The sequence below is a fragment of the Corvus kubaryi genome, unplaced genomic scaffold (assembly GCF_017639235.1).
Source record: "Corvus kubaryi isolate FWS band 111438036 unplaced genomic scaffold, C.kubaryi_AGA036_p1.0 37398, whole genome shotgun sequence".
NCBI lineage: Eukaryota > Metazoa > Chordata > Aves > Passeriformes > Corvidae > Corvus > Corvus kubaryi.
The window spans coordinates 1,917,437-2,061,615 of record NW_024581137.1 but is presented as its reverse complement, the minus strand read 5'-3'; the positions used below and the strand labels follow the sequence as shown (position 1 = coordinate 2,061,615).

At 41.3% G+C, this 144,179-nt stretch overlaps 3 protein-coding genes and 2 long non-coding RNA genes across 7 annotated transcripts; all 5 read right to left on the bottom strand.

The window, feature by feature from the left end:
- Positions 1-22,849: 22,849 nt before the first annotated feature.
- On the bottom strand, positions 22,850-27,295 carry LOC121671809 (DNA repair protein RAD51 homolog 1-like). The gene is given in 8 exon segments (XM_042044032.1): positions 22,850-23,746; positions 23,984-24,388; positions 24,390-24,450; positions 24,772-24,835; positions 24,838-24,884; positions 25,750-25,844; positions 26,494-26,585; positions 27,157-27,295. Coding segments are annotated over 7 exon segments (600 nt in total). The 3' UTR covers positions 22,850-23,746; positions 23,984-24,286.
- Positions 27,296-29,481: 2,186 nt separating this feature from the next.
- Positions 29,482-30,626, bottom strand: LOC121671932. The gene is made up of 2 exons (XR_006018672.1): positions 30,374-30,626; positions 29,482-29,640 (listed from the first exon to the last, which is right to left on the bottom strand). It is a non-coding gene; the product is annotated as an uncharacterized LOC121671932 (long non-coding RNA).
- A 21,933-nt stretch (positions 30,627-52,559) lies between these two features.
- Positions 52,560-59,553, bottom strand: LOC121671918. Its single transcript, XR_006018668.1, has 2 exons — positions 58,708-59,553; positions 52,560-58,114 (listed from the first exon to the last, which is right to left on the bottom strand). It is a non-coding gene; the product is annotated as an uncharacterized LOC121671918 (long non-coding RNA).
- A 3,100-nt stretch (positions 59,554-62,653) lies between these two features.
- Positions 62,654-80,489, bottom strand: LOC121671953 (cyclin-dependent kinase 5 activator 2-like). Of its 2 annotated transcripts, none has more exons than XM_042044300.1 (3): positions 80,258-80,489; positions 76,433-76,507; positions 62,654-62,919 (listed from the first exon to the last, which is right to left on the bottom strand). In XM_042044300.1, exons 1-3 carry the CDS (start codon positions 80,450-80,452, stop codon positions 62,878-62,880), a joined length of 312 nt encoding a protein of 103 aa, XP_041900234.1. In that variant the 5' UTR covers positions 80,453-80,489; the 3' UTR covers positions 62,654-62,877. The 2 variants fall into 2 exon arrangements, with proteins under 2 accessions (XP_041900234.1, XP_041900235.1); XM_042044301.1 differs by lacking the exon at positions 62,654-62,919 and adding an exon at positions 65,647-66,079.
- A 9,282-nt stretch (positions 80,490-89,771) lies between these two features.
- On the bottom strand, positions 89,772-142,882 carry SLC9A3 (solute carrier family 9 member A3). Of its 2 annotated transcripts, XM_042044121.1 has the most exons (17): positions 142,333-142,881; positions 116,816-117,118; positions 111,935-112,095; positions 109,817-109,895; positions 108,868-109,045; positions 107,776-107,996; positions 105,664-105,866; positions 104,767-104,856; positions 102,862-102,932; positions 100,519-100,648; positions 97,293-97,408; positions 96,551-96,680; positions 95,869-96,045; positions 95,215-95,290; positions 93,730-93,843; positions 92,173-92,416; positions 89,772-89,855 (listed from the first exon to the last, which is right to left on the bottom strand). In XM_042044121.1, exons 1-17 carry the CDS (start codon positions 142,520-142,522, stop codon positions 89,852-89,854), a joined length of 2,487 nt encoding a protein of 828 aa, XP_041900055.1. In that variant the 5' UTR covers positions 142,523-142,881; the 3' UTR covers positions 89,772-89,851. The 2 variants fall into 2 exon arrangements, with proteins under 2 accessions (XP_041900055.1, XP_041900058.1); XM_042044124.1 differs by lacking the exon at positions 89,772-89,855 and having other exon boundaries at positions 92,169-92,416; positions 142,333-142,882.
- Positions 142,883-144,179: the final 1,297 nt, after the last annotated feature.

The window sequence follows — 144,179 nt, the reverse complement described above, 5'->3', positions numbered from 1 at the left end:
TCTCCCTATTTCGGCTCGGTGGTGGAGGAGAATGGTCATGTGTGTTACAGAGGGAGTTTGGCTGCTCTGGGGACATTGCTACAGTTTAGCTCACTACCCTGGGTCTGCCCATCTCCCTGTTCCAGACCATTTCCACTGTTCCAGCCCACTGTTCCTGGGTCATTGCTACAGTTCAGCTTGCCGCCTGGAGTGGTACCGAGACCAGCTGCTCCCTGTGAGTTTTGCACAGGGAGCCTCTTCTATCTTTATCCGCGCCCGAGCTCCCACCACCACCTCAGGAGGCTCCCGAGCCCACGTCTGAGTGCCCCTGAGGCCATGGGGGAATTATCGCAGCTCCTCTGCCTCACTGGGAGCCAACAGCAGCCCCTGAAGCTGTGGGGGAGTCACTGCAGCCTCTCTGCCTCGCCAGGAGCCAGCAGCGCACCCTGCCTGCCAGTTGTAACTACACCAAAAGGGAAAAAATTCACTTAACGGGTTGGAGGAATCCTGTTACTGTTTCTCTGTTTTGTTGTTGTTTGCGGTTTGCTCTGTTTCTATATATATGTGTGTGTGTATATATATATATATATATACACACACACAAATATATTTTCTAGTAAACAACTGTTACTCCTTTTGGAAGGATTAATTTTGTTATTCCTTTCAGGCAAATATCTTTGCCTGAAAGCCCCATAATTTCAAAGTTATAATAATTTGGAGGGAGGGGTAATCTTTTCCATTCCAGGAAGGTTCCTGCCTTTCTTGGAAGACACCTGTCTTTTAAACCAGGACAGGTGCCCACCAGTACCCTCAAGCAAGAGCTGGCTGAATAGACTGCACAGCAGGAGGTGGCAGATGGGCATGAGGCAGTGCCTGATCCAGGCAGCTCACTGCAATGATGCTAGAGAGCTACTCAGCTTACCAGTCTCACATAATTTTGGGCAGATGGCAGTGTTCAGGAAGAAAACACAGCCTTCAAATGTCTTGCAAGTGTTCTGGATTTGAAGATAAAAGTTAAATCACCTTATCTCAAGTGAGTTCACTGTCACCAAACAGCCCTCCTCATCTCTGCAGAGACCAGCTGGGAAGTTCCTAACCTGCCCAAGGTATCAGTCATTAATTACTCTTGGACAATATACAGGCACAGCCCTGACAAAATTGTAATTTTAGTAGAAGCTTGAATTTCATCCTGATATCAAAATTATAATGTAAAGAGCACTGATTTTGCCACACTAGGAATGCTAGGCTTCTTATAGAATGGTGACAAGTCATAGAAGAAGACACTCACTCAAACTTTGGTAGAGAAAAGTTTGCTACATGCACTAACCTCTTCACATACTGATGATAAAACCAGAATAACCAATAGAAAAATATATATCTAGGACAAGATTCCAAATAGACCTCATTAATTCATTACCTACAGGCAAGAAGAGGAATAAATATTTTAAGGTGATAGTAGATCTTTCATAAAGGCATTTGCTGTTAAAAACAGTTCTACAGAGATGAAAACTTGTCCAGAGTTCAGTAGTGCATCCTTCTGGTGTAAAAACCTTATATTAAAGAGGTCTCCTACTATGAGAAGTATATTTAAGAAATAATTTTAGTAACTAAAAAATTATTTTACACATCTGGACACTCCATAAGCTCACAGCAACTACAGAGGGTTAATCAGATATAAGAGTTAATAAAACACAAGGAGAATGGGATGAAAAATTCTCCATCATTGTAATGATTCAGTGCTTTCTTCCTGCTCCACCTGGATAGTTTTTTCATGTAGCAATGACAACCTCAACAGTTGTGGGTTGACACTGAAATACCAATTAATGACCAGTTGGAATACAAACAAGGCTGGTGTTTGCATACATGATAGTACTGTGTTTAGATTTGAGTGTTGCCATTAAGACTCCAAATCCTGCTGCAGCCCACTAGACAAAGATGTAAGTGAAGACTCAACTTGATGCCTGACCCTAATGGAGTCAATGGCGTTAATGATCTAAAGAAATTAAATCGTCAAAGAGGAGAACTGTAGCTCATAGCCCAGACTTTTGAGATTCATTTAACTGTGGCCTGAGACTTGTCTTGACCTTGTCAAGACCTTGGAAGGACCTTAGCAAATCCAAGAGACCTTGACTTGACTTCGGTAAAAAAAATTCTTGTAAATGGAGGATAAAATAAGGTCAGCAAAATAAGCAAATGGGGGAGAAAATAAGGAATTGTATAATCAGAAATAGTCACTCAAGGACTCAAAAATAACAAGGAAAGTTATAAAACCTTCAGAGAAAAGAAGAGGGTCAGAAGTGGGACACCTAGTAAGATCAAGAATTGTCCCTGTCTGAGACAACGGTGAGCTGCACCTCCCTGCCAGACTAACAACTGCCTGGCCAACATGGACTCACCTCATACCTGCACGGAGCTGGTGAGCGCATTAATGTTTAGTCCAATAGCATGTTACTCTCAGCTATCCACTCTGCATCTTATCCAGTACAAAGTCAATAACCACATGATCATATACTGTGTACAATCCTACTGTAGGGTGTCTACACACTATTAAAGATGTCCATTAAAAATTACCTGAAGAGCTGAGGTTTCCTGTTGTGGATAAGCAAAACCATACAAAATGAGGGCCTTGTTACCCTTGTACAATCATGGCTCACTCCTGTTACTTCGGCTAAGTAGAAAAGGATTCTGGGAATGACTCAGCTGAATTAGAGGTAGAAAACAAGTTACATAACCATGGAAAAAAAGTTATATGGCCATCCCGTGTTCACATCATGGTTTATGGTGGTTGGTTGAATTACGTTTGTTGTGCTTTACAAGAATGTAACTGATAAAGGGCTAATTGGTTAAAAAGGACTGAGTTTTGCAATAAAGCGATTCCTCTTTGTACCTGCTGGGAGGGTCCTTGTCTTTTTACATTGCTGCAGTTTCCAACAACAAAGTATTCCCACTTTCACTGGTCTTTCCTACCTCTGTCAGGGTCATGGTTCTTATCTATTTTTCCAGTAGGACCAGCATACAGAATAGGGAAGCAAACCAACAGCAGTAACCACTGGTTAAACTTTAGAATATGGTCACTTCTATCAGTCTATAAGATGTGACCACAAAGGTCTATCTATTCTGGACTCCTGCTCCTATAGGCAGTAGTGGAAGAAGAATACTACATTGAAATCACAATTCAGTTTGTGAGTAGAAGTTTATAACCTTTCCTATAATGCTTTCCTTAATTTCTCCTTCAATCCCTACATTCTGCTGAAGGCATTCTAAAGTCAGTCAGCAAAATTTTGTATTTTAGAGAGGGTGATCATGAAATATTTAAGGATAGAGTTTCAAATCTTCAAATTAGTTTGCTATTTGCTTTGTTGTTTCTTCCACCAGAAGGGCATAGTATTTTAAAGCTGGCAAAGAATTTTTTATACTTCAGCTGCAGGCTGTAACAGTCTACAGCACACTAAGAAAGGGTGAGTGGCAGGGTTGTGTGTGGCACTGAAGGGAAAAAAATAAAATTTTCAGGACTGCTTCAGGGACTTCTGGAACCTACTCATTCAAATGCAACTCATTTTGATGGACAATAGGTTTGCAAAAATTAATTATTAGATGTAAAAGAAGTGAAACATCCAGTTCCCATTAACTTTTCCAGGACTTGAACACTTACCTGTTCTGCCCATCATTGAGCAAATACCTAACAGCTGGAGGAGGTTTTGTTTGTTGTTTGGTGATGGGTTTTGGTTTTGATTTGGGGAAGAGGGTTGTGGGGGTTTTTTATAAGTGCCTCAGCTTCTCTACTCCCTAAAAACTCAAACTAATTTTCCATGGTGTCCAAACAAGGAACATGCATTTAAACTTTTTTATGCAAGTAGTTCTAAGCTTTAAGCTTACCCACCAAGGTTTGTAAGACAAAATGTCCACAGCAGCATTTCTTTCCTTCTCTATAAACTGCTCTCATTATAAGAAAATGAACATTGAGCTTGACAAAATCTGTTACTTAAGTTGTCTTATATAATAAATATAAATACCCAGTATTACTTTAATAATATTTTAAGTAAATACACAGTTTAATTTAAGTAAATACCCAATACTACTTTAACATATGCAACTCTAAAGAGGTTCTGGTGTCCTAAACATTCACTGTCAGTATTAATTTGCATCCTCAGAGTTTAAACACTTCGCAGTTCCACTTCCCCTCCATTCTTCAAGCTCTATCTCTAGAATCACATTAGCAGATGAAAAACATATCTCACTGCAACATGAGCTAGCCTTTTTGTCCTACAAGTGTGTAACATAACAACAGGATCCAAAAGCACTTGCACAATGCAGATATTGTTAAGGTATAAGAGCCTTGGGAAACCACAACAAGCAAATAAGATAATGTTGAATAAAAGGTTAAAAGTGATTTTTTTTTTCAAACACAGAAGAGGAAGAGACACTGGCATTTTACTTTACCTTCACACACAAAGAAAGGATTATCTGAAGTCATCAAAACTAAGTTACTTTATTTTCTTTGTTTGGCATGTGGTTTTCACCCTGCAGGTGAAATGGTAAATTAAAAAGGAAAAGAAACTATGCATTACTCACCTCTCTTTGAAACATCGATTTCATATTTTCTTCCAGTTCCATTTAAAAGCCCACACTACATCCCAACATTCTTCCAAAGATGGATCTATGTCCAGCTTTTATCACACTGAAATATGTCAAAGTATTTTCTAAAGGAGAAGAAGGAAAAAAGAGGGAGGAATTAAGGGGGAAACAAAAAAAAGACAAAAACCAAATGATGTCACTCTTCTTAAAATTTGTCTCTCGAAAAAAAAATACCATGAGCAACTATATCTGCTTCAACTAGTTTTTTCCATCTTAAATTCTGGGGTTTTTTTTAAGATTGTGCAGGAGCTGCCTACATCTACCAAATATTTGTGCTGGATTTTGCTGTGGAATAAAGATATAAAAAAGATTTGTAGCTACTTACAACAGGGCAAATGGCTGGACTGTTTTGGCAGCTATGGAGTCCAGAGCTTGTCTGGCAAACAGACTGTGCAAGGGATGTAGGGAATGACCTTGAAGTCATATTAGTAAATAAGTACCGTAAGTAAGTAGTGGCCACTGTTTTATTACAGAACAGGTATGGTGGCCACTTAATTTTAAAACCCACTGTTCTCAAAAGAGAAAAAAACAGATGTTAGGGGAATAAACTGGAGGAATACAACCAACTAGATGCAGGGAATAAGAGGCAATAATATGCAAGATTTAAAATGCTTTCATTGTTTAAACTACTTCTAGGACAAAGGTTCAGCCTTGGACATACTTCAGTCCAAACTCTTTACATTGTCAATGCTGGACTTAAGACCCAATTCTTTGTCCAGGGTTCTCCTCATCAAACTAATATCCCAGCTTTAAGTAGTGCTAATGTTTCTGTATCACTGCCAAAGCATTACCATCAACCTCCATCAACATGTATGGCCACCACTTTAGCATAGACCAATGCATAGACTTCCTCACTGTTTATTTTGCTCATGACAAAGTAGCTTTCAAGAGATCTGTCAAGACTTCACCTCCCTCTAAAGAGAACATCCCTGCACAGCCTGTTTCCCAGTGTGAATCAGCACACAGGAAAAATAACCTCTTGTGCAGTAGCAAAGCATTAGCAGCTGTCAGTGGTTTGGTATATTTTACATAATGTATGTTCATCTAACAGAGTTTTCTGGTGTCCTTTCTTCTGCCCTCAATAGTCATCTTAATCCCATAAAGCAGTAACTATTATAGAAGTATTATTCAGTCCTCAGTGCACAAAAGAGCAATCATACTTGTGTATATTGTGGACAACAAAATTCTTATCTATGATAACTACCTGGAATGAGGCAGCTTGGGATAACTTCTGAGTCCATCACTGGTTTTAGTGCCTGCAGAGTTGTAGCTACTAACCAGTGGCTTGCCATTCCTCATTTCTACCACACTGGGGAGGATCACAATGCCTCCTTTCTTCCTACAATTCCTCATTTTTCTGTTTTCCATGGCAAGAGCACTGTTGTGTGCTATCCTCTTATTAGCTTCTTTCATGCGTTCATCCTACACAATCTTGTCCTGACATTTCTTTCTACTTGGGATAGAAATGACTGGGGTACCAAAATCAGGGCTCTAGGAAGAGTTTATTTTCAGCCATTTTGTCCCATGTCTCCCCCTGACAAATTTTTTTCCTTCGATAAACAGTACCGGTCTCTGGGCTGCAAGAATTCAGCTGCTTATCAAACAACAAAAGAAAAGAGAAAAGCAAGAAAATTACCTGGGTTTTATTTCAGGTCATTTCACAGACAGAAATCCCTAACATCCAAATTTCAAGTTTTCAGTACCTTTCTGCCCCCTGGTCAAAGTACTTACTAGTAGAGAAATGTTAATATCTAGTTACATGCTTCCTCCATATCACAGGCCTTCAGCAGAAAGTACCATTATATACCTGGTTTTTACACAGTAACCTCCAGTTCTGACAATTTTTGTATATATGCTACTATTGCTCCCCACCCCTGAAAAATTGATCCTTCATTGTAGTAATTTAAGATTAAAGTCTCTTTGCAGCTAATCTTTAGCATCTGCAAGAGATAATGCACTTTTTTTTTCTAAATTCCCTTTCTTTTTACCAATCTGCATTTTTGGAGATTTGCAGTGGTGCAGAATGGAAACAGGTCCACTGTCTGAGTATCTTACACTGGGCCTCAAACTCCATCAGCAACAGCCAGTCTGGAGAAAAGCTTGAAAAATAAACTCCGAAAGCTAAGATACAAATCAGACAAGAGGAGCCACTGGGTTTTGAATCTCATCTCTAAACCAGCCTTGTTATTTTGGGTACTGTTTTCTAGCTATTGCTTAGATGAAGTTGATGTGAAGTGGTAGCAGCAGGAACCAGCAGCACCGCCACTGTGCAGTGCTTCAGGAGACAATCCTGATGCTGTGCAACATCAACAGCACATCAGACAGATCTATGGTGCAAGACATACAATTACGGACAGAACAATCCTAAAATGGCTGGCTTGCAAAACACTAGGTAAAGATCACATGCTGTTTTCCATTACATAGTAAGTAACTGTGGAAGAGCCTACACTGACAAACATCTGAGCTTTATCAGTCAAGTCTACTGGACCCTAGGCCATTGACATGAACTATGTTTTAGCTGTTGAGCATTTGGAGGAAATTACTGAAGAACAGGTTAAGTTTTCTGTTTCTTCTGAACTGTGGTGCTAGTGATATGAAAAACAGAACAAAACAAAAACCCAGCCCAAAGAAAAACATGAGAAAGTCTCCAAAATCCAGAACTTCTTTAAACATAAAGAAGTCCTTTTTTTCTTTTTCACTATCATAGTTGCTGTAGTTTGAGTCCCTGTCTCAGCTATAGTATCCTCAAATGCAGTTTGGGTTCCTGCCTCAACTATAATCCTCTGAGAGTGCTGAATTGTGGCCCAAAAGGCACTGTGGCAAAGCCCCAGTACAGAGTGAGAAGCTGCGGATTTTCATTGCAGTTGGCAAGGCACCTTTCTATCTGTTTGCCAGGGTTGATCACCTGTTCAGGTGTAAAGTCTCAGATAAAAGGAGGGCCTTTCACTTTTTGTCCAATATTTCAACAGTTTGGGATTACTTAATAGTTTAGCGTAATACAGGTAAATTAAATCTTAGAGAATAAGAACGAGAAAGTATTCTCCATTTAAATAAAATCCAGAAAGGAGAGACAAAAGAAATATGCATTTAAAAGTCTATCAAATAGTACAGGAGGTTCAGCAACATCCTTCTAATGAAAAATACCTTCTGATCAAATAGACAAATTACCTAATCATTGAAGAAAGAAGTAGTAATATAAAGACTTAAGTTAGTAAGCAAACAGTAAAACTCCATAAACATTTATATATATAATCCATAGTGTGATACATTTATTTCATTTGTATTCATCAACACACAACCATCAAGCCAGATTTTGCCTTTATAAGAAAAATAGACTACAGCAAACCATACCTAGACATACTTAACCATCATTTAACAAAATACATTGTCCTTAGATGCCCTGGTAGAGTTCAGTACTCAACCATCTCATTGCTATTGTTGCCTTGCATACAAGAACTGCTTTGAATCAATTTGTTAATTAAGGATTTGAACTTGGAAGGCTCTTTGTGTTCTGGCTTCAATCCAGCAAAGCACTTAATGCACCTGCGCTCTTTAAGCACTAAAACGGTTTCAATAAAGTAGGACAACTTATGATTTTAGAGCTCAATTGCATGCCTAAGTCTTGCTGGATTACAGCCAGAGCATTCAATACCTTGCAATAACAGACTCCAAGCAAAAATAATCATTATGAAAGTAAGTAGGATAAATGTGATACCATTTTTTGCTAAGTTTTTGTAACAGAAAAAAAAGCATAAAGTGTTTGTTTCTTAATTTACAGAATATTTTACCTGATTAGAAACTTTAATACATGACTGTTCATCTAATGCATAAAATCAGCTTTATGGGGTCCAACAGCATATGATGTAAATAAACTAAGCTAACTATATATGTTATTGCCCCATGACCCACATAAAAACATACAGCATTAACAGGAACACACACTGTCTGGGTTCTGCACAGTAACTTTGCAGTCTCCAGATTCACAGTATGTTGAAGGACTACTGAGTTTAACAACCAACATTATAAATTAAAAGATTAATTGCAAATTAATTGCAGATTTTAATGTGAAACAGAACCTTTCTCCAATACCCTTGTCTTCAGATTGTTGAAGCTGAACAACAATGATCCATTGTTACCAACGTAGAAGAGCAAGTGTAATTATGGGGCTTTTTTTGCTAAACAGAATTACAGTGTAACCATGGCAATGAGGTGTTGCTGTGGGGTCTCCTGCAACATGCATTAGACAGAGAGGCCCGTGGAAAGACATAGGGACCAATTCTTGATAGATGTTTCAGAGACCTTTATTTTACAGCTACATGGCCGGGGGACTGCTGAAGAACTGAGCAATCACGGGGCAACCACGGTCCTTCCCAGGCAGGGGAACACAAAATAACCAACGGGGAACAGGATTAGGGTACATGTGACCAGGGAGCAGGGAGATCCCATGCCTCTACCCCAGGGTCCCCTCTCCCAGGACCCCATGGCAGGGGGGAGGAACCCCAACACCTCACCCTTTTGTTTTAACTAAAAGAGATTTAAAACTTAACATTGGAAACAACTGGATAAACATAAAATAACAAGAACAGTTTCAAAAGAAAACAAGCCACCCTCCTGAGTCTCTAAATGTCCAAACAGATTTTTTCCCTGGAGCATCTTAGGGCTGGAAGAAGGGAGACAGGACTCTCTGAGCATGCTTTATGGGGAAACTGAGGCAGGAGAGCGTTTCCTTCATCTGTACCTGTTGGGACTCCAAACAATGACAGTTAATTTCTTCCCTCCCCCTTTTCATCCCCCCCTCGGCATCGGAGAGGAACTGTGGGGAAAGGGAATTGCATAGGGAAGGCATGGGGAGAAAAACAGATTTAGAATAAATTGGGGATCGGGTAAACTTAGGAAAGTGTTCATATTGTGTAGAGGGATTCCTTGTGGAACAGGGGCATATGATACCCCAGGAAAGTCTGGCCAACCCAGGGTTGCTGAGGAAGAACCCCTGAACTGGCCTCTGGCTGCAGGCAGGCCTGGAAGACACCTGGCAGCAGGCAGCCTTGAAAATCCTTGGCAAAGTTATACACTGGTCGGCTCCCCCGCTACTTAGAGGCTGTCTTGTGGGAGTAGGGCGTGAATCTTTGCAAAGTAGATATAAGTTGGTGTAAGTAAACAATAAAGCGGAGCACGATGCTCAAATCGTATCGGTGTTCATGTCGTGACTCTGGCTGGCTCCCCTGCACTCAGATCCCCCCCCCACCAAAATATTTGGTATGGGGTAAAAGAAAGTAGGCTGCGGGTACGGAGGTTGCTGGTATGGATATTGTTTATAATTTTGTGTGTAACGGCTGCCTTTGACTGGAATACCCCCAGGCCCTCTCACATGGCCCGCGTGCGGGCCTTTTCTTCCTTGTACGATGTCAAATTGTACAACTTCTCCATCTTCTACACTTTGGAGGTATTTTTCAGGGTTATTCTTCTTAATGGAAGTTCTATGGATGAATACATCTTCCCCTGTGTCATCTCATGTTATAAAACCATAGCTGTTTTTGATGTTTTACCATTTCACAATTCCTGTGACTTTCATTGCTAGTACTTCTCCTATTACATGCTTGCATCTGTGTCGTGGCTGCTGGTGCTGCGCAGCCACTGCTTTGCAGACTCCAGCATCTCAGTTGGGCCCCCACATTGCTGCTGCTCCGTGCCGTCTGAGCAGTTCTGCTTCGGCGCCTGTTTGGGCTCTGCACACCCCCACGTTGCCATTGCCGCCGGCCCCGTGCCCTGCGAGCGGTTCTGCTCCACCAACTCACTCCATACTGCTTTGTGAGCGGCCCCGTTTCGGCTCAGTGCTGCACTGCGCGGTTTCTCGTGTCACTGTGGAAACCGCCACTTCTTACTCTACAAAGCTCTCCAATCCACGTGCTCAGAGCGGGTTTCCACGCTTCCCCCTCCCCTCCCCCCCCATCTCCGCAAACAGCCAGGGAACGAGCAAGAGCAGTCCCGTGCACTGGTTCCTGGTTCCTGGCTGCTTGCAGGGGTCACCTCTCTGCTGCTAGTGACCCACGGCACCCGCGGCACCTGCGGCGTAGCTCCCCCACTACCAGTCGCATGGCAGGGAACCCCTAGACAGGGATGGGGTCCATGATAAGGTGCAGGCTCCTGAGGGGGCTGGGCGCATCCAGCGCAGGCACCTCTCCTGGCACAGGCAGGGGAGACCCTGTGGCTGCGGTCATGCGCCCCTGGGATGGCCGCTGCACGATCCCAGCCATGCGGTGACGGTCATCTTCTGCCATAGAGGCAATAGGACCATGCACATGCTTCTCAAGAGATTCACCAATCACAGGAAATGCACAGAGAAGTTCTATCATTAGTACATGTTTTGATTGAGCCATTATCTCATCCAAGACCTCGAGCCAAAAATCACAGAGACCAGTTTTAAGAGGACTAAAGTCAAAAAGTAAGTCTCGAGAAACATAAAAGAAACTTTTGAAAAGCCAGTCAAAAAAATGTTCTAGATATCCCGGAGCAAGTTTCATGTTTTGCTGTGCCAGGATTTTTTTAACTTCCAGATAAATTTCTTTCTGTGGCTTCGACAGCCACATTTCCCACAATTCCTCCATAGTCCAGAGAGAACAGCCAAACAAAAGCAAGAATAGAGATCTAGAGAGTGTCTTTACTCACGAATTTTTGGGGATCTTCAAAACCTTGATTGTTTCACAGTCGCTGTCTCCAGGGCACTGTTATGTTGCCCACATTCTCTACCATCTGTTGCTGTGGGGTCTCCTGCAACATGCATTAGACAGCGAGACCCGTGGAAAGAAATAGGGACTGATTTTTGATAGATGTTTCAGAGACCTTTATTTTACAGCTACATGGCCAGGGGACTGCTGAAGAACTGAGCAATCACGGGGCAACCACGGTCCTTCCCAGGCAGGGGAACACAAATTAACCAAGGGGGAACAGGATTAGGGTACATGTTACCAGGGAGCAGGGAGACCCCATGCCTCTACCCCAGGGTCCCCTCTCCCAGGATCCCATGGCAGGGGGGAGGAACCCCAACAATGAGGGAAGAAAAAACTCACAGTAGTAGAGAACTATAATTAGAAGCTCTTAGACCGCTCTGCAGAAGAGCAACTAGGTTGGGTTTTAGACTGCTCACACTCCCCATTTCTTTGAATCCAGGGCTGATGTTGCCTTCCCAGCAGACATGGCCTCACTCTGCCCAGGGGCTTTCACTGGTACAAAAGATAATGAGTAACCAGCTGGAGGAGCTTGGGGCAGTACTGGGAATGAAGCTCAGGTATGTCACCTGCTGAATTTTCCACTATGAACACACTCAATCCACCCTTCATGGGCAATAGGCCTTGCTTCCCACCTAGGGTGGACCATTATGATATAGAGTGTTCAGGCCCCTGGGGTTTCTCCTCAGCTGAGCTGGACACACAGTCTAAAAGCAGAGTCAGTGGAAGAAGGAATTAGGATTTCATCACATTTGTCACACCAACATAGCAAATCCCCCTACTACACTCCATGCTTATGGCCAAATGAAGAATATCCTCTGCCCAGCCTCTTTCTTCCTCACTCCTTTAAATAATGATTGAATTAGCCAGACAAGCTTTTTGAGTCCAATTATACTCTGCCTTGAACCATGTAGTTGACTTTCTGAAAGTGTTGCTGTTCTGCATGAAAGCATTCCAAATGAAGTAGCACAAGTGAAAGTGCTCTGTAGCCCTCAGGAGAGCAAAAATTCAAGCCTGGATAGCAGAGACTTGGAGAGTCTATTCTGACATCTAGCCTTTACCTATACAACGGAGATAGCAATGCTTTCCTAGTGAGGAGGGATGCCATGGGTATTTGGAATACAATCCAAGATCCCAGCAGGTAAGAGAAATTTTTTTAAAAAGGTATTTATAGAAGAAGAAAGGATCATTTTTCATTTCTCTCTTAATCTCTGCAAAACCAGATTTCAAACACAGATCCCTTACTCTGTCCTTGCATTTTTTTAAGTTCAATGTTCTCTGAAGAGCATAGGAAACCCTGATATATGGGAAAAATCAAGAACATAATAGGAAGTATCCCATCTAACTTCTCCCTCTCTCTTCCCTAAAACTAAATAAAACCAGGAGAATAACATCTACAGACCAATTAAATTCAATAGGTTGAAGCTACTCACAAGGGAACAGTCATATTTTAAGCAAACAAATCCTGTTTAACACTCTGGAGGACCATCGGCAAAAGGCTGCATTCAAGTTTTACCGTTCTCTTTTCAGCTGCTTAATTGCCACACACTGAAATACTCTTAAAAAAGGAATTCAGACAGATCAAACTGGAGTTTACTAATTAATTTACAGATGGGGGTTATGGGGGTGTACAAAGTTGTTGTCTGAAGCCAGATAAGGAATCTCCTGCCTTTGCTCGGTCTCACAGAGAATATGGCCTGAGCACTCAGCTCTGCTGGCCCCTTACTTCTCCTCAGGATCTCTTGGGGTTCATTCAGGAAGCCCGAATTATTCCTGGGATGTGTCCAAACATCTTTTAAATGCTCAGCCTCACTCACCTACACAAAATAACTTCAGCTGTTTTCTCTGCTCACACATTGGCCATATCTCTCCTCCTTAGACTCTGCCCAGTGTCTTGCCAGTCCTCACATCCCAAAGATGGGGAGACTTGGGCCCTACTGGCGCGCAGACACAGCCCCAGTTTGTGGCCACTGACTTGCTATGTGCCAGCATTGCTCCCTTCACTGGCTTCACCCCCAAGAACTGGCCAAACCACATGCTGCCCCTTCTCTGTTAAGCAGGCACAACACACTCTAGAGCACCAGGAGTCTGCCCACAAGCTTCTTGTACGTAGCTACCACAAAAAAGGTACATAACAATGGAAGAGGATAGAGGAGGTAAGACATAGACAAGGCTGCATAGAGAAACTTTAGAAGTTCTATCCTGTTCTATTTTCTGCAATGTTTATTGCTTCTCAGTGCTGAAGAATCTTCCTGTAACCTTTTTACTACTTCATTCTGTACTGGAGAAAAAGAGAGAAAAACTGCTAGCAAATAGTACTATTCAGAGCACTAGATGTTCAGCAAGTTCTGATTTCTTCATTAATGACTAGTGTATTCAGGTAGTAACAAACTAACAACATTTTTGCTTTCTGAGAAAAAAGATAGTTAAAGGATATTTAATACATCAGAAAATCTTTCCTGGTTATGTGTACCAATAGGAAGAAAAACAGTAGAACACCAGGTGTTGGGGGAAGAATTCATTATTTACTTGCTTTATTAATTCAATTATCAGTATTTTCAAAGAGAGGAGCTGACTACAGTGAATGACTGGGGGCCAGGGAAAAAACAGCAAAATGGTAGTTTAAATCATTCTTATGATATCTTCTGTTGAAGACACTTGCATGTGAGACATGAGTGACAAACTGATCAGAGATCTCTACCAGTTCCTACCTGGTCTGTGAGCTGCTTTGAAACAAAATCCATGCTCTGAAGATTAGTGCACTGGGACGAGAAAAGAATTGTAATTGACCTGGGTTTTATTTAAAAGATTAATGATCACTGTTTCACAAGACTGTCAATAAAGACAGTACAGTTGCTGAAATTGCTTGAGGGAAAGCCTCAAGAAAATGTAGTTTCAGTAGAATAAAAAATCATGTATTAAATCAGACGATATTTTTGAACAGACAACTACTTTCTGTTTAATAAAAGTCTATGTCTATCATTCCTGTGCATTTCAAACAGAAAGCTTGTGTGAAGCTATGTACTTCCCAAATAATCCTTTCCTAAACCAAAAAAAGAACCATTGTGTACTAAAAGAAGGCACAGCTTCTACATATAGAAGTTAACAGGTGGAAAAGACATGGAAAGTTTCATGCATTTTCACCTGCCACAACATCCCTTGGTATATAGGCATCTCTCCCTGACAGTGAAACCAAAGCAAAGAAGGGTTTAAAACTTCAGCCCAGTGTGTTTAAACAGAGAAGTATTACCTAACACAGTAATTAGTATTACCATACCTAAATAGTTCTCAGTAACTACTGTGAGACTAGTACTGATTCTCTTATTGGTAGTTTTAAATCCTAGGCAATTGCCCAAAAATCAAAATTAATTTCCCCACTGTTTAAAGAAGTGTACAAGAATCACATAATTAGGTCTCACCTGCTCAGAAAAGTAGTGTTTGAAGACAGTAGATTGTAGCAGTGAATAAGCCAAGCCATTAAGAATAATCCTCTTTAAGTATATGAAGTGTAAAGCTCTGTTAATATGACAGGATGATCACATACTTCAGATCTTGTAAGAATCCGTAAGCCTACATTTATTTTTTAATTTGTGTTTAAAAAATTAGATGTTTAAGGCAATACAAGAAGCAGCAATGGGTCATATATGGCAGAATGCTGTGATGCCACAATATGAAACATTCACAACTCCACACTGGCCTTCTTTATATGTGAATCACATGATTGTACAGCTTGCATTAATGACCATATTGCTAAGGAGACCTGAGGCTTCTTGGTTATAGCCATCTATAATAACGAAGACAACCAACTTATACAAGACGAAGTTGCTGGGGAGAGAGAAGTAACAACAAAAAGTGTGCCAAACATGAACTTATTGCAAAGAAACATGACAGAAAGAACATGATGCTGTCCATGATGATTCATAGAGGAAACTCTAGCAGATGCTTTGCTAATAAAAATGGTCCCCAAGGACCATTTGTATTAACCTAATCTATTTTGTAAGCCTTAAGAATAATTTTATATTCTCTATATATGTATGTAGTGGTATATATAAGAAATTAGCAAAACAAGAATGCTAAAGAACACTGAAAAAAGAAAGAAAGGCTGGCCAGGGGGTAATACAGGCAAGATCATTTTATGCTGGCATCTTCTGTCTTGAGAGAAAAACTTGGAGGTGTTGAATTTTGAAAGAGGAATGAAAATTTTGATGGTGGACTCCTGGAAGAGAAGGACTAAGTTCTTTTTCCTAGGAAGGAAAGAACACAGACCCAGTATTAAAGGTACTGTTGAGAGGCTGCTCAATAACAACTGGAGCTCTCTGGGAGCAATCCTTGTATGTACAGAATTTTGGAGGTGGAATTGAAATTTCAGAGGAAACCCTGGCTCCTGACTCTCTGAGACTTGAGGATTATGTACTTCATAGATCTCAGGAGGAAAGTGAAGATAAAAGGGTGTGTGCTGCAGTTCAGTAGACGCAGTTGAAGGTGGAGCCAGCAAGAGCTTTCTCACCAAGCACTTGAGTGAGCTATATTTTTGTCAGATACTTGCATTTTGGTTGCTGGTCTCTCCGAAAGCTAAAAAACTTCCTTAGCACATATAACTGGCCGTTTGAGTGTGTGCACTTAAGACTCTGCACATGGAACAGGAAGGTCAGAAAAACATATATGGATTTCATTTGAGTGACTGGACGTTTTCACATTTCGAGCTGCCCATTTGGGGATTATGTGTTTACACATCGCCATCTAGTGCCGATGTTGAACAACAACATAGGAAAACTTGACGATGTACTTAATAAACAAAATATACCCTGCTTAGCGGCAAACAACTAAATGTAAAGCTCTTAAGTCCAGGTCTTTCAAAAAACTGTGCCCGAATACAGAGATCTCACTAACCTTCAATTTCCAAATTTGTATCTGCAAAAAAAGGGTGGCACTTATGTTTCAATAAAGCCTCTACTATCTAAAAACCAGCATGATGCACTGAAAATTAAATCTCACCTAAAAGTAGGATCAGGAACTTTGTATCTCTTGGAGTCCAAAACATCCATCAGTTTAAAAGAGGTATCCTGGAAAGCTTGGAGAGAGAAAGTCTGGGACATTTTTCTGTGCAAGAAGTGCATTGGACTCTCTTCAAGCTCGTGTAGAGTACCACGGGGCCAGGGGGGCTGGGGGAGGGGGGGTGTGGGGGGCGCGGGGGGGAAGGGGGGGTGATGGGCAGTATGAGTGAAGTTTGCAGGATGCAAAGGGAAGGAAGCTGTGCTTTGATTGTGGAGCGAATGGATGTTTCTGAACATAAGGGGGAAAGTCCGAGCCAACTTTTTCCCCGGCACAGTTATCCATGTGAGACATAGCCAGAAACTTTTCGGTGCCAATTGTTGCCAGCACAACAGAGAATGGTATGATATGAAGAGCTGAGAAGGAAAGCGCAGAGCATCAGCATGTTTTGACAGAAGCAGTTTGTCCATCCTGACACATTTTCTGTGCAAGAAGGAGATGGCCATATCGGACTCTGAGAATACGACAAGGCACTCAGCTGAGAAGGCAAGTGCATAGCTTCAGTGCTTGCTCTGAAGATGAAAGGCTGTGAGAAAAATGCAAGGGGGCAGGTTAGCGAAAGCTTTCTGTCCTGGCACATTTAGCTTTTCCAAGTGGAAAAGCCGTGAGGTTTTGCTGTGGACTCGGCGACATTGAGAGGGCAGAAGGAAAGTGCAGTAGTGCAGAAGGAGTGCACTCAGTGCATCTGAGTGGTGCAGAAGGAAAGGGAGAATCACCTGCGTGCCTGGCAGAGTCCATAGAATTTGTTGTGTGGAAGCAGTTGCTGGATGTTTTAAGCTTTTGGGGATCTGCGAGAGTGAGAAACTCCGCTGGTACCTAAAGCTTGAGGGAAGGCACACTTTTCCAGGTTGTATGAAGGAGTCCAGTGGGCGCCAGGTAGGGCTTGAGCAAGAAAGATCATTCTCCGCTGACACTGCCACCAGTCCTACAAGAGACTGGTGCTATGCGCTTTCCGTCACAGCTCTACCTACTATGGCCTTCGGGCACTCTGGCAGCCTGAATCTAAACCAAAGGGTCTCCAGCCATGGCTCACATAGAGAAATGTGCTGAGAGAGGGAGAGAGACTGCATTCGCTGACCTTGCTGTCTTCCTGACATTTGAAAACTTCTATTGGCACCACAAAGAGGTTCCACTCACTGTCCTCTTAACAACCTTGAAACCGCACACGTAGCTTGATGGTCTGCACTTTAAAGCACCTCAGTCTTTTGTGGAGGGCTGGGAGCCCTTGGCAAAAGAGCCCTCTGCTCTCCCTTGGAGAAGAGAGGCCTGAGAGCAAAAAGACTATGCCCAGAGATAAGCAACCTTCCTCAGGTCATGGCGAGAAAGTGAACCACCCCCCAGCATGCCTTGTTTCTATATGGTAATAGCCTGTACCCAGTTGGCTAGTTGGTTTTTACCTCAGCCCCTGCCTTCCCCATATAACCTCTGCCCCCTAGCCCTGATGGGAGGGAGCCTTGTCCCTGGCTTCCCTTCACAGGGACTGCTGGACAATAAAAGCTACCCTTGTGGAATCGCCATATGAGGCTCCTGTCTCGCTGTCCCGGAGTTCACCTTGGGTGATTTCACAAAGAGCTGATTCACAAGAGCTGGAATCACTTGTAGCTGAGAAATCACTACGCTTGCTAAAATCACTTGCTTCCCAGGAGAGGCCTGCCACCACCCCTGGAAGAGTCATTCCTTGCAGGACATTCTCTCTAGGAAGGTTGTGGCACACTGGGTTGTCCACCCCCGGCTTCCAAAGGGAAGCAAACAGTCTTTAACCTCAGTCTAGCAGAGGTCCAGCTCGTGGCGCTTTGCTGGAAAGTTTGGAGACAAAAGCACTAGCACAGTGACCGTTTCTGTGCTGGCACGTTTCTCTAAGTGAGAGCCAGACGGCCACTTCAGACTGCGTGAGACTGAAAGGGTATTGGGGTCTCATACATAGCCGAGGGGAAAAGTGAAGTGCAGAACTCACCCGGGGTGAGTGCAGAATACAGGCTACGAAGGGCAAGGTGAATGCTGTCGGTGGGCTTCTGTTCTTAGCCCTGTTGCATGGGAGCAGCTGCCAGCGGTTCTAAGGTTTGGAACTGGTCTCTGGGAGAGTGAAACAAGGGGACGGTCCATACCGCTTGGAGGGAACGTGCCTTCAAACAAAATGCTGCCACGGGAAGGGGTAACAGAGGAAGTTCTTCTCTCCTGGAGCCTTTCTCTGTGACACAGGGACACTGTAACCACTGCTGGACTGAAAGTGCAGGAACGGTACAGAGACCTGACAGACGACGAACATGCAGAGCACCATGGAATGATCGCAGGTCACAGGCTGCAAGAGGAGCGTGACTGCCACCTGAACACAGTCCGAACGCAAGGTATTGGTTGTAAAGGGGAAGGCCAGCAAAAGCTTTCTGTGGTGGATCATTTTCCCAGCAGAGCTGTACACTGGAAACAGTTCGGTTTCGCTTCAGACTCCACATGCTTAGTCATGGTGTGATGGCTGAGAGGAAGTGTAGCAGCAGCTTGTTCGGTGTGGTTTATAGGCTGCAAAGGTGAATGTGCCGGCCAGTGATGGGATTTTGTTCTTAGACCATTGGCATGGGAGCAGTAGCTGGGTGTGTTTTAACGTTAGAAGCTAGGCTCTGCGAGTGTGAAGAATTGGGACAGTCCATATAGCTGAGAAGGAAGGGGCATAGCCCCGGTGCATGGTGTATTTCATTGCTGCCATGAGAAGGAAGGATCCAGCAAGTGCTTCTGTCCTGGCACGTGGTTGTCGTGTTCAGAGTTACGGGAACGTGTTGGTCTCTGCCAAAGTGAAAATTCGTGACAGGTGCTTCCTTTGCATTCCTATGATCCTTTATGTAGTCACAAACAGTTAGAACTGGCTGAAATGCAATTTAAAAAATTAAAATTTATTTTGAGAAATTTAGAAGTGAAAGGAAACTCTGCTCCCATCGGAACCTAACAGCCAGGAAAATGTTCTGCTGAGCCTGGTGAGAGACAGGAACGTTGCTTCTCCTCACACAGGCATGGGACATGCTGACAGGCAGCAAAAGGATTCTACACGTGCATGGTGCTATGCAGGTGTCTTCAGTTCTGTCTTGTGAATTACAAATCATATTCTAAAAAGTGTATTGCTGCAGTAGGGCTGCTGTTCTTTTTTAATGTTTAGAATCTCAGCAGAAATTTTTGCACTTTTAATTAAAAAGATATTATAGGGTTATGGGTTTATATACCACAAGAGTACTCCTGGATGTAGTTTTGAAATGGTTCTCAAATACTAAGTTGTGTGTTAACTCTTAATTACAACAATTCACAAATTGTTATAATGCTCTTTATCATTCAAGCTATCTCAGTCTCTTTTACTGCTTCTCTGGATTAATATGAAGCCGCATTAGTCATCTTTTGTCAGTAATCCCTCACAGGTATTTGTCTTATTTATTGTGATATCTCATGTCTATAAGGTACTAATGTTCTAAGGGGTAGCCGCATTGCTCAATGAAACAAGCAAAAGTAATAAGGAATTTAAGCCCAAAATTTGTAAACCCGCAACATGCAAAAAGCTCATACCATATCTCATTAAAATATAGCACTAATACCTAAGAATAACAATTTTTTGTGTCAGTTCAACAGAAAGAATGCTGGTAACATTTTTAATCTCATAGACACAATCTCACTTTTAATTAAAATTTATTTGTGTGGTTATTAATTTCTAGACTATCTCATTAACTGTCAAAATACTTTATAGCTGTTTGTTAGGAATCCGGGATTAAATTCCATTTAGTCTCAGTTCTGGGTGACTGTGGATACTGCAGATCTCAATTTATTCTCTGTAAAATAGAAAAATACGCTTTTTTGAGGCAGCTAAAGGTAAAATTCAGTCTATAAAAGTAATTCAACATAACGAAATGTTCACATTTTCATCTTAACTCTAGAAATAGCATTTTCTGCTGAAAACCAGCTTTTGCTCCAGTGGCAGTCATTCTTGTATTCTTACTGACTTGTTCTGCCAGAACAGGGAGGGGGGTCAGGGTACATAGGGGAAGGAAAAGGCCAGGTGGGAGTAGCAGGAGGGTGGACAGGAGGGGTAGAAGAGGAATAGAGGGTTTGGGTAGCAGAGTAGGGACAGGGGAGGAAGAAGGGTTAGGGGGGTCAGGTCGTGTGGGGAGAGAAGGCGGCTTCTGCTTTAAATTAAAAACACATTGGGGAAAATAAATCTGTGTAGGAATGTCTCATTTCCTCTCCTGGATGTGTTTTTGTGTGATCAGTTCCGATTCCAACTGCTCCCAGGGGATTTTCATCTCATGGGGTTATAAAGAGCTTCCGGGGTCTGAGCACATCAGAAAAAAATGGGAAAACTACCTGGATCAGGCATTGGAGCCTCTCTGGGACATCCCAAAGGTCTGGCAGCACCCAGCATTCCTGCCTGGAATTTGAGGGGTCCCAGCAAAGCCCCTCCATAATGTCCCTGTGAAGCTGGCACTGCCCAGCATCCCTGAAAGGGATTTGGGATACCCTGCACAGGCCCCCCAGCACATTCTACTGCTTCCCCAAGTCCCCTTTAACCAGGATCATTTTTTGAGGTGGGGGCACACAAACCCAGCAGAATCGGCTTTAAAAACTGTACTAGTTTGAAAACAAACCTGTGGGAGTCTCCAAGTCAGAACTACAATTTAATAGGAAAATTAAAAATAAAGGCAGAAAACACTGGCTTAAACTGACAGTCAGGATACAGCCTGACGCCTTGTTGGTCCGCATGGTGGCAGCAGTCTGATTAAATGATGGCTGCAGACCTCCTGAAGAGACAGATGTGGTTCTGTTGAAGCGGTGATCCTGTAGAAGGGTCTGGTCTTCTTCTGAAGGTCCGGTGGTGTTCATGTTGCTCTCGTCCTCTGGGAATCCAGTAGGAAAGACTGGCTGTGGTGCTCCAAATCTCAGATTATATCCAGGTAGGGATGCTTGGTTCCTCCCCCTGGGCAGAGCATCTCACAATGGGATGATGTGATTTATGAGCCATGCAGTAAAGTGTTAATGGCCTATTAGCAGAAGGTATCTCCTGGAGGGAGTTATCAGGGATGAGTCATGAAGGAGATAAGGAACACTGCCCCACCCGCTTTAACAGTTTATGAAGATGGTGACAGAATACATACTTTTGGTTACACCTTACATTGTAACCTAAAACAAACACCTCTTCAGAGGGAAATCTCCCCTCTCCCCTCCTCACTGAATTCTCACTGCCAAAACCCAGCCTGAGTCCCAGCTCCCCTTCCCCTGTCTCAATCTCTTCAAGGAACTGGGCTTGAATTTTCCAATCGGGCAGGGTAATAATGCTGTTCTCCTTACTGTATATTAATTACAGTAATTGCTTTAGAAATAATTAAAAGGAATTAAAAGAATGAAGAGATGATAAAGAGCTGCCAGCTTGAACCAAGGGATACAATTTGCTTCAAGGGACCAACTTTAAAATGCACCAAATAAAACCACAATGATACTGCATTATTCTTTTAGATCAAGTTAGAGATAAATATTGAAGAATACAAAAGAATCTTTTGAACCCCAAAAACTCTTTTAAGATATACACAGGGCAGGGCTGTACTGCACCCCCAAACCAAGAAGAATTGGGAGAAAAGACAAACCCAGACTGAGATTCCTGGGAGATTGGTGCAGCTTTAGCCAGAAAAAACAATCCTTGGTCTGAACACACACCTGTGAATCCCAGGAACCTGTGACATCATCAATACCCTCATGGTCCTTTTTATTAAAAGCAGATTTCCATGGAGAATTAATGAAATACAGAGAATTCACCTGAAATGTAAAGGAACAGTTCCCCCAACACGGCAGGTTGCAGCATCCAAAAGAAAATGAATAGAAAGATTATGGACTGGGATCATCACCAATCCCAAATTACTCATGTGAAATACCATTCTGCTTTATTTTATAAATCACCACTTCTCTAAAAACCTTTCAATTTTACTTCAAATTCCTCAAGTTCCAAACTGCAGCCACCAAGATTTTACTACACCACGTCCATGGAGGGATACAGGAAAACACAAAGGGTATGGTTCTCTGGGAATGTGTCTTGGTTTTGGAGACAAAATTTTAGGAGGAAGCGCTCCAGAATGAGCGCCTCCTCCAAAGGGAAAAGGGCCTCCTGTAGATACAAAAATGCTGCTAGCAAGGATTTTCTTGCTATTTTCTAAGTCCGTGAGAGACTTTTCTCTCTCACAGAAGAGGTAGCAGAGTATGTAAACAACCAAGCCACCTGCAACCTTGAAAAGTCTTGTTTATGTTATAGTAGAGAAATATTTTGACAATGGATGTTTTGGGATTTTGGCCAATCACCCCCAAGGGGTGGCTGGTCCTTTGTCCAATTAGACTATGAAGAAAAAAGTCTATAAAAGAGTTTGCAAAATAATTAAATAAATCAATCTTGCTGCACAATTCCTGCCTGCTGGATCTTCTCTCCTCCTCCTCCCTATGGCTGCGGGACACGGTGATATACTGTAGGAACCAGGCCTGCGGTAATAGCCTCCCCTTCTCCTCCACCAATGGGACAAATTGGTAACAACAAGTGAAAGTGGGAAAAAACCCAAACTGTTTATTAACACAAAACAAAACAGGGTAGAACAGAATAAAACAAAACTCAAAATTCAACAAATTCCCAGAGAGGGAACAGACACTCGGGCTCGGACCAGCCAGGGCCACCCTGTGGGCCCACTGGGGCCACCCGGCAGGCTCCCATGACCAGAGGGAAGGGAAGGGAGGCACGAGGCAAGGGGAGGGAAGGGAAAAAGAACAAAAAAAAACCAACACAACCTTTTTCCAGCTAGCCGGAACAAAAAAAACCGAAGAGCAGCACAGCGCTCCCAGCGCAATCCCTCCCGAGCCCCCACTGAGCCCCAGAGCCCGTTGGGCTGAGCCATTGAACCAAACCACATGCGGGTGCCATGGTTCCAGCCTCGCCCCCTGGATCCATCTTAAAGACAGAGTGTCCTTGGGCATTAAGCAGACAGTTAAGGAATAAAGCGGCCTCATAACATCACCCCAGGACAGAATACTCCTGAGGAAGCACACTGACCTAATCTGTGTCTACTGCCCAAAGAGAGATCTCTTCCAAACACCTCCGGCTGCACTCGGTGTGTCCTGACGGTTCCCATGTTGACACACCACATCTTCCTCTGCCTGATGCCTTGAGAAGTATCCCTAAGGTGCCACCAAGAAAGGAGCCTCTTACGGACACAGAGTCTTGGGAATCAGGGGAGAAAAAAAGGAGTTTTCGGTATTTAGGATCTCCCACTCCATCAGCACTGATAGCAAACACAGCGGCCTCAGCAAGACACGGTGAGTCAGATCCTGTCTCACCTCGGCCTTTCCGCAGGTACAGTCTGACAGGGGGAGGAAAGACAATGGGCTAGAATGGACAGTCTACTTCCAGAAAATCATCATAATCCACAAACCATTAAGTAGAGCTGTAAGAACTGCCTGAGATGTTAATTTCCCTGCAGACTGAGAGCCCAGAGCAGCACTAAGGTGAAGTGCCATGAACAGACTATGGAAATCCCAGAAGTACAAGCTACTCGGCCAGTTCTATAAAACTGGGATATGACCATCTTTTGTCTCACCTGGTGGAGGAAGCAGGAGCGATGATATTCCTTCCGATGGGTTTTTTGGGATCTGCAGCAAATGTGGCAGCTCCGTCTACCTGTGCCACCACCCAGTTTGTGGAAATGATTGCCATACAGGAGAAACAACCCAAACCCAGTTATTTTTCACAATCAGAACAGAAAAGCAGGGAAAAAGGACACAGGGACACTCCAGGTGTCCATTACTGTGGGAGCAAGCCTCTCCAAACCAATGGGAGCAGAGACTGAGAAACAAAGCCGTTGGGACCAAATCGCTGGGCTTTGTAAGAAAAACAGTGAGTTTTACCTTGGCAATAAAACCCAGTTGATGTTCACCTCATCAGCCAGGTGCAGCACCATCCACAGGAAGCTGGCCAGGTGCACCTGCCTGGCAGAGAGCTCCCCCCCTTTCCTAGGAATCCATGCAGTACAGGGCCACGGCACTAGCCATGATCAGCAGTGTCTACCTGGTAAAGAGCAGGCAGGGCTGTAAGTCTTGGTTCCAATCCCAAGTTGCCTCCACAGGTCTCCTGGGAGGTTGGAAATCATCAGCACTGTTTCTACAGTTATAAATTGAGCTTCAAAGTTGCTCCTCAGGCTGGCACTGAGGAACCATTAATTCCCTGTGTTTGTACACCCACATCAGCTGGACCCAGTCATTGGCACCCAGAATTCCAGCAGGAAGACGTGCTGCTGACACCTGACTGTCCATGGAACAAGCTACTTCCCTGGAGAAGCCAAAGGCTAATCCTATGTGGGAACAAAGTCCATGAAATCAGTGTAATTACTGTGACTCAGCCATCATGGCCAAGGCCTGATCCAGCACCTGGGTCTGGTGATCAGTGTTAAAGTCCTGGCAGAGGCTGCATTGTCTAGGACATCACTGCCAGACAGGCCATACCTGCAAAATCAGGGAAAATAAAGGAATGAAACTTGAGTGACAACTTCATCCACATGAGTTAGCCAGGAGCTTTGCCAAAAGACTGGAATAAAAACTCACATCCCTGGGAGAGATAAAAACCGATGGAAAAAATGCAACATGTGGTGATGAAGAGAAAATGGAATGACTGGAACCATTTTAAATGGATAAGAAGAAATAGCCTCATGTGATACTAGGGGAGGTTTAGATTAGATACTAGGAAGTCTCTTAGTGGAAAGGCTGTCCATCCCTGGCAAGCTGCCCAGGGCAATGAGGGAGGTCGCATCCCTGGAGGGATTTAAAGCAGTGTTGATGTGGCACTTGGGGACACGGGACAGAGGCGGCCTTGGCAGCGCTGGGGGAATGGCTGGGCACCGTGATCTCAGAGGGTTTCTCCAACCTGAACAATTCCATTATTCCAAGGACACTGTATGTGGCCAGCACAGACACACCTGTGCCTGCTGCAAACATCATTTCACTTCCTCTCCTTTGCTTGCTTGCCAAATATTCCCTGGTGACAGGGAACATGGGAGCACTCCTTGCTGCAGGAGAAGCCAGCAGGATTAGATGAAATTCCTTTCAGAAAGAGCTAACAGGATCCAGCCAGTACTGTCCCCAACTGCTTGGGAACCTCCCATTCCCTTCCAGTAGCAAAAGAGAGGGAAATCACCTCGTGCTGAGGAGCAATGACATGAGAGCTATGGGGACAGACTGGCAGAGATGGGAGAAAAAGATCAACACCAGTGGTATGCAAAGGGAGCACCTGCCAAATCAACCTCCAGGAACTGTGGAAAACATCTTCCAACTGAGTAGTGAGTCAATATATTCCTGTCCTCCAATCACAGACCTTTCAGCCACAGCCAGGAGCTGCTCTGGATGGAAGGTCCCCTCCAAGACCATGGATGTGGCTTTTCCCTCGCCACCCTCATGGTCCATGGGGAGCTAAAGGAGAAGAAAAGGAATGAAAAGGGAATAAAGTATCCATAAATACAGCAGATATTGCCACATGCCCTTACAAAAAATAATATCCCAAGTTATTATGATTAAAGTCCCATTTAGCAGGCAAAAGCAAGAGGAGAGATTCCTGGTTCCCATCTCCAACACCTTCTTTGTAGTACCTGTTACCCCAGAGTGCCAGGACAAGGGGAAATGGCTTCCCACTGACAGAGGGCAGGGATAGATGGGGTATTGGGAAGAAATTATTCCCTATGAAGGTGCTGAGGCCCTGGCAGAAGCTGCCCAGAGAAGCTGTGGCTGTCCTATCCCTGGCAGTGCTCAAGGCCAGGTTGGATGGGGCTCGGAGCAACTAGGTCTAGTGGAAGGTGCCCCTGCCCATGGAACTGTATGGTCCCTTCTAACCCAAACTATCCCAGGATTCCATGATTCCACACAAGAGAACAGGTGCTCAGCTTTGAGCTAGGAAGTTTAGGGAGTCAACAAAATTATCAAATTAAGTCCAAGCCTCTAATATTTTATGGAATAGCAACCTCTAGAGAGTAAACACTTTGAAGTCAAGGAAAGTGCCCAAATTAGCAAATATCCCAAAGCTGTGGTTTCTGAATACTGGATTGTAATTAAGTGAACCACCCACCTGACAGGCGACTGCCTGGCTGTGACACAGCTGAGTCTTCCCAGTATAGAATTCCCTGCATAACTTTGTTATGGACCCCATTTCTGTTTTTCCTGAGGAGAAAATAACAATAATGACGAATAATAAAAATTAAAAGGTCGTATGCTAAAGGTATAGATAGATAGATAGATACATACATACATAGATGTATATATACACCACATATAAAATATTACATTTATGGTTAAACACTTAATTTGGCTGAAAGTTTCAAAACTGACTGGGAAAAGTGGTTGTCATCCTGAGGGTTGTTCAAGCTGTAGATAAGATGTTCAGGTATGTTTCTGAAGATGCTGAAGAGCTGAAATTACTTGTTTTAATTTTTGGATTACCACAGCACTGGGGAGATGATGATACCTGGTTTTGTTTTCCCTAAATATGTCAGGGACTTAAATAAACCAGAAACATCCAAAAATGGACAGCTCTTGGTCTTGCATCATAACTAAAAGGGTTAAAAATATTTCTGCAGCTTTTAAAATAAAAGCAGTTATTCAAGAGAGTCCTAGAGGTCTTTCATCCAACAACAACTTGTCTTACGTTGTTCCATGCAAGGATCATGTTCATGGGAAAACCCCACCCAAATAACTGAGCTTCAGCAGGAAAGAGAAATAATAAAATGCTGACCTTCAAGCAGTTTATCGAGCTCTTTGGAGCCAGTGGTGATCTGGATGATCTCTGACCATTGCTAGTGGAATTCTGTGGCTGTGGTGAAACCTGTGGGAATTAGTTTGGCTGCCTCAGCCTGAGGGAAAACCAAACTCATCATTGCCAGGAGAGTTCATGCCATTCATTAACCCCCCCGTAATTATTATTTCCTGCCTTGTGGAGAGGCACCTGTATCATTCCATGCAGATTTTACTTTATAGACCTTCCTTGAGTTAGTACCTCTGAACATAACTGAAATTCTGCTCTGAGAAAAAGCTCCAATATCCCTTTTGTCTGTTTTATGGAAATACTCTCCCCTTGAACTCATCTCTTCTCTTCCCTGAGCTTCAGGGACTTGCTGGTCCTGGGATTTCATCAGGAGAGCACTGAGTAGGTGGGATACCCAGCCTGAATAACTGTAGAAAGGCACGTCCAACCCTGGAGCAGACAGGCTGGAATGTTGTCTGAGTACACCACAGCCCCAAGCATCAGCTGTCTGGAGATGCTCTGGATTGCACTTCACAGCCTCAGTCAATCCCCACATGGGAAAGCCAAGTGTTTTTTCCTCCTCTGAGAGAGGAAAACACACGATAGCAAGGGGTCTCCCAGCTGACCTGGTACTCATGGGCAGCTGTATCACTGAACAGGATCTTCCATTGTGTCTCTCAGTGCTTCTGGAAAATACTGCAAGCCTTGTGGGTCTGGGGTTTAAAAGCTACTTTTGGGTCAGCAAAAAGGTCTCTGGCTGGGATAATTGACTGAATTCACTGATAGATCCTGAAATCTGTTTCAAAGTGCATAAAAACCCAAAGGAAAAGATGCTGAGCACACAGGAGTTCAAGGTGCTTCGGGCACAGGTTCCCTGAACCACATGGAAATGATCCCAAGCCTGGCTTTGGGCTGCCCCCCCTGCACATTGCATTCTCAGAGCAGCCCCAGAAGGCCAGGGAGAAAGGAATGGGTGTTGGAGGCCCTCTGGGAACCTCCAGCCCTACTTCCAGTGAGAAATGACACTGTCGGTGCCTGCAGCCCTGTGCTGGTTTGGCCAAATTTAGAAATATATCCTCTGAGAGAAGGCAGGTTACAAACCACCCCTCCCTCACCAGGTTTGAGGAAAAAAGAAACTTCTTCCTTGAAGGAAAGAGAAAGAGATAAAAACTATTTATTTAACAAACACACAGGAGAAGGATAATACTGCTAAATAATAAAATCTTTCACTGTGGAGAAAAACCTGGAAAAATGTTTGAGTCTTCCCTTTGGTCTCCCTCCTCCTCAGAGCTGGGACTTGGCCCAGGGCCAGGCCCTCGGTGCTTGGTGGAAAGTCCTCCCGATGTGTTCTGATATTGAAGCAGTCCAGCAGAGAAGAAGGGGAAAAAAATTGGAGTCCCAGGAAAACAAAGTTCAACTCTCTGGAGGAAAAGGAGCTGAAAAACTGGCTGAAAGCTGGCTGGAGAGAAAGCAAGCCAGGTGCTTCCCTCCGCTCTGGCTCTCCTGCCACCGCTGAATGCAGAGAGCCATCTCTATGTCTGTGTCCTCGAAAAACATGAAAACAAACTGCAAAACTGCTTTGAAAGTTTGTTGGGTTTTTTCTCTCCCCGCTCTCAGGCTCAGTTTAGAGGCATAGAAAGGCATAAAACTAATTTCTGGGCATAGAGCAGTGATAGGGAATACAACATCAAGTCACCCCAAGACAAGCCCTCACCCCATTTCATGTCGCTCAGTGGGTGGTTCTTGATGTGGCACCTGGGGACATGAGTTGGGGGTGGCCCAGCAGTCCTGGGGCAGCAGTTGGACCTGATGGTCTCATAGAGCTTCCCCAGCCTCAGGGATTCCATGGGACGCCCAGGGACTGTCCCAGCTGCACAGGCAGGCACAGGAAGCTCTTACACACAGAATAAATTGCCATGAGCCAGAGCACTCCAGGCCATTCCTGAGAGTGTGCAGAGAGCAGGAAAAGACATGGTTATAGCACTGATCCTGCTCCACACTTTGCCTGTGGGGCATGAACACCATTTCATCCTGATCCTGAGAGCTCCAAGGAAAAGAATTATTGAGGCAGCACTGAAGATGCCGCTTTCCTGACACTCCTGTCCCAGAACCATGGCCCAGCAGGTTTCTGTGGGAATCTTTATTATTTGTGTAGTTCAGAAGCTGCACATCCCTAAAGCATTCCCTTGGGAACATGACGCTTCCCACAGGCATTTTATACTTCAGTGTGCACTTTCAGCACATTGAGACAGTTTAAATCAGAATGAGGTCACTTGGTGACAGCACAGCATTAGATCAGGAACATCAGGAGACTCACCAGACAACATTCACTCTCCACGGGCTCTCCATTCCCATCGCTCCAGCTGCAGCATCTTCATTTCTCACAGTTCTGTTTCAAGGACTCCTCTCAGGAAATGGATCTCACTGCTCGCTGCTCAATACCCTTGAGCAAATCCTCAAGGGAATTTTAACTCCCTACAAACAGCAGGAATGACCAAGGACAGCTGCTGTCATAGGAAAAGCGGAGGATTGTGATGATCAGACACCTTTCCCTGTGAAGGCTTCAGTTCCCACCTCCATCCCTGAGCAGCTCTGCCTCAGTCCCACCCACTCACTCCAAAATGGCTCCATGGGGTTTAACTCCAGTTCTTTGGATCTGCCCATCCCCACCGCTCTGGCAGGCAGCACTGACAGCACAGCAGGGGAACACACGAACAGGTACAGGCAAGGGCACACCAACGCCACCAGGTCCTGCAGCACAGCTTCTTCTGCTTCAGTGCCTCCCTTTTTTGGTACAGATTCACTGGAATTTAACCTCTGTGAGAGCCTAATAATAAGAGAAAGGCTGCAAAAAGTGCTTCGACGTTACGACTGCTCAACACCTGAAAGGGTTCAAAAGTGCTTTTTCATTGTGACTGCTCTAAACCTGAAAAACTCCAAAAATGCCTCGTCATTTTGTCTGCTTATCATTATACGGGCGGTTTGGACTGTGGGTAGCCCGCCTTGAGGCCCATAAAAAGGAAGGCAAAACTGGTGTAAGTCGGAGGGAAAAGCGAGGGGCAGAGTCCCTGACCTTTGTCTTTCCCCCCCACCACCACCATCGCCTGCTTCGAGACACTCTGAGACCTCCTGGAGCTGACACTGCCCCCCTGAGGAGAACCCCCCTGGACCAAAGTCACGAGTCGCAAGTGAGTTGTGGAACCCCTACCCTGCTCCTGCGTCCCGTGGTGAGAGCACTGCGAGTGGACCAAAGCTCGGCTGCAATGACCAGGCACCACGCCTGCAACTCGGTAGGACAGGCGGCCGCATTCATGCCAAACTGCTCCTGAGATCAGAGAAGGCAGATAAGATGCTTCAAACGACAGAAGAAAAAAAAGGGCAAAAACTGCTTCACTCCCCCCCACTCCATCTTGGCAGCACTAAAGGTAGCACAGTGTGGTGGTGACCTATCCTATGCTTTTCTTTTTAAGTGACCTTGGCTTTTTCTAACTTTTCTCTACTTTTCTCTTTCCTTCTCTTTGCCCCCTTTACTATTAAATAAAATACATCAATTTTTTGGCATCAACATTTAATCTCGCTTGGTTTTAATCTCGTTTCTGGGAATATTTTGAACCTTCTAAGTTCTTTCCAGTTTATGCAGAGAGAGTTAGCTTTCTTTGCTTTTCTGGATTTAAACTGGATCATAACAACCTCGTAAAAAGCATCTGGCAAGACTTAAAATTAACCCAGAAGTTCCAGTGCATCACTGCATCACTGGGATTCCAGCTACTGAATGAGCTGTGAGAAGCAGTGAAGAAACTGGGACCTCACAGGTGTTACGAATGGGAGGGGCTGCAAAGGTTGGCTTTTGCATGGTTAAAAGTGAGTTAGTTTTTAATGGATTATTATACTGTTGATCAATGTTAATGAAGTTGTAAATCAGTTTAAATAGTTATTAGGTGTCATGAGTTGGGGTGGGAATTTTCTAGAATATGGGTGTAAACCTCATTATCATAAAGGAATAAGTCCAGGAACACCATTGGGCAATTGACGATCCAGTAAGAAGACCCCTGGATGACATCGAGCCAACCAGTGAGCCAGTGAGAAGGCCCTAGAAACCAGCGAGCCAGCCATGATAGCTCCAGAAGGCGGGGCCATGGGAGGGAATTCTCCGAACTTTGGGGTATAAAATGTAACCTCCCCAGCTGTGGGGTGTGCCTCTGACCGAACTGATCTCTGATCAAGCGCCCAGCGCTGTTACCCTTTACTTTGTGTTTGGGGCAGACCGCCCATTTGAGGTCTCTAATTGTCATTCTTTTGTTCAATAAATTTTCAAAAAGTTTCATCTATGAGCAGCGTTTCTCACACAGGTAAATCAGGAGCCGCTGTTCAGCCAACAGCAGTGGCAATAAAGGTACTGAGTCAGGACCTCACCAAAACTACATTAAAAGAAATGCCAACACCTTGAGAATCATCTTGCTCAGCCCAGAGTCCATCCAGCACTCACAGAGAGCTGCTGGGAGGCAAAATTCTCCCTGCTCCTCCTGCCTGGGAAACCCTGCTTGCAGCTCCTGCCCGCACCTCTCACCTGCATCATTATCCTTTTCCTGTGTCTTTGTTAAATAAATAGTTTTTATCTCTTTCACTTTCCTTTGAGGAAAATTTTTTTTTTCCTGGACCTGGTGGGGGAGGGATGGTTGTAACCTGCCTTCTCTCAGAGGATATATTTCTAAATTTGGCCAAACCGGAACAGAGGGTTAAAAAAACTTTCTGTAAAGTGGCCATCTTTGATGTGGCATCATGAGACTTCCACCCTTTTTTGCCATCTTGGATTCTGGAAGAAACCACTTCTGCCTAAGCCACCATCTCTTGAATGGTACTATAAAATACACCCACTCCTCAGAAGGGCGTCTATTCCACTGCTTGAACCAAAGTCCGACTCCAAAAATAACCATGCCTTTGCACCATCCATGTCTCCAAACTGTAAATCGCCCCTTGAAATCATGCTGAATTCAGGGTTACAGTTGCAGTTATGGTTATGGTTAGATTACGGTTAGATTAGGGTTTGGGTTGGGTTAGGGTTAAGGTTAGGATTAGGATTAGGGTTAGAGTTAAGTTTAGGGTTTGGGTTAGGGTTCGGGTTATGGGTTAGGGTTAGGGTTTGTTGGCTGTTAGTTAGTTTGTTAGTTAGTTGTCACATAAACAAAAACAGGACTTTGGTTAAAGTCTACACTCGAGTTTCTGAAGAGGGTTTTCTCAGTGTACTAATTTATCTCTTTAAGTCGTGTGTTCATGCCTGTGAATCATGTGCCTGAATTAGTAGTCTTTTACTTTGAAGGTTCCTGCCCATATTCTTGAAACTACATGATGACAACTGATGCCCACAATTTTCATGTCAGATTTAATTTTTTTTTTTTTTCCCTTTATGCATGTCACAAATTCCATCCACCCTTCTTTTACAGCCTCCGAGGGGGCTCTTCGTACAAATGTGGGTTCCTGCAAGCAGCTGCATGTTCCTGCATGACTGTGCCTTGGGCAGAGACCTACTGATAATTGAGAGTTTATTCCATGTGTAATATTTATAAAGTAGGGTAAATAATTTGCATGGCTTGTGCATGCCAGCCACATGCTTAAATAAGCTACTCTATTGCTACTTATAGCAAAAGCAGAATTGATCTACGTTGCAATTACAGTGAGCGGTTAAGAAAATCACACAGGGTGTTGCTGAGTTATTTGATTTCTGTTGTCCACGTCAGGCAGGAGACTGGAATTTTAACCCTTTGTTTTTCCTTTTCAAGATGACTGCCCTTAGTGTTGGACCATTTTTGTTTGGATGTCCGAATCCCTCTCTGTCTCTTACTCTTCTTCATTTTTCCTTCCTTGAATAATTTTTGGTTAAAAAAAGCTTAGTAACCATACATTTTGCCTGATACAGGAAGGTGGAAAGTACTTTGAGATTTTGGAAGCAGGAAGACAATTTCTTGCCCTTTGTTGTTATGATAAAGTGTAGAGCAAAAAAAAACCTGTTAGGAACATTCAGTTCTATTAATTTAACAACTGCACGGGTCATCCAACACATATTAAAGGGCCAGACTTATACACAGATTTAAAATTTTGAAGCCATTTTAAATAAACAGTTGAAAATATAATCATATAATTTTATTATATTGAAAGCCTAGATGGATTTGAGGGATCAGGAAGACGAGAATATGGGTCACTGTATATTATATATTGCAGTAGAAGTATGGTTTTAATTTCACTCACAGCCTTACATCTGTTCCTTCTGGAGGTGCGTTCATTTAGTTAGAGTGGAATGTGTTGAAATTCTGAAAAGTCATGATTGAAAAGTCATTCAGTCCTTTTACGGACTAATCGGATTTATTGATGTATTCAGCAACCTGATCCTGTGGTCGGGAGTCCAGACCAATAGGACCAGGCTGTTTTCACTCAACCAAATAAATGGTCAAGCTTCTGCTGATGGCAGTAGGAAGACAACCAGATCCAAAAATTGGATTAGTTATTTTTTCTGTATAAATGTGGAAAATTGATTTTATTTTTTTGTCTATGGAAAAAGGCAGGGATTAAACAATTCCTTAAACGCTCAATAATGTTTGAGTACCCATCTGACCTACACAATATTATTTCCAAACTTTCTGGTACATGCTCATATAAGACCCCTTGCTTGCTTGCTTGCTTGGGGTTTTTTACTTATTTTACACTTTTTTAAAGTTCTTTGTCAGGTTTCAGTATGGAAATCTTAGAAAAATTATTAGACCATTTCAGCTCAGTATAAATATGTAAATAGAACTGCTAGCTAAAAAAAAAAGGGTTGGTATTACCGCAGGCCTGGGCCCTAGGGTATATCACCGTGTCCCGCAGCCATAGGGAGAGGAGGAGAGAAGATCCAGCAGGCAGGAATTGTGCAGCAAGATTGATTGATTGAATTATTTTACAAACTCTTTTATAGACTTTTTTCTTCATAGTCTAATTGGACAAAGGACCAGCCACCCCTTGGGGGTGATTGGCTAAAATCCTAAAACATCTATTGTCAAAATATTTTTCTACTATACATAAACAAGATTTTTCAAGGTTGCAGGTGGCTTGGTTGTTTACATTCCCTGCTACGTCTTCTGCGTGAGAGAAAAGCCTCTCACGGACTTAGAAAATAGCAAGAAAATCCTTGCTAGCAGCATTTTTGTATCTACAGGTTGGTCTACATTTGTGTGGGTGAAGGGAAAAAATGTGATGCTTACTCCTCTCCTTTGTTTGTATTTGATCTTGGATGTTATTATTTGTTGAAATCTTTGCTTAAATGTGATGTTTTAATTTTCTCTTAACTCCTGTTTTTACTTGTAGTAAAATGTGTTTTAGCTTGACTTTATAAAGCTCAGTCACATACTTCTGCTATAGAAGTAAGCAAGCATCTGTGGTCTGCAAATACTGATTTTGTTAGCAAGTGGAGCACTTAATGGTTCTTTGAGCTTCTCTCTTTACTTCTATTTCAATATGATAAAACCAAAATATATGCTTCAAGGTTTCCATTTGTGGAGGTACTTTTTATGTACTTGCAGTTAATATACCTGAAGACCCAGTTTGTGATATTCACGCTATCTTATATGACCTCTGTAGAAGCACCTGCTTCTGGTGGACCTTAACAAGCACCTTTTTCCCATGAGAAAGTGCATACCAAAAATCATCTGCAGCCATAAATACCTACATGAGAATGTTTCAATTAAGCATCCCAGAACACTGTGCCACTAAGGTTCTGTGGGATGTGTGAGAGGGTCCGAGATAAAAGTGCAAGAAACATCTGCTCTACCATTTATTTGCATGGCTGGTTAGTCTCCTAATCACTGGCTGCATAGTTTGATCCTAAAGCTGTACACCGAAAAACATATAAATATTGGTGTATGCTTAATAAAGCAATTCTGTCAACTTAGAACAGGGTCCATGTTTCTTCCAATCGCTACAAGTGGCACCCGCACAGGAACACAAACAATGAAGGGACACAAACAGTGAATCTCTGGTAGCGATGCCGAATTCAAACCAAGCTGTGTGGCAGGGGATCCCTGACCCTCGTTTCTACCCACTGGACAGGTGAGACTGCGAACACGGAGCTATGGGATAGTCTACATCCCACGAGCATAAGCTTTATTTAGAAATTTTACATAGAATTTTAAGAGAACAGGGATTTAACACCCTGACAGTTAAGTTAGCTGCTTTATTTGTATGGTTGAATAGCAATTCAAATGTATTCCCTGCACATGGTTCCTACAACACTGAAGTGTGGGAAAAGGTAGGAGCTGCATTAGAAGCACAGAAAAGACAAGGATGACCGACCACTGACAATATGTTAGTTACATGGAAAACTGTATATATTGCTTTAAAAACTTTTCAGCCCGCTGAGCAGATTTGTGAACGCCCTGTAACAGACATTTTTTATTTGGAGACTGCTTCACATGTCACCCATGCCTACAAAGAAGTGCCTCCTGAACTGGCAGATGATTGCTCTCAGGGCCTGGCGATCTTTTTGATCCTGGCCCTACCAATCCTGAGAAAAAGCCTGATCTTTAAACCTTCCTGAAAAAAAAAGCGAAGTATTTCTGGATTAGATAGCCTGAAGCTCCTTTTCCCCCTCTTCTCACTATTACTGCTTAGACTAAGACGTTCCACAGGCTTTCCGTTTTTGCTGGATTTCACTAGGGCAGAATATTTCACCTGGAGATCCCATATTTTGTATACTTTATCTCTTTTCTGAGGTTACAGGCTACAACCATTTTCAATCCAAATCTCTGAAAGGAAAACCCACTAGCTTGAAGTTGGAGGACTATCTTTTACAGGAACCACATTGTTTTCTGAGGCTGTTCCAGAATTAAAATTTTTTCTTCTGTGTGCTGACTGCTAACATCATTGGAGTCACAGGCCTACAAATAAACTGTGAACTTGATAACATCAACATTGAAAGCATAGGGTAAAATTTATATTTTCTGTATGTAGCCCCATTGTTCAAAGAGCTGAGGATGTTGGAGCCAGTCCAGCAAAGTATTTCGAGGATGCCCACAGTTGTTTAGGTAGACTAGTGGCCTTGAAAGGGATAAGGTAATTAAGGCAAACCAGCTAATGCAAAAATAATTACAGACCAACACACATAGTTCCTTCTATTAGTCCCTGGAATATACCTATTTTTGTAGATTCCCATAGAAGTCAGGAAAGTAGCATTTATTGCATGATTTCCAGGCCATCACTGCAGTCATAAAATGCAGGGTGCCCTCTAGCCAGGCACCCTGGATCTTCCTTTGTTGCCTGAGATTGGAATTTGTTATTGATTTAAAAGACTGCTTTTCTACTATCCTTTTACATCCTGATGATCAGGAGTATTTTGACTTTTCTGACCCATGCGTCAATATCATTGGACAGTGCTCCCTCAGGGGATAATAAATAGCCATACTATTTATCTGCTTTTTGTGGCCAATGCCCTGGCCCCTGTGGGGGCTCAGTATCCTCAGAGCATCATATATCATTATGTGGACGATATTTTAGTTTGTGGACAGGATGGTTCATATTTGCAAGATACTATTCAGCATCTTAATACTCAGCATGGGTTGCAGGTGGCCCCTGAAAAATTCAATAGATCCCTCCTTGGAAATATTTAGGATACTAACAAAATGCGAAACTACAGCAATTAACTTTGAAGCCTGATGTCAAAACATTGAATGATTTACAAGTTACTAGGAGCAATTAAGTGGGTAAGACTCATACTAGATTTAGCCACTTGTCAATTAAAGCATTTGTTTGCTCACTTGAAAGAAGACCCTGACTTTCCCACCAACATTATCTGTAGAAGCTAGTCAAGAATTAGATATAATTACCTCATGAATCTCCACTTGAACAGCAGACAGAATTTTGCCACCTTTACAAGTTTGCTTCTTTTTATTCCCTACTGCACTATACCCCACAGCCTTAATAAGATAATTTAATAGGGACATGGAATGATCTACTTAGAATGGATTGGGTTTTTTTTACCAAATACACCTAAGAAAACTGTCACTACTGTGACAGAGTTCTGTGCATGTTTAATTAAGAGGTGCAGAACTCACATCATGCAACTGATGGGATATGATCTAGAGGTTATTCATTTACCACTGTCTCTTGACAAGTTATGAGTATTTGTTACAAAATTCAGATATTTTTCATACAGCATTAGCAGATTTTGTGGGACAGATTTTCTTTCTCTTTGCCTTCAGACAAACTGTTGCAGAAATGTTGTTCACTTGCCTTTAACACTACAAACTGTGTGCCACAGCCCTATTCCTGATGCATATAATGTTTTTTATTGACAGAGCAGGTGTCTCGGTTTGAGACAAATTTAGGAGGAAACGTCCTGAAATGAACGTCTTTCCTAAAGGAAAGGCAGGTTTTGGCACTCCCTCCCCCACCGATATGAAAGGAATTTTCTTGGATGAAAGTGAAAAAAACTATTTATTTAACAAACAAAGTGCCCACAGGGCATGGGGAAAGAAGTTAATAACTGTTCAGGTATTAAACCTCCTTGATGTGGAGAAAGCTGGTGGATTTAGAGTTCCTTCTGTAGCTGGCTTGTCCCCTCCCGAGGTCCGAGGCCAGGATGCGGCGTCCCCACAGCCTCCATGCCGGTCCACAGGGTCCAGTGATCTGGTTCTCAGATCACAGCCAGGCTGAACAACTCCAGAAGAAGAAGAAGTTATCGGAGGATTCCGGTATGTCAGTATGCAATCTTGGGAAAAAACTTCTTGCCTCAGCTAACAAGCCAGATAAAAGCAGGAATGAAACTCTCTCCCACTGTGAGCAGAGCCAAGCAACACGAGGGAGTGTGTGTGAGTCCTAGAACACAAACCGCGCTGAAGAATTCGCCCAGCTTCTTTCCCTGCTTTCCTTGGACCCAGCTTACAGCTGCGGGACCCATTTCTGGGCATAAAGCAGATGATGGGGAATACAGTATTATCATAAAATCACCCCAAGGTAGCAGGACACGCAGCAAAGGCAGTCATTACATGGCAAGAAGATCATGAATGGAAATGGAAATATCAAACAGGTGGTTCCACTTAACAGGTTGAACTTCGTGCAGCAGTACTAGCTTTAACGGTTTTTACACAAGAAGTAGTCAATATGATTGGTGATTCTGAATATGTTGTTTATGTCATAATGTGAATACACAGGGCCTTCATAAAGTCAATTAGCTGAAAGATACTGTTTAATGTTAACTCATATGCCTTCCTATGGTTGTTTGCAGTTTGTTCATGTTACAATTGATTATTTAGTTAAAAATAAATTACAAAGCCAAACTGGCTGCTTTAGAAACTTTCACATAACCTTTTGTAGTTATCTGCAAGAAATGTATCATTTTAAGAAACTTTCCCACCTGATATTGATAGAGGCTTGTTTGTAGGACCCTCCTAGGCTCTGGCCAAGCCCTGTCCCCAGCTGGTCAGGAAGTATGCCATCAGACCCAGGTATTTCTGCCCTAAAAATGTAATCAAGTCACTTTTTCTTTCTGATTTTGACTTCTAAAGGCTGGACCCCCTCTCAGGATGAATTCAGAAACCTTACCCGGGAAAGGTTCTCCAGGTGCTCGCTGTAAAATGGGGGTCCCCAGCAATTGCAGACCCTGGGTTATAGTAAAGTATTTAGGCAATCGATTATGTATCTTTCTAAATCACTGTCCTTTCTCTTGTGCACTAATGATTACATGTACTACCTTGCTTATTTTTGCTTGGTGCTAAAGCTGAGCATTTAGTAAGCTTATTGTTTTATTACAGGTATTGTTTTACTTTTGTGTTGCCTTAATGTTCATAGTAAGAGAAACGCATGTTATTAAAACAAAAAGGGGGAATATGACCCCTCAAGAACAATTACATAATGCAAGATTTGCACTAAGTTTTTTGAATGCAGATCATCAATCTTGATCCCCAGTAGAGCAGTACAGCTCTTAAGGTTTGTGTGTGTGGAACCAATTTCCAAAATTTTTGTGCAAAGGCAAGGCCCAGCTGATTTGCTAACCTGGGGGAGAGGATATGCTTGTGTTCTATCCCCTGCAGGTCCATTGTGAGTACCAGCTAAAGCTGTCAAACTGTACCGTGAGCTGAAAAGATGCCAGGCAGAATCCTGCATAGGAGATGATCAAGTTGAAGCTGACCAACCCCTCAACAGGGAAGAAGATGGAGAGAAGATGGAGTGATCTCAAGGCTCTGGATGCTGACGCACTAGAATGATGCAATGTGTGGGGGCAGAACCCACTGCCGCAAATACCTGGTTGGCCTACATGGCCATTGTATCGGCTAACTCGAAAGTAAGACCTTTGCTTTATGTTTCGCTGTTTAGCTCTTGTGTTATGGGTGTCAACATGCAAATCTACTGGGCTCCTGTTTATGACCCTCTGGTGTTTCGTCCGGTAACCTGGTGGGACCTGGAAATTCCCATTTCTAATAACAACTCTAAAATACTAGGAGGGGAATAGCTCCCTCCGAGTCATTAACTAATGGGACAGATTGGCTGTCAGTTGAAGGAAATCAAACTTTTGGAGCAGATTCCTACCCTCTATGCTTAACTTCTCGTAATGACAGTACTTGCACCCCTTTCACATTGCACATGTGTTTGGTAAAAATTCATACTGGCAAGAGAACAACCTTACAAGCAATCAAAATTCCAGGGTTTAACACATCACATAACCCTGTAAACACCACCACAGTGCTAAATAATATTCCCATACGTTAGCTTAGAGCCCTCTCACCTTCAGTGCATATTAAATGGTCTCCATGTAGGATGGAAAACCCGGAGCAACATCGGACACGCTCCCTTAATATATCAGTATCAGAATGGGGCCTGCAAGCTCATTTTATCTGTAACAATGCCAGACTTGACATAAATGGCTCCTGCTCAGCAAATATTAGCTGGAGGAATGCAGGACTCTCAGGGTCTGTCACACAGATCCATGATGCCAATGGTGAATCTCCTCCTCACATAGTTCAATGGTGATTAATGCTCCCCTTCCTTCCTCCATGGATATGGGCTTTGAGTTATTCTCATCTGTCATGTACATGTTGGATGAATGCCACTTATATCAAAACTCTTGACACAATGATCTGTACCACACATCCTTATGCAATTTTATTAATAACAAATATGGCAGTTGAATCTTGTAACCAATCATATTGCATCACAGCTGTCAACCCTATGTACACCTCCTGCATCGCCCCTGAAAATACAACTGAAAGGAATTTTACATATCCCTTACTCCTATGTCAGCATGCAGAACTATGGATTCCTGTGACTCTTACATGGAATGGGAAGGACAATCAGGAGTTGTGTATCTAAAATGCTTGTTTTTCAAGGAATCCAAATGAACTAAGAGATTTGTTGCTTGGCTTATTGCTTTTATAGTATCTGCTATTATTATTTTAGCTTCATCTACTATTGCTATTGCTGCTTTAATGGAATCAGTAAAAACAGCCCATGAAGTTAGTCCTGCAAAGAGTAATTTACAGAGCAGTTACAAATGCAGGAAGTGATTGATCAACAAATACTGGCGCACTTAGATGCCCTTGAGGCTGCTCTGCTATAGGTAGGAGAAAAACAAGATGCCGTAAATACTCGATTACTCCTTCATTGTGATTGGCAGCACACCAATGCTAACATGTGTTACCCCTGTAGAATGGAGCAGTTCTGAAATTTCTTGGTATAAGGTGAAGGCTCATTTACAGGGCGCATTTTCTACAAATATGGATAAAAACATAAATGCATTAAGTGATAGCCTTAGAAAACAATCTCAAAAACTGCGAACCATGTCTGCACAGTTTCTATGATACACTTGCTAGTGACTTTACCTGGCTTAATCAAAAAACTTGGTTTAAGGGTCTAGATTTACACATATGGCTGTTTGGCACTTTGGGGATAGGTCTCTTTCTTATTCTCCTTACAGGATTTCTCCGTCTCTGGCGACTGTTTCAAGTCAGCAAAAAGGCAGATGCAAACATGATGGCTGCTCTCGTGATTGATTCCTCCTTAAAAAAATAAGGGGGAGAGGTAGAAGCACCTGCTTCTGGTGGACCTTAACAAGCACCTTTTTCCCATGAGAAAGTGCATACCAAAAATCATCTGCAGCCATAAATACCTACATGAGAATGTTTCAATTAAGCATCCCAGAACACTGTGCCACTAAGGCTCTGTGGGATGTGTGAGAGGGTCCGAGATAAAAGTGCAAGAAACATCTGCTCTACCATTTATTTGCATGGCTGGTTAGCCTCCTAATCACTGGCTGCATAGTTTGATCCTAAAGTTGTACACCAAAAAACCATACAAATACTGGTGTATGCTTAATAAAGCAATTCTGTCGACTTAGAACAGGGTCCATGTTTTTTCCAATCGCTACAACCTCAAGGGGCAGCTCCAGAAAATGGGAGTGTCCTTGGAGTTCTGTGGTACATGCGGCAGCCTGTGAAAGTCCTTCAGATACTTCAGTGTCTGAAACGGTGCTTGGAACATGGACTTTGTAACATCAATAATTTCCTGAGTTTCATGAGAAAAGAACAAGTTTGTAAACACCCAAATGTCTTTTAGGAACTCTAACATTTTTTTAAGTACTGTTGCAATTAATTTTTTTTTGTAGTGGACAACACGGATCATATTAAGTTATGACTTAGACATTCCAAATAAATACAGGTTCAAGGATGGTATGTGCCTGTTCCAACATATTGAAGAACCTGCAACATTACTACATCTAATTTTGTTCTTCTGGGGATTGAAAAAAAAAAAATTACTCACTTGGTGATTTTTGTTTGCCTTTCTGCATGGAAGAGTCTCTGGCTTCCTTTTGAACATTTGAAAATAGTGGTTCTCTCAGTGTTGTGACTCCTAGCATTACGTTCCATTTCTGGTACACAGAATCATGATTTCCTGTGCCAGTGTTTCTGGTTTCATCTTGCATTCCAGGAACTTGCAATGTTCAATATTTGCAGTATTTCATTGTTACGTGACATCTTGAGATGCGTATGTTGCAATACATAGAAGCCGTTTTATAAACTAATTATCACCTGCCTTAAAAAACAAACGTGTTAGGAAAAATGTTCTCTTGGCTTGTTCCTCTCTTCATATTGGTGATAAATTTCAAGAATGCAGATAGATTTAATCCTGAAGGTTCTTTATGTCTTCTTTTGGTTTTTGATGGGGTTTTTCCCCTCTTCTGTCCTCATAGTGCTTAAAACAATTCTCCAAAATTAGTGCTGCTACTACTGGATTATTAAAAAGACTATGCAAAGAATTGTGCTAATTATTTAACTGTGACACATTGGTGGTTTTATAGCAAGAAATTTGTGCCTTTAAAATTGTCTTGTTTACTAAATATTCTTTGAAACTCCTGGTCCTATGGTTAACCTAGCCATATCACTACAGATTGCTTAGCAACTTTTGTTTTGTGTGCTGCAATTGAACTGTATTTGCCTTTGATCTAAATTTTTTTCCTCTTCAAGAAAAATTCTGGCCTTTTTTCTGTAGGGCTTTTTTCCCTCCTTTCATTTCTGCCAACCAGCTAAATGTACCAGAAGTAGCTGTTTCAGGAACCTTAGTCCATCTCAGTAGGGTTGTCTTCTGATTTTGAGGTTTAAGAACTCCTTGCTCAGTGACTGATTCTACTTAGGCTATAGATCCATTGGGTGATAGATGTAAAGTGGGCTTTTTGTTTGCTTGTTTGGTTAGTGTTCTGAATGCTTAAAGTACTAGAACTCAACACATATCATCTTGTTACAAAGCAGTTTCTTAACTGTGTATGACAGACCAAAGGAGAGACTGTGTAATTTGACGAACTGGCAAAAGGTATGCCTCACTGTTGATATGTTGGAGGAGAGTTTTGAAAAAAAAAAAATCTCATACATTTCAGATTTGTCCTACACATCCTTCCTAACTTTGAAGCCGGGTCAGATTTGCACATTTCAATTTTCAATTTATGTTGCTTCTAGTGTTTTTGGGAATTTCTCATTCTGTAGTCCTTGGTGGCTTTATATACTTTTGATGAGTCCTTCCTAGCTGTGGTGAGTCTCCAATTCTCTTCCATACAGTAGGCCAAGACTGACCAGTTCCCCGAGTGGTTTGGAAACTTCAGTGTGTAACATGTTACATATATCAAACTAGGAACATTCTTCAGGAGTCCAGGTGTAGGTCGAAGATGGAAGCATCTGTGTTACCCAGACTCAGGGGTCAGAATGAAGTGCTGTTGGGGTTTTAGTTTAGTCCTAGGTTTTTTTTCTGATAAAGGAATTCCCCCTCCCCCTCCCCGCCCCATATATATTGCAAAGGGAACAAATCGCTGAGTTCTTGAGAAAAAACAAAGGACCTGGCTGCTCTTTTTGTTTCACCTGGGGGTGTGGGAAGTTCAATCTCGGCGTTCGGAGAGAGAAGCTGCTGGTTCTTTTTCGGCCGTTTTTTCTTTCTGAGGAGAAAGATCCCAGGATCCCCGACCCACCTTCCCTGCCCGGCTGGAGGCCGGGCTGTGGCTGCCCTGCACCGCCATTGCTTCGAGTCTTCGCTGCATTGTAGCCGTGCTCGCCCTGCCTGCCTAGACCTCCGGGGGGTTCCCCGTTTCGATACATTGCGTCTGCCACCCGGGATTTGTGCTCGTCCCTGCCGCTCCAGCCTGCCGTTCCAGCCTGCCGTTCCCAAGGGTCCAGCCGGACACCGGGGCCAGCTGCCCAGGGGTTTGTGAAGCCTTGGTTCTATCCTTCCCCAGGACCCCAGGCCACCAGTGCCACGTGCTCCCCAAGCTCGCTCCGGAGCGCCCCCTGCAGCCGCGGGGGAACCATCGCACCTGCCCTGCTCACAGGGAGCCGCCAGCGCCCCTGCCGGCTGCGAGCGGAACTGCACCCGAGGGGAAAGGGCCCGACAGCCGAGAAGGCTGGGACTGGGTTTGTGATTGTTTACTGTTACTGCCATAGTTATTGTTGTTTGTTTGACTGGTTCTATATATAATAGTAAAGAACTGGTATTCCTATTTCTCACATCTTTGCCTAAAAGCCCCCTTGATTTCAAAATTATAATAACTCAGAGGGAAGGGGGTTGCATCTGCCATTCCAAGGGAGGCTTCTGCCTTCCTTAGCAGACACCTGTCTTTCAAACCAAGACAAATCTTGGCGCCCAACCGTGGGGCCTGAGGGCACTAAGAGAGAGAGGTGAAAAAGGAACAAAAGTTCCTGGATAACTTAATTTCATGTGCTGGATATAGGAACCTTGCTAGGCAGCACTATGTGGTCTATTTTACCCTGGCTTGGGTGGCACGTGGTCGTGGCTATATTCTTCCCCTTTGCAGCTCCTTACCTAAAAGTGAGTCCTCTGACTAAGGCTACCATTGCTGTTATCCAGTTTGCACTATGGGTCGAGATGGTGTGGAATTCATGGGTTTTTAACTTCCTTTGGAATGTGGGCACGTGGATAAACGGCTATCACACACTAAGTGCATGTTTTTGGGGTTGTGTTAAAAATGGTACCTTCTGTGAGGAAATGACACCAGGGGAAGTTTTCTCCCAACACCTCAACCAGTTCTTTGGGCCCACCCCACCAATTTTCAAAGGGTTTAGATTCCCTCTGAGTACTAACCAACTGGTGCTGTTAGGCCTACTCTATTTAGCACTCAGGGATAAGTTGAGATTGGCTTGGATAACTACCCAGACACTGGCCCCAGACACTAGAGATCCTGCCCCACAGCCTGACCCTGCCCCACAGCCTGATACCGCCCAGCAGCCCACCTCAGAAATGGACTACCCGAACTGGGTGGGGGTACTGGTGAAGGGGATGCAGGAGATGCACCAGGAGATATGCCAGGAGATGGGCCAGGTGCGCCAGGGGATATGCCAGGAGATGGGCCAGGTGCGCCAGGGGATATGTCAATTGCTAAGGGAATACACCTCCTCAGCTAGTGAAAAACCCTCTCCCTGCCCCAAAGAGGGTGAGTCCGATGGTGCAGCAGTGGAACCCACGGATGTTACAACCGTCCAGGTTTCAGCTGAACCACAAGGACAATCACAGCCAGCAGCAGTCGCCCCTGTGCAAAGGAGGAAGTGTAAGACCAAATCAGTACAACCAGTTAATGATGATGGGGAACCAGGGCCCTCGCAACCAGCAGGAGAGCCAGAGCCAGAAATCATCACTGAGTCCCTGTCGTACGACAGTCTCTGTGGTATGCGAAAAGACATTGTGCGAAGGGGGTGTGAGCCTTATACAACCTGGCTGCTTCAGGTTTGGGACCTTATGGGCATAGGTGTGCAACTGGATAGTGGTGAGGCAAGGTATCTGGGATCGTTGACCCAGGACCCAGGTGTGGACCAGACATTTGTGAGGGAGCCAGGACCCCTTTTTCTCTGGGAGCAGCTCTTAATGAGTGTGAGAGAAAGGTTCATTCACAAAGACAGAATGCAGGAGTACCATCATAGAATGCAGTGGAAGACACTCAAGGAAGGGATCCAGCAGCTAAGAGAGGTGGCAGTATTAGAGGTACTCTTTGGGAGGGATGGACAGCATGATAATGACCCCGATAAGGTCAAGTACACAGGACAGATGATGTGGAACCTGGCAAAGCTAGGGCCACCGCAATACACCACCTTCATTGCAACGATTGATGCTGACAATAACCGAGAAACAGTGGGCTCTGTTGCCAACAGGCTCAGGAATTATGACAGCATGGTCAATGGCCCGCTGAAAGCTCATGTCTCTGCTGTGGTCCAGGACCTCAAAGAGGAGATGAAGGAGATGAAGGAGGAGATGAGGGAGGAGATGAGGAAGGTCAGTGCAAGTCACAGGCCCCCAAGTCAGAGCCTGTCGTCCCCCTGCTAGAGAGAGTGGGTACACCCCACGAGCTGAGCTGTGTTTTTTTCTGTGCGAGCATGGGGAAGACATGAGAAGGTGGGATGGGAAACCCACCTCTGTCCTGGCAGCGTGGGTGCGTGAACTCAAGGAGGGAGGCACTAACCGAGGGGGTTCTGCTAAGGTGAAAGTAGCCTCAGCCTCCTGTGACCGAGCTGCCAGGTATAACAAAAGGGAGGATGATATGTCAGATCCCCTTGAAGGGACCTCGAGCATGTACGCCCAGGGAAAGAATGATAACCAGGGCTAGAGGGGCCCTGCCTCTAGCCAGGAGGAGGCACGGGAGAACCGGGTTTTCTGGACAGTGTGGATCCGATGGCCTGGCACATCAGAGCCACAAAAATATGATGCACTGGTTGATACTGGGGCACAGTGTACTTTAATGCCATCGGGACATGTGGGGGCAGAACCTGTATCCATTGCTGGGGTGACTGGGGGATCACAGCAGTTGACCCTTTTGGAAGCTAAGTGAGCCTGACTGGGAAGGAGTGGCAAAAGCATCCGATTGTGACTGGCCCAGAGGCCCCGTATATTCTGGGCATAGATTTCCTCTGGAATGGCTACTACAAAGACCCGAAAGGACTCAGGTGGGCATTTGGGATTGCTGCTGTAGAGGCAGAGGGCATTAGGCAATTAACACCCTGCCTGGACTATCAGAGAATCCTTCTGCAGTTGGGCTCCTGAAAGTGGAAGAGCAACGAGTGCCAACTGCCACCTCGACAGTGCACCGCCGGCAGTATCGAACAAATCAAGATGCTGTGATCCCCATCCACAAGATGATCCGTGAGCTGGAGAGCCAAGGAGTGGTCAGTAAGACCCACTCACCCTTCAACAGCCCCATCTGGCCTGTGCGCAAGTCTGACGGGGAATGGAGATTGACTGTGGACTTTCGTGCCTTGAATGAAGTGACTCCACCACTGAGCGCTGCTGTGCCGGACATGTTGGAGCTCTAGTACGAGCTCGAGTCCAAAGCAGCGAAGTCGTACGCCACTATTGACATTGCTAATGCATTTTTCTCCATTCCTGTGGCAGCAGACTGCAGGCCTCAGTTTGCTTTCACCTGGAGGGGCGTGCAGTACACCTGGAACCGACTGCCCCAGGGGTGGAAGCACAGTCCCACCACCTGCCATGGACTGATCCAGGCTGCACTGGAAAAGGGTGAGGCTCCAGAACATCTGCAGTACATTGATGACATCATTGTGTGGGGGAACACCGCAACAGAAGTGTTTGAGAAAGGAGAGAGAATAATCCAAATTCTCCTGGAAACTGGTTTCGCCATCAAGAAAAGCATAGTTGTTGGGGTTTTAGTTTAGTTTTAGTTTTTTTTCCTGTTAAAGGAATTTTCTCCCATATGCATGCTGCTAGGGGACAAATAGCTGTACTTAAGAAAGACAAAAAGGGGGGTGGGGCGGGCCTGGCTACTCCTTTGTCTACACCTGGGTGTGGGGTCAGTTCACTCTGAGCGTCCGGAGAGAGTAGCTGCAGAGAAAGGAGCTGCGGGTTCCTCGTCTCGGCCATTTTTTTTTTTTTTTCTGCTGGAAACAACACCGGGATCCCAAAGCCATTTTCCCTGCCCTGCTGGAGGTGGGGCTGTGGCTGCCCTGCCCCGCTGTTGCTTTGAGCCTTCACTACATTGTAGCCCTGCTCGCCCTTCCTGTCTGGGCCTCCATGGGGTTTTCCCATCTGGATACATCTGGTCTGCCACCCGGGATTTGTGCTCATCCCTGCCGTTCCAGCCTGCTGTTCCAGCCTGCCGTTCCTGAGAGTCCGGGATCGGCTGCCCAGCGGTTTGTGAAGCCTTTGTCCCATCCCTCCCAGGATCCCAGGGCACCGGAGCCACGTGCTCCCCGAGCTCGCTCCGGAGCGCCCCCTGCAGCCGCGGGGGAACCTTAGCACCTGTCCTGCTCACCGGGAGCCGCCAGCACCCCTGCCGGCTGCGAGCGGAACTGCACCCGAGGGGAAAGGGCCCGACAGTCGAGAAGGCTGGGACTGGGTTTGTGATTGCTGTTACTGCCGTAGTTATTGTTGTTTTGTTTGACTGGTTCTATATATAATAGTAAAGAACTGTTATTCCTATTTCCCACATCTTTGCCTAAAGGCCCTTGATTTTTCAAAATTATAATAACTCAGAGGGAAAGGGGTTATATCTGCCACTTCAAGGGAGGCTTCTGCCTTCCTTAGCAGACACCTGTCTTTCGAAACCAAGACAATAGTCAAGGGACCTGCTCGAGAGATCCAGTTCCTGGGAGTAAAGCGGCAAGATGGATGACATCAGATTCCCACTGAGGTCATCAATAAGATCACAGCAATGTCTCCACCAACCAACAAGAAGGAAACACAAGCTTTCCTAGGTGCCATAGGTTTCTGGAGAATGCACATTCCTGAGTACAGCCCGATCGTGAGTCCTCTCTACCTGGTTACCCACAAGAAGAATGATTTCCACTGGGGCCCTGAACAGCAGCAAGCTTTCGCCCAGATCAAGCAGGAAATCGCTCATGCCGTAGCCCTTGGCCCAGTCAGGACGGGACCAGAGGTGAAGAACGTGCTCTACTCTGCAGCTGGGAACAATGGTCTATCCTGGAGCCTCTGGCAGAAGGTGCCTGGTGAGACTCGGGGCCGACCACTGGGATTCTGGAGCTGAAGCTACAGAGGATATGAAGCCAAGTACACTCCCACAGAGAAAGAAATCTTGGCAGCTTATGAAGGAGTCCAAGCTGCCTCAGAAGTAATCGGCACAGAGGCACAACTCCTCCTGGCATCCCGACTACCGGTGGGGGTGGATGTTCAGAGGAAAGGTTCCTTCCACGCATCACACCACTGATGCTATTTGGAGCAAATGGATCACCCTCATCACGCAGCGCGCCCGAATTGGAAACCCAAGTCGCCCCGGGATCTTGGATATAATTACAAACTGGCCAGAAGGTGAGACTTTTGGGTTATCTTCTGAAGAAGAAGAGGAGCAAGTGACGCACACCAAAGAAGCCCCACCATATAACGAGCTACCAGAGAGTGAAAGACAATACGCCCTCTTCACTGATGGTTCCTGCCGAATTGTAGACGCTAGCCAGAAATGGAAAGCCGCTGTATGGAGCCCCACACGACAAGTTGCACAGGCTACTGAAGGAGAAGGTGGATCGAGCCAATTTGCTGAACTCAAAGCTGTTCAATTAGCTCTGGACATAGCTGAAAGAGAGAAGTGACCAAAGCTCTACCTCTACACTGATTCATGGATGGTAGCCAATGCTCCGTGGGGTTGGCTGGAAAGGTGGAAGAAGGCAAACTGGCAGCACAGAGGAAAACCAATCTGGGCTGCTGAGGAGTGGAAAGGCATTGCCACTCAAGTAGAGAAGCTATCCGTGAAGGTCCGTCATGTAGATGCTCACGTCCCCAAGAGCTGGGCTAATGAAGAACATCATAACAACAAACAGGTAGATCAGGCTGCGAAAATAGAGGTGTCCCAGATAGACTTGGATTGGCAACATAAAAGAGAGTTGTTCCTAGCTCGATGGGTCCATGATGCCTCAGGCCATCAGGGCAGAGATGCCACCTATAGGTGGGCACGAGACCGAGGGGTGGATCATGGACAGTATCTCCCAGGTGATCCATGATTGTGAGACATGCGCTGCGATCAAGCAGGCCAAGCGGGTGAAGCCCCTGTGGTATGGTGGGCGATGGTCCAAATACAAGTATGGGGAGGCCTGGCAGATTGATTACATCACACTGCCTCAAACCCACCAAGGCAAGTGCTATGGGCTCACAATGGTAGAAGCCACCACAGGATGGCTGGAGACCTACCCTGTGCCTCACGCTACTGCCCGGAACACCATCCTGGGCCTTGAAAAGCAAGTCCTTTGGAGGCATGGTATCCCTGAGACAATTGAATCTGACAATGGGACTCATTTCAAGAACAGCCTTATAAACACCTGGGCTAGAGAACATGGCATTGAGTGGGTGTACCACATCCCTTACCATGCACCAGCAGCTGGGAAGGTTGAGCAGTGTAATGGACTGCTTAAAACCACCTTCAAGGCACTGGGTGGGGGGACTTTAAAAACTGGGAGGCGCATTTAGCAAGAGCCACCTGGTTAGTTAACACCCGAGGCTCCACCAGCCGAGTAGGCCCTGCCCAATCCGAACCCCTACAAACAACAGACGGGGATAAGGTTCCCGTGGTGCACATGAGAGCTATGCTAGGGAAAACTGTTTGGGTTAAGTCTGCCTTGAGCAAAGACAAACCCATCCGTGGGGTTGTTTTTGCTCAGGGACCAGGTTGCACCTGGTGGGTGATGCAAAGGGATGGAGAGACCCAATGCATACCTCAAGGGGACCTTGTTTTAGGGTGAACTACCCATGGCTCTGTACTTGTCTCAGTATCTGCATATATATATGTATATAATTCGGGTGATGCATGTATTTATATGGTTCAAAAGGTTAAGTTTCATGTAACATGTTAGTATGGGAAAAATTCGGAGTGGATAATGTTGGGGTTTTAGTTTAGTCCTAGGTTTTTTTTCTGATAAAGGAATTTTCCCCCCCCCATACATGTTGCTAAGGGAACAAATCGCTGAGTTCTTGAGAAAAAACAAAGGACCTGGCTGCTCTTTTTGTTTCACCCGGGGGTGTGGGAAGTTCAATCTTGGCATTCGGAGAGAGAAGCTGCTGGTTCTTTTTCGGCCGTTTTTTCTTTCTGCAGAGAAAGATCCCAGGATCCCCGACCCACCTTCCCTGCCCCGCTGGAGGCCGGGCTGTGGCTGCCCTGCCCCGCCATTGCTTCGAGTCTTCGCTGCATTGTAGCCGTGCTCGCCCTGCCTGCCTAGGCCTCCGGGGGGTTCTCCGTTTCGATACATTGCGTCTGCCACCCAGGATTTGTGCTCGTCCCTGCCGCTCCAGCCTGCCGTTCCAGCCTGCTGTTCCCGAGGGTCCAGCCAGACACCGGGGGCCAGCTGCCCAGGGGTTTGTGAAGCCTTGGTTCTATCCTTCCCCAGGACCCCAGGCCACCAGTGCCGCGTGCTCCCCAAGCTCGCTCCGGAGCGCCCCCTGCAGCCGCAGGGGAACCATCGCACCTGCCCTGCTCACAGGGAGCCGCCAGCGCCCCTGCCGGCTGCGAGCGGAACTGCACCCGAGGGGAAATAGCCTGACAGCCGAGAAGGCTGGGACTGGGTTTGTGATTGTTTGCTGTTATTGCCATAGTTATTGTTGTTTGTTTGACTGGTTCTATATATAATAGTAAAGAACTGGTATTCCTATTTCTCACATCTTTGCCTAAAAGCCCCCTTGATTTCAAAATTATAATAACTCAGAGGGAAGGGGGGTTGCATCTGCCATTCCAAGGGAGGCTTCTGCCTTCCTTAGCAGACACCTGTCTTTCAAACCAAGACAGGTGCCTCCCAATGAAATTGGCAACAGCACCTAACAGAAGAGACATCAGCCTAAGTGACGGAAAGCTGCTGTTTAGAAGCTTCCAACTGAAACAGTCAAACAAAAACTGCTCCTCTTCCCTTTTGGGTGCCTGACTGCAGGTCTGAGGCAAAAGAAGTGGGATTACTGGCCAGAAGCTACTTTCTGAGCTCTAATGGGTTAAAGCACTGTGGTTGTAATGGTGCTTCGCATCCTATGCTGATCTGCCACCTTTCAGCTGGAGCAGTCTAGAAACAAATGAGAGAGTCTAGAAACAAGTGAGAGACTCTGGGAGCTCAGAGCATGATAGAGAAGAGGAGCCGACTTTCTGCCTTATCTTTGGAACAAGTTTGGGACAGGGTGAGAAGGGCATTTTTAAACATGTGAGAAGAGAAGCAGTTATACAGTCAGGTCTCCTTTTCTCTGGGACGTACTAACCTTAGAGTTTCTCATTACATTGAAGTGCTTCATCTTAATTTGAACTATTAGACCTGCAGTTTTGAACCTGATATTGTAGCAGAAAAGACATTTTTTGCCTCCCTTAGGAATTGCAGGGTGGGTTTTTTTCATCAGGTCCGTATTATGCTGGAGGTACAATTGGTAAGATCTGCTGTCTATATATTTTAGGTGCCTGTTAAGGCTGTTTGTATTTTAACTTGCACTGGCTACGTTCACCATGGTACTTGCTATTCCCGTGGGTCTAGCCACTTCATTGTTTTTAGATTCCATTCAGGGTAGGGCATTTAATCTCTAGAGGTCTGCATATGTTTAGTTCTGTCTATGTGGGTAACGATTTCTTCTTATTTAGCTGTTAAGACAGCTACATTTATGGACACTTAAGGTAACAGGTGCTAACTTCTGGGTTAGAAATATGTCAGCAGGATGTTTTCTACAACAGATGCAGAACTTTCAATATGCTTTTCATGATTTGTCAGACAGTCTGTTTCATCCAAAGTATTTGTTGAAGGAGGTTTTGTTGGAAAATGAGAAAAGGAATTATTTTTAATAATTTTATTTTCCTTTTGGTCATCAGGTAAAATAAGATTACCTTGCTTTCTTTTCTTTATAATCTTCATTTAGGGAGTGATTAATTCATGTCATGGTCCATTTCTATGAAGGAGAAAGTAGGAGATAGCAATAAAGCACTCTGATTTTTTTTCTTGCCTTTTGTGGATTAATGAGCACAAAGAATGGAAGTTCAATTTAGCGTAAAGTGCATAAGAAAAATATGTTCCTATCACCCTTTAGAGGCACATAATATGTGTTCTATACTAGGCTGATTTTTCATTTCCTGCCGAAACAGGAAGGAACATATAAAGGAGAAGCATGCTTACGAAGAAATGAAAGTCTTGTCAAGAGCTGGTTTATTCATACATAGGATGAAAAGTGAGCAATTTAAACCTGCAAGTCAGAATAATAGTATGAATAACTGTAGTGCTATGCTGTTGAATAGCAAACGAGAGCATCGAGAGAGAAATTAACAGAACAGCCTTGTTCTGGTATGCCTGTACCTTTTTACAGACAATGAAATAATAGGGATCACAAAACATTATGCAGCCCTTAGGAACAGGTTTGCTAGCTTTTTCTTCAAAATGTCTGTTTAACTGCTGTAACTTGCTCTGACAGCTACTATGGAGCTGAATCCTGAAGGGTCCCGTGTACCTCAGCATGCTGGTAGGAGTTATCTAGAATTGCAAAAGGTCAGCTGAACTGCGATTCACAGGACTTGCACTAACCTGACTCATCCCATTTGTAACTTGCTCAGATAAGTATGAAAAACAAAATAGATGGAGGATATTTGGTACTTGAAATTAAGAATAAACATTCTACAGAGTTTACGCATGATTGAATTCAAGAGTGAGTTTTCTATTACTAAATTACTACAGCTGATGTCAGGCAGAGGCTGTAGTTCTAAATTTTTGGTGATCTCAACTGGATGCCAGTACACACAACCATTTTGTCTTCTGTGTGTCTGGATTTCCTTCCCACACAGATTAATGTTTTTGAAGGGATAGTCAGTGCTCTGTCACCCTCCCAAATGTCAACAAGAACTCCTGTCCAGACCACAGGTGCTCTGCAGGGCTCCTGGATCTGCTGAGCACAGGTAGTCAAAACTGAGTAGAACATACAGTCATTAGAAGCATGCCATTTGCTTAGGTAGCAGTACTAGAAGCTCTGAATGATTAATTTGGACTACATCAGCTGCTTGGCCTTAAGAAACTATAAATAGTAAAAAACTATTGGAATTCTGACAATTTTCAAGATGCACAGAAGGCAACGTAAAGAGTGGTAGGCAGGGCAAAACAAAACAAGGAAGTTGTCGGTAAGGCGAGGCAAAGCAGATGTAGGCAAGGGAAGCAAAGCAAGGGTAGGCTAGGAAAACCTAGGCACAGTACTGAAGGCAAGAAAAAACCAAGTGACTCGGACTACCTTTTCTTGGGAAGCAAAGGACATAGTGCCAGTGTTGGTGGAACAGATGTTAAGGTACCATGGGAAGGAATAGTCCAGCAAGATACTTCTGTCCTGGCACCTTCTGTGTGAGAGCAATTGTTGGACATATGCAATATGGGAGGTAGTATGCAACTTTGGCTGGGAAAGTTCCTGAACGATAATGGCAATGCTCTTTCATGGGAAGGAAAGCACATAGCCCCAGATTTGGAGGTGCTGATAAGACACTGCCTCGTGGAGGTCAAGGGCGGCAGCAACTTTCTGTCCTGGTATATTTGGTATGGAAGCATTGCCTCAATTTGTGCAACTATAGTGTTGGCATCCATCTTTGGAAAGTGGTCTCCTGAAAGATTCAATTTCACATGTGGTTTCCACTTCTCAGAGGTGGTCTTCTGAAATTCTGGCAGCACACCTCTTTTGGACAAGGTAAACAGCTACACTGAGTCTTGGTGTGCAGCTGATCTAGTGCCCTGGGCAGGTAATGCCCAGTAACAGTGTTCTGGCACCTCTGTATGGGATCAAGCACTGCATGTTTTGTACTTTGGAGGAGGGGATGCCATTTCTTTTGAGATGAGTTCCTCTTTGGCAAAGAAAGCAAGTTTGGATCTGCACATTGGGGGCTCTTAGTGAATTTAAAGGCTTTTCCCACTTGCCAGTTCTCGGGGTTAGAGCTGTTGAACTGTTTGTGGGAATGCAAACACCAAACTGTTGAGCTTTTTGTCCTGGTACCTTTAGTGTGTTAGCAGTCCCTGGTGCCGTTCTGGTCGTATCCTGACTCTGTGAGACTGAAGGCTTAGGATGGTACCTAGAGCTGAGAAGGAAAGTGCTGATATCAGGGTGGGTGCAGGTGAATTGATGGGTGCAGTTGAAGTTGCAGACAGCAAGAGCTTTCTCAGCAGGCGCTTTTGTGAGCTCTGTTTTCGCCAGATGTTTTCAAGTTTGTGGCCAGACTGGGAGAGAGTGAAAAGATTTGTTAGGGCACAGGAGTTCATGCTGCAGTTTGAGTGTGGTGCAAAGAAGAGTTTGCACTTGGAAGAGGAAGAATAGTGAAATCTTTTTGTCCTGACAGAGCTTATTTGAGGGCAGGGGCGTTTCCAACTTGGCTCTGCCCTCGGGGTGGTTTCGAGCTGGGCTGGGTGCGCTTCCTTCTTTTGCAGGTCAACAGCGCCATCGTGTGGTTGCTTTTATGAGCGCTGACAGTGCCCCGGAAAAAGCCAAGCTCTTTTCTGGCCGGGACCCATTCGTGTGGGAGCAGCTCGTGGAAGAGCTCTGCTGTAGATCCTAGCTCTTGGAGACTTGAAAGAATGTGATCTTGCATCTAGCAAGAGCAACTTTTCATTGTTGGCTGTTCACAGGTTGCAAAAGAAAAGACAATTCCAGCACGGCCTCTTTCTTTTAGAACCTTTTCTGTGTGATCAGCTGCTCAACATGTAACTCGCACACACTGTTACTGCATCAGACTCCCTAGACACATGCACTTTCTCCCGAGCTCTATGTATCATCTTACTCTCTCACTCATGGAGACCCCAAACCCCTTAAAACATCCAGCATATGCTCCCAAAGAAAAACTCCAAGAACAAAAAGCCAGGGCTGGCCTTTGTATTCCCTTTGCAGTTTGTAAACTAGATGAAGCACACTTGTGACCCGCAATTTCCTTCTCAACTATATATGTATCATCAACATATTCTCTCAAGGTGGCAGAGTCCATCATTACAGGAAAGCGTTTCCAGCTGCAGTTTGGACTGAGAGTGTACCAGAACAGAAAGCATTTACGGACCTTACCCCTTCTCTGAGAAATCTGATGCCCAGGGCAATCACTTTCACTCATCTTCAGTGTGGCCAAGTAGAAACAGAGAGAGCTGACACAGATGGAACAGTAAGGACAGAAGAAATTCCTAAAGTAGCCATTTTTCCTAGCAGCATTTAAATTATGCAAAACGTACCAAGACTACGCACCTTCCTTCTCAGATATATGAACTATCCTTTTTATCCATTCTCACAGATCCATTGCAATCCTCCAGCACTGACCCCCATAAATATGATCTAGAAGTAAAAACCAGTGGCAGGCAGCACCTTCCCCTGGCGCTTCCCTTCAGTATCCGAGTTTCGGAGACCATGACAGCAGGATGCAGCAGAGAAGGGAAGTACATAGAGAGTGCACCACTGAGCTTGCTGTTGCTTACATGCGGAAGGCGATGCTGCAGCCCGGCACTGGCTTCTACCTCCACAGCCGTTCTCCGTGAGAGCAGCTGCTGGAGGTCAGCAACAGAGCGGCAAGAGTGACAAAGAAGGCAGATGTCTGTCTTGGGAGAAAGGCACGGAGCCTCCGAGTGCTGTGCACTCTTTGAAGGCTGCTCGGAGAAGTGGTGCTTTGGGAAAGCCTTCTGCTTTTGACGCCTGCAATGTGGAACGATGAAGAAAGTGCTTCTCTGCACGCTGTGGGACAAAGCCCGACGGCTGCGCATTCCTTTCCGCAGCAGCAAGAACAAGTCTTGGCTGAGTGCGGTTGGGAAGGAGCGCTTGCTGGACTTCTGCAATTCGGTGCGCTGCACACACAAGCCCGGTGCTCTGTGGCTTCATTCTTCGCCTTGCTTTGTCTGCACACAAGAGAAGCCCAGCCATGGCATTCCACTTTGCTGCTTCTCATCGTGCATGCTGCACGCAGAGCCACCGTGTGCTGTGCACAGTTTTTCCTCAGCTCGAGGTCAAAGAATAAGGCCTTTTGGTTTCGCAGAGTGCACGTTGTCCATGTAGCTCTTGCTCAGTGAACTTCGCCCGGGAAGAAGCCCTTGCTTGGAGGAGTCTTTCAAAGTGCAAGATGTTTAACACAGCAGCCACAGGCTGGGCCACGAGCAGGGGTGGTGAAGAACGTGCTTTTGTCCTGGCACCTTCTTCTGTGCGAGACGTCCATTGGGACCTTTGCTCCTTGCGAGACTTGCAGTGTGTGCCGTGGTGCTTGGAGCTGCTGCCAAGGACCGGGCAGACAGCACCGCCATCTGACGGCGCTTTGCAGCTTCATAAAGGAAAGAGGACTGGCCCCGGCAAGTGGTGCAAGAACAAGTTGCCACGGGTGCCCGGGGCAAACTCCGGGCAACCCGGTTGTCCTGGCAAGGTTCTCTGTGCGAGACACAGGCGAGAAGCTTTCCCTTTAGAGTCACAGCAGCAGAGAGGCGGAATGCGCTGGTACATAGCTCTCCAAGGGAGAGGTGCAGGGGCCCAGGCGTGTTTCGGCACAAGCAGTGCGCTGGAGCGCTCGGCTGCAGGTACGGTGTTCCATGTGAGAGAAGCAGGCAACTCTTCGCCTCTGGGGCAGCGAAGGTCTGCGAAGTGCTAGAAAAGGCGGAGAAAGAAGAGACGCAGCACCGGGCTTGCGTGCCCATCATAGGGGCCTTGCAGGACGAGGGTGGCTGCCACTCTCCTGCCTGCTGAATTTGCGTTAGAGCATTGGCAAGGAGGAAGTTCAATGACACTTGTGCTGCTGCCTGTTCCCATCGCTGTTATTCCCCAGAGAATGGTGAATCACCACACAAGTCCAGATTGCAAGGCATGGCCAAGGCAAGGCCCGTTTAATCACCCATAACCTTTATAGCATGGTTCGCAAAAGAGAAATCACATGTTGGCCTATTGGCCCACCACCTCCGGAGGTGATAGGTTGAGCAGTAAGACACCCAAATATTTCCAAATATTTTTCTTACAAGACAGAAAACAATTCTAGCATTCTCATAACAACCTGCAGGTGCAGAAATGGTTTACATTCTTACAAACTCTTGTCCATCCAGTTCTCATGATAATGAAAGCTTTCACAAAGAAGCTGTGAGAAGCTGTGAGACGCTGGATTTCTCTAACTGCTTTCTTATGAGAAAGGCAAGTTTCATAGGAAGAATCCTCTGTCAGGCCTTGCTAGCATCCACATATTCCTCTTCCTGCTCCATGTGGAAGCAACTGTGCTTCCCTTCAGTATCTGAGTTTTGGAGACCACGACAGCAGGATGCAGCAGAGAAGGGAAGTACATAGAGAGCGCACTGCTGAGCTTGCTGTCGCTTATGTGCGGAAGGCGATGCTGCAGCCCGGCACTGCCTTCTACCTCTACAGCCGTTCTCCATGAGAGCGGCTGCTGGAGGTCGGCAACGGAGCGGCGAGAGTGACAAAGAAGGCGGACGTCTGTCTTGGGAGAAAGGCACGGAGCCTCTGAGGGCTGTGCACTTTTTGAAGGCTGCTCGGAGAAGTGGTGCTTTGGGAAAGCCTTCTGCTTTTGACGCCTGCAACGTGGAACGATGAAGAAAGTGCTTCTCTGCACACTGTGGGACGAAGCCCGACGGCTGCGCATTCCTTTCCGCAGCAGCAAGAACAAGTCTTGGCTGAGTGCGGTTGGGAAGGAGTGCTTGCTGGACTTCTGCAATTCGGTGCGCTGCACACACAAGCCCACTGCTCTGCGACTTCATTCTTCGCCTTGCTTTGTCTGGACACAAGAGAAGACCAGCTACAGCATTCCAATTCCATGGCAGTTACCCGTGCTGCTGCTTCCCAGTCCTCTTGCAGCTCTCTGTGGAAGCAATTGTGCTTCCCTTCAGAGAACACCACGGTAGTAGCATGCAGCGGAGGAGGGAAGTACAGAGTGCACCGGTGAGTCTGGTGGTGCTTAAGTGTGGAAGGCGAAAGTGAAACCCAGCACTGGCTTCTACTTCTCGGGCCGTTCTCCAGGAGAGCAGCTGCTGGAGGCTGCCAAGGGAGCTGCGAGAGTGAAAGCAAGGCGGGCCTCTGTCTTAGAAGAAAGGCACAGAGCCACAGTGTGATGTGCGCTTTCTGAAGGCTGCTTGGAGAGGGGTGCTTTAGGAACACCTGCTTTGACGCCTGCTCCTGGCTGAGCTCTAGCTGCAGGGACTCTGCAACGCTGAACAACTAGGAAAGTGCCTATGTCCACGCTGTGGGATGAAGCGCTACAGCTGCGCCTTCCTTTCTGGAGCAGCGAAGACGCTCTCAGCTGACTTGGATTGTGAACGAGCCCTTGCTGGACTTGGGACACTCGGTGCACTGCACACGCAAGCCCGGTGCACTGCAGCTTCATTCTTTGCCTTACGTAGTCTGGACTGAAGAGAAGCCCAGCGACGGCAATGAACTTTGCCACTTTTCTGCATGCATGCTGCACCCACCCACGGTGCATTGTGCACAGTTTCTTTGCTCAGTTCGAGCTACAAGGACACCCTTTCTGTTTCGCTGAATCCACGCTGCCCATGCAGCTCTCGCTTAGTGAAGTGCACCAGGGGAGAAGCACTTGCTGGAGAAGTCTTTCAATGTGCAAGGCTTTGAGCGCAGCACCACAATCGGGACACGAGGAGGGCTGATGAAGAACGTGGTTCTTTCTTGGAAGCTTTCTCCTGTGCGAGACGTCTACCGAACATCCTTGCTCCTTGCCAGACTGCAGTGTGCATCAGCGTACACTCTGGCCGAGAAGGAGCTGGCAGACAGCACTGCCATCTGACGGGCGCTATGCAGGTTGTGACGGAAAGCAGACTGCCCCTGGAAGGCGCTGGATGCTACGAGTTCCCGCAAGTGTCAGGGGCAAATGCTGGGTGAGCTTGTTGTCCTGGCATGGTTCTCTGTGCGAGACGCAGGCCAGTTTGAATATGGGCAATTCTTTAAGCCACTTAAAGTTGTGACCACCTCTGTGATACACACTTAAGAATAGACAAGCTCCCCCCCAGTCTCTCTCTCTCGTTTCCGGCGCTGGGACAGGTGGCTGCGGGGCCTGAGTGGGGGCCAGTGGGCCCAGCCCGGCCCTGCTCAGGCCAGGCTGGGCTGGGCCACGGCTCCAGGATGACCTCCCCAGCAGGGCTGTGGGCAGCCAGAGCGGCTCGGCTCTCCCCCGCCCTTCTCCACTGCGGCCAAGATTTCAGCAAAAAGCATCACCAATGTCCGGCAGAGGTCAGGTGACCAACAGTGATAAGCCACAAAGCTGCAAGGCCGAGGTGAGATTAACCCTTTTAGTGCTGTGAAGAGCTGAAAACCTGAGGGAAGAGAAAGAGGAGATGCTTAAAGCTGAAAGTCTGTTGTGAAGCTATGATATATCAGAGCATCCCGTTGTAATTTCATGAAGATATGGGAGGTGGAGTGTTCAACTCGTAAGCAAAAGCACCTGTGCTGAGATAGGCAGATACTGATGCAGCTGTAATTTCATGAGAAGTTTGGACAGGGAGAGATGAACCAGATGAGGACTTTTGCTCCAAATGGGAAAGGAGAAAACCTCAGTCCCTAGAGATGCTCCCAGAGATAGTTCTAAAGATGAAGATGAGGAAGACCCTTTGCTCCCAGGGAAGGAGAAGGGCCTCTGTTTTTGTTTCTGAATGGCTCAACCTTAAAATTGTACCCCAAAAACTTCAAGAGTGGACCCTCGAAAGCAGTTGCGGGAAAAGCTGCAAGTCAGGGGAAGGGACTCGCATGCAAGCAGAGAGACTCCTCTTCCTAAATGGACTGAACGATATTTGGAAGTGGGCGGCTGTCTCGTTGTGATAATGTTTTCATAGCACAAGCAAGAAGAGACTTCTCTTTCTAAATGGACTGAACAAGGTTATTATGGAAGTGGTAAACAAACTGAACATCTTAAGGGTTGTCTTTTTCCATTGTCAGTGGGAGAAGGGAGGAAGGTGGGGGGAGGAGGAGAGTTCTGAAGGTGTGGTAATAATTTTTTTCCCCTCTTTTAGGTCTGTTAATAAACTTCTTTATATTCTTTCAAAGTTGGTGCCTGCTTTGCTTTTGTCCTAATTCTTATCTCACAGAAGATAAGCAGTAATGAGTATTTTGGACCAAACCACTACAAGCTGGTACCCCCGATCAACTTCTAGAAAGTGTCCACAAAGCCGCCTGTCTACAAATGATCCATGAAAGGAAATTGAATCCTATGAATCCCCGATGCAATTACCTGTTAAACCTGAACTGATGACCCCTTTAATTCGAGGCCTTCCAGAATCACTCAAACCTACAGCAATTGTCCTTCAAAAAACCATAGCAGCTGTAGGTCCTGTAGAAAGGCTGGATAGATTCCTTGGAAACCTGAGCGACCAAACTGGATCTACTGATCCTGGGTTTACTCCATATTCAACCCCCTCTCAGCCGCCAGGTTCACAATCGAATTCACCTGCTGGTGATCGCAAAGTTTGGACATGGAGTGAGGTTGCAGAAGATCTGATTAATTACAGTAGAAAATATGGACCTATAAAAATCCCAGAGGAAAAATCAGAAAAAACAAAAGGTGTCAGGTACATTAAGGCTTCTCATCGTGAAAAGCCAGAGAACGTAAAACAGATCCCTAACCGTCAGCATTGGTGGTTATTAGGTATCAAAAAGGGGGTCCCCAGGGATGTGATGGATGGCTTACCCCTTGATAAATTGAGTAAGGTAGTGTCTAACTGGCACTGCCGAAAACCCATTGAATTCGTCAATTCAACCCAGTGCACCCTTCCCCCCCCCTCCCCCCCAAATCTGGGCAGTGAGTCAAAGCAACCTCTCCCTCAAAGTCCATTCAGTGAGCCAAAGCAACCTCTCCCTCAAACCAGGGAAACTAGACCCTCTGCTCCTTGTCAGTGGGCGAAGAGATGGAGCATGGGTATACCTGAGATTGCTCACTAAAAATAAAACAGGAGATATAATGATCACAGCTATTACAGGTCCTAAACGGGCACCTGTAACTTTTCTGATTGACACTGGGGCACAAATTTCTGTGCTGACAAAGAAAGATGCCCAGAGGTGTGGAATTGTTCCAACAAAGAACCGATATAGTGTTTTAAATGCCTTGGGAACGACAGAATCTATGAATGTGGCCTTAGTCAAGCTCATTTTGCCTGCAGAGGAAAATCAACTCTCAATTAATATGGTGATTGGAGATATTCCAACCAATTTATTAGGGATGGATGCCCTCATTGGGAGGCAGTGGGAGGACTCAGAGGGTCTTCTGTGGTCTTTTGGCACTCCACGTTTTAACATCAGACTGCTCCATTCTGCACCCTCTCTACCATTCAGCAAAGTAACTAATGTGAAACAATACCCTCTCCCCCTGAGTGCCAAAGAGGGTGTCAAACCAGTGATACAGGAGCTGCAAGAACAAGGAGTAATAGCTAATATTCATTCTCCTTTCAATTCTCTGGTGTGGCCAGTACGAAAGCCTAATGGGAAGTGGAGGCTGACAATAGATTTTCGCAGGCTAAATGCCAACACAGACCCTCTTACAGCAGCAGTCCCAAATCTAGCAGAATTAATCACATTGATTCAAGAAAAGGCTCATTCAATCATGACAACTATAGATGTCAAAGACATGTTTTTTATGATATCTTTACAGCCAGCAGATATGGACCCTTTTGCTTTCACATGGGAAGGACAGCAATACACTTTCACTAGGCTTCCCCAAGGGTACAAACATTCTCCTACCCTGGCTCATCACAAGTTCGCCCAAGAGTTAGAAAAAATACCCAAAGCTGACAATGTGGCTGTTTATCAATACATTGATGATATCCTTGTGGGAGGAGATGAAATAGAAGAAGTGAGAGATACCCAACAGAAAATAATCTCTCACTTAGAAAGCCGTGATTTGCAAATTCCCTCAGAAAAAGTCCAAAACCCTTCACATGAAGTGAAATTTTGGGGAATTTGGTGCAAAGGAGGTATGACATGTATCCCACCTGATACCCTAACCTCTTTAGATCAGATAAAAATGCCTGAATCCGAAAAAGATTGCCAACATGCTTTAGGATTATTAGTGTTCTGGAGAAAACACATTCCGGATTTTTCCATAATTGCCAGACCTCTTTATAACTTGCTGAGAAAAGGGATAAAATGGGAATGGACTGCTTCTCAAGAAGAAGCACTGCAATTGTTGATTTTTGAAGCAACAGCTCACCAAGCCCTGGGCCCTATTCATCCTACAGATCCTTTTCGGGTGGAATGGGGATTTGCCTCCTCAGGGTTGTCAGTACGCATATGGCAGCGGGGCCCTGAGGGTCCGACGAGGCCTGTTGGTTTTTACTCCCATGGCTTCAAAGATGCTGAAAAAAGGTACGCTACCTGGAAGAAAGGATTGTTTGTGGTTAGCTTAGCTCTCATAAAAGTGGAGAAGATTGCACAACAACAACCAATTATTTTGAGAGGCCCTTTCAAAGTTATTAAGGCAGTCTCTACTGGGACACCCCCACCTGACGGGGTGAACCAGAGGGCCTCAGTAAGAAAGTGGTATGCTCAGATTGAACATAATTGCAACGTCTTCTCAATAACTGAAGGAGCTGTAAAAAATCTGGCAATCCAAGAAACTAAAAACTTGGGTAGCAGTCAAGACAAACCTGCCTCACGCATGAAAGTAGCCCCTCCTTTTACCCCCAGTCAGCAAATCCTTGGTTTACAGATACTTCTGCCAAGCGAGAAGGAAAGGTGTGGAAATATAAGGCTGTAGCCCTCCACACTTCCTCAGGTGAACGAATTATCACAGAGGGGGAAGGCAGGGCCCAAGTTGGCGAGCTGATAGCTGTTTGGAGTGTTTTCCAAGGTGAGGCACAGAATATTTCTCTTGTCAGGCCAGAAATAAGTTCTTAAACCTTCAATGCTGCAGAGTCCATGCAGCTTGAGCACACCCAGAAGGACGCGTGCAGAAAGAAGGAGTTCTTCAAGTACCCCTTCTCTAAGCAGCCTTGAAACTGAGCACAACACACTGCGCCTCGGGGAGCTTCCTTCTCACATAGACGTGACGTCACATTATGCGCTCTCGCAGCTCCGTTGCCCACTTGCAGCAGCTGCTACCAAAGAAAAAGGCTCCAGAAGTAAAAGCCACTGCTGGGCAGCACTTTCCCTTTGCCTCACATAAAGCACCAGAAACTGTCCGCTGCACCCTGTATTTCTATTCTCTGCTGCATCTACCACTGTCATCTCTGCATCTCAAAGCATACACTTTGGCACAATTCTTTCCAGGGAAAGCTGGAAGAGAAATAGGCAGCAGCACAAGTAGCTGCAAGTTGAACTTTCTGTTTTCAACTGCTTAACATGAATCCGCAAACAAGCGAGTGACAGCCACGCTTCCTCTTGCAGCCTGTGCGATGCGCACACCAGTTCAGTGCTCTGCCTTCATTCTTATGCTCTTCGTACCATGTCGCGCTTTTATTCTGCCGGAGTCAAACCATCGTCCACTTGTCGCACAGAGCACTGTGCCGGCAGCAAAATGCTCCAGCCAACTGCTTCTGCCGAAACATAGCTGGGCTATGCACTTTCCCTCGCAGCGACATACACCAGCACATTGGGTCTTTCTTGTCGTCCAAATGTAAAGGGAAAGATTCTCAGCTATGTCTGGCACAGAGAACAGGTTTAGGTCAACAAGCTCACCCAGAGCTTACCCTCGAAGCGAACAAACCTGTATTTGCACCACAGTCCAGTGGCAGCCCTCTTTCCTTTACAGCCTGCACAGCGCCGGCAGATCGCGGTGAGAGCTCTCTGCACCTGCCTTCTCACTTCCAAGTACCACCGCGCACATTACAGCCTTGCAGGGAGCGAAGACACGGATAGGCGTGTCACACAGAAGAACGTGCCAGGACAAAAAGATGTTCTTCCTTTCTCCTCCTCCTTGCCCGAATTGTGGTGCTGTGTTGAAAGTCTTGGCCAGCGAAAGGCTAATCCAGCAAGTGTTTCTCGCCTGACGCATTTCGCTGAGCGAGAGCTACACGGACAGTTTAGACTCTGTGAAACAGCAAGAAAATGCTCATCCATCAAGCTGAGGAAAATCCGTGCACAGCACACTGTGGCTGCATACAGTGTTCGCACTGAAGAGCGGCAAAGCTCAAAGCCATCGCTGGGCTTCAGTTCTGTCCAGAGCACAGAAGGCGAAGAACGAAGCAGCTGGGCACCAGGCTAATGTAGTCAGTGGAGCAAATTTCAAATGTCCAGCCAAGAGCTGCTTCACAAGCAGATTCAGCTGAGAATGCTCTGGCTGCTTCAGAAAGTAAGGCGCAGCCGTTGCACTCCATCACACAACCTGGCCAGAAACAGGTTCACCCAACCTCTAAACAAGAGCCGAACCACATTCATAGCTCCTAGCAATAGGACCATCCTGGTTTCAACATCCCAAGTGTATTGAAATTTTTCAAAATTCCCAAATGCCACTGTAATTAGCCGAGAGAAGATGTGGGAGAATATAGGTGTGATTGGTAATAGTTCCCACCAGATGGCTCCCGAGGTTCAAGAGATGATGCAGTGCCAAGCAGGCAGACAGGATTAGGCTCATGAACAGCAATTCTACCACATCACAAGCTAGTAATACAAAGTAGAACAAAATCATAACCTCAGCCCAGCCACCAAAGTTGATAAACAACACATCAGGGAACACAGACTGCATAAGCATAACAGAACTCTGAGAACAAAGGCAATAGCCCTGAGACCAAAGAAGGCTTCCATATGCAAGTAAATTAGTAATATTGTTAATCTGCTTCCTAAGTGTGTTTATCATGAAGCTCAGAACTCTGCTACTTTCTACGGAAAATTCCTGCTTTGCCAAGCTGTCATGAAAAATTTGAAAAGTTCATGACATTTGTGGTCTTAGAATCTGATCTGTGTAGATGCAATTTTACATCAGCTTCATCTACGAAGAGCTAAAGAAGTTACTTTATTATGGCAGGTATAGTTGCACAGGTAAAGTAATGCTAATGATTGAAAAAAAACCCATAAATTTTACATAGTATAACATGAAAACTGGATCAATCATAGCAATTATTTCACATGAGAATGAAGTAAAATAACAGTTTTCACTGAAAAAAAAAAGCAATTAAACTTATTACTAAAAAAAAAAAAAAAGAGCAATTAAGTACCACAGTCGTTCATACAAATTGACTGGTTTTGTCAGCTCAGACTTCCTCCTCTCTGTCAGAATGATTATGTTATTTGGGTATTAATTATGTTGCTCAGGTGTTTGTTAAAGATTTGATCTTTTTCTTCCATATTTAAAGAACAATCATCTGGCATTGGTTGCACTCCTTTCTTGTAATATTGATGTTAGGGGAGGAAGATGAAAAAAACCCAAAACCATATTTTTGTGCATCTAGTTTTTTAAATAGTGCTCTGTTGTGCTGAGTTTTTTAGTCTGGATTTGGGTGGGTGTAGAAGGAAAGAGAACATCACCTTGCCTTGTCAATCAAAACCTGGAAATCTTCTTGCCACTTTCTCACTTCTTCCAGTGAAAGTCCTCCTTGATCTAAAGAGCCAAAATATTTCTTTTGCTCATTTACAAATTACAGTTTTATCTGCATAAAAATACAAAAAAATTGTTTCCCCATTGATCAAATCAAACATACACTCTTCACAAATATAGTGCATAGAATTAGATGGTTTGTTGAAGTAAGTTAATATACTTCATATTACTACTTCATATATTTCTCTCTTAAGAAATTCTACCTCCTTATATTACAGCTGAATTGGTCCAGCTTGACACATTGATTGACCTGATGACTAATTTGTTTTGCACGCTCATAAATTGCTCACATTAATATTAATAGCACTGCACACATATTGTCTCTGAGCAGCACTATACAATGAACAGCGATATACGTAATGTCAGATAAATTCAGCTTTTTAAACAGAGAAAAAGAAGTTTAAAACTGTAGTTTGTTTAATACAATTCCTAAAAGGTAATGATGAACTGGTCACAATCTTCCTCAGATTTTCATGCTTCTCCAAGATTCCCCAGCTGCCAAAGGCCTTTATTGGGCAACAGCAACAGTCTATGGACTTCCTCATCTACTTGATTATACAATCTGGTTACAAACCTCATGCTATCTCTTTTAGATGGGGAGGAAAGATCAACAGAATTCTTCTGATGTGGACTTTGTCAGACAGTAAACTGCCTCCCTCAGGAGGCATCAATCCCTATTTTGTTAAAGAATGTCATTGAAAACAAGCCAGTAACTACAAAATATATTAGCTTATTCAACTTGTCAAATTAAAATATACCTCCTCAGAACCACATTAACATGATGGCTGCACTTTTAAAATGTGTCTGTGAAGGTTAAGAGTATCTGACTCCAGCTGCAAAATAATGCATGGCATAGAAGACCTTTTAAGTCTGTATAAGAAGTTGTCCCCACTTGAGCCTAAAATTCAATTCACCCAAACTGTGTTCTAATGAAACTTGAAATCTATATGCTTAGAAGCAATGGGATTTGCTGAATCAGAACTTTCATACTTTGTCTTTATGGAAAGTGAGCTACAGCTGACTTTTGGAGAGCTCTAAAGCTTCTTTAAAAATAAAGCTGCAGCAGCCATGCATTAGAGGGACTGACCAAAAGACAATGTCAACTTGCAAATGAAATAAATATCTATTTCTACTTCTCCTTAGAGTAGAATAGAATAGAATAGAATATACTGTTTCTGGAATGGACCTACAGTGATCATTGGGTCCAACTCTTGACGAACTCAGGACTGACCAAAAGTCAAGCATGTCCTTAAGGGCATTGTCCAACTGCTTTTTAAACCTTACCGACTTGGAGCATCGGCCACCTCTCTAGGAACCCTCTTCCAGGTTTTCCTCACCCTCTTGGCAAACAAATTATGACAGGTCCACTGACCTCTGCAGAAGGTCCTATGAACACTTCAAGGTAGACTCAAAACTAGAGTAAATCTGCCAGCTAAATGTGGGATACTTCTATTTGTGTTAGACTAGGAGTCACTAGTTACACCAAATCTCTTGAGATTAAAAATATTGCATCACAGTGAAGTACATAAGGTTCAATGTAGCCAGAGTTCACATAAATGTTTTGACAACTCTGAGCAGTTTTAATTTATCTGAATTGCTATGTCTCAGTCAGGTCTAAAAGCACCCTCCTTATCAATCAACACTAGCTCACTGTGAATGGAATGAGGAATTGCATTCTGGTAGGGATGACGAAATGCAGTTACAGTACATTCATTACTGTGAATACCACACTCTCTTTCATTTGCTAAGATGCAACAGAAAGAAGTTCCCCTGTCTAATTGTAACTCAGAATAAAATCAAGAAAGCAACTTGGTTCACCTGAATCTTGGTCTGTTCAGTATGCCATCTCATCCCATAAAATTCAGGTAAATTCCATGATGCTAAAATAATTCCTACTAAAATTAATGCCCATTTATGGAAGTAAATTTAGGTTTTACATAAATCCATTCATTCTAAGACATAATTAATAGTTATTATTTCAAAGTACCTCAGAATATCTCCTCTTACAAGTTAAAAAAATAATAATTACAATTTCTTCATGCACTCCTTAGCTGAATTTAAATACTAGTTAACATAATGAAAAAATGTCATATTAAGAACTACAGATGTCTCTTAAGATGCACCTTATTATCACTATCATTACTACTGTTAATACTAGTTTTCTGTAATCACCACTGTTACTGACACCTTAATAAGTACTTTACTTTGCTTGAAATAACTTTCACCCAGTCCTACATGTATTTAATAACATAGGGATGCCATATAATGCAATTAGTAATACAAGGGATGTTAAAAAATTGTTCATCAACAAAGCATGCAGCAATTCTCCTCTGGATATATCATGTTCGGGTTTTTTCAATGTCAGACACTCCCGTACTGTGATTTGAAAAGCTATACTGAATATTTGCAGTACCCAGTGTTCACAAGCCTCTCTAAAAAGCCACTCCTGGGTTTCAAAAATAAGTATTTTAATAAAATGCAAAATGTAAAATAAAGAGTGCAAACTAATAATTTCATTGATATCTCCAAGATCTTATTTATCTTTTCACCTACCAATTATACAGCCATCTGGACACAGTCCTGAGTATTGTGCTCTGCTTGGGCAGGAAGGTTGGACTAGATGACTTCCAGTGGTCCCTTTCAACCTTACCCAGTCAGTCATTCTGGGATTCTAGGATTCTGTTACATAGGTACATATTCACCTATTCCTGCATGCTGCTTTAGAGCTAGTTTATGCATTAGACTATGACCTACCTATGCTCAGGAGAGAATACTCTTTCTTCCTTAAAAAAAAAGGAAAAAAAGGTGTAAATGCAGGAATTTCACTTTGTATATTAACAACAAGACTCCAATTAATTCATGCTATTCATGTCAACAACAATTACTTGTGTATTTCAAACATTTCTGATTCTGTAAGTATTCTACGCTTAAATAAATCTCCTCACATACTGGTTGTATACATCAGTGAAGAGTCTCTGAAAGAGTCTGTTGCTCTGACATTGATCCAGCCATACATTAACTAGTGGGAAGTCGAGGACAGGGAGTTTACTGCTTAGGAGACTTAAACTGCTGACCCCAGGCTTTGATTTTCGTTGTTTTCATGTACTGCCTCTTCATTTGGCCTGACCATCTACTGGGAATTTTACTGGTTGTTTTCACAATGTCACTCATCATGATGCAACAGCCTTCCAGAATAAACATGCAGAAGTCTTTGTGCCCTTTAAAATCTATCTTTCTCAAAGTGCCCCAGCATCCTTCTTTCTTACCAGGCTAATTCAATGGTTTCTAGATCCTGTTACGGTCTGGATGGCCCTGTTGGAATACATACTGACACTAGAGAGTGACAGCTCCATGTAGCATAATTGTAGATAACGTTGGCCACTCCAAGCAGGCCATGAGGATACCAAGATATTTGTAAATTAAAATAAGCTACTGAATAAGGATGAGAAGAATGTTCTGTAAAAACAGTTACATTCCATCATCAGGACAAGTCTCTTTTTGATACACAGGGAGACAAAGTTAACCCAGTTTTCAGAAGAGAATGAAATCTGCCTGCAGCTCTGTAGTTCTGAAGTCAGTATCTCAGAGTAAGGCAATAAATACTTCAGATTGCACTGACAACATACAAGTCCCACCACAGCTGAGGAATCCTGCCACGTTTCTCCAGCCAAGAGACAGATTATCTAAAATACATGATAAAAGCAGTGCCTGTAGAAAACCAGGCCATAGAATGTCTGCATTCTTTGTGGAAATCTTGTCAAAGACAACTGTGTACAAGAAAACCACTTTCGCAGTAAGCTGAACTACCAAAGAAGAAATAATGGCACTTCATACTGTGTCCATCCGTAGAAAGAAACAATGAAAACTGAATAGCTAGACAGAACCTTAATCCCTAATGAAGCCTTGCTCCTACTGTTTATGCTGACTAAGCATAAGCAGCTGCTCTGAAAAACCTAGAAGCTGTGCAAAAATAAGGTATCTAGTTAGGTCTCACAAAAATGTCACATTTCTGAACATTTAAATTCCAACAGTAGTCTCTTATACACTAACTAGAGCCAAAATCTAGATCTGCAGTATTTTACTTTGTCTCTTTTTTTTTTTCAATAACCACTCATCCCTCAATTACATCTCTGTATTTGTTAACTAATCTTTTTCCCTAACACTTATTTAAGTTGGTTGATTTGGCCTACCTGCACAACAGGATGTGGCTCCCTTACAGAAAGAGAACTGACAGAGAGAGAGCTCATCTTTCCTGATGTACAGCTCTGTATTTTAACTGGTACAGGAATATTTGAGTGGGTGTGGATTTCAAGCTCAGGAAAAAATGCTTTTCCTTATTCAGTAGACATAGTGACTTCCCCAGGCAGTGCACAGTGCTCCATTTCCAAGTTACAAGATGGTCTGGGGTGCTGCTTCTGTCCCAGTCAGCTATATTTACTGGTGCTCCCCAGTCTTATCCTCATATTCATGGCACATTTCAGAGATCAGTCTTCTGCAACAAAGGGAAGCTGAGCATAGCAGTCAGTAACTCCTCAAAGAGTTCAGGACAAGAGTCTCAATAATGCATTATTTTGACCACAATCTTCTCTCCTGTTTTGAGCTTACATGAGAATGTGCACTTTCACATCCTGCTTCTTTTTGGATCATGTATGAATTAGATGCAAAAGAACACTAAACCAGTGACATTGAGCGACAGAGGACAGGTGAAGGACTGAAAGAGTTTATTCCTGGAAATGTTAATAAGGCAAAGCAAAGGACACAAAGAATCACAGCTCTTCCCTGAATGCTATGTTTTGCTGTCTCTGCGGTTTTTTTGGAAACCTGCAGAATAAACTGTCTTCTCATCTAGGCAGTGGGACAGACACTGAATAACCTGATACACTGGCTGATTACCTTGAACTAATTTGGCCAGAAAAACTTGTTCCATTTCATGTTCCAAGGATCAAAGAGAGAATGAATAGATGGGTTGTGCAGACTCACAAGATTCCCAGGCTTAGAGCTGGTGGCAAGCCCAAAAACAAATGCTGAAAACATTTGCAAGGGAAAAAACTCTGAAAGTTTTAAAGTAGTTCATCATCCATGTCTTTTATTTTGTCCAAAAGCATAGGATCTAGGCTCAGGCTGTTAATAAATGTTTATAGACACCAAGTCTCACCACCAACTTACTAAAAAGTCGTATTCCCACTTACACTGTCAGCAAAAGAGGTCCAATGACACGTCAAGTTTAAAAAGTTCACTTCCATGAGATTCTGCTTTTAAAGGTAACACCTGTATATGGCTTTGTTCTGCATGACAAACAATATACACTTTGAATAGTTCCCCACAACTTTCCTAATATAATTTATGTATTAACGTATCCATTATTTTTCCTCTCACTTGATATACATGTGATTTGTTAACACCTGTTTCCAATTACTTCATTGCTTCATTGTACTGGGAAATTAATCTTAGGTAAATCCAAATAACATAATATTTTATCCAGAGAGTTTAAAGTTTGTTTGTAATGTTGCACATTTGTGGCATCTCCTAATGCTCTTTGCATCCAAGTGAGAGCAATGAGTCACAGAATCACGGAATCATTTAGGGTGGAAAGGACCATAGAAGTGCCATGTCCAGTTTTTTCTTCAATACTTCCAGGGATGGTGACTCCACCACCTCCCTGGGCAGCCCATTCCAATATTTAACAACTCTTTCAAGGAATAACTTCCTCCTGATGTCCAACCCAAACCTCCAATGGTGCAGCTTGAAGCTACATCCTCTTGTCCTGTTGCTGGTTGCCTGGGAGAAGAAACTGACCCCCACCTGGCTACAGCCTCCTTTCAGGCAGTTGTAGAGAGCAATAAGGTACCCCGGAGCTTCCTTTTCTCCAGGCTAAACAACCTCAGCTCCATCAGATGCTCCCCCTATGATTTACCCTCCAGACCCTTCACCACCTCCACTACCTTTCTCTGGAGATGCTCCAGCACCTCAATGTCTTTCTTGGAGTGAGGGGCCCAAAACTGGACACAGGATTTGAGGTGCAACCTCACCAGTGCCAAGTACAGGAGGACTATCCCGGTCCTGGTCCTGCTGGCCACACTATTTCTGATACATGCCACACCCTCTTGACCTTCTTGGCTACCTGGGCACACACACTGGCTCATGCTCAGCCTGCTGCCAACCAGCACCCCAAGGTCCTTTTCCACTGGGCAGCTTTCCAATTGCTCTTCACCCAGCCTGTAGAGCTGCATGGGGTTGTTGTAACCCAGCATTTGGCCTTGTTGAACCTCATAAAATTGGCCTCAGTCCATCAGTCCAGCCCATCCAAATCCATCTGTAGAGCTCTCCTACCCTCCAGCAGATCATACACTCCTGCCCAACTTGATGTAATTTGAGACCTTGCTGAGAGTGCACCTGATCCTCTCATCCAGATCATCAATAAAGATATTTAAAAGGACTGGCCCAACACTGAGCCTCAGGGAACCCCACTAGCGACCAGTCACAAACTGGGTGCAATACCACTCACCATATCTCTCTTGGCCCGGCCATCCACCCAGTTCTTAACTCAGCAAAGAGTGCACCTGTCCAAGCCATGGGCTCAGAGCTTTTCCTGGAGTATGCTGTGGGAGACAGTGTCAAAGGCCCTGCTGAAGTTCAGGCAGACTATAACAGACAACACCCACAGCCTTCCCCTCATCCAGCAGGCAGGTCACCTGGTCATAAAAGGAGATCAGGTTGGTCAGGAATGACCTGCCTTTCCTAAACTCATGCTGGCTGGGCCTGAGCCCTTGGTTGTCCTGTATGTGCCTTGTGATTGCACTCAAGATGATCTGTTCCATAACCTTCCTGGACACCAAGGTCAGGCTGATAGGCCTGTAGTTCCCTGGATCCTCCTTCTGACACTTCTTGTGGGTACGCATCACATTGGCCAACCTCCAGTTGTCTGGGACCTCCTAGTTAACCAGGACTGATTATAAATGGTGGAAACAGGCTTGGTGAGCTTTTCCAGCAGCTCCTTCAGTATCCTTGGATGAATCCCACCTCGTCCCATAGACTTAGGGGTGGCTAAGTGTCTCAGCAGGTCACCTGCATAGTAAAATTCTTCCTCACATTCAGGTGGAATTTCTTGTGCATCAGTTTCTGCCCATTGCATCTTGTCCTATTAGTTGGTACCACTGACAAGAGCCTAGCTCCATCTTCTGGCACTCCTCACTTTGATACTGACAGACATTGATGAGGTCTCCTCTCAACTGCTTCTTCTTAAGGCTGAACAGGCCTAGGTCCTTCAGCCTAGCCTCATAAGTGAGATTCTCTAGATCCTTAATCAACTTTGTAACTCTCCACTGGAACTCCTCCAGGAGCTCCATGTCTCTCTTGTCCTGAGGAGCACAGAACCGGACACAGCACTCCATATGGCCTCAGCAGTGCTGGGGTAGAGGGGCAGGATCACCTCCTTGACCTGCTGGCAATGTTCTTCCTAATGTACCCCAGGACACCATTGGCCTTCTTGGACACAAGGACACACTGATGGCTCATGGTTAGTTTTTTGTCCACCAGGACCCCCAGGTCCTTCTCCACAGAGCTGCTTTTCAGCAGGTCAGCACCCAGCCTGTACTGGTGGTCGGGCTTATTCCTCCCCAGGTGCAGCACCCTGCACTCATTCTTGTTGAAATTCAGAAGATTCTTCTCTGCCCATCTCTCCAACATGTTGAGGTCCCTCTGAAGGGCTCATCAGTGAAATTGTTGAGGAGGCATCTGCCCCTTCATCCAAGTCATTGATGAATAAGTTAAACAACACTGGTCCCATTACAGAACCCTGGGGGACACCACTAATGACAGGCCTCCAACTAGTCCCTGTGCCACTGATCATGACCCTCCAAGATCTGCTGTTCAGCCAGTAATGAATTCATCACTTCTAGATCAGGCTGGAAGTAATGAATTCTCCAGCCCAGCCTTACAGATGTTTCACAGAAGAGTGAGCTTGGTCTGGCACTGTAATGATCCGATAAGCTTTACATATCCTGTTTTAAAGTCAGAAAACTAGACCACGGGAAGCAGAGTGACCCAGGGTTGTGTCCCCCAGAATATTTTACAGCACACAGAGTATGCCAGAATCTGTTTCTATATTCATCATTTCTGGTGTAAAATACAAAGATGGTGCTATTCATGTGGAAACATAGAGCATAAAGGACACCTGTTCAGGAAGCAATCACCTCTAAGCAGTTGCTACGCTTCAGGATCTCTCTTCCTTAAAGAGGAGCAAACAGCAATCCTGAGAGTGGTGCCTGCCTCACAAAGAGTACATGGGAAAAGATAAGAATTTCCTTAACTCACTTTCCCACCAGCTCACTCATCTGGAAGCAGGAGGAAAAATGAGACAATCACAGACCTCCCAATTCCTTTTGGCACATTGTACTTATTTTCATTGGCATGCATGCCAAAGAATTCCACACACAATTGGAGTGTACTGATTGGAGACAATCATACAAGATTATGCCAGCCTCAAATTTCAGTAAAAACCTTTGTAGACATATACGAGTACTAGTCTGGGAAACACTTGTTAGTGTTGCTACGTAGATTTAGCCTTTCTCTAAGCACAGTGCTTCAGGTACTTCAAACATTTTGGATCCATCTCCTCATCAGCTGCATCTTAGAGTCTGCATTTATCTCAGAGTTAATTGTAATTCTGTGTATTTGCTAGCAACAAAGTTATTTTTGAACCTTAAAACCAGGCTTGATGTTGAGACAATATTTTCCAAAGGAGAGGTCCTTTGAGGCAAAAGAAATAGTTTGATCTGTTTTCTAGAGTTAAACCTTAAGTTTTTTTACAGCTATTTCAGCACATACTTTGAACCCTGAAAATGCACAAAACTGAAATAATGTTTGAGAGAGAAAATTAGATTTTGATTGCCTGACTTTTTCAATCCACTTAGTCTCCCTTCTACAAGGATGTCTACTTGTTTCTACCTGCTAGCACCAAAAAGCAGAAAAACACTCTATCAAATACAATTTAAAGAATCACTTACTGCCCCAAGAAGTTTCTATGTGACAAAGCAGTAGGAAGTAAACTTGGTTCACCTGCTGATTAAAGCCCAAAGACAAATAAGAAAAATAAGGTGGTAAGTTCAGTCTTCATACCAAGATGCTGTTGAACTCAAAAAAAAGTTCAAAATGTTCCAATTCTCTCTTGATCTACTGAACTTTAACTTGTCCCCCACGATGAACTGATTTTAAACAGAGGGCTCACAGAGTATAACCACTGAACTGAGTATTGCTATACTTAGAATGTTTCTCAACAGGCATGACAGACAGATTTGTTAAACTTGCTACATGTTGTCTTCCCCATTGTGTACCAGATGAAAGTCAAAGCTGCTGAACTTCCCTGTGACCCCACAAGAGAGCACTACAGATATTCTTTCCAATTTTATTTAATAGAAATTTGCTTATGCATAAAAGAAGAGCCTGAATTTTCCTCATGGCAAATATTGTATAGTAAAAATATACACTGAATCAGGCTTGAATTCACTATTTATCTGACAACAAGTTATAAGCACTGAACACTAATAATGTTTTGTGAATTATGGGGATATAGCAATAGAGTTGCACTACAAGGCAATTCAAACCGCCTGACCAATCAACAAATTGGTTCTTTAAAATTTTTTCTTTAATAGCAATGTTTTTCGATACTAACAGCAATTTCTTCTCCTTTCAAGCCTTTTTCTGGCATTATTTTGCTAGCACACTTTATGGACAAACTTTAGGGAGAAAAAAGCACATGCTTTTCTCCAACAAACATCTGTAAGTGCATCTGTTCTTGTATTCCAAATTTGGTATGCATATAAAATATTGTTGATTAGCAATCTTCATTTACCAAAATATCACCCAATCCAAGCCTTTCTCAAAAACCTGTATGTAAGTAACACTGTTGTATTATTCTGCTTCATTAAGTCATACCTGTTTGTTAAGCCAAATGCAAAGTTCCCTAAATAATAAAACCCAATGGCTATAAGTGAAGTGTGAAAATCAGTATTTTCTCTTTTGAAAGTGAGAAGCAGCCTATTGAATGTACTCAGTTCTAAAGCTGAGGAAAAAAGGCAGAAGCAAGGATGGTGTGTTGCCCCACTTACACACAGGTACCAAGTTACTCTTGAAAAATGTGAATGTTTACTCATATTTATTTTGTTTGTCTCTCATAGGAGAACGAAAACCCGTACAAAATGCAGAATTTACCAAATGCTACCTGAAGCTCTTGATTACTTATCATGATCATAAAATTATCACCAACATCCATCAAAACACTTTTTGTTGTCTCAAGTTCTTTTTTATGGGCACACACATCTGCTATCACTTCCCTGACTGCACTTACATTCAACATACCTTTATGCTTCGACAGCTGTTGGCACTTGTCTTTGGAGCTTGGGTTTGGTGATGCATATTGAGACTTCCTCCATCCTGATTTCAATGCAAAAAAAGATTGCATAAATGGCACTTTGTCAAGACAATGCAAAACACTAACATCCATGTCACTCTAAGATATGCCACTTGACATATCTTTCAGCTTATACCACCCTTCTTTATGTAATTTTATAAACACTAAATGCTCCCAGGAAACATTCCTCACTGCCAACCACAAACACCTCCACTATATTAGAGTAACTGCTTCCAAATATTGCAAATGCTCTTCTACTGCATCATGATGCATGCTGAGGTAACTCTCAGTTACAGAAAAACTCAAACCAACAACCAAAAAAAATCCAAACCAACAATCAAAAAAAACCCAAAACAAACAAACAAAAAACCCAACAACAACAAAATAAACCCCATCAGAGACAAACAAAAACAAGATAGCAATAACAATACAATAGCTGTTCCACTGCCTTGCCAGGAGCTAAAAGATCCATTGGGGAAGGTAGGGGAAGGCTAAAGGCAAAGGGATAAAGAAAGGGGAGTGTGAAAGAGAAAGGGCAGGGAAAAGGTGAGGGGAATGGGAAGAGTAAAATAATCAGTTGGGCCTCGAAATGCAAATGCACTTGAAATGCATCTGCACATGCACCAATGGGGTGCAGATGTACAGGAATTTGCTATTGGGATCTTTGATATCCACGTGCACTAAACATGGCCTCAGGTGAGAACCAGGCAAAAATCTTTACATGATCCAAGAGCAATATACCAATCAGAAGATGGAAGATAACAGTTTTCACTATCACTAAGCCTGGGATTTTCTCCACTTTACCATGATGACTATAATAAGGCACGAGGTGGCAAGTTGCACTTTATACTATCTAAATACGACTAACTTTCAGCTGAGAAATCTGTCCAACCTTATAAACCAGTTACCTGTCTATAATCTGAGCAATTTGGCTATACCTCAGGTATATTTTTTTCTTTCATGCGAAGGCACCAAAGTTAATCAAATTTACTTTACATGTTTTTAGCTAGACGCTTGACATTAGAACATAGAAATAAAATAAATTCCCATCACTTAAAATTTAGTTATTCTAAAATTCTGTTAGTCTTCCTCTCCAGTCTCAACAAACACTGTTTGCACATAAGATTGGTTTCCTTCCCTTGCATAGCTAAGTGACAAAGGTAACTGCACTTTCAAACTGTTTAAACTACATAACGTTACATCTACATGTATCACATTTTCATTTGATCAGGGACAGCTAAATTTCACGCTTTATCAAATTTTTTACTATTTTATAACACAAAAAGTACCACACATAACATCCTCTTTAAATGTTAACAGCATGGAAAAGAAACACATTTGCCTCACAATATAGACTCATTCTAAAAATATACATCAAATTAGTCTATGAAGTTTTACTTTTTAGAAAAAGAAATTAAAATATTCTTTTAGACTATTCATCCTGTTTACAGTATTTTTTTAAAGAGTTCAGCAACAAAGTCAAACCTGTTGGGAAAACCAGGATTCAATGTTACCATTCAGGAACCAAAGGTACAGTATCATGTAAGAAGTAAATATCTGTAAGTTGTAAAAAAGCCTACTGCAAAGCAGCACATGGAATTATCTTCTATTATACTAAAATTAAATTACTCCCTCTCCACATCATGTGTGTGAATGAATGCATAATATATAATTACCTCTTACAGTTCCTAGCCTGGTATCTCATTCCATTAATTTGATTTTTCACAATATGGATACCTCTGTTTGGTCTTTCATGCTTTTGCCACTACTTACCACTTAAGATTACTTCAAGGCACTAAATGTTTCAGGTTTTTTAGATAATACCCATTTGTTTGTCAGCCACTGGACATATTTGTTTTGCAATACAAAATCTATAAATTCTGGCAGGTTTAGGTTAGTCCTTTGAGTTAATCTATATATACTAAATCTTAAAGTTCAGTTGCAATTTAACAGTTCAAACTTTTAGATTGTTTTTAAAAGCTTATTCTATAGTCACTTTCCAAGTAAGTAGAAGACACTAAAAATAAAAAATTTATTTGAATGAAAGCAATCACATGCATAGGTTCCCTTATTACCTAGAAAGAGGTTATAAAAACTGAAAAATCCAAATGAAAAAGGGTGTAAAAGATGGGAGGAAAGTGATTATCTCATGCTTGCATCACTTCAGAATACAGAATGAAGCGCTGTGATCAATAAACTTCATTGTTATCAAGTTTCAGCAAGACAAGGAGAGTTTAGAATCAGCCATGGAATGCAAAAGCCTCAGACAGAGCAGGAATTCTTGCAGTGCAGAAAAGTTTTCTATGTCAAAAGGAGCTTCGGTGTTTTACTGACACCTTAGTAAATTATTAACACCCTGGTCTGCTGCTTAAAAATATATTATCTATTTATACTGGTTGATGGTGTGTGGTCTGCAGCTTCAAAAGAGGTAGCTCTGACCAACTCAGACCTGTGGACATGAGATGTAAAGAACAGGTAATCTGTCAAAGGGGAAGAGAGAGTAAAATTAATATAGCCGGGTTATAGAATATAGAAAAATCAAGATACGGCATGCTCTGATTTCTTGATTTTCACAGTTTAAACATAAGAACTAATAGCCTTGAATCTTTATGTTAAACCTGAGGAAGGATGTCTGAAGAAGAGCAGAGAAACTGTTTGAAGGTCTTGAGAGCAAGTCTGATGAGCGTGTGAGGGAGCTGGGGTTGCTGAGCCTGGAGAAAAGGAGGCTCAGGGGAAGATCTTATCACTCTCTGAAGCTATTGAGCAAGGCAGGTGTAAGGCTCTTTTTCCAAGTAAGAAATTATAGGATGACAGGAAACAGCATCAAGTTACACCAGGGAGGTTTAGACTGGATATTAGGAAAAATTTCCTCACTGAAAGGGTTGTCAAGCCCTGGAACAGGCTCCCCAGGGAAGTCAGTGGTTGAGTTGCTGTCTCTGGAGGTATTTCCAAGACCCATAGGTGTGGCGATTTGGGGCATGTTTCAGTGGAGGACTTGGCAGTATTAGGTTTATGGCTGGACTCAAGCTTAAAGACCTTTTCCATTCTATCATTCTAAGGGGAGAAAAAGTTAATGTTATTCACCAACAGTTGGTGAGCAATGTTGTTTGTAGAACACAGGATGCTAATTCCCCAAAGTATACCTTTCAGGGGCTTATGGTATGAAGAGAACTTTGTTTTCTAAAGCAATGGCAGCATAAAGATTGGAGGTCACGTTGTTTGTAAGTGTATGTGGTATCATAATCACAGCGTGTGGCTGTACTTGAGTATTATAATTGGAGTCCATTTCTCCGTCAAGCACTTAAGAGCATGGGAGAAAAGTGTGCCCTTATTTTTTTCTCCCAAACAAAAGGCCATCACACCATAGTGCAAACGGCTTCCTAAATATTTCACATGAAACTGCAGCTGCCAGTGAGGTTATGTTCATGCCAGTGAAAGAAGACGCCGCGAAAGCCTAACAATTCGGTGTGAACGCAACGGTGTTCAGGACAATAGGGAGCGCGGTTTAAACGGACGGTGATCTTTGTAAAGCCCCTGGAGAACACTGCCTAGGGAAAATGCTAAACCAGAACACAGGGGCGGTTTGAGCCCTGCCATCCCTTTTTCTATGAGAGGTTTGTAGGTCTGAAACCCTGCCAGCTAGGACAAGACTGTTTCCTAAAACTTGGTAGTCCCAACCCTTCCAGCGCCTTTCTCGCGGAAACCGGCGAGGTGCAGCCGGAGGAGCCCGAGCGGGCTCAGGTCAGAAACCCCCAGCACCCAGCGGGACTTACCAGGCCGGGCGGTGCGAGGCCGGAGAGCCGCGGGGCGCACGGCGGAGGCGGCCAGGGGCGACCGGAGCCCGGGCCCGGAGGATGCCGCTCACCCCGGGCACAGCCGGAGCAGCGCGGAGCGCCGGCCAGGGGCGCGGGCTCCGGAACAGCACTGCCCTGCCCCTGCCCCCGCTCCCGGAGCCCAGCCCAATACATCCGGGACAGAATCCCGTCTCTCTGGCTCAGCGGCCGGTCCCGGGATACAGGCCAGGCTGCGTGTAAAGCTTCACCTCTTTTAAAGAGCTCATCTGCATCGATGAGCAGCAGGTCCAGTAACTAATCTAATCTAATCTAATCTAATCTTGTAATCTAATCTTTTTCGTGCAGTCTCCTGTAGTAAAATTCTAATTGTTTGCAAGGCAAACTGAAACATAAACTCGTAAAGCTACTCAAAAAGTGTTTATCTATCTGTCCATGGATTGCTAACACCTGTCACGTGCTGTACTCTGTGCTTGTGCAATGTTCTCATGTTGAGGGATCTCGCTGTCTAGCCCTCCCAATTGCTCAATACATATTTATCATTAAAAGTGAGCCTAACTAAAAAATCCATTAAAGTGAAAGAAAATACTAACAATGAGGATGTGGAATTAGGTTTATTATTTGCAGAAAAGCCTAAGTATTCATTTCTTCACATGATCTAGATGTAGGTAGTTTCTTAATGCACAACTGCTTCTTATTTACCTATATAAGGATGTTTGAACCTGAATGTAATATGAAGTGGACTCGGAGCTCAGGTGGGTCAGGTGAATACTTGAAATATGCCATTATTTCCTCATTAGGTGTGGCAGACATGTAGACAAGAGTCTGTATTCTCCCATGACAGGTACTTAAGTTGATAATTTTGCACAAAATAATTCTGGGTGTTCAGTCCCAGTCTTTTTGTTTTTCTTTCCTGACCCTGCTGTACAAAGGTTACTACAAACTGTCACAACATCTGATCTGCTGGTCATTGGCTATTCAAACTCATTATTCCATTCCTGCAAACTGGTAGTGTTGCTAACAGCTACAGGTATTAGGAATCCTAGTAAAATCTAGCAAAAATGGTCTATTGGTCAGCACTCAACTAGTTGCTCCCAAAAAAGTAGCTGCTTGTTGTTGGGGAAGATGGAACAGGAAAACCTTGGAAATATGATTGCCTGACAAAAGATTTTGGGAATATGAAAACTACAGGCAACATCGAAATGAAAGCCACTTTTGAAATACCAGGTCTTAGTTACTGAACAACTAGAAAACAATGGTATGGCCACTGAAGTAATCCCCTCTTGATGAAACAATACCCTCTGCTTGCAAACAGGTCCAAGGGTCAGAGCAGACCCTACTAGCTCAGCAGAAGGGGTCCAAAGAGTAGTTTTTAGAAGTTAAGATGTAACACTCTATGGTAATATAAGAACTCTTATAGGCTGTATGTAAATGCTATAGGATTTGTATCTTGTATTAGATTGGTTAGTGACAATTAGAATATTCAGTACAGAAGATGATTTATTGTATTGTAACCAGGACTTCAGACATTCTTTCCTTACTCCTTCTCTATTCCTCTCTTCCACTTCTACTCTTACTTCCACTCTTGCTCTTACACCCTCTCTCTCTCTCTCACCTGCTTACTCTCTTGGGCCTGCTCAGAGCTGAGTCTAGCAGCTCTGAGCAGTGCCCCAATACCCACGCCCTTTACAATAAACCGACTGTGTCCCAAGACCTGCCTATAGAGATCTCCATCCGTCTACGTCCGTCTCCGTCCCGACCGAACCCCGAAATCAGTAACCTACAGCTTGTCTCTTCACATATTCACCTAATGTATACCAAAAGTCCCATTACCTTCCTTCATAATAGATTTTTTTTTTCTTCTAGGCCTGTCCAGAGTATATCCAGATCCTACGCAGCAAGACAAATTCATTCAGATTTCTTTTCATGTGGGAATCACCAAATGATTTGGAAATTCTTGAAGATATTGGCTACATGTTTCAAGGTACGGGGGAGGGTAAAAGAGGGGAAGACAGCCACCGCTTCTTTTTCCACCTATGAAATTGGTCGTCTAGAAGGGTGGTGTTTGCATGGGAAGATATATCATAAGTTAAACTCTCGTACTCCTGTCCATTTTGTGTTAGAATTAAACACCATTCTAACATTAAGCAAAATCATAAGCAAAACCAATTTCAGGTAATTTCAAAATTGCCATTTAAAAAAATGTCTAAATTTTTTACAGTGCAAACCTGTTAAAGAAATAAAATATTCACAACACAAGGTTGTCCCTAATGATATGTGTAAGAATTAGAGCTTCATAAAAAGGTATATTTGTTCCAAAACAAGGAGTTATGAAATGTAAAAACTGGATTAAGAACAATAAAAGGACTTGCAGCACTGGAAAAATGTATTCTCTTCTGTCCAAATTAGGTTAGGTTTTGTATCCATATGGTAATCATTATGTATATTCTCATAATTTTGCTTACTCTTGTATAATGAAAGCTGTTTCACTTCACTGTTTCTTCAGCACACTTACATCTCTTGTTAGACCATTCATGCAGCCAAAAAATCTATTTTACAATGCTCCAGAAAGGTTACCTCTGCCATATGGTTCAGCAATCACTTCAATGATGAATCTAACACAGATCTTCTTTCACTGACACTTTTGGGTGTTCTGTTTGTCCTGTAAAATGTATTTCTACAGCAGACCTACCTGTGTTATGGCATGAGACTTTACAATCATCCTACACTCAATGCTCTCCAACATACCTACATCTCAAACATTTTTAAGCTCAACGTTATGTCCTCATTCCTCAGTGACAGGACAAGAGGAAACAAGTTGCCCCATGAGGCTGCAGGTTGGAGGTTTAGACTGAATATCAGGAAAAACTTCTTTGAAAGTACTGAAAGGACTGCCCAGGGAAGTGTTTGAGTCACCATCCATGGAGGTATTTAAAAGATCTGGACGTGTGATTAGGGACATGGTTTAGTGGTGGACTTGGAAGTGTTAGATTAACTCATTGATGAGTTAATGGGACTCATTGATCTTAAGGCTCTTTTCTAACCTAAATGATTCTATGATTCTGAATGTCTGAATAGCTTCATTATCTTAAGAAATACAGGAAGTGTTCAGTGGATTAAATTTAGGGTTGTACATCACCTGTCAGTTTGATCTGGCTTTTAAACATGTCAAAGAAGTAGGAGTTTGTTGGAGTGAGGTTATAAATAGTATTACTGAAACTCTTACCTGAAAAGGCTAATTGACTAAATTATAATTGCCATTTTGTAATGATGCTGTTATCCTTTATACATGTCAGATGATGGATAGAATCCACCAATTTTTAACAGAAACCGGTTTGGTGCAGGTAACTCTATTTTAACTTGATAATCCCAGCAACTCAAAAAGTACTTCTTATCACACACAAAACCTGACCAGGTCACAGATTTTAGGTCATGTGTTGTAAAAGTAAAAAGAGAGAATTTTTTTTTCATTTTAGAACTTTTTTCCCCAGGATCTACCCTGAAACTGTTAGATTATGAAACACAAAGTTCATCTTCACACACACAAAGGAGCACAGAAAAACAGGGATAGCCAGGAAGCCCTTCCAACTGAAGAAGTGAAACTGGGGCACTCTGATCTGTCTTCTTCCAGGGCTGCCAGAGGAGGACGATCAGCCTCACTGTCTGTGTGGTAAAAGCCATCAGGGTCAGTCAAGTGGATGGGCTCCCTCTATCACTCTATAGACCAAGGAGGGTTACTGCCTAAGTGATACATCTTGGAATTCTGCCAGGCATTGTATAAGGTGCTTTGAATAGGAAGTAAAGACAGCGGAAGGGGGAGATTAAGGTGTTTTGAGGGTGAACAACAGTAAGAACATAGAGAGGTAAGGGTATTTAGGGGACTGGTTGCATATGAACAGGTTGCTGGTCCATCTGCTCATGTGGTCATGCCATGCAATCTGTTGGTCACTGCAGTCTATCCTGTCTGCTTATCAAAATCCATTTCTATTTCCTGGGTGAGACTCTCTCTATACAGTAGTGTTCTGAGACAGTGACTATATGATGATAGCAACTTCTGTAATCATCATATTGTTTCTTGGTACTTTACTGCGGTCACTGGATAAGTGAGTTTTATGTCTTTGTTAAAGCTACTGTGAAAATTTTTTTCTCACATCTTGGGTTGTAGATCCAGGATTATTTGTGACTACATTAATTGACATTTCTACTGCTTTTACACTGAAGAAAATGTTAGTATTACAATGTCAGCTAAAATTGTGTATTATAGAGTTATCCTTTGAAAATATGTATGTGCGGGTAGGAATTAAGCATTGGTTATTAGGCAGGTGTCATACGTGTGTTTTGCACCTCTCTACATTATCTTCCTTTGAGGTCAGCTTTACCCATTTCAGTTTTCATTGTTTCTATTGTGAACATTCACATGCACATACTTAGCCCACATTTGGTTTTTCCCATTCTTAGCTACTTACACCTTAGCGGCACTAAACTGATCCTTCTGCATCAGACTTTCTTCATTTCTGTTTTCAATCACAAGTACAGCTATACTGCCTTTCCAGGACCCCTTTTATGCATGCACACATGCTTCCTGAAAGCACTGCTCTATTCAGCGATGGGTCTGAAAAGCCTCTTCCCTTGCTGATAACGCTTGGAGGATCACGCTTTAAAATAAACTATAAATACCTCCTAGAGCCAGTAGGGTGTTTATCACCTTTCATGTTTATCACTTAGTATTACAGCTGGTAAGGGACCAGCTGTAATAACTTAGCTTTCTTAAAACTTTGCTGAAACTGATGAAATCATTTTGTAAGACTGGTCAGATCTTTGCTTCTATGATGTTGAATTGCCCTGATCCAGGTGCATAATAATAATAACGAGATGCCATATGTCATTTATGTAAAATTTAAATTATAAATAATTGTTATGATGACATCGCTAAATAAAACTTGACAAAATATGTGCCTTTCTGCTCTATAGATGGAAATACTGGCTTATAAAGTCAATCGGAATTCTGTCATTGACTGCAGTGGGGCTAGAACTACACAAAAAGTGTTATAGTTGTCAGAATGAGCCTTAGGAGATCTACAAGTTTTGTTGCTGCTTTTAATGATTTTTGTTTTATAAATGTTTATAAATGCTGATAATTTTATCAGCAGCGCTCCATTGTCTTTGTTAACTTCGATTTGGGAGCAGAAATACATACTTCTCAGAAGTCTTGAATGGAAAGTCTTCTCTAAGTGTAATAAAGAAATGATTCTCTAAATCACTTGCGAAAGCCGTGTGATTCCACCAAAGTGATACAATTTATTGCCAAACTTCTCATTATGATATACAATTAAAACATTTCTACAAAGACATTAGCAGAACAACTTGACTTGTTTAAAAATATGTGCAGTAAGTTGACACCTTTTGGAAAGTACACACAAGTATCTCCAAACAACAGCACTCCAAAGAGTGACAGTTTAAGGCACGTGATTATTTTGCAACCTTTGTTACATAAATCTCTGACTAGACCATGTATTTGTAAAACATAATTTCATATATTTCAATAACTAGGTTCACAGCTCAGAGAGACAGAATTCATCTCAATTCAGGCAACACTTCTGGGGTTTTTTTAACATTACTAGGTCATAGTGCAGCATAATAAACATTGCTAAAAAGAACTTTATTCATGGAGTAAAATATATAGAAGGAACATCAAATACTTCTTCATCTTTTTGCAACAAGGTAGGTCATAGTTACTTATTCAATAAATAGCGACAGTGGAATGCCCAGCTTGCCTTTTTTTGACAGAGCATGTCACAAAAAAATTTAGAGACAGAGTTTTCAGGGAAGTAAGAACTGAACTGGCGTCACCAGAGGTGAACTAGCTATCAACTGATCATTCCAATCTAATAAAAAAGGGCAAAAAAAGCTGATACTTACAGCCATATCCTCAGCAGCTCTGAATTTATATTGCTGTGATAGAAATTAGTGGTGCTTGACTGATTAAAGCATGCTGAAGATGTAACCAAACACTTTCACCCACACATATGCATACCACAGGAAATGTGAATGTACAGTGAAAGAGTATGCAAAAAAAGAAAAAAGACAAATGATGAACTGTTGTAACCTGCTTTTTTGTATATACCCTGGTAGACATTGGGAGCAATTGCCCTGGGAAAAAAGGGAGGTATAATTCACTGTGTTATAGCTATGCGTATGTTCTCAAATGTGGAAACTGGGGACATGAAAGCTTTTTTTCATCACATTTCAAATTGAGAAATTACAACAAACAAAACCTTGCTGTAGAACCAATTCTACTAGAAAACCACTTCCAGGGGCATAAGAGCTTCAGAGATTATGTGAGATATTCCAGGGAAAGGTCTCTTCGCTATCAGAATGGCCCATTTTATCCTTCATTTGTTCAGCTGTAGTGATGCAACATATAGAAAATGCCTAAGGCCTTTGAAACAGAGAGGTAAGCCCTTTGTATATAGTGTCTTTCCACTTCCATAGTTTGAAATGGTGTGATGTTCCTCTCTGTTTTATAATAATACAGCCCACAGCCCTCTCAAAACCATACAGGATCCTGCTGATTTTTCACAGAGACTACTGCATTTGTAAATACGGTGGTGTCTATTGATCCTCTTTTCTTTAGCCTAAAAGCTTACAAGAACAATAAAAACTTACATCCTATGATTTTCAAAATTGCATACTCTTGTCTGTGCAACATTTATGTGGTGAAAATTCCCATCTGCTGATGACAGTTTACAAGTGTTTCCTTGAGGTAGCCTGTACAAAAACAGATTGGTAATGGTCTAACAAGCTTGCAGAAAACAGTCCACAGTATGGTTCTCTTTCTAACTGCAGGACAGCAATCACCTCTGTATGACACCAATAAGAAATGAAAGTTTTATTTCAAAGCCAACACCTGATGAGCGTCTTGCCAACTTTGGTGTTGGTACTTCAGCATTACACTGTGAGACAGAAGGGTAGGTTTTGGCACATTGCACTTTATCTGTCCTAACATTTGGGATCAGTCATGGTCCTGTTATATATCTATGCCAATTACTAAAATACTTGTTCCAATTATAATATCTGGAACAGTATTAATATGCTCTACTTCACCAAAATAGTATGTTCATATGTACTCGGTTCACAAAAATTGAATTTACATTATTGAATTTTAACAAGACTAGTTCTGGGTAATGAAGCTTTCCAGTTAGAGACACTGATTTGAATGATTGCCCAAGATGACTGCCAAACAGGCAGCTTCTTGTGGATTGATAAAAAAGAACCACTTCTCTGAATTTAGTCTCTGGAGGTTATGTTTTGTATCTGTCTAGGTCTGTATATGGTATTTGCCATCACATCTCTGCAATTTGCACCAGCCTAACATATAGTTTTAGCATACAGGCCAAAGATAGAAAAAAGATGTGGGCGTGAGTTTTCACACATTTCTCCACTCTTTTTGGTTGTCTGGGTAAATCTCAATTTTGATATCTGACACAGAATCATCTTAAACCCATTCAAAATCTGGGTAGGTAGAGTGAAACAATCATTAATTCCTATAGATAAAGTTAAATTTAGCAGATAAAGCCTCTGTCCAGGTTCCAGTCTTAAACAATTCAGATACCTCCCTGAAGGTGACACCTCACTTACAAATGGTTTACACTGATATCAAATAGAAAGTAGGAACACATTAAGATCACAGAAGTGGCTAAGCACTCACCTTCTATTAATGTCATAGAACCTTTACAATTTATACCACTGAAGATTTCAAGCCAAAATTTCAGGACTGGAATCATCCAAGGCAAAATGGCCAGAGGACTATACACTGGCATGTAGTATTACACATCTATGAGAGGTCTCTGAGTTTTCACTTTCATTTAGTCTTCATCTGAGTTGGCTTTCACTGATGTCTCCAGCTGTCTTAAAGGTGATGTAGATCTAATTCATATGCAGTAAGTGTCTAGTGCAATCGTAAGTATAATTTGACAGAAAACCACAGACAGAAAAAAAGGACAGTCCTTATACAAATAGGTATATACATGCACAGTAGCCAAACTGCCTCTGTAAAATACTTTGGACCATCAACATCCTGAGTCTTTGTGGCACTTAAACCATGTAGCAAAATGCAGAATACCATCTAAGAGACCACTATCCTGATCAGCTATTGAAAGCGATACATAAATTAACAGGATAATCTAACAGTATTTGGAAGGTGTCTTCCAAAGCAGCAGTAAAAATGACAAATATTTACACTTCTGTCTGAGTGAGGCTATTTAAAATAGAGCAGCTTGATTAAGAATATGAAATGAGTTGCTTGTGACCACACAAATTAAAATTCTGAGCTAATTCTGGATGTTCTTTCATTCCAGTGCTACTGAGTTGAGGGAATGAAGGTGAAAGAAGGAAATGGCCCTCCTGGAGTACTTGATGAAATTTCAAGATGCCAGGACTTTCCTCTCCCTGGAAAGTTATTCACAAGAGTCAATATTCCACAATTACTCAGTAACACAAATATTCAAGAGCAGGAAAGTATTTTTCTTTAGCTTGCACTTATAAAAGGCACTGACTCAATCAGAGTAGACTTAGCAGGGAAGAGGCTAACCATTGGCTTCTCCTACTTTTATTTCATTTAGCATAAATACTTAATTCCATTACTGAAGCAGCAAATGCAGCCTGTTTCTTTTAATGTATTTACGGCATAATGGCATAATAAACCATTTCCATGTAAAAAAACCACCAAGGATTTACCATTTGAAAAGATTCTTGGTTTAGCCCTCCAAAAATAATAGATTATTTGTAACAGTCTACGTGAAAAAATAACAAGGAGTCATAATTCCCCCTCACTATGCACCCTTTCATTATGAATAAGAACTTTAAAATGTAAGTGCAGCAGAAAAGCTCCAGTGTTTTCTGACATCACAGGACCCCACTCCCTTTCCATCTGAAGCCATCCTAGAGCAGATCCGATGAACCAGTGGGTTGCTCTCTATTTTTACAAAAGCCCTTTGTTCACCTTCTTCTTTCAAGTAAGTCCTGGCTCACAACTGTGTTTCCTCCTGTTCTAAGGAATGTGGAGGGACATGGCAAGATGCTGGAAGAGATGCCAGCTTCTGAAGCTTAGGATGATGCAGAGGTTTTGGCCTGTGGAAAGAACGTCGGCTTTGTACACGTCTGGCTGCAGCAGACCTGTAATTCCCTTCTACATCAAGCAACATTTTCTTTTCTTGGGGCTCCGTCATGTAAGAGTCTTCCAGCCCTTCGAACATAAGCAGAGTATTCTCTTCTTGTGAATTCTCTGACTTGAAGCTAACTTCAGAACAATAACCTGAGTTTACTGTCTCTTTGTTATTCGTATCTGTACCCGATTCCCAGAAGAGATCAGGTACATTTGGGTCACATGAAGCTATGTACTCAGAGACAGCAGAAAGAGATATATTCCCTCTGTTTTCCAATGAAGAATAGTTTTGTGTCCAAGGCATTTGAAGACAAGAGGGGAAGAAGTGGAGGGGATTCACTGAAACACTTCCATTTTGGTTTAGTTGATCATCTGAAGAGGAGTATTCTGTCATTTCAACATCATGGTCCATATCACCTAGAGAGCACAATTAAATACAAACATTTGTTTTCTTTTTGTACACACTTTATCTATTAGTATGCTGGCTATTGGGCTTTGCTTTTGGCTATTTTTATGAAAGCCTTATGAAAGTGAGTGATTTAAGGGTTTTTTCTTTCCTGAAGAGCTCTACTCTGTATCCTGTTCTATCTTGGACAACCTGAAGTGAGTTAATTAAACTTCTTATTCTTGCTGAGTGTCAGGCCAAACTTAGCTCTGTGTTTGGGATGAAAAACTGCCTGTTTCAGATAGTTAGGATATGGAGCCATCGTCTGGTCACTAAGGTGTATCTTTATCTTGAAACAGTCCTGATGCTCAGCAAGGAAATATTTCAGAAATTTTTGAGACAAATTGTACTCTTTCAATCAAGTAGCAGAGGGTTTGACTCCAGGGAGTCAATCTCTTACTGATCAGAACATATGATTGGTTTTCTGTATACATTAGGTGTGTAGAGAAACTTAACATTTCCACTCTTGGCTTCCAGCTTCCATTGTTTTTTAAAACCTTTTAATTGAATTTTTGGTATCATTCTCCTATTGGGAGAATTTTATTAAGGAGATCATTCAGAGGACTGTTTCAGAGAGTAATCCTATACTTATTAGCTTGGGAAATCTACCTTTGCAAAACACTTATTAGGAAACACAGCAGTCAAAAATCCAGTGATTTTGACATATCAAAGATACCCACAGATGAACTTACACATACCACTTCCTAATAATAAATTGAATTATAAATAAAGCAATTAAATGGAGGAAAAGAACACAGGTTAGCAAGAAAATGTTCTGCAGGTCATATGTCAATATTCTCTGACAATGTTCTCAGTGGGGGAAAAAAAGTGAAGAGAATTTCAGTGTGGATAAGTGTCAAGGTGAAATTTTCCTTTTGGAATGCTGCTCATTGTTCACACTTTTAATCAGGATATTGGACATTAATTCATAGTCCTTTAATTAATCCAGTGTTTATGTTAAAACACCATTTAAAAAATAAACAAAGACACACCATTAAGGAACTGAGTACTGAAACCAAACACAGACCTACAGGCCACTCCAGTAGTGATGTGTGTCCTCTAATTACCCTTGAACTAGCACATCTTCTGAAGGGACAGAAGCCGGAACAGAAGAAAAATGGAACTTCCTTTTCTATTTCTTTTCAAGAGGTTGTGAAATTCTTCTTAGGTCAAAATTAGCAGTATTCACTCTTAGCCTGAGGTGTTTGTCTAAACATAGTTTCATCAACCAGCTACAGAATACTTTCAACTTACTTTTTTTGTTGATGCACAAAGGATACTAAGATATACATTTGTGACCATGGATTCCGCAAAAGTGTATTCACGATGACACTGACTTTCGTGTTTCATTGCACAATCCCTGCAGTGCCCTGTGTTCTATTCAATCATAATATCTGAACTGTGGACCTGACCCACCTCGTTTGAAGCACTGACTGACTTGATTATGGAAGGCTGATTTTATGGTGTGGAAAATTTACACACAGCAAAAGTTAAAGGGCAACTGCAATATTCATTTAAACCCAGAGTCAATTTAATTTTAAGCCTCTAATACACTAGAAGCAACAAGATATTTACTGCATCAGAAAGCTATGCCTTTTTCTAGTTTCAAGATAAAGTATGGATTAAAATAAATTCACAGTTTAAGGATAAAGCTCTAATTTCCTCCACAATACTGTTGTGCAATTATCCCCACAAAGACACTCTGATGCATTTTAGTAAACATGATTAATTTTAAACTCCTTTATTATGTAATTTACTGGTACATCAGTAGTGTCACTGAGTAGTTGTAGCAGTGGGGCATTTTTGCTTCCTGGACACTGGATAAATAATCTGGACAAATGTTCAAAACTAACTCAAGGCTTCTTAGCAATAGAGTCAAAAAATTTTATTCCTTTTAGGGAATTCAGGTACCAATTTTATCATCTAGGACTGACTAACCAGGAAACCTGAAGCCTCTTGAAAACATATGCCCAATATTCTGGTAGTTGGAATACTATTTTCTTGGCATTTAAATTATTCAAGTGAAAACAAAAAGAAGGACTCTTATCTGCTGTAAAAGTAGCAAGGCATTGGACCCCAAATAGTTGAACAGCTCTTCTGCAGAAGGAAAATAGAAAGATGTTTTGTTAATCAAATTGGAGGGAAATAAAAGATGTTTAGTTGTACAAAGAAATCAGGAAGGGAAGAGAAGTTCTGAAAGAAGAAAAAACAGAAAAATAAGTTTACTTCTCAGGATTGATAAGAAGTCTGGTTAAAAAATAAAGGTGATAATATCTTTTAAAATATTACATATGTGTTGATTCTGGGAGAAAAGATCTGGGTCGGTCCTCTGGGCCATCTGCTAGCAGGAAGGAATCTGTTGATTTATTGCTGAGCCGGATTGGAGTGAGCCGTCTGAAGTTGTTTGGAGAATATGGGAGCTGCACTCGGGCCCTTTGAGATGGTACTACAGTATCTTCACTAGATAACCATGGTGAGAACTTCATGTAGATGCTTTGGTCATCATCAGCTGAAAATACTGGGTTATCAATTCCTAAAAAAAAAAAATTATGAGTGACAAATAAAAGTAATCAAAATAATTTCTTGATAATACAGCAAGAAAAGGAGAAGGGCTGTTGGTGGAAAAAATGGGCAGATACACGCCGGTATGGATGTGACTAAGTCAATACACAGACCATTACACACACGTATACCTTGGTTATTGCTAGATATATATTGGATTTCAATTAAAGAGAAAAATCGGAGGTCACATGGAACATGCAATTATGTTAGGGATATCTGGAGACAAAAAATAAAATGAATAAAAGAAGTAATCAGTCCACAAATGTTAAGCAAAAAAAAAAGCACAACATGAAATCACTGCAGAAAATTCAAATCAAATCCATAAAAAAGAAACAAGAGATGGGAAAAAAATGAAAAAAAACCTTCACCATTCCATAAACAGATGAGTTTGAGGTAGCTATGGCAGGCCACAAGATAGTCAAAAGTAAGATACAGGAGCCTGTTCATACAGTTATCAAGTTTGATGAGCTTTTACATAAATATTTTGCATCTTGCCATCCACTTATTTCTGGGTGTCTTTATACATACTCAGACATAGAATTTGTCATGAAACAGTGTCACGTGTAAAATGCATTTCAGGGTGTCTGCCTCAAGAGTACAGACGTATTTCTTCGCTGTAGGCCTCAAGTTACACATGAAGCATACAGTGGCATGCTGAAAAATTTAAACACAGAAGTGCTGAAGAGAAATACTAAATTTTATAACTCCATAAATGGTATGATGTGCTTTCTGTTATATATAGTTATAAGCTTCCAATCTAAAATTTTGGAGCCTTTCAGGGCTGGAAATCAAGGGCATTGAGTGCTCCAGAAATGCTGTAAATCTGCCCTTTTCAGTGACTTTTATAAGCCTGTAAGGATCTGAAGGGGGTGTCAATATAAAAGGAGAGATCTTGCCTGAAAAAAGAAGAACAAAATTTATCACAATGAAGTTCCAGTGCAAGTGAAAAACAATTCCGAAGGACTAGTGTTGACTGGTCTTCTGAGATAAGACAGTTCTAAAATAACATTTTCTGTTGCTAAAAATGCTTAGTGGCTTTAAAACTGGTTTAGGTAGTCATGTTCACAACTTCTATCAGTTTCAAATGTGATGCTCTCCATACCTCCAGATATCCAAAAATCTTTATGTTAACATTAATATTAAGCAAATGTATTTTCAGATAGAACACATAAAATCACTCAATCAAACAAACAAAAACCCCAGGCTAACTCATCAGCATTTCTAGTAGATTTTGCAATATTTGAGGGAAAAAAAAAAACCTTTGTAGGTAATAAATATTTTTACCAGCAGGAGTATCTGTGAAATTTTGTTTCGTCACATTAGCCAGGAAATCAACTCCTTTGCCTAGATGCAAAGTCTCATAATCATTATTTTCTTCTGATTCAGAAAACTCCAAATCTGGAGGGGAAAAAAGAAAATTAAAAAAAAGGAAGTGCAATTTGATTAGAGATTTGTATCAGTTCTAATAGAAAATGCTGTTACATGCTGGTTTGATCCTGGCATGGTTATCAAAAATATATCTTTAACAAGGATTTTCATCACTTGACACAGGTCAGCATTAGTCATGACTAATTTCAAACTTAATGAGGTCATTTCTGCTTTTACTGCAGTAGAATAAGTTTTGCAATAGCTGCTAAACCACTTTTAATTGGAAGACTGTCTTCCAATTAAACTTTTTTGATTTTAAGTAGATGATAACATCTCTATGCAGAGTTCTTTAATAAGACAATATTGAATGACCTACTAATAAGTATTTGGAAAGCTCTTCCCATGCAAAGTAGTTCTAGAATCTTACACTTGGGGAGCCAGCCTGTACTGTCCCTCTCAGTCAAACAAAAATAACGGTAAATGATTCAAGGAAGATACATAAGGAAAAATATGTTTGCTTGGAGCTACTGCGAAAAGATAAATCCCTCTCTATTTTATTTGAGGTGTCTTTGAGGTCAAGGAGTTGCAGGCATAAACATAAATCAAAGTTAGTTCAGTGGCATTTAACCACATTTCAGTTTTGAAGCGACATGTATTATTTTATAATTGTATAACAAACATCTTAGCACCCATCACATCTTGCACGCCTGACATCAATGCCAAAAAATGGCTAAGACAAGAAAGAATTAGGAGCTTTATATGCAAAACCAACTTTTGCTAGGGGTAGTCCCTAGGCTGATCAACTTCCAATTATACTTCCAAGCCTAACCCATGTGATAGATCCGTTCATGAAGGGTGAAGCGGTGCTAGAACTGACCTGACTATGGCTTCCTTCCAAAGCTACGCCCTCCTTGAGTTATATCATGCTTGCTTAGCCTCACCTCTGATTCAGACCCTTCGAAAACAGTGGACTTTAACTCAGATAAGAATGTCATCTCACCTACTGAATTTTATATGGCTGGTGTTCTAGGCAGCTATATCCTGCCATTATGAAAAAAAGTTAGCAGCTCCGTGTATCTTATCCAAACAGAAACTGAAAGTTCATTTATATTGTAGCCACTGCATTGTTTTGTTCACAGAATTTAAATTTATTTTAAAAATGTGAGCAAAAAAGCCAATTAAAATTTTGTTTTTCATCCAGATTCCTAAAAAAACAACTTCTAAACACTGCACTTAAGCATGAAGCAGATCACCACTCTGAGTTCTGAACTATGACTAGAAGTAAAGTACCTTTTTACTATCAGATTTGCTGTTGCATATCACAAAATCTTTTAGTGATACTTTACTGGCAATGTAGCTGGTAAAATTCGGTTAATGAAAACGGTCTAAGAGTCTTTTTACCTTTTTCCTTCAAAGTAAAATCTTGTACTGGATTTTCTGAAGGAATGTTTCCATTTGGTATGACACTGCTGTTTCTCTGAAAAGAAAGCAAAAAGTGACCAAAAATGCTAATGTCATCAGATAGCAATGGCAGTGACACCCTTTGAAATGATGAGTCCAGCAGAATAACCCTGAAATCCATTGTAATCTTTGCTTGAGACTCAATATGGATGCCACTAGTTTCCCACCTACACTTGTAGTGTGTACAGGGTGAAAAAAAGAAATTTTGGCTCTTTTTATGCTGTGTGTTCCCTCTTAGTTTCATACAAATTTGGTTGAATGCTCCGTGCTGTAGAGCTACCCTGCTACCTCTATCCTACAAAATCTCCCCAGAGCATTGTAGCATGGTTCAGGGTCTGCTGTTTTTCGAGTGATCAGAAGTCTCTCACCCAGAAGAAGAGTCCCAAAGCATAGAGAAGTGCAGAATGTGAGAAGAAGCCCCTTGAGTTACCTCCTAGTTTAATCTCTTCTTGCTTAGGTCCTCTAAGTTCATGAAGTTTTATAGGATAGAGATAAATGCAGGACCATAGGACCCTTCAGAGTCCTCCCTGCCCTTCCCACCCATAAGTTTGCATAATAGGTGGCTACATCTGGCTCCTTGTGAAAGTATTTTACCCTTTTTTGGCCCCGGTCTCGTTTGTGGATTTTATTGAGCTTCTTGGAATGGTTTATTCCTAGTTTGGTACTCTTGAAAGATTCTAAGCGTTTCCTCATTGTCCTATGGAAAATCTCCTTGTCTTGTTTGTCATCTTCACTGTGCATGATCTCATGTCGACTGTACAGGTGTTTGTGCTGTGGCCAGGAAGGGAAGACAATATTCATTTATTTAGAAATACAAATGAAAGCCCTGAATCAATGCATTCAATCAGTGTCATGAAAATGTAAACAACTCCATAAGAAAGAATGAACTAAAGACTACTCTGAAGGCATTAATGAAACTCCTATTTTTTTTCTTCTTCATTAAACAAGTCCAGGAATTTTAAGTGAGTAAGAGTGGACTGTTATTCAAAGTAAGCCTCTCCCTATATGTGTCTCAATCACTTCAGTTCATTTAATCCTGATCAGAACCTTTGCTGGACACAGTTCTGCATTCCACTGGCCCCAGTGATTTCAAAGGTACTAGTTCTTCTAAAAAGGCATGTTTTTAAATGAGAAATCACACAAAGAGCCTGTCTTCCTCAAGTGTGTGGATTTTGCAGTGGGTTCTCTCCTTCTGAGTTTCACTTGCAAGCTTTGGTTCCTATTTCCTCCTAGTTTTAGATTGGAAAACAGTCTAATGCTAGCCTTTTGCACTCACCTCCTGCCTGGGCTTATACAGGTACTGTTGTAGGGTGTGATGAGCGAGGGTATCTTCTGTGTCCCGGATACTTTTCCTCCTCTGCTCTAAAGCTTGCATGTCAAGGCAAACCGGTCCAGCTTTTTCTCTCCTGAAGAAAAACACAAGCAGTGGTTTTTAAAATCAGTGATTGCTGAAGAGGAAGGAAAAAAAACCAGGAAGACAAGGAATGAAATGGAGAAGAGAAGATGAAGTTTAAAAAGAAAAAAAAGGAAGACTAAGAACTGGCTAAATGACAATGAGTGAGCAAATGCCTTATGGGAAATGTGAAAAGATTATTGGTTTTTGTCTTTCCAGGGGATGTAGTATTAATTAATTTCACAGTTTACATGACACATGGTCTGTTCAGTGACAGATTCATCAAAAAGTTAAAGAAGGGGCAATTATTTTCCTTGCCTCTCTCCTTACTTTTTCTGGAGCAGACACAGAAATAGCATCTAGCCCTATATATAATAGTGGGTGAACCAAAGGCAGATGAAACAACTCTAATGTGGATGTCTGCTTCATCTTACCAGCCTTTACTGAAAAAAATTGTGTGTAAAATACAACTATATAAATCCATATATACCCATTTTCTGTGGGAGAAACTATTAATTAAAGTTCAAAAAATAGTGACTGAAGCCCCTGTAATTTGCATTTTTCAGTTTTTTAGCAGTGTTTCGATTTCCTCTCATATACCACCCCGTCAGTCCACATTACTTACAGTAAATAGGAGACAGAGCTTTCCACAGTGCTCGGGAGTGGAGTGCTGAAATCCACATTTACCATGTTGTCTGTACTTGGAGAACGAATAAATGCCAGTGAACCTCTACGTTCTCCCTGGTCATGGAAAGAAACAAGACATATTACAGCTGTAAACACCTAGGGCAAAATGTGTATCAGAATACAGGTAATTTGTGAGACTGTATTTATGCAAATGGAACAAGAAGCATTGGAGGAGTTGTAACAGATAAAAACCATTTTTTGGTTTTATGGTTTCTTTACGTTGAGTGTCATTATCCCAACAAACAAAGCAACAAGAAAACCTATTGCAGTCTTATAAATTGATTTTGAAAAGGTGAATGATTTATTGTGCCTCAATAGATTTGCAATTTTACTTTGTACATTGTTGCAAGCCAAGTCCATAGGGATATACATACAGATGTTCATGTATCAACACATCACTACACTATCAGAAGCATTTTCAGACACAACACTAAGTTTTCTGTTCTCTACCAGACTGGAAGCAGCAAATATTAAGTGGTGATAGAAGTCTACAAGACTATTAGAAAGAGGTTGTAGCATGGCAAGATGAGATATTGAAGAGGTGAGATTTTCTTTCCATTCTAAAACTAGTGTCACAGAAGTGAACTGCTGGAAAAACTCAGTTTTACGTCTTCATAGTTTTCCCTACACCTTAAGTAATCTCCTGTTTAGCTAAAAAGTGTCTGTTGAGTGACATTGTGGTTACACAGGCTGAAACCATCTATGGTTTTGAATCACAGCAGAGAGAAATCACATAGCAGGTGTCTACATTTAAAACAGTAATAATCAAGAAAATAATCTCCCTTGCAGAACAGAGATTTTATCTACATTTCTCCAACTTTAACTGTACTGTGTTCCCTTTACATTTTCATATTCGTGGAACAAACCAAATAAATGCTTTCTTTTGCTGTGGTAGCCCACATATGTATCCCAGTATGTGGGCTACCAATGGGCTTAAGAAATATACTCTGGCCTCTGCAGGCAGAAAATTTGAGATTAATAAAATTGAATTCTGGAAGAACATCATCCCAATCCATTTTCTTAAGTGAACCTGACTTTCTTTTCAGATCAAGTTGAATGTTTTATACATACATCATACCATATCATCAGTGAAGGAATTTTAGCCAGAACAAGTTATGAACCATGAGTATTTTAAGTCACTTCTGTTCAGTTGCTCTGGATTATTTTCATTTTTCTTGGCTGAGGTTCTCCCTTCTGAACTGTAAAGATTTCACTTAGATTGAGACTGAACTCTCTCAACTCCTATTTATTGTACAGATTCAGCATAACAGCAGAGCTGAACAAAGAAAAAGATATAAAATCATTTTTAAACTCCTCAGTTTCTTGCAAGTAAGAAGAGAGTGAGTAGCTGGGAGAGGCAGGTCTTTACTTGTCCTGGAAGAAATATCTTCAATTTCAATGTCAGCTTGTAATTCATAGCTATTTAGTTCAAAGATATATTTGAGAAGTGAAGAAAAAGTTGTTAAAGCAGTGTGTCACTGAACCAAATATTAAAGTGAGAATGGTGAAATGACTTTAGGATTCACAACTCATAATTAATTTCTGCTGGAAGAAAATATGTTACAAAACTTCTGTAGAACTTGGAGATTTTCAATTTCTTTGTCTATTATTATCAGATCAGTACACATCTGCACAATAGAATTTATCTGCAAGAAACAATATACACAAATAGCATTTGGACTAAGGTAACAAAAGGCAGTTTCCTTGTGTTTCATCTCCTAAAAAATTAATAATCTAACATAATCTGTCTTTACTATATGGGATCAAAGATACTGTTGGATAAAAATTCTGATCCTAAATCTGCATGTGTTAGTGATCTATAAAGCCCTTTGCATCTGTTAAAGAGAAGAAACACTGTAACAAATCTACTGAACAGATTCAGCAATGAATCTGAACATGAGTTTCATGGTCATCCGCATCAAAGTCATTATCCAACTTTCTTCCTCTGAGGTGTGACCCAGAAAGTATCACAAGAAAGAAAATTAGTTCTTGAGCTCAGATGGTCTGAAAACCAAATGGATAATTTAAAAAAATCTCAAAAGGAAGAATTTGTTTGTCTTGTGAACTATTCTCCATCTTTCATACTAACATAATTTCTGAATTTCATCTTGTTTCTGAATTCAATCTCCAAAATTTTATGTTTTCTTGGAAGAAGACTGCCTGGCTGTAGCTCATTTTCAAAAAAAGAAAAAAAATCTTACCAGTAGTAGTAGTAGTAGTAGTAGTAGTAGTATAAATAATAGTAATAGTTTTTTATTTAAATTAAAGAAATTAACTGATATATCACCTGTGAAGATTAGTTCAACTCAAGATTATGGGCATGGATAGATTATAATTTCAAAGATCACTTCTAAAATTATTCCATTTAAATCTATTCTTTACACTGTATCAATACTGCACATTTGTGGCCGTTTGAACTAAGGTGACTAGTTTCCTACTGAAAAAATTAGGAATTCTTATAAAATGTGGCAACACTACTCTGGTCTGGGAATGGTACTCCTGCAGAAAGTCAGAAACTTTCTTCCCTTCTCCTTTCAAAATTTCTCCTGTTGCAAGTCTGATGTTTCCCTAACTTTACAATTCTTTAATTGCATTTGATATTTGTAGTATATTTAACCCTAATTATTGAATTGTGGGGGTTATGATTCCATTGAATTAAAGTTACATTCCCTTTTTTTTTTTGTGTGTGTGTGTTCCAATGATCTGGCAGACTGAGATTAGCAGTCCCATACTTTGGCCACATATGCACATCCTTTGGAAGAGAGCTTCCTCAAATCAGATTCATCATCACATAGAACCACTACCCTGCAGGAGCCAGACTCTGTTGACACATTTAGAAAGACAGCGTCCCTCCAGAATTCCAGTATCCTTTTCATGTAATGAATATAGAAGCAAAGATCTTCAGTAAAATCCAACAGAAATGTACACTGACATTAAGTACAATATGCTAGTATTTGGCAATCAGACACAATACTGAGAGTAGTTCTCAAACAGGCAATACTGACACTCAAAACACATTTAAAAAAAAAAAAAAGCAGAGCAGAGATGGAAATAGTTTTCCTATAGGCATCTCCTGCAATATATCAACTTTAGGTTATATTATAAATTTTAAAAAATCAAATTCCAAATGATGCTATAATATGTCAACAAGTGTTCATAAGTACCTCAGCAACATAGCTAATTGCATCCTTCAAGTTGAGCTCATGGAAAACATTAAGGATTTGGTCTCTTGATTTTTGGGCAGACCTTCTCATCAGTATTTTTCTGAGGAATTTCCTATCAAAATTGGACCACCTGATAATTTAAACAAACTGTGTTAATGGCAACAAGCAATTTTAGTTTCAAAGCATTTTTAATTTAGCATAAATGATATTTTTTGAGCTAAACACTTTGAAAAAGATGGTGAACAGAGGAATGCAAGGGATTTGTGTCTTGAAGCTTTTCGATTAGCATAAAGAAAGTTAAGGAAAAGCCTGGTACAGACTTACACAGCTGTCACAAAGCATTTAATCGGTTCACTTACCCAACACTACTGCAAGAGTGCTATGATTACAGTATCCCATTTCAGAGTCAGCCACACATTTTATACTTTGGGAGATCATGCTACCTTTTTTTCCCACTTCTGATTATATTTAATTTTTGTCCCTCCTTGGGAAAGTGATCTTCTTTTCCCCAGCTCTATTGTAGGACCCAGACCAGAAAATGAGTTCAGAGTAGCGGTGCCCTTCCAGAAGTTCTACGAGAGGGCCTTATTCATGCCACTGATGTTCTCTGCTCTGAGGGTTAGTAGCCATGTGTATTTTCAATGAATTACACTTCCAAGATTGTCTGATAGTAGGGTATCTGCCCTGTCACGTTTAGGGTTCAGAAGATAAAGGCTGTTGTACTTTCTTCTAACTTCCTCGACACTTCATCTGAAGGGCATGAGGCAGCTCTGGAGACTATTGCTCAGAGTGACTTTATCCATCTTGCCCAATGGCCATTTTGAGTTTACAACTTTTGATTCAAATTGCTTAAACCCTTCTGTATTAAATATTATTCACATAATTGATCACTATTCGTCTTCTCTAGCCAGAACAGCTGACCAGCAGGCTGTAATTCAGGCTGCCACATCTCAACCCATCAGTGAGGATGCTAGGGGCTGCCATTTCCTTATGGAAGCAGCACTTTCATGTACATAGAGTCCAAAAAGCAGGCTTAAGATGGTCTCATTCAAAATACATTAGTCATCAAACCACACACTCAACCATCAATCTACAGTAAGCTACTCCTTCTGTTCTTACTCAAGGGGATTACTGTCTGACATGCAAGAAGTCACACACTAATCTGCCACTTTAAAAATATAGTTCCATCTTTGAGGCAATATATCAAAACACGAGATGTATTCACCTGTATTATATATAGCCTACTCAAATTTATTCCCCAAAATAAAACTACAAACTTAGACCAAAAGAAAGAAGATGTTCTGTGTGGAGTGCCTCAGGAAAATTCTTCACTGCATAAATGAATGAAGAGCAAAAGGAAAGGAAGTAGGTTGTCTCTATAACTGGATGCAGGTGAGGAATTCTACTTGAGCTCCAGTACGAGCTAGCTCCAGCCTAGGAGTTGTATTGTATTGCATGAGTATAATGCTAAACTTAAGCTAATAGACTCAGCTTCTAAGAAAGGGTTAGGGGAGTGCTCTGCAGAAAGCTAACACAACCACATGACTTTTGGATTGGAATTGGCATGTTGAGCCAGCAAGAGGTTAGCAGGTCAAAACTGTGACTGTCTGCACCTATGAAATGACCTAACTCCAGGGAGAGAATGGCCTAACTTCAAAGAACACTCTTAAGGATGTCCAGATTTAATGTCCTTTTTTCCCCATTTATTCATCTAGGTATGGAAGTGTGCCCATCACAGGGGTAACTCTTCACATGTACTTTAAAGGAAATGGTGTATCTTTCAACTGAGTAATTCTGCTTCTCTCAAGATGAATCAACTACAAACAGAGGGGAGGGTTCATTATTGGTTTCAGGCTAACAGGCTGAAACTGTCAGAGTAATTTCAAAGCACCCTCTGCCATCACTTTGAGAGTTGTTGAACACATCCTTGTAGAAATAGGATAAACAGCTAGCATATTTGTACGTGAGGTTTTTCAGTGCCTCCACACATAAATAGTGTTCATGAAATGTAGTATTACAAAGAAAAACCAACATTAATGTTCTAGGTGAAAACTTGTGCAAATAGTCAATTCTCTAATCTTGGAAGAACACCCCTGTATGTGAACTGAGGCACCTGCAAAGGAATAATCTGAACTGTGGGAGAGAAAGTAAAGATTCTAGTTGTGTAAGGGGACAAAAATACACTGCTTTGACATTTGCTGTATTTCCAGTATTTTCAGTATGTAACCTCTTAAACTACATTTAACATCCTTGCTTTCCCTAAGGTCACAGGCTTAAAAAGTTACAATGTACAGATAATATTTCCTAGCAGTATTTAGAGATTACAAATTAGTTACTACTTACTTGTCTCTCAGATAATGATGCCCTATTTGTCCAGAAATGTCCTCTATAGCAGAAAGAATATGATCAAAGGCCTAGGAAAGTGAGAGTGGAATTAATATCTTTACAGAAATAAAAAAGCATAATTAGAAAATAGCTCAATTTATTTCAAGTTAGACCAGGTAACTATGCAGAATAATTTTATGGCTGTTAAAAAATTTTTTTTCCCATTTACAGAAGTACCAGCTACTATAAGCTTTTCTTCAAAGGTCCTGAACTTTCTAACCAGTTCTTTATAAATTCACTAAGTCTTGAATTACAAGTGTCTCAAGGAGAAGGTACTATAAACTTCCATTTTAACATTCAATTTTAAAATGTTTTAGGGACTCATTTTACCATCCATTTCTGCCTTATGAAGCACATCTGCCACTATTAGTGTAGGTGATTATTTCAGTTGAACAATTTCCCCAGTGATTCTTTTTAGCTGTTTCAGGAGTTCATACTCCCCTCAGAGTAAAAGTAGGCACCATTCTTTTAATATCCAGGGCAAAATTTCATACTGAGTATACTAGATGGCTGATCGAAATCTGGAAGCTTATAATTCTTGATTCAAACCAAGGCAACCGCAGGTACAGTTTGGCCTTTTTCTGTGGATGGTTATTAACATTTCACTCTGAATGATTACTGCAGAATATGCAGATGCTAGGTTTGGAACAACTTGGCTGATATTTGGCACTGGTGATGCCTTTTCTCTAGTCCTGTGTCCAGTTCTGGGCCCCTCACTTCAGAAAGGACATTGAGGTGCTGGAGCATGTCCAGAAAAGGGCAATGAAGCTGGCAAAGGGTCTGGGACACAAGTCCTGTGAGGAGCAGGTGGGGGAGCTGAGGTTGTTAAGCCTGAAGAAAAGGAGGCTCAGGGGAGACCTTATCACTCTCTATGACTACCTGGAAGGAGTAAAGTGGGGGTGACTCTCTTCTGCCATGTCTCAAGTGAAAGGAAAAGAAGAAATGACCCTCAGTTGTGCCAGGGGAGGTTCAGATTAGATAATCATAAAAAAAGTTTTCACTGAAAGAGTGGTAGGCTCTGGAATAAGCTGCCCAGGGAGGTGGTGGAGTCACTGTCTCTGGAAGTCAAGAGCTGTCTGGATGTGGCACTTGGGGATAGGGTTTAGGGCTGACTATGGTGGTGCTGGATTGATGGTTGGACTAGACATTCTTGAAGGTCTCTTCCAACCTTGATGACTCCGTAATGTCATATAGTCTTCCATCCTTTAACCTATATTTATATTGAAAATTTATGTGTTCTTTTACTGAATGAAAACTTTATAATGTGGTGTGAAAGTGAATTAGAAGAGACTTTGTTTCAAAATATTCTAAAAGGGTAAAGAAATCCAGGGACACACAACATTCACACTGAATTAAAACTGTTGTCATTAATCTGCAATTTCATTTTATAATTATTCTGTACTGGGCAACGAACTATCTTTCTTGATATCTATCTATCAAACTATCTATCTTTCTTGAAAGCAGGCTACAAAACCTGCTTTCATACTTTTTCCAAAAATTAACAGTTTTTAAGAAGGAAAAAGTAAGTTTACTTGGACATGCTTTGCCCTAGCATTCATCAGTCATTCTCTTCTTTTAGATGAAGAGAAAGAAGCATATTCCATTTGTGCTCTTCCCCCAGGACTCCCAGCCCCATTGAATTCTCAAGTAAAAGACCAGATCTTTCATATGAATACCCTCTCACAGGACTCAAACCAAACAGCAACTTAAAAATAACTTTTGAAATGTTTGAAGGATTTTGCTCTTGAAATTTGATAGCCCGCTCCCATCCAAAAAAATACATTTTCACTAACAATTTTGTTTTCTCTTAAGGTGCTCTAAAAATCCAAAAGATATCATGGGGTTTTTTTTAAAATATCTTACTCTGCCATGAAGTTTCTCATTCAGTTTTGGTTCTCTGTGTTCAGTTTTCTTCACTTTCAGCCACTGTACCAAAGGTTTGATAGTCAGTCCCTAAGGATTGAAACATGACAATAAATACTTGGAAGTTTTCTTAGACTTTCCTTCAGCCAGTGAAACAGAAATAAAGCATATTTGTGTGTTATATGGTGGTTCTCATACTTTCTCAGTTGATTTTTATTCCTTCTAGAAAATAAAATAATGCAGTACCCTCAGCTTCTGTTACAAAGGTTTGAAAAGACAACAGTAGAAAAATATATAATCTATAGGAAAAATAAGGTAGTGGAAGAGTAGAAGTATTTCCTATGCCATTGAATGGGGTATTTTCCCCACATTTCAGGAGTTTGTGAACACAATTAAGCTTCCTGTAACACATTTCAGAAAAAATTGCAAGCTGGTGTCTATTGATATATTTTCATATAAATTACTGGTTTTCATCCAGAAAATGCTATTTTGTTTGGATGTTAAATACTTTCTTGTCCCACTGCTTACTGCTATATTTTAAAACAAGGACTGAGGCTCAGGTAGATCGGCTTAATGACTGTATCTGCCCATTAAAAGCACTGTTCCCTATAGTTATTCACATGAGGTGAAGGATGTTTAATCAGATATTAACTTGGCACTATTAATACCAAGCAGCTAAGACTGAACAATTTTTAGCACAGAGGAAATTGTGTTTTGCCCCATGTGGTCCCATATGAAAACATAAAATAGGATCTTTGTTACTAAAATTACAAATTCAATTATGCTTTCGGTTCAGTGAATCAATATGCAACCTTCAGCTGAGAACTGCTTTAAGCATTCAGTACTTTTGGGGGACTCCTTCTCCTTGAAAAAAGCGTGCTTAAGAAGTTAAGTTACCTGGAAAATAACAGTAAAAAACACAACAATAATAGTTGTGCTGACGAACAGGTTTCTCTCTTTCACTTTGTCCTTATCCAGAAGTGCAACAAGAGCAAAAGCAACGGCTCCACGTAGTCCACCATAAGACATCACCACCTGGTCTATTATCTCCAACTGGACAGTTCTGTAGCGGTTAAGAATCCACGTCTGTATAATGACACCTGTAACAAGCAAATGTCAGCATGTCTAGAAATAACCTTATGGAACGTCAATATCCCGACTGTGTGTAACAGAAATGGTGCCACCAGACTGCCTTTATGCCAATCTACACCATCTACTTCCCCCTCTCAATCACTATGTTGCCCACTTTGTGCCTTCTCATTACATCGAGCCAAAGGAATTAGGTGAAGCTGCTTCTGTGAGCCAGCAGCTTTTCTGAGAGTGATGCCCTCTGGCACAGGCACTCCAGGGGAAGTTCTGCCATGTGCTGACCTTCAAAATTCGTCGAGAAAGAACAGATTTTCCAGCACTGTAACCAGTGATATGCACAGGGTCAGTTAACAGAAACAGGTTGAAACAGCACTGATTTTGGGAGTTTGTGTGGTACCCTTTGCAAATCAATGAAAATGACATTTAAGTCATTGACTTATGAAAGGTTGTCTAGTTATGTCACTGTTTTCAGACCTACAGGTGAGATGCTGTCTGCTGCAGGAGATCTAAAGCTCTAGCTGTCTCAATGTATCCCAGAACTCCCAGCATAGAGAGGGAAAACAGCTTCACCACTCCTGCAACTGGCACAGCATGTGTGTGCCACTGCAGCAGGCCGGAGCTGTTAACCAGTACAAAACAGATACTTCTCTTTTTAGAGAACTTCAAACTTGTGCCAAGAGAAGAGTGTCTTGTCACTGTAAGAACGGCCTCCTCTGGAGTGGACCTTGGAAATGCCACCAATCTGACTCCTCCAAGGTATGAGAGCTGCAATTATGTAAGGCCCAATATCATCAGGTATTAAGTAATTTGTCAATTTCTAAGATCAGTTACTTTACTGGGTGCTTACTGTTATTGCTGAATATTTACTATTTACTTGATCACGTCTATTACAGGATTATTAACCACTCATTCCAGGAATACAAAAAGTGTCAAAGACAAGACATGGAAAACTCTTTTAAACACCTCAGGCACATTAGCAGTTACTGAGAGGCAGCTAAATGAACAATCCTTGCAGACTGTTTAGAAAAGGAGGACAAGGAGCTAGGCACTTCATTCAGCTCAGGAGCTTCTAGACAGAATAAGAACACAGAATCTAGGAAAACTGCCAGCTAGATAGGTGCGTGACCTGCTATTTGAATATAAGTAGAGACAAACAGACAAATAAACTAGTTTAACTTACTCCCAGGTGTATGTACATACACCAAATTGCCATATGTGTTACTCTCTACAAGTACTTCATTCTACACCTTTTTTGTGATTTTAGCAAAACTACATCAGAATTATGTAGCTGGGCAAATCACGGTGTTTTGAAATGTTTGCAAACTTATATAAACCCCATGAATTGGCAATAGGTGATCCCTACCGGCCACAGACTTATTTACTCAGATTTTCATCAGTCCCTGAGAATTATTTCTTAAGCCAGAGAACCTGCAGTGTAATTATGTATGGTCTGATATCATTGTGTGTCTAAAACCTCGAGTCAACCATAACATTAGCTTAAGACAATCTCTTTAGTGCCAAATTGAAAGAGCTGAAGGAAAGATATGGCTGACAGGAGTCGCATCTTTTGTTAGGCTGCAAGTTAAAGAACAAAGTCCATTTTACTGGGAGATTTTGCCAATACCATTTGCTGGGTCAACAAAGGTTAGCCACTGAATGATCCATGTTAACTGCTGGGCTACTCATAACCTCACACATCATCAAAAATTAAATCCTGCTATGTTTTCAGCATATGATGGAACTTACTGTAGAGCTTACTCCACTACTCTAACCCAAACCCAGCAATAAATTCAACAAAAACAAATAGAATGTTTTAAAAGAAGCAAACCTTGAACTCCAAATATTTTTGTGGGGAGAGGGCTTAAGAATATGTGATTGCAACAGCAGTACAATGAAAGAACAGGAAGTTCACCCCCTTACCAATAACTCTATATACTGAGATGAAGACCAGAGTCAACAGAATAAAAGCTGTATTCCAAGTCCAGATAGCTGGATCCACAGCTGAAATACCCAGGAACATGAAGATAATAGTTTCTGCTCCACTGGCCATCATTTTCATGGTATATCTTACAGTTGTTGAAGACTGTTCAGATATGTTAGCCTTGACGTATTTCTGACAGCAAATGCCACAGAAGGTTATCCTAGAAAAAGAAGCAATTGTTCAGAAAATATCTGTTGCAGCATTAAATGTTATTTCCATCTGTCTGTCACAAAGGGATAAAACCCCACCATTAATTCCTAAGAAAAGATACACTCAGGAGCACTTATGGAGTCTACCCTAGGTAAAAAGCATATCTCGAACGTACATGCTGATATGACCTCAAGAGGCCTGAAGACAGCATTTCATTAGAACATAACAGACTTTAATTCTCTTCAGATTACCATACTGCTTTCAATGCAAAGTTTTAAATCTCGTTTCCATTAGACATTATCTTAAACTAATGATCTGTTTGCAGAAAGATTTTCAGACCTTGAATACAAACATCTACAAACATGACAAGCAAAACTGAGAAGAAAGGTGTACCAGGAATTGATGGATACTAAGAGAAAAAAGACCACAGAGGTACTCAAGGCAAAACAGGCAACATTTAGGCAAACCTTAATGGCCAGCCAAGACTGAGCGAGAGAACAGACAATAGTGACATTCACACGGTGCCTTAGAAAAATATTGCTTTAGTTACAAATTATAGGGAGAGTTGTCAGTAGAAATGGACAACTGCTAAGTTTGAAGTATTATTAGTAACAGAGAGGAAAGAATCATGTCTGTATTTCGCAAAGGAGTTCTCATGTTGCACAGCAGATACTGGAAAACTTGCATTCCTTTTCAAGGCTGAATGACAGTATTTGCACACTATAATCTAGTGCAGTGTGGACATAGTATTATCCACCATAAACTTAATGAGTGTCATATTCTATAATGGTTCCCATATAAGTTAGGTTTTCCTTTCAATGTTTTTAAAAACCATATTCCCTTCTCATCCCCTTCATAGGCAGTAATAAAAGGAGACTTACGCTAAGATAGCAGAAAGAGAAAGCATCTCTGCTGTGAGGTAGGACAGGTACGAAATGATGAACACAAATCCAGGTTCAATGATCCTCACGTGTTTGGTAAAACGACTGACCAATGAGAGCAGGAATGCAAAGAAAATGCCAACCAGTGTCCCACCGAGGCTCACCACAAAGAATGACACTGAAAAATAAAACACCTAACACAGCTTAAACTGTAGAAATATAATGGTTTGAACTAGTTCTCTTCCAGAGAGAGAACAGCAAATGGCCAGTAAATCAGAGAAAATTTTGGAGGACATGTCAAAATTCATTTCTAGGCTCAAGGCTTTTGAACACTTGGTATGTGAATGTATCATTCTTTAGAAAAATAAGGCTACTTCTGTTAAGCCTCACCATTTTACTTTTATTCAAACCCCACTACATTTCTGTGTACTGTTTTTTTCCATGTGCTGTAAACAAATGTTTTTACAAAAAGCATATTGTAGAATATGACAAAGTCACTATTAAAACATTTATTCAAAAGATAATTTAGTTTCATGTAATGCTTGGAATGGGAAATAGTGACTAAAGTTTTAGGCAGAATTTCTTGATAGTTACTGGCAAACATTACTTGATGGTTTTCAGTGATAAGGAGTGAGAACGCCCGTATGCAATCTCGACTTTCCTGGAATGCAGGGAGAGCACAGGCTGAAACTAAGGAAATGCTATTAAATACAAGGAAACGATATTTTGAGTTTCCTCAGAAGAAAAGAGATGTGATAACGTTTGCCAAATACTCAGGAATATTTACTTATTTTCTTAAGACATTTGTCTGTGCCATACAAGTGTGTGAATATGAGTAATAATGGAAAGGGCTGAAAAATAACAGTTGCCAATAGCATAATAATAATATTTTGTTTAAAATACTGCATATATACATAAATTGTGTGATACAGAATTCACTTCTACGCACCTATGCCTTTGAGACATTCAATCCCCGTCACATTCGGTGCGCCTATTGCAACAAAAGATTCAAACACGTTGTACAGCACCTGGAAGGAAAAGTAGACTAATTTAATAATTGCTCCTGAATTGAGCCAATTAAAATAATCTCCTTAGGGGCCTCAACATTATGAAGTCTGAAACTGTGTTTGACTGAGGGAAATTCTGTCTGGAGGGAGAAGATTTTGCGGATTTTATATTTTCTCAAAATAAAAGAAATGCAGTGGCCTAAGAAGAAACAAAAATTTAGAAAAAGACAAACAAACACCTCACAACATTATCTTTCTTACTTCAGTATGTTCCCTATGTATAGGAAGCATTGTTACATATAGATGTGTTTTCTAAAGCACTTCTCGCTGTAAAATACAGGTCTTTGAAAGATTCATTTAATCACATGTATAAGATAAATAAGATACTTAATAAGACAATAATAAGATGAGAATAATAAGATACTGAATTGAAATATGTTGAACATATATAAGTTGAACATAAAAGAGAATATAATAATTGTGCTAAAACTTTTAAAATAACTGACTAACAGTAACAGAGCTGAAAGTAAAGAATTCACCTTATCCATACCTGTGCCTAAGGAGGTTTATATATACATAAATTGTGTGATACAGAGCATCATTTTTGGCACATGCCAATTTAATCTGCTCTTATTTCCTCCAGTGGTGGAGAAGAACTTTACTATGGCTTTCTCAGCTTTCCTTGTTGCAGGTAAACTTGATAATTCTTATTGTATTCACCCAGTCACAGTATACAGGTTACTTTTTTTCTGTAACAGTAGTCTTTTACATATTTATGTTTAAAGAATGCTATACCATCCACTTTTTCTGTCTTCAAGTCTTTCCTTTCTCAAGGTAGTAACTCCACTGTTTCAAATTTCCTCAGAGGCTGAGCTTTCTAATTCTGAATCATACTTGCTCTTCTGTTTTTTCTTCAATGAACAATCAAACTTTCTTTTATTTGTAGACTGTTTGTGTTCATTTCACAGTAAAAAAAACTCCTTTCCTTCTCAAAGCCAGGGATGTTGATACTTGAGTTCACTAGAGGTTTATTTTAATATTTGTTTCTGGCAATACCCCAAAAGTATTAATGATACTGATATCCAAGGGCAATTAGGTTTCTCTGGAAGCCATACAGTCATTTTCAAACTCATGTGAACAGTTAGGCTGCTGCTAGTGACTTTGCAGTGCCTTGCTTCCTTGGCTACAAAAAGTTACGTCACTGAGCCTAATGAACATTTCTTACCCTTCCTTGCAGACAGGCAGAAGCAGGAAGAGGAAATGATGCAAAAGTGAACTGAAGCTGCACAGAACTTGGTTGCATAGCATCTTTCTGCCTTAGGATTTCCTGGTCCCTGACCACTAGCACGGCACTACAAAACTATTGGCTGTTTTATTCTGGGAAAAAAAAAATTGTGTGAAAAGAAAAGTTGTTTCAATGGAGATAAAAATATCAGTAGAAATCTAGGATTCTTTTAAGTCTATTAAAGACTTCCTCAATTAAAAAAATGTTTGCAAAAAAAAAAAAAAAGCAGCAAACCAGAAACTTTCTAAAATGTCACACAATTTTTTTTCAAATTGACTCTTTGTTATATATCTGCTTGATAAACATCTGATCAAAGTAAAACTGAGGGAGCAGGCATAAACACTTTGAAGAGTATTCTCTCTCACTGGCTGAGGTATGCATATAAATTACGGGCATAACATAAATAAAGAGTTTGTGCATTAAAAAATAACAGCAAAAGAAGGCTTAAAATCCCTGGAACTAATTTCATTAAGTCATGAAAGCCCTACTTAAACACCAAAGGCAAATATAATATGCACCCCTGAAACTTCATTTGAAGTGTCCAACCCAGGACTGTGTGTTTTGTGTCACTTACCAGCTCCAAATCGCTTTCATGCTCCAACATCTAATCTTCCCAATACAGTGTTTGTAAGCAAGACAGAAAACACCATGACTACTCTAAAATAGCCCATGAGTAGATACACTCAGAGAGTAAAGTGTTTCTTTAAAGGGGAAAATGCACTTCAGAAGAAATCCCCTAGAGTTTGGGTGACTTTGGGATATATAATTTACTTACCACAGTTACAGCATCATTCAGAAGTGATTCTCCAAAAACAATGATGAACAGAACTTCATTGACATGGACTTCTTCAAACACTGCCAGAACAGCTACAGGATCCACAGCGGCAATTAAGCTGCCAAAGAGGAGGAAGTCCAGCAGCCCAGAGTTCAGTTTACCTTCAAAACCAAAGCAAACAAATTATAAGCAGAATCATCTCTGTATTATCAATAGTAATGACAGACTGGGATATTAGAGATAATGCCAAATACTGGAAAATAAAGATGTCAAGGTATCAACTGGAAAGTGTGTTACGATGACTACTTTAAAACATTCTGCACTGAGTCATGTTGTATCCTACAAATTTTGTTGGATTCAGCATTGGCCCATGTGGATCAAAGTTGTTTCTGGGAGCAGGACCAGTACTGGCCTGTTCTTGTGGCAAGACAGTTCCAGATTTAAACTGGCTTTCTATTTGTGTGTGGTATGGTTTGTCTAAGTTGACTAAATTATCCCAGGATAACAGAGAACTCACAAGATGTTAAGAGGACCCTACCTGGACTTCTGCAGTAAATGTTCCAAAATATTTCGTATCACAGGTCAAATTTGAGTTTTGGTCACTAAGAACTGCTACAGCGGTGTTTAACTGAACTCAGTGCAGCTGAACACCAATTGCGGCCTCCTTACTCACTGATAGATGTGGTTAAGCCACTTGTTCCCAAATTAGGATTCATGAGGCTGTTAAATTGTCTACAAGTGGACCATAAAAATAGATGAAGGACCAAAATGTACTTTAACATATTTGTGTTGTAGCCCCTTAGGAATTTTGGCAATGATTTCAAAAGTTTTTAAACTACAAAACTCTGGTGACAGTGTAACCCAGTATTTTTTTTTAACCTTCTTTTAGTTATTAAGGTTATTTTGTTCAGTTATGCAAACAGACCAAGACAAACATTCACTGTCATTTTAAAAGTATCAGAAAAGGCAGACCCACAAAAAATGCTTTGCTCAACTTCCTAAATACCTTGCAAAATCTATCTTCTTCATGAAATCAAGAGTGGTAACCCAGTCATTTTTTCTGGGGAAAAGATTTCTGATCAGTAAAATTCCCATTCTGTTTGTTAATGGATGGAGGAGGAAACAAGGTTCATTAAGAAGTGATGGTGCCAAAAATTATATGAGGAAGACCAAAGAACAGGTTGAGAATTCATTCATTAAAACACAATGCAGCGCCCCATGCCTAGAATTATCAGGCATGATTTCTACAGGTAAAGAAGAAATTCATCTAATTAAATGGTTTGGAAGCATGAGTCAGACAATGACAGTCCATAGCTGTAGCCACAAGATCAATAGTGCCTGTAAGGTACTTCCAGAACAATATGGCCACTCCTCTAGAAAGAACTCTGGAATATAATTTTCCAAATTCAAAATGTGCTTAGAATGTAATTGAAACAAAAACCAGATTCCAAATATTTTTTATACAAAATGGCACAAGCTTATTTACTCAAGAAAAGGATACTTATATGGGTAGTCAGAGAGATGAGTGGACAACACCCTGTTATATGTGACAAAGCCCAGTAATCTGGTGGAGCTGCAGATATATATATTCTCTTAGCTGCTATATGCCAATCAGAATATCAACAAGGATTTCTATATAGTTTGCAGGGATCTTGGTACAGCCCTGAAAACAGAAATTCATAGTTTGCACAGACATATAACTTCCCTATTTTTTCAAGAATATAAATAGTCTTGTTCACACTTGGACATATTGGGCTGTGAACAAGGACTCAGACTATCTGTTTTAGCATGAGTGTGGGGCTGAGGCAGTGACCTTAAGTCTGTGCCAAGAATTGTGAGAGCAGCCTTGAACCTAAATCTAAGCAACAGTTCCACCAAATGTTGTCCTTCTCAGGCAGGCCTAAGGAAGGAACAAGCCCAATGACAGTAACTATCAGATATCAGGGTATAATAGAACACAAGGTTTGAAAATAAATTGGCTCACTGAGATTGCTTATCTTTTATGTGTTAGCAATTATAATCATTGGTACATTCTTTGAAGATTTGCAAAGCTAGTACGTAAGTATTTATGGGGAGATTAGGACACATCTATAATTCCTACAAAGCTGTCAAGATGCCTGGAGTTTCTAAATCAGACTTTCATTTAGACTAATAACAGAAGTTATTTTCAATTGGTACCATGGCTTCTTCCAGCTCATCAGTGACACCTGGTCAAGATAAGCTCACTGGGCCCAGTTTAAGACTTTTAGACACACTGAGCATATTGCAGCTGTGACCTAGATTGTACAAGAAAACCTGTTCTAAGCATTAGTCACAACCACAATACTGTATGTGTTAGTTCTCCAGCAGACAGTGAACAGTTCACTGCAATCAGCCTGGAAGATCTAGTATTACATAATTCTTCCTATTCTGTGGAAGCAGACTGATATGGTTGATGGTTAAACAGTTAATGTGCTAATATTTTTATTTCACTTCTAAGGAAGGATTTCTTCATCATTATCACTTTCTCCATTTTCCTTCTGCAAATTATAATATCTGCAATGGTCTTGAATGCCAACAAAGAGCTGCTTTTAACTTTATTTATGTAGGAAAGCTATGCAATCCAGTTTGGATTATGCACTCTTATTCTGATGGACAATACTACAGGCCCATCAAATGGTGAAGCTAGAAATCATTTGGTATTAGCTCATCTTAGTCTGTAGTGGATTTACATTTCTACATTTTAATGGCATTACTTTTAGCATTATTCACTTCAGTTGTAGAACAAGTGGAATAGAAACAAAAATATGCCGTAGAACTTCAACCAGAAGGTACTATGAACTCTTCTAGAAACTGAGTATATCAGCATTCTCCTATCTTCAGCAAGTAACAACGGCAAGGTTTTTCTCAAAGTGTGGTGGTTAGATCTTGTTGACCTCTTGGAGGTCAACACAACTGATTTAGTGGATTAGTAAGTCTGTGTCATGTAGATATTTTAGACTCCTGCTCAGCTTTGCTGGAGAATGACATAGTTTGAATCAGGGACAGCCTTGTCTGGCCTTTTTCACAGCTGAAACTAGAACTGTAGTAGGTCTTCATGGCAAAGACAGGTCCCCACAGTATACCAATAATGCACTTTCTAAACATTCGAGTTCTCCAGACATGCCAGTTTATTGTTTGCCTTTATTAACATCCCCATATTTCTCTTGTAGAGCTTTAGCTGTGACCTGTGGTAGGGGATGATTCTCCTGTGTAGCTGTAAGCTCAGAGGTCTAGTATACACTGTCACTAAAAATTTGCATACTGATGAAGCAGAAAATGTAACCATCAAATCCAGCTTTTGCAGTTAGTCAAGAGTTGTTTACAGATTGAGAAGAGAAGAATAATTTAGGTGATTTTTTCACCTAAAATAATTTTTTTTTTTTAAACAGTCAACTTTTCCACTTCACATGTTGTAATGCGTGAATGAATCCTTTCACTTAAATGACTTATAGCAACATATCTTTTTAAGTAATTATTATACATTTTATTTCCCAGAACAGGATTTTCAAAAAATATTTTTGGTCATATTTTTTAAATTGTTCCAAGCATCTTGGATATTTAAATAAAGAAATCCTTTTCCAATCTGCAGTAGCAATATCCCTGTCATATATATTCTTCCTGAAAACCTTATTTTAATTATAAATGTGATATTGTGGATGAAATATATTGTTTAAAGCACAGTAAACCTCTTATCTACCTATAAAAGTCAAGGGTGTTTGCATATGAGCTGTCACCTTTGTGTCTTCTAAAGAAAATGTTGTTGCTTCTAAAATAAGAATTATAATAAGGTAAATATCTAAAATGTATCTATCGTAGTTGTCTATATTACAAACCTCTGCAATTGCATAACATGAGTCTTAAATGAAAGTCTGTAGAGATTAAGTACCGCTGTTCTGTGCCTCTTCCAGCAGCCCTGTGCCCTTATATCACAGTGTAATTAAGACAGAGTGTGTCTTAGAGTCAGAGAATGGTTTGTGCTGGAGGGCACCTCTTACACCCTCCACTTCCACTACCTGGGACACCTTCCACTAGATCAGGTTGCTCAGAGCCCCATCCAACATGGCCTTGAACGCTTCCAGGGATGGGGCATCCACGGCTTCTCTGAGAAAAGCACAAGCAATTGGAAACCCTCACTTTTTGGATTTGTGGCATAGGAAGTTGTGCGTCACCCTCCCTTTCAAGCCCATTTGGACTGCTCCCTTTAAAACGGCTTCTTTTTTTCTTTTTTTCTTTTTTTTTTTCAGTAAGACATCTGCTACTTTGTTCTGTAAAACTTCTAAATCTTCAGTTAAAATTTCCAGACTAAGAAGATGCGAAAGAGATGTGTAGATGGGTCATGCATATATACCCACCCAGTAGCCACTTAATACTAAATAACACTTATTATAAAATAACAATTACATTAAATAACATTAAATACATTAACAACGCTATATTAAATACTAAATAACAATAAAAATTAAATAATAATAAATATAACACATAATACTAAAGCTGACTTCAGGAAGACAGTTTCATTTCACGGTAACTTTTAAGGTTTCTATCACAGCAGAAAGAATTCAGCCCTTCAGTGTGTATTTTTGTCCGAATGTCCATTAGCAGTAGGAATCCTGAGCTTTATCCTGAGAGTGTACGCATGTGTTTAGAGCAGGACAATATAAGAGACATGGATTCAAGTAGCTTTTTTGCTTTCCTTAGGTAAGATTTTTCAGGTCATTCTTAAATTTGACAAAGGTATTACAAACTGCTCCCATTAAAATTGAATTTTTCTGGTGGAAAGAGTTGTTAAATTGTAACTTACACCCATCTAACAGCATATACAGTGGCATTCATAACTGTGCCTTCATAGATCAAACTTACCCATTACTCCTGTCAGATAGACACCATAGAGAGATAAACCGGTTGTAGCAGCATTCCAGACTGTCCCAATGACAGCATACAAAAGGATGGAGCCAAGATTTCCAAAGAACAACCTATTTGGCATAAAATATCCAGCATCCAAAACAATGGGGGGCAGCAAATAGAAGAAAAATACGGTTGGTGTCAGGGAGAAGGAGGCAATGTGATCTGCTGCCCATACAATGCCACCGAGGAAAAGACCGAGGACAATCAGCAGAGCACTTTCTGGAACCACCCGAGTGACTTTGTGGGACAAGTGGAAAACTGCAAGGAAACAGGAAAATAGTTAATCAGAAATGAAATGGAGAAACAATTTGAGCAACAACTGTTGTTAATTGGCAGTTTTGACTCCACACAAACTTTTTGCTCTCATTGTGATCAGACCACAGTCTGATGCATGGGATACAGACACTTAATAGAATAATAAAAAAAGGTCAATCTTCAGATTTTATCCAGCATGTTTTAACTTACATGAAGCCAATATTCCATGACATTTATATCCTTCCTTGGATTATCTTCTCTTAACAAGATCTGTTTAGGAAAAGGTGGTGTTCTGTGCAAAGCACTAAGTGCAAGACTGAAAAGAAATGGGGGAAGTCCTGGAAATGTATAGCATTATGGTTTATTTCGGTATCTAAAAATACACATCCAGCCTCCTAATAATTGTCTTTAAAAATAATCAGTTTACTAACAGGCTTATTGGAAAATGTGAGAAGGATGCTGAAAGAAGAACTAGTTTCAAGACAACAAATTTATGAAGAATATTCTGATAATGTAGCCTGCAGCAGGAACAGAATGAAGCTTATATCATGGGAGATCCCTTTTGAGCCTTTCCTTCAAAAAATCCCTAATAAGGATTTCTCACAATTCAGAGGCTTTCTGAAGGAATGGAGGCTTTAGTGGTTCTTTCAAATATGTGTTTGTGGAGAATGGTTCTGCAACAAGCTGCTTTCTTTTGTATAAGGTACCATAAAATTTGTATGTTACAATAGTCTGTAAAATCTGTTATTAAAGACAAACTATATATGGCATCTATGATAGCAAAACATGTAATGGTATGGTGTGGTCAAACTATTAAACTAGCCAATAATTAGAAGGAGGGAAAATTACTGAGTGCCATGAGCGAATCTAAAGAGACAGAGAGATGGCACAACCAGACAGAAAAAACAGAGTGACAGAAACACAACTAAGACTGCAAATACATGTGGCAACCTATATTTATAGTGCATTTGTTAGGTATCAGATAAAAGAAAATAAAAAAACAGAGAGAAGAACAGAGAGAAGTCAAGTCTACAAAGAAAGATGGAACAAAAAATAGGAGGAAGAGGTGAAGTGTTTGATAATAAGTAAGCATGGGTGGTTTAACTGACTTTCTTGGGATTTCTGTGAGCTTGTCCTTCAGTTTATCTTAAGTAATGATGTGTCCCAGATGGCCTGAACCCTGGTACTTTGTGAAACTGACCCAATACTTGTGCCTTTACTTGCACAGCTTTGTGTTGAAAATGTGAGTTTCACTTCAGGAAGAAAATTTTAGTAAAAGCCACCAAGTTTCTCCTGGTTTGAACATCAGCTGTGTTGAAGCTGTTACAATGCCAACACAATTTAGCTCAAAACTAGCTTGGACAAGAACTGATGGGTTCATTAAGAATTCCAGACTCTTAAGCCATAGTGGAAGAATATTTCCTATGACCATGCAGAGATCTTAGACCTGGTTAGTTTACTGAAAGACCATTGTTTTTCTTCCCATCCAAGTATTTGTCCTAGTCAAACATTTACTAGTTACCTTTTAGAGTGTTTTAAGGGCCACACTCCTGAACTGTCAGCTTTTGCCTTGGCTGCATCTACATAGGCAATGTTAGAAGCCCCATCCATCATTACAGCAGCCCCACAATAATGTGGTTCCTTAAGCTACAGAACCTTCATGGTCTCATCAGAATAGAAAACATGAAAGGAAAAGTGACCATAGCCTCTATGCCAATAATGAGCATGAATGTAGACATTCCTGAGAGTTTGCAGACAAGGCTTGAAAACATGTTAGAACACAGCTAAAAAGTGGGATTAATACAAAAGCAATCAGACGTGAAAACAAACTGCATTCAGTGAAGCAGACTAAACCACAGCAGTTTTCTATGTCATCTGTGTCATGTAATCAAGAGATGAATAACACTTTACAAAAACACACACTCTGGGTTTTCTCAGTTAGTTTCCTCTCTTTGTTATAAAATCCCTTGGGCTTGCGTTAAAAGAGAAGAAGAGAGACGAAATTAAATTAAGATAAATAAACTAGCTACTATTCCATGTGCACAAATTGTGGCATTTAGCTTCTCAAAAGTCTTTCCTACTAGTCATTCTTGATTCCTTGAATTTCCAGTCAGTGAATTATCAACTAATTTATCACCTCACAGAGAAGGGATTATCTCTTTATCCCTAAAAATGAATGTTGCTGAGCTAGTCTTACCAACCAAAGTCTGTTTTTCCTACTCTTATGTTAGCAGATAAGCCATGCCTACAAGAAGTTAAAGTTAAAAATTTAAAATAAACCTGTGAAGACTTTTCAGAACTAGCCATTTGGAAAAAAAACAATGTCCAGCTAAAAATTAATATTCTGTAGAATTCTCCCCTTTACAATCATAACCAGTTTTGAATGCTGGGAAATCAATCTGATTTTGGTTATAACATTGTCTCCTCTTAAAAGTCTCATTCTCCCAGTGAATCAGTTCTGTTTTATCTGTCTCTGTCCCCTTTAACTCCAACCCACTGATTATCTGTACCAGATTTTAATACTATCAGCAATAAATTCTTCTACTCTGCTAAAGGATGCAGGCCATGGACAGGAAAGTTATTGCATAAATGGGCTCTAGAGAAGCCTCTTTTCATTTTTATATTTGGCCCAAGCAAAATCTGAAAACCAGACTGTATTTGTTTTAAGATTACTGCCTAGCTAACTCTTCAGGCAGATAGAAAGCCATATGATTAACAGAAACATGTCTATAAACATAGACATATGCAAAAGGAAAATACCACAACTGATGAAGTTCAATAAAACAGCTTCGGACAGAGATGAAATTGGAACTTAGATTAATGTTTGAGTTCATATTTGCCCCTACACTGACTGAATTTTTTTTTTTCTGGCTATGTGTATAAAATATATTTAATCAAGATTGAACATTATGAGTAGTTATTATATTTGTAGAAATTGATAGAGATAGATTAATTCCAAATTCACTCCTTAATGTTTATTTTTACAATTCATTATTCTGAAGTAATGTCCCCAATACATTATGACTGTATTACAAATTCACATAATGATAGCACTTCCATTTCATAAAGTTTACCTTTACTTGTCTAGAAGAGATCCAAAAACTGTTCTACAAAATGAATTGTGCCCCCCATGACAAAGTAGAATTGGAAGCTTTAATCACATCTAAATGTCTAGCATGACTAGGTGTCTCACCTGACTGAGGAGCAAAATACAATCCAGCAAAGTTTGTAAACTCCTAATGGATAAGAAGTTTAGTTTGATTCTGATGTGAAAGAAATTTCATCTATCAGGAAGGATAGCATGAAGTGCTGCTCAGATAAACTACTTTGTGATGGACCCAGAGATGAAATTGTCTACTTCCACTGCTGTTAATAAGGAAAAGTACATTAATATATTTTAAAGAAAAGACGGAAAGAGTAAAGGAAGAATACCTGCAGACATTTCATGGCATAAAAGAAGTAACTGTGCACAGGGCAATTTTGTGATCTGTAAATTTTATCAACATTATTTATCAAATTATTATTTAACATTTTAACATTTAACATTTGGAATTCATCTACCTAAGTCTAGAAACAGTATTAGAGAAAAAGTTAAACATACGCCTCCCTTCCAGTACATGCTACACCTGGTTTGAAAGTGGGTCGCAATGGCTACCAGGTAAACTGGGTTTAAATTCAAGCTGAGCATCACTGAATTAGAAGGTTTCTACAAAATTAAGAAGCAGTTGCACAGTATAAACATCCTGTGATTTTTTTCAGATGCTTCCTTTGAGATCCAGGAAAAGGGACTGTGGCATTTAATCCATCTGATGAGAACGACAAAACAAATTAGCAACTATGATGTGGTGGCTGGAAGCACTTTCTTTTGACTCGAAGAATGAAAGATACTTTAAGAAGTTGGGGTTTATGGCCTTTTAAAAATGCAGTAACTTAGATTAAATCTTTTAGTGGAATTTACAGCATTCAGTGAATTATTTCTTGCTTTCCAAGACCATCATGACTGCTTTGGAAGATGTGATTCAACAGAATATGTTTTTTCTCAGTTATTCAAAGAAATGAAGACAGAAAGACTGGTTAAAAGAAAGAAAAAATTAATTTAAAAGTAATAAAGAAGACATACTGGACAATTAATTTTCAAGTTATATTTGTAGACACCTAAAAAAATTTTCCAAAGTAGGGTTTCCACTTTTTTTTTCAAATTCTCTCTAACAAAACCTACTTTTAATCAATACTGATTTTTTCTTATCAAAGGAAACATTTTAGTACCTTAGGTCTAGATTTTTTTGCATTACTTCCAGCTGAAATGAACAATGCAAGATAGATTTACCACCTTTGAAAATACAGCACTGCAAAAACAAAAATCTGAAACTACCTATTTAAAATACTGCTAACTTTCAGGATTTATGCAGTTATTTCAACACTATTTCAAATGAATAATTACATTTCCATTAACTTTGATAGTGTAAAATCCAGTCTCTGAAAACGCTGAAATTATTTTTGCAGCTGTTCACTGTTCCAGTCAATCACAAAACCTACTGCACATGCACAGTACACAACATGTCACCCAGAGAAATCAAGAATCGACCTATAGTAACAATAATAATTCTCTGCTGGATTTTTTTCCATGTATCTTTGGATAAAATCCAAGGACTCATAAAATAATTTAGAAAATTAAAAGATGATGAGCCTTATCATTTCCATAGTTTCTGTGAAAACATAGATATGAATCTGCAAACATTTCTAAGCTCCTCCTATCAGGGTTAGTGGCATTTGTGAGGTCTCCCATATGCATTTCTACTAGTGGTTCAAATATGCACTGACATTATCTTATTAGTCTATTTTCCAGTTTTGGCTTTTTATTTTCACTTATAAAGTTGAAGTTAGCATACTTCATCAAGCCATGGATTTCTAATTGGCGCTCCAAGACTTGATTCCCTGTAACTGGTGAAAACTCTTGCCATTGACCAAAGTGAGAGCAAAACACTGTATGCTCTTTTGTGCTTCTTTACTTTTCAGAGGTGCAAATAATAGTATCTTATCTCCAAGGCAGCACACAATCAGGCTTTTTTAATAGCACAACAAAGAAACTTCTTAAGAGAAGGCATAATAAATTACACAGAAGAATATTCTGCCCAAAGGGAACTCTTTCCTCTAAATATCTTCCAGTAGTTGGACATTGACTGGCAAGCTTGAAATTTTTGTATCTTATCTACCTGTTCATGTTCTCCTTAGCATTATAAAGGAATTCAATTAAAAAACTGTTTAGTTCTACCCTGTCTGCAATATTTTCAGTGGTGCCTTCTGCAAATACATGTTATTATTTAAAAAAAAAAAAAAAAAAAATTCCAATAGCATACCCGGGAAAACATCTGCTTTATCTTGCTTGTATAATAGCTCAAAGTATAGTCAAATACCAGTTTGTGGCCTAAATTGTATCAACTGTAGCTGGTCAGTAATGTAGTTCAAAAGACACTGGAAAGTCCTGATCCATTGCTATCATGTTGGTCTACCTGACTAAGACATGGCCAAACCCTCTAAAATATAATACAGAGCATGCATTTTCAAGAAAGGATCGTTTTGCTTCTCCCATGGCTAAAAGGCAATGGATCCCTGCCACCCTCTTGCTCCACAGCCCCACACTTCAGTTGCAGCCGGGTAGTCAGTCACAGCTCAGACTAAACAGCTGCATCTGCCACACCAGGAAAGAAGCAGCAGTGCTGCAGAAATGCATATGACCCACACAAGCCCCTGCAAGAGATTGCAGCATTCATAGTGTGTGGAACTTTGTGTAGAGATAGAGACAATGTTGTATTTTCTATTATTTTTCCCCGGTTTGGTTGTTGGGTTTTTTTATCTGCAAACTCCTTGAAAAGACTAATGTAGATTAGATTCGATTGTTTGGAGATTTTTTTTCCCATTAAGCTGTGTAAGTAGCAGCCCTGACATCTAAAAAGCAGCTGAGCAGTCACTGTTTTAAATCACTTCTCACTCTTGGTTTACCAAGAGTCTCATATAATCACTGAGCTTAATTGGCTTCCTCTGGTGTGTGCCATGGTCCTCTCATGATACTGTCATTCCCAGTATCAGTCCCAGTCTGGCATCACCTAGTCCAGACTAACACTGAATTTTTCTTATAAAAAGGACAATACAAAATCCTTCGCAAACTTCCCCATTGCAACATTTTAGAAAATTGCTTAACAATAATGACCATTAGTGTTTCCCTTTTTAATCATGCTGGGGTTTTTTATAAGTTGTTCTCTTCGACTCTACAGTCACCTTATCTTCTGTTTATTGGGCAAATTTATTTATACTTCTACCACTTTAATTTCAAATTTCTTCAGAAGTTTTGCTGATAAGTCTAATCTCTACTTACTCCACTCTTTACTAAGATAAGGTTTTTGATGTAATTTCCTGTTTAAAGAAGTTTTACTTGTTTATAATTCTCTTTTAATATGGCTCCCTTTACTTCTCAACAGTTATGCCCACCTACTAGTTCCCTGATAAACTTCCTGCACATGCTATACTTGATTTCTTTATACTCTTAGGTCTTTCATTTTCTGCTCTATCCTTGTAATTTTTATTATTTTCACAGATGCACCAGTTTTGCATCCTTGTGCATTGACCTCGGTTGTACTGGATCTCTTTGTTAAGATCTCTTTCATGACTTAACTTCCTGAGTTTCCTACTTAAGCAAACACAGCATTTCTTGCCTGCATAGCTGTAGGCACACCTTTCAACCAATTACAGCTGCTTATGTAGCCTGCACAGAATATCTAGGAATTCTCATCAAGAACCATAAGTACTAGAAGGGCTATTTTGTTGTGTATCCAGACCTTCATTATCACACCATCATTTTAATGATCCTCATTTCAGAGGATTATTGCTCCAGTTAAGTCTATGTGAAGGAATGTCACCAGCCCTCATCACAGTTAGAGACTTCATTCTGATTTCTAACCTGAACTTTTTCACAGCTATTTTATATCCAATTTCCTTTGTGAGAGTGATATCAATTTTCTTAAATGGCTAGTTTGCCCTAATATTAATTCCTTCATGTCCTGTTATATAAGCAGAGAGGAAAACATACCGTCTTTTTATTGCTTGTCTCTGTTTTTTAAAGTAAACTGCTTCTTTTCAGTCTTCAGCTCTGTCTATTTCAATCTGAGTTCACCTTTGTGGACTCAGAGCCATCAGAAATATAGACTGCATTCTGCATAAGTCATAGTAGAAGCGGGTCCAACAGCATTAATCATTTCCTATCACGATCTATAGTTCAGCTACGTCCCGGATTCATTATCACACTGGTGACTCACAGTCACCCTGTATTCACTTTGCACAGATGTACCTCTCTTCCCCTTCCCATTCTCATGTCCATTCATGTCATGGCCTCTGAGTGAAACTGCCCTTGGTATTACTGTATTACATCCCTTCCCCTAGTCCTCAAGGTTATATATTTTTCCTTGTGCAATAGCCAGACCTACATGAATACTGGTAATGGCTGCAGAAACGTGTCATTAGAAATCTTCAGTAGGATGGCCCACCTCTTTGTGCAGTGATAAATCAAAAAAGAGCAAAACCAAAAGCCCTGCATAACACCAGTCCAAAAACTAAACCCTAGTGACTTCCTGTGACTGAAAAATAATCTTCTTATAGTTTCATACTTATAGTTTCATTTTTATATCATCTTTTCCTTATCCACACAGAAACTGTTTTACCCTGTCTTATTTGCAGATGAGTTTAGGCTTAAATCAAAGAAAAAAATCTTCCATTGTGTTCTATGAGTGGTTCAGTTGAAGCAAGGATTCCAAACATTAGGGAGCTGCATTTCTAGTCTGTCCAGGAAGTGTTTGGGCAGACTCATCAGAACTGAAGCTGATCATTATTACCTATATTTGCCTTTCTAATCTTTATCAACAAAGTGCGTTCAGTTCTTTTTTTCCTGGTCAGGGGACTGATACCATATTCTATAGTCCTTTGGATTCTGTTCTGTGGACCTTGCAACAACAGAACTAGTTGTGAATTGATGTTTCCCTTTTGAATTGTTTATATACAATGGGCAAAAATCTCTTTAGAGAGAGAGATTTTAAGAATTTCTTCCATCAGTAATCCTTAGACAAACATGAAATTATTTTATTAATCAGTACCTTATGCTTTTACCCAAAATTTGAGAGATTTATTGAAAAAAACATGGAGTTATTTTATATCTGAAGAAACTCAGATATATAATATACATATATTGTACAACAAGAGGTAAAAGCCACTTTTGGTATTGGATCTTGGTACTGCCTTAAAATACACTACAATAGCATTACTATTAATATTATTTATACTTAATCTTGGACACATTTTTCCCAAGCAAGGCACGAAAGTCCTTCATATGGAAGGACTGGTTTGAGTTTGGTTTAATCCAGCTCAAGAAAGCTTTCTTTATTTGTCACATATGTGATGGTCACCATTTACAAAGCATACAGCATTGTAATGAGCTCATTAAGGAGGAGATTTTAGGTAGCTGTTCTCTGTAGGTGAACAATTAACAAAATATGTTAGCAATTAAAAATGTAATCAACACACAGGTCAAGGTTCCCAGCTGATAGGTCATAACATAATAAGATAGCCCCAAGTCAAATTCAAAGAAGTGTGTGAGTAAGCAACTATTACCTCTATAAGCACTTAGAACATAATGAAGTTTAAACAGTCAGGCACAGTTTATCATAATTATGCCAAATAGTTCTTTTTTGAAGGAGCAGTCCCACTGCAGTGCAAGTGTGGTAGCATTTGGCCCTTATGGAACTGAACGGCACTGAAAGAAAAATGGGAACAGTCAAAAATAATATTTCAAAATGAGAGCAAAGTACACATTAGAAACACCTTGAAGTATAGTAGAGGATATAAAACAGGACAGTAAAAGAATCATAAAACTGCTTCACTTGCTATGTAAAGGTATTAAAATTAAGTTGCAATATATTGCAACTGCTCCAGCTTAACAACTGTCTTCAGAGATTCACTGAAATTTATTAACAGATAGGAAAAGCATTTTTTTATTTTTAAAATACCAAACTATTTTCCAGTAACATGGGTTAAATAAAGAAATGCCAAGAACTGAGTTTCACACTATGAGTTTTAGAACTTTTTTCCTTTCAACCTCCATTTTAATATGATAAATTAATTGTAACAAAGACACCCCCATGGGAATGTTTTGGCATTTGCTCATACAGATAAAAAACTGCAAGGAAATGGGTTACTAGTAACATATGGAAGCAGTCGTTCTGTTGTATGATAAATTGTGTAAGGAATTACCAAAGCCTGAATAAAAAAACAGAACCAGTTCTCCCTGGTTGAGGTCTACTGTACATGAAGAAATAGAAGATAAGGAAGAAGTAATTTAATGAGTACCAATCATAGGCTGAAACTCTGAAAATGTCCTTACATGATAGGGACTTTCTCTTCTTCCCCTGTACTGCTTCCAACAGGGCATAGTAAGGATTGTTGCTGTTAGGAAGGGCATAAGGGACATAATTAAACCCTAAGGGCTACAGCAAATAGCTATGTAGGCTGCTACAAGTCATGGGGTAGGAAAGTACTTTTTTTCAAGCACTGGCAGACTGGCTTGCTTCCTGCCCCTTACATTCCACCCTGGTAAGATTTTAATTAATACAACTGGAATAGCATGGAATTACAGTGGAAGTATTCCTGATTACAGCAGTAAATTAAATAAGCATTAGGGTATTCGAATTCACTAGTGATGCCCACAAACAAAAAAAAAACCCCAACCATACAAACACACATTTGTCAAGTAGCTCTTGCTTAAAACTGAAAATTAACTTAAGTTGAGAGAATTAACAAAATATGCCAGGCTAGTTTCCATTGGAAGTAAATACTACTGCACCTCCTGAAAATCTTCAAAGTTTTTCCAGTCATATATTGGAGGAGAGAGTCTTCAGCGCTTGATAAGAGAAGAGTTTCATGGTGGATTACAACTCTTGCACATAATTTCAAAAACTCAAATATATTGTTTATATGTACTGGAAATTCGGTCATCTCAGATTTTCTAGGTGAGATTTTTAACCAAAAAGTTAGAAATAGTTTTAAGAGAAACACACCCTATTGACATGAGGTGTCCAGAATGTCAACAGATGTAGTCTTTTCCCAAGCTCAACACAATTCAGCAGTGTGCGCTCATAGCCCAGAATTTCACTTGTATCTCAGGTTGCATCAAAAGCAGCATGGGCAGCAGGGCGAGGGAGGACATTCTGCCCCTCCACTCTGTTCTGGTGAGAGCCCACCTGGAGTTCTGCATCCAGCTCTGGGGTCCCCAGCAGAGGAAAGGCATGGACTTGTTGGAACAGGTCCAGAGGAGGCAACTAAGTTGATCACAGGGCTGGAGCACCTCTGCTATGAAGACAGAATGGGAGTTGTTCAGCCTGGAGAAAAGAAGGCTCTGGGGAGACCTTATAGCACCTTCCAGTACCTGAAGGGGAACTACAAGAAGGCTGAAGAGGAACTTTTCCCATGGACACATAGTGAGAGGACAAGGGGAAAATGGCCTTAAGTCGAAGGAGGGTATATATTAGGAAGAAATTCTTTACTGTAAGGGTAGTGAGGCACTGGAACAGGTTGTCCAGAGAGGTTGTGGACTCCCTATACCTAGAGGTATTCAAGACCAGACTGGATGAGGCTGTGGGTAACCCAGTCTAGTGGAAGATGTATTTGCCCGTGTAGGAGGTTTGGGACAAGATGATCTTTAAGATTCCTTCCAACCCAAACTGTTCTATGATTCCATGGTTCTCTAATTTTATGGCACTGTGGAAGCATCTCAGTGAATGGTTTATGATCCCAGAGCTTTGTCAGAAAATGAAGAAGCAAGTAAAACCTTTTGTCTTTAAGAATGCTCTTGACATCAGTTGTCACTTACCTCTTTCTCCATATACTATTATGCAGAATACATTATGGAATTTACTTCATAACAGAACAGCTCTTTTAACATTAGTAGTGCTAGTCAGAAAGAATATGGTAAGGAAGTGAGCAAGGTGATATGTGGGGAAAGAAAGAGGCAACTATTCTCATGTTACAATAGTTACACAGTACTCTGTCTATTAAGAAAACACCTTTTTCACCAATCAAGCCTGCGAGTTTCTGGGTTAGGCAACAGAAAACAGAAGACACGACATGCTTTGTTACTGAATGCATTCATTCCTGCCCATAAGAAAGTAAATTTGTTCAAAAATCCAGGTGATTTATTTTCCCTTAGACTTAAGAAGAGCAAGGTGCACTTTAGTTTCTATCACTCTCAATTTTTCCTGCAAATGGCTCTGAGATACTGCTATCATTCAATGTGCTTTAGCATGGCTTTTGATTTTTGTCCCTACAGCTTCTCCAATTAAGTAACATGTTAACTCTCATACCTTCATTATCTCATTTGAGAGGATGTACATGATGGCAACAGCAGGAAGAACTGTGGTTTAATTAGTGTCCTTATACAGCAAAATGTAGTACACGGAAAATAGCTTTGATGTTTTGAAATGCAGTAGGAAAGTGGTAAGACAGCAGGTTTTTTCAGTTATGCATTTGTGTTTCGTAGCGCATGCACAGACAAAATGAGAACGGATAGTGGAAGTTCCCAAGGAGATTAGTTTAACATTATTTTCCACAGTGGAGAAATAAAAAGGAAGGGAACAAAACAACTGGCTAAAGCTCTGTTTGAAGCCCAGCTCACAACACAAACATTTTGGGTACTTGAGACGGCTGTTTATTTCAAAAAAAAAGAAAGGTAGAAACCAGATACAAATCCCTTCTTAAGTAAAAAACATCCCAGAATGTTGCATACATAGACTAACCATGACTCTATTCGATGATATATAGTACAAAATCGTAACATAGGATTCTTTTCTTTGTACAAGAATATGTGTTTTATATTGTCAGATCCCTTCCAACATGGGAAAAAGATTTTGCATGTATTCCTAAAAGTGTCTGTGCAGAAATTAAACTTTGGGAACAGTAAGAATTAAGTATGGATCATATATTACTAAACTACCCACAGCAGTGTCTCTTTTTGACTTCTATTACCACATATATGAGAATTAAACTTCAGCAGAATCCTAAAGTAGTCTGACTTTGAAGGCACCTTTAAAGGTCATCTAGCCCAATCCCCCTGCAATGAGCAGGGTCATCTTCAACTAGACCAGATTGCTCAAAGACCCATCCAACCCAGCTTTAAATATTTCCAGAGACTGGGCATCTATCACCTCTCTGGGCAACCTGTTCAAGTGTTGCAGCACCCTTATCATAAAAAATTTCTTCCTTCTATATAGCCTGAATCTTTTCGTTTACAACCATTAGTCCTTGTCCTATCCCAGCAGGCCATGCTAAAAAGTCTCTCCTAGTCTTTGTTATAGACACCTTTTAAATACTGAAAGGCAACAAAGAGGTCTCCCCAGAGTCTTCTCTTCTCCAGCTGAACAACCTGAATGCTCTCAGCCTATCTGAATAAAAGAGATGCTCCAACCTTCTGGTCATCTAGGTGGCCTCCTCTGGACCTGCTCCAACACGTGCCTGTCCTTCCTGTGCTGAGGACCCCAGAGCTGGACACAGTGCTCCAGGTGGGCTCTCACCAGGGCAGAGCAGAGAGGGAGAATCACCCCACTTTGACCTGCTGGCAGTGCTGCTTTTGATGCAGCCCAGGATGGGATTGACTTTCTGGGGTGTGAGCACACATGGACAAGCCACATCCAGTAAAGGAAATTATATTATTTACTCACAGATATATTATAAGACCTACCTGAAGCAACACTGCTTCATACCAGCTATAAAATAAAAAATGCTAGTGGGTTAGTCCTGCTTTTGTTCTGAACTAGACAGTGTTATAAAGATCCAAAATCCATAATTTTCTTCTAATATTGTTTTTTGCCAATCATCTCTTGAAATTGTGCACCCAAATATACTGTTAGACCTGATTTGAAGGCAAAAAGAGATGAACAAATGTTGAGACAGAAGGCAATTTTCAGCTGAATTTTTCTTAAATTTATGGAGTTTCCACTTTCTGCCATGTTCTTACATGCGTGTAAGTAAGCATATGATATACAGTAAGTATATGTAAGCATATATCTATTACTATTTTCATTTCTGGTTTTCATTTCTGTTTCTATTTTTTCAGCAGCTGCATCCATGTGATGATTTATCTACGTTTCTATCATATCATTAACTAATAAGCAGTTCCCTACATATGGGAACAGCTTTACTAAGCTGTTTTTAACCCCAGGTAAAGATACTATGTGTCATGGTTTAGGAGTGATGCTCCCCAGTTTAGTGCTCCCACCGAGACTCTCCAAACCATGCTGCCACTTGCTGGCTCTCCTGCTCCCCAGTCCTCCTTCCCCTTGTGGCAAGCTGGAGAGGACGCTTGGAGGCACAAAAGGGAAAGAGCACAGATTGAGATAAGAACAATTTACTGGAAGCAACAATAAAATAAGACAAGGAACAATACTAATGACAGAGCAGTACAAGAAAAAAGATGACTGATTTGCATGATATTGCCCACCCCACACAGAAAACCCCTGGCAATACCCCGACCCTCCCTCTGACTCACAACTCAACCCAAAGTGGAAACCCTCCCGCTCTCCCCAGAAAATGACATGAGGGGTATAGAATCACCTCCTAGCCATGCCCCTCCTGCCTACTGTGAAAATTAACCCTGTCCTGGCTGGATCCAGGCCTCTGTGTTTTAGGCACTACAGCAGAAACCCTACCATTGGCTGTAGTACTACTTTGCCCCCTGTAATCAGAAAGCATTTACCACATGAGGGCATAAAGGCAAGATTCTACTGACTTTCAACACATTCCTCCAAAATGCAACAGACAACACACGCTACACCAGGCAGCAAGAGGAAAATATTAGACCATTCCCCCTTACATTTGCATACGTCTTTCCTGACACAAGTGCTTCAGTACCCACACACAAGATAAATTCCCAATAGCAGTAGCAGGTTTATCTTGGACTTCTAATTGCTTTTAATCTTTACTCATAAATCACAATAAACAGAAGGAAACTTCATACTTCCTCCTGCTGTTTTTACATCCTCATACTTTCAGACACCAAACAGCATTATTCAAATGAACGTGCATTAAAAATTATGGTTTTTAGTAAGGTCAGCTATGCTGTATTCCTTAAGAAATGCTGAGGAATTAAGATGCTGTATTGAGTGCCTGAAAGTAATCATTTTGGCTCAAAAAAGCTTTAGCTTTTCCTTTAATTACCATTTTCTTCAGTACAAGTATTCAAGACATGAAAACAAGATGTACTTCTGTTTACTGAAAGGCTAGGGAATATAAGGTTCAAATAAGATTAATGTATTATGTACTAAGGAATTGCTGCTCTCCTTAAGTCCATGGTAAATGTGACAGCCCTTTTTATTTAAGCTCGTGTAGATTGATTGAATTAAATTGAGCAGGGAAGGGGGAAGGAGAATTACAAAATTTTATTTTTCACTGACTTCAATGCTGTATTTATCATAGTGAAAAAAAATAAATTGAAGTTTCTGAACTTTCTATGTTCTTTATTTCTAATAAAAATTTTGAAGGAGTGTTGACTTTTTCCCTAAATTTTGTCAAGGACAAAGTAACAAAACCAGCACTCTTTTTCCAGACACTTCTACTTCATAAGCAATATAAGTTTTCACTGCTACAAGTTTCAGGCTCTGTTATAGATGCTACACTTGGATATCTGGCCTGAGTGAGCTACTAACCTATCTTTTATTCGTGCCTTGAATCAGAAGACTTTGCTCCATGCAGCAATTGGCAGATCCAACTTCAAATAGCCCAGAAGATTTATAGAATCACTGGGAGCAGATAAAAGGTTGGCTCCCTCATTTGAAGGAATACTTAGCATAACACTGAGCTGAAAAAATTGATGCTGCCTATTCATCTTGTCTAAGAAATGCTGCCTGTACAGCAGATACACTGTACTCCACAGGACAGCATGTAGAGCTACTGCATAAGTCCTCCTGAGGACAGATTGCCCAAGATAAAAAGCAATCCTCCTGAAGCTCTACAGAGCAAAGTCCCAGAAGTCTTACACTGTTAACTCAAGTAAGATATTATGATTAACAGACATCTTGATAGAATCTGTCAGGCAGTAGTTTATGACAAAATCCTTTCCATTAATAGAAGATATTTTAATGAAAACCTTTAATGATAGTCAAATGCTTATCTTCTTTGTGATAACAAAGCAACAGAAATCGAGAATTTAATTACTACATTTATATATTTGTTAGGCTTTGAATGTAAATATGGAGATTCTTTCTGCTCTTTTCCTGGCTCTTTCACAATCTAATTCCAACATTTTTATGCTTACATAATAGCACCCTCATCTGTAACTTCCATCCCTCCCTTCTCCTCACACCTTTTATCCTATTTTTTTCATTATTGATCAGGGTACTTCTCAATTCAAAAGTGTTCATTTTTTTAGATGTAAACTATCCTACTCAGCTTGTTACACCAGAAAGATTGTGCATGCAACTTAAATTAGTTGTTTGCCTATAAAGTTATCTGTGATTGCTTTTCTATGTGGCTTCTATGGTAGCAAATGAAGCAAGGAGAAACATGAGAATAAACACAGCATTTAAGCAATAGTTCTACTTAGAAAGTAATGCATGATCCTCTGCTAATGATCATCCATGGCAGCTAATCTGAGCAAGTAACTGAGTTCAAAATATCTTTATCTACAATTCAATAACGTTTCTTGACAAAATACCAGTTCAATAGCTGAAATGTCCTCTATTCAGAGTCAGAATTTTCACAGCCAAATGAATATCATTTGGGGAAGGAATGGAAGACCATTTTGGCCATAACTTTAGGGTTCTTTTTTTTGGAGGACAAAGGCAGTCTTCTTGAGAAAAATCCTATTAAAAATGGACAAACTGAGATGAGGTTGCAAAGTGCCAGTGTTGCAAGTGGAAGATGCAGAAGTAATAGCTGCATCGTACAGAGGAGAACCACAGACGTGTGCTTTTCTGGCATACAGCCTGTGTGCAGGAGAGAGATTTGTAGGAAATAGGGTACACTACATGTTCCTGCTGACTCATTTAGCTGCTGCTTGAGCTTGGTACTAGCAGTTAACAGATCTCATTGCATGTTCCCATCAAGTAATACTACTGAGTAGAATATCAGTTCATTCTGGAGAAAGCTTTGGCTAAAATAAGAGGTGAAACTCACACTGTATCAGCTAAGAGAAGGCAGAAGGGTGAGTGACATATGAGTGAAAGTCATTCATAACAGAAAATTGAAGCCACTCTGATCAGAAAGTGCCTAACTTAGAGGAGAGATAAACTTTATGCTGGTACCTTATCATTCCTTTCTTTAATTCATGATGGCATGACCATTGTGGCCACTATACAGCCACCATGTATTCTTCTCTCCTCTGTAGTGTGCAATTTTGTACCAGCTAACCAAAGTATACCAACTGCATAGAGAAATGTTGCTTTCTTTTACCAAGTGAGATGTAGATAAAGGTCCATCCATATATGACCACTGCTAATCCAAGGATCTGCAGCTCTAATTGGTAGAGCAATTAATTCTGTAAACAAACACGTGAAGGACAAGAAATTCCTCAGGACTAGCCTGCATGGTTCCCTACATGAAAGCGCTTGACTAACCTGATAACATTCTACAGTGAACTGATGCACCTGGAAGATGAGGGGAGAGCAGTGTCTGACGAGTTTCTAATGAGCCGTCAATAAGGCCTTTGATGCTGCCTCCCAGAACAGCCTCAGGCTGTTGCTGTAGGGGCTGGATGGACAGACAATGAGGTGGATTGAAAACTGGACGAATGGGCAGGCCCTGAGGGTGGTGATCAGTGGTGCAAAGTATAGCTGGAGGCTGGTAACTAGAGGTGAACACCAGGGATCAGTACTGAGCCCTGTGTAACATCTTCATTAATGATCTGAATGATGGGGCAGAGAGTACCCTCAACAACTTGGCTGATGACACAAATTTGGGAGGAGTGGCTGATAGGCCCGTGGGATGGGCTGCTATCCAGAGGGACCTTGACAGGCTGGAGAAATGAGGTGACAGGAGCCTTGTAAAGTTTGGCAAAGAGAAGTGCAATGTTCTGCACCTGATGAGGAACACCCCACACCAGTATATGCAGGGGGCCACCCAGCTGGAGAGGAGCTTGGCAGAGGTGTGAGGGTGGCCAGACACTGGCACAGGTCGCTGAGAAGTATTGTGGAGTCTTCATCCTTGAAAATAATCAAAAGTTGTCTAGACATGATCCTGGGCAATGAGCTGTAGGCCACTCTGGGTGAGCTGGAGCATAGGACCAGATGTTTGCGCCTTCCAACCTCAACCAGTCTGTGATTCTGTGAACTCTATAGGAGACCCAGTATCTAACACTTTTCCCCAGTTCACTACTGTCCCAAATTCATTCCCAGAACTAAATAGGATGGAATAGCTTAGGGCCAGAACAATTTCAGTAGAAAATCTGGTTATTTAATTCAAACTCTAGACTATTGATAGACAGAAGAGTAAGCATTCAAAGACTGCTTCCGTCATTCTGGAATTAATATTTGACCACTTAAACCACTAAATAGCATTTATTAACTTAATTTCCTAAACATATATCTAAGCTGCCAAGGACTGAAAAACTACATCTAAATATTCACCAGTTTTGATATTTCACTGGAGTAGGAGGACTGTAGTATCTCCATACTACACTGATATTTAGTTTTATGTATGATCACATAACTCTACCTCCAGTACAACTGTTAGTGTATCAATACTAACATTAACATAACATTAACATAAAGCCATCTTATACCAACTGATATCACCTAGTCCCTGGAATATTATTATATCACCAAACCAATGTAACAATATTAATTTTAATAAAGGAGCTAGAAAGTCTCTCCATCAGTTTACAATCTGTTTGCACCTGGGAGATTTTCATTGTGAAATCTTACTGTCTCAAGACATTTACTGGTTTCTTAATATTTAATATTTTCCTCAAAGCTCAACTTATGAAACTGGCTGAATCCATAAAGCTTCTAGTTTAAACTTTTTTTCCCATTTTGTGTATGTAGTTGAAGCAGAAAGAATCATAGCCACATGTTTTTGAAAATCAGTCTACAATCTACACTGAGATTTTCTTCCCTGGTGTGTGACTACTGCTATTGCAACATTTGGCTTTGACAAAAACCAAGGCACTTTTTTCTTTCAATAGATAAAAGCAGAACTTCTCTCCTAAGTACATTTTAGTGAATCCAGAATTACTGCTTCTATTTTCAGTTATTGGAAGGAGAAAGCTCTCCAGATCCAACTACTTAAAACCCCTGTTATTGTGCAGGCCTTTCAGAATACCTTCCAGTTTTCTTCTTCCACGAATGAACATTAAATATTCGTGCCTTAATTAAAAGTGTTTCCACTTGCTGTCTTGCATTCCATCTTGGTCAGATCTTCCTTGTCAGCCTGTAGTTTCAGTATTTATGACTTTACAGTGCTTTACAGAGCAGCCAATTAGGTATCAAGTCACTCCTTCCAAAGGGGTAATTACTCTGCAAATTGCTTTACAAAAGGAAACAAAATATTGCAACACAGCCAACCCACCACGCTGTGTGGTTTACCAAGACTGTTTTAATGGTCTCTAGTTTTAAATGGTTGCCACTTGTCAACAAACTGACTAACAATTAAAGCCTCTATTTCTTCAGGCCATTAGTTTAACTGCACTACTGCAGAAAGAGGAGAAAAATCAGAGTCATTTCCCTGAAAAAACAAAAGAATACTTAGATAAGAAATACTCTCCTATGACTTTGGACTCAACATCTTGGAATAGAGCGAGCCATACGAAAGATACAGAAGAACTCAGTAATCCATTACCCCTTTAATTCAGAGCAATTAAAACGGTGGTAAGTACCGGGGAAAGAAGCCTTTTAGTTGGATTCCAGACATTTCTTAAAGCAAACTTGTGGTAAAACTACTGATTTTTGATGGGCTTTTGGCTGTACGTATCAAATCAAGTAATACTTCAAGATTTCCAGTACCAGCTTCCTTGCTAAGCGTCTCTAATACACAAAGGTCCACAAAAACAAAGGGGGACCTCCAAAGCCTTTCACTTGTAGAACCTCTGTACACCTCAAAGGGTTTTCTGCTTGCCCTTATTTCTAGAGGGGCTGTGGTCTGCTGCATTACCACATGAGAGATTTACAGTCGCTTCGGGGGTTTGTAGATCACTCTTGGTAATAAGTGGCTTTAGCTCTGAAGACAGTAAATCAATGGTTTCAACAATCCTAAGACTACAATATTAAAAGGATTCCATTGTTCTGCAGAGAACGCCGAGCACTTTGCACACAGGTGCCTGAAAGTAATTGATGGCAGAGATCCTTTCTTAGGTATGCATGCCTGAACTGTATTCAATTCAGGGCCATTCTCAAAATGCCATTGTTTTCTTATGTAATTCACACAAGTTGCCATTGTACATTTGCTATTCGTCAGGGGATGTAATCTGAATCTTGTCAAATTATACTATCTTGATATCTTCTTCCCTGCTCTAAATAATTAAGACTTGAGACTTGCAAGACTCGGAGGGGGAGGGGGAAGAAGATAGATGTGTGTTACAGGGAGACAGGAAGTACAGGAAAAGGATGAGTAAGGCACAAGAGTAAAATGGAAATAAAATGTGGGAATAGGCAGTCACTTATAGATGATAAATTTAATAAAAATATGGCTCACACTGTTGTTCCCACGATTGGAAATGCAAAGCTATTATTCTATGTTGGAAATGTTCTTTTCAGCTGCCTAAAACATATAAAATGTTAGATACAAAAGGTAATTCTTTAGAAGACAGAGATTTTACAGTACTTAACATTCCTAGCTCACAGGTATTCTACACAGAACTTTGCAAAAGGAAATACAGCATCTTACAAAGATGAAGACACTGCAGATATATAACAGTTGCCAGCACAGTTTTATAGTGTTTCTATGCATATCCGGGGAGGAAATGCATGTGCCTCTGTTCTAGGTGTGCTAACATGTTTCAGCTTCTACTGACTTCACAATAAAGGTAAAAGATGCAGTTTTCCCTTCTTATCTTTGTCAGGACATGGGGGAAGATAACCAAGTCCAGACGTCCTAAGTCACAATGCAAAGACTTTTTCCAAATTATCACCTGCTAATGAAAGCAGCTTTTAACAAGCACTACAATCATGACAGTTTAAACTTCGCAGGATCTGGTGATATCGTCACCTTTCAATCTCTAACTCCATTTTCAGTTAAATACACCCAGTAAAATTCTGCTAAGCATCCTTCAACATTTCTTCCTAACGATGTCATTTACCGAAGAATTGCCAACAGAAGAGCTGGTCCCACATTTTTTATTTTATTAAAATAATACCCTAAATCAGTTTTTCTATGTAACTGACACTTTCCAGGAGCTAGAGAGCCAGGAGGAGGAACTTTGGAGTCAAATGCGCTTTTGTTTTGACAGTTTGCTTTGGAGGGAGGGTTATTGATTTCTTCAAAGAAAATATTGCCCCAGGAGTCTAAATTAGATGGGTGGTTAGACCTGCATTTCACAGTTCCTTCCCTAGCCCATCCCTAACATGCTTAAAATTCTCCACAGCAATTGTTTGTGTTAACAAAATACTCTAAAGAGCTCCTTTCTCAGGGTAGTTTGAGACAATGTGAAGGAGCCCAGGCATGCAGAAACTAGACTGTTTGTGGGGACCAATATTTCTAAGCTTAGAGATGCATTGTGCTCTGCAGCTCGTGTCCTCCTGAGGTCTCAAGAGCTGATGGACTCAAAAAGTCCATCTGACACAGTATCTTCACCAGCCTTCTCCTAAGTGTTTGTTCACTGTTATTGAATCACTTCTTCCCCTCCTCCAAAGCATTGTGGTATTCCTGAAGACAGATTTACCAGCTGCCCTGGATTCAAATTTCACTCCCACTTTTTAATTTCTAATATAAAAGCCTTTAGAATTTGTGTGCAACTACACATAAATAAAAAACTAAAAAAAAAGAGCTTTTGTGACATTCTTAGACTCAGCATAACCTATACCAATAAAAACAGCTGGCAAGAGGTTTGACTCAGATGATGAAAAGGCTGTGTACCCTTCCTCATTCTTGTTCATAGTCACTCACTCTCCCACCGTTTCTTCCAGTTGCTTATCTGCACACACTGAGCAAATCCATGGGGCCAGACAGACAGAAAGAATGCTTTGTAGGGCTCTTTTTTTACTTTGGGACAATTACCTATCCTTCTGTAAAAATGTTGAAAAAATGTTATAAAGGTGTTATAGTACACAAGAGGATTTAAACTGCAAGAAGGAATTTCATTATTTCCCCAACATAACCGCCAATGAAGATATAAATAAAATCCCTCTCTGTTTCCTAGGATTTTGAACACATATAGAAGCCTGTACTGGATATCCCCCAAGTGGAAAGCATTTTTTTTTCTTTCTTTCTTTCCTTTTTTTTTTTTTTTTTTTTTTTTTTTGCACTTGACATGGCCTGAGAAATACCCTCAAAAAATGGCATGCAATGTTCAGCATTAAAATATTTCATCTCTTAGCCATTTTTAGCTTCTGAGCTCATTATTCCTTTCCTTCTTCTACTTGTTTCCAAAGTTTTCTGATTTTCCACCTACTTTTACCTCTTTCTGTAGAGGCTTTACTGCCAAAATATTGTTTGTATCTTCTATGCATCTGTTTATTCAAAGATTATTTTCAATATGTGTTCTGTGAAAGACATATAAAGAAGAAGGAGAGCACATGGCCAAGTGAACTTAGAAAGCACATGAGAGTCTGGTCAGTGTACAAGTGTCTTTCATCTTAAACCAGAACTATATTGTGTAAGCATGTTGTTTAAAAATGGCACATCCTTTACCCACAGGGCTACAGTAGGAAATGTCCGTACTGTCTGTAGCTATAAATGCACACATGTATGCATTTGGACGTTATTCTTTTTCAGTCATATTGCTTATTTCATCTGGATATACTGAGATACCAGGAAGTGGACATCTAAGTCCACTAGGAGGGTTCTCAGCTGTACCTCATGTACCTTCTTCGTGTAGATAAGATGCTTTTCTGGCTTAGATTTACACATGTAAGTAATTTATTGGCCCTATCCCACAAGGATACTCCTCTGTAGAGATAAGAGAGCCTATCAAAAGAGGAAATAAAGATCATTAGCCACAGTGGGACATTGTGAACCTTAAGAATGTTCCATTTGAAGTGGAAGAATGAAGAGCTGAAATATTTCAGATTAAGAGAGTCAAATCAAATCAATTAGAATATGTAGAACAGTAGACCAAGATGCATCAGAAGTTTCATAGAAGGCACAAACTTTTTATTTTCTATAATGCATGAAAGCCAACTGCATGAAAACTCTTCTTCCAGAGTTTCATTTGTAGCAATAATTAGAGTTGACCAAAAACTAGACTAAACTAAAAGAGCAGTTTCCTTCTCCAAAAGCCCAAAACACTAGGCACTTCTTCATGTATTTGGGATACTTACGAGATTTAACATACAATAGTTTATGTTGCAGAATACCTTGTACATGACATGAACATCAAGCCCCAGAAAGCCTGCAAAAATCTCTTAATACAAAAATGCTTCCCCCCATCATGTAACATCATGAACTAAAACTTGTTTTTTACAAAAAACACAAACTTCCACACAAATGCAACAAAACAAATCTAAAAAAAACCCCCAAAATAACAAAAACCCAAATAAACACCACACCACTAAGGCAATTCTAATTCAAGAGAAAGCAAAGTATTCTCATACACATTTATGCCCAGATACCAACTGCAATTCCTAGAACACTTTCTGCTGACTCACTTGTCTATCATCCATCAGTAAAATAACTCTCCCAGTTCCTGTAGCCATGGAGAAGTGAGCTTGAATGTATAAGAACAGCTCCTCCCCTGCTGGAAAACCCACAGCAAAACCAGTGTTTTGACTCCACTACAATTGCCCTCCTTCAGGTAGTAAAGGAACCCTAGGACAGATGTTCTATTTTTTTTTCTCAATTATTTTCTGTCTGCTTTTTGAATATGCAAACCTTCTCTGATCCAGCATAGGGCTTCTGCAATTCAAAATCTCATCGATTTCTGACCTACTTTCCAGAACCCTTGACACACCAAGGCAGGCAGAGGCCCCAAAAGCTATTTTTTTCAGTTCCGTTTCTCACAGACCTACATGAACACCCTCATGATTTCTTCTTTAAGAAGCTGTTGAACAGTGAGTGTACATTCTTGCTTTTCTGTGTGTTATTTGTGACTGGTGGGAAAAGCAGAGGCATTCATAGGCTCTCAGGGGAATACAGCAGTTATCCATTGGTTCTTCAGAAACCATGTCCAGAGTAGTATGGGATCACAAATACAAATGTAAAGAGAGAAAAGAACAAAGCTTGAGAGCTTTAGGGAAGAAAAGCGATGGAGCTGATGATAGGTATGATCTACTAGTAAGTGACATGCTCTGTGCAGCTGTGAAAGAAGTACAAAGAATTTAAAAACAGAATCAGCATCACTCAGCTCCTGACAACAAGTGCTTTATCAAGAGTTTATATCAAGGACTTCATGGTAAAATGGCTCATCTTAATCTCAACTAATCTCAATCCAGGCCATTGCAATTTAAATATAGTACAATCTAACTGTCCTGTTCTTAGGTTCATTGGGTTTTGGACATAAAAAGATATGGTTGTGCACCACTAATATTACACTGTACAACTGTGCCACATGTACAGAACAGCAAAGCCTGAATAGCACAAGGCCTTAGTAACTATACTTCCTTAGAAGAGTATCTCAAGAAGAAGGTTCAAACAAGCAGCCTGTTTATTGGTTTATTCAGCACAATTTTATAGGTACTCAGTGTTGTCAGTTTTTTCCTGTATATGGTTTCCCCAGCTTTCTAATTGCTAAAACTCATCAATAAAAGTCAATTAAAACATAATTGTCTGTTATGTAATCTAGGTGATGCAGCAACTGTCTGAATACAAACTATTTGCATGGTGGAATCAAACAGGTTCAGATAAAGGCATTTAGTTATATATCTATGGTTAATCAAGCAAAACCCAAGATGCAAACATTGCTGGAAAATGATGTACAATATCACCCCTACTTATAACACACTACTCATTTTTGAAATGCTTAATTTGGGTTTGGAGACAAGTCTCACAATGCTTATCTTACGTGCTAGACAGAATATACCTAAGTACACCTTTTTACATCTTTCATTCTCTGTGGCATGAAAAATCCATGAAATGTGATTCTGGTATACCAAATTAGTATTAACAGTACAAGTTCAAAAAAGTCTTTAGTAGGATTTTTGGCTGATCTTCTGAGATGAGACTGATTATAGAAAAGATTTATTGAAAATGAAAATGGCATTTACAGTGTCAGCCAAACTGAACATCTGTTTTTAGATCCGAAGGAAAAAGGACTGAAAGTAATACCATTAATCAGGTAAAATGCATTCCAATTAAACAGTGACTTTTCTAGTTCAGCAAACTGCATTATTGATACAAGATTGCTTTTGGAAAAGTCACAAAGCTCAGAACACAAGAGTTGGAGCATTCGTATAAATTCATTTAAACTACACTGAAGTTAGGCTAAGTCCTGGCTTTTCATTTATTCCACTTCACTTATTGAAGAAAATTATGGGTGCTCTAAAGCTTGTATTTTTTTCAGCTACATCAGATGGTCTGATAATACATGTTACCTTTCTCTATGAACTATGCTCTTTCACTAATTCAGCAATGCACATCAAAGCAGACAACGCTGAGTTCATATGTGTAGTTTTCAGTGTTTATTTTTGATGTTACCAGCAGATACAGCTAACAATCATAATCAGGAGAAAAGCATATCATAAATTGGAATAGGTATTGTGTAAGCAATAAAGCACGATTTCTGTTTCACTTTTGCAAAAAAAGTTTTTCCTGGGAGCAACAGGAATACAAGGTCTCAAGGAATTGCAAGGGTTTACAAGGAGTCAGATGCAGAAGCCACAGTCACTGTCGGTGAAAATGAATTAGGTAACCCCTCGAGGCTGGGGAAAATCACACTGCTAAGCACCGTGTAGGGCAGTATTATGAAATCAGGACAGAGTACAGTAAACCCCCTAAAAACGGGTCAGCGGACCTATGATAAGCTTTCTTCATTTACGTTGGATGGGAGAGGGCAAGGGGGAAGGGAAAGGGAGAGGACATGTATTAATATGTAACTCCGGACTCACCGATTTTGGCCAAGCTGGCCACAAGTATCCAGAGTGCAATGATATACGGCTCCTTGACGTGATCCCATTTGAAAGAGACGATGGCAAAGCTTTGGCTGCTATTTTTAGGGCTTTCCGAGCTTCTCTGTCCCAGCGCCGCTGGGAGAGCCATCAGCCCCAGGAGGAGCGCCACTCCAGATACCTGCCTCATCTTCAAGCCACACAACAAAATCCTGCTTCCCCTTCCCGGAGAGATCCCGCCTCTTCGGACGTCCTTGGGGGCGAGGTCCTTGTCCCTTCGCAGAGACGCGCCGGACGGCTGAGGACGGCGGGACAGCGGCGCGCGCGGCCGGCAACTGGAGGGTCCCCTCCTGTCCTGTCCCGTCCCGTCCCGCACCGGCTGCCCCAGGAGTCGCCTTGCGCGGAGCGGCAAAGGGCGGGTCAGGGGCTCCGTGCACAAGCAGATGCTTCGAGCTGGGGTCCCGCTGCTCGCCCGCACCTGCCTTTATCAGGCTGCTCCCGATCGGGCGGAGGCGGAGCCTCCCGCCGCTCCCGCAGAGGCTGCCGTGCGGGGACGGCGATGCCCTGACTGACAGAGCGCCCGGGAGGTCGGCGGGCAGCTCCGCTCGGCCCCGCTGGGCCCGGGGGCTGGTCGCAGGCTCTGGGCTCTGTCCGCAGCGGCCGTGGGCAGCTGGGCAGCGGATAGCAGCGGCCCGGAGCTGGGGCGCTCCCGCGGGCGTGTCCTAAGGGAGCTCGGGGTCCGCGCCCACACCGTAGTCGGGTGCGCAGGACATCCACAGGTCTCCGTTCGGGCGCTTTGGATGCTTTTGTATCAGCCTCCCTCCTTCAGCCCCACTCTCCCGGCAGGTTGTCACTGAGGAAATGAGGAAATGTCACTGAGGAAACTTTTCTGCTTCTCAGCCTCGAGTCCCCTTCTGAGCTCGATCTAGCTCACCGAGTGCACAGCAGCAGGTTTCTCAGACCAACTTTTCCTTCTGTTCACCAGAGAGCACCTCTTCTCACCGTGTTCGGTGAAAGGACACCAGCAGGCAACATATGGCTTTCCACTTCTGCTTGCAGCTGCTTGTTAAGATGTGCTATATTAAAAACTCTGTTGTTTGTTTGTTTGTTTGTTTTTTAATGCTTACACCGTGAGACCTTTTAGGAGGTTCTACTCTCCCCCTAAAGCCTCCTTTCTTGCTGATAACATTTGCCTGCTATCACAGATGGTCCACGTTATTTGCTGCAGGCCGGTGGACCCATAATAATCATCACCCTGCAGTAAAAGGGCAGCAAAGCATCCTGTTCCCGAAGGGCAGAACTTAGGACACCCTTCCACACAGCAGCAGCAGCAGCAGCAGCAGCAGCAGCAACTCCTCTTCTCTCTTGTGTGCTCCAAAACAATCTGCGTGCAGTCCACACCTTCTGTGACTTTCTGTGGAAAAACACTACTTAACATGACAGCTGGTTTTATCAGGAGGTACAAAACAAACAGGATAAAGCTCTCCTTTAAAATTATTGGAAGACAGAGAAATTATTTTGGTTATTTCAATCACTAAGGAGAAGAGCTACGTACTTTTTCATAGTCATCTGTCCTGCACAGACACTATAAATCAATTAGCTAGTTAATTAAATCTATAAATTTCCATGGAATGTTAATGTCATTATTACCTCAAAGCAAGTGCAGGCGCCAAATTGGACCAACTGTCTTCAAACAATGAAATATCTTAAGGGCTTTATTTCCTTTGTCTTCATTATTTAAGGGAAAGAAAATTATGTGGGAATTTTTTAAAGTAGGAGCGAATCTGAAGACAGAATTGGCAACTCTTTTTAGGAAGCACGACAGACAAAAAAAAAAGCTCCTTTAT

Coding starts and splice junctions, on each gene's coding strand:
- LOC121671953 (XM_042044300.1), bottom strand. CDS start 80,452: ATGTATTGGGCTGGGCTCCGGGAGCGGGGGCAGGGGCAGGGCAGTGCT. Junction 76,508..80,257: donor GCCTCGCACCGCCCGGCCTG/GTAAGTCCCGCT, acceptor CATTGAAATCAG/GATGGAGGAAGTCTCAATAT. Junction 62,920..76,432: donor ACAGCTGTCGAAGCATAAAG/GTATGTTGAATG, acceptor CCTTTCTTCCAG/GTAGCGTACCTTTTTTCAGC.
- SLC9A3 (XM_042044124.1), bottom strand. CDS start 142,522: ATGAGGCAGGTATCTGGAGTGGCGCTCCTCCTGGGGCTGATGGCTCTC. Junction 107,997..108,867: donor TCTCTTTCTGCTATCTTAGC/GTAAGTCTCCTT, acceptor TTCTTTTTCTAG/GATAACCTTCTGTGGCATTT. Junction 96,681..97,292: donor AGCTCTGTCTCCTATTTACT/GTAAGTAATGTG, acceptor GTTTTTCTTCAG/GAGAGAAAAAGCTGGACCGG.